Genomic DNA, 125,871 nt, shown 5'->3' with positions numbered 1-125,871 from the left:
CCCCCCCCCCAAAATCAGGTTTTTGGAAGTAAAAAATGTCTCATTCTTCTAGTCCTCACAAGGCAGAACTAGGAACAAGTGCTGAAAATTGTCTAGAGGCATTTTAAGGTTCAACATAAGGCAATAACCTCTAAAGTTCCTTGTATTTCTAAATCTATGAACCTGAGAAAAACAAACAATAGTTTGAGGGTCTAATGAAGTTTTTAGGATAGGTCATACACTCATTATTTAAAGGCAGTAGGTAAAAGTAAAGATTAGAGATCTAGAGGAGATGATTGAGAGGGACAGTTTTGCTGAAAAAAAACAGGAGGGGATGTGGTGAAGGTAGAGGGGGCTGGTCTTGGCAAGGAGAAAGGTCATTTCATAGTCAGAAACTGGGAGGAAGGAATAGGGAATGACCAAAGAGTTTTAAGATGAAAAGAAGAGGAAGCCCATGGCAAGCATTAACAATAATGTAAGTGGCTTCCACTGTAGGTTAATAAAAATACAGTAAAAAAGGAATGTCTGAAAGAGGAATGAGTCCCTTTAGGAGGTAGTGAGATCCCCTTTTTTGGAAGTCTTGTCAGGTATGTTGTAGAGGGTTATCTTGTTCAGGTAGAGTTGGGACTTAAAGTAACTTCCAGCTATGAAATTTTGTGTGATACTAAGATTGACAGTGATTATGTCTGTACTGTATTGGCAAAATCCTGATTTGCATGTGCCTGACTGAACATCTCTGATATATATCATCCAGCAAGATGATCACAAGAATTGCCTCTTCTGTGCTGCAATTCCTTCCCCTTGTTATTCCCTCTCCTTTTCTTTTACTGATACAGCCCCTGCTGCTGTCTGGACATCCTCCTGACATTGTCTTACCCTTCTAGTACATGTAAGGAGGTTATTGGAGGAAGGGAAAGGAAAATGAAAATTAATTTCCTTCAAACCAGAGTTTGTTTTCCTTCTTTGCAGTCTCTTTCTCCTCAGCTGTCCTTCTCCCCCCAACTTTAGGTGACAAGGAATGGCAGACACTGAGCATAGGTCACTTTGTTTCCCATTCTATATGTCCCATTTTTTACCTTGCTTTCATTTTTGATTCTGTACCCCCATTTTAAACTTTCAGTTCATCAGAGCTTTGGTCATGTTACTCAGACTGCCAACCCATACTTTAGCTTCTCACTTTTGATCCTGGAGATTTTTTATCTTAACCTGCCTCAACCATTCCCTACCAGGTAGCCACTCTTTTGGAGTTCTGCTATCAGTAACTTTGAGCTTTGAGATTCTCAATTTTCACTGCCTTAGGTGTGGGAAATAATATGCTGCTGCCAGACTATGGTGAGGTGATGTGTATTCCTGGTTTCCCAACTTAGAACTCTGAACATTTTTTCTTGTAAGGTCCTTGTGAACAGGTATGCACATTTCCCCTCTAATCTCTGATTCCCTATAGTTGAACATAGTGCTTTGCATGTAGCAGTGGGTAGTTAATAAATGTTTGGATTGAATTATTTCAAGTACTTTGTAGATTAAACAAATTTTGTGAGATAACCTGGGAATCTAACCACTGTGTATAGCATTGTTTCTATGGGAAAATGAGCGATGAGTTCCAAACAATTGTCTTTTCAGGGAACTTTTGGAATAAAGCTTGTTTGTATATTAGGTACTGGTTATTATGTTAAACTCTAGATAATCATGGGTAATCGATAGGTGTTTGTATCTGATGTTTGATTTGATATATGCACTGAGGAGATCACTGAATAGTCAGGTTGTCTACAGGAAAGAGTTTGAAAACGACGTTTTTTGAATCATGAGTTACCAGATGTACTCCATTTCAATTTTAGTGGTAAGGCAAACTTTATGTTGTTGATTAGGCTGAGATTTACCACAAATGGAATATCTCATTTCCACTATTCCTTGCTAGTATTTTCAAATAAGTTTGGAATTTGTTATTTTATCATGTTTATTTTATTAAGTATGTATTTTTATATTTTATCACATATATATTTAACTTTTGGTCCTGATTTTTGGAGTTTTTACTGTATTTTTATTAACCTATAGTGGAAACCACTTACGTTATTGCTAATGCTTTCCATGGGCTCCCTCTTCTTTTCATCTTAAAACTCTTTGGTATCATCCCCTACTCCTTTCCCCCAGTTTCTGACTATGAAATGACCCTTCTTGCCAATTGCAGCCCTAATACCTTCATCCCATCCCACCTGTCTTTTTCAGTAAAATTGTCCCTCTTAATCATGTCCTCTAGATCTCTAATCTTTAACATTACCTGCTGCCTTCAAATAATGCCTGTCTGACTTATCCTTAAAACTTCACTAAGACCGTACCATTTCTTCAAACTATTGTCCAATGCACCATTAACCTATATCTCTCCTCCATTTCTCTTAGAAAAAGCTATGTCTCCTTGCTTCTCCTTCTTCTCTTCTCACCCCTCAACTCTTTTTAATCTGATTTCCAGTCTCATCATTTAGCTGAAACTGGTGACCAGTGATTTCTTAATTACCAAATCTGTTTATTTCACAGCCCTTATCTTTTTTGACCTTACTGTTGCTGTTGATTCTGTTGACCACCCTCTCCCTAGTCTCTTTGCCTCAAACCTCTCCCCACTCTCCCCATATAGTTGTGAAAGAGATTTTCTTTAAGGTCAGATCTGAACATGTAATTATCCTACTTGGTAAACTCCAGAGGCTCCCTGTTGTTTCTAGGATAAAATATAAACTTCTTTGTTGAGCTTTTCAAGTCAGTTGCACCCCCGCCCCCCCCAGCCCAACTTATCTTTGAGACCTCATTGTACGTTTCTCCTCCTCCCACAGTCTGTGATCCAGCCAAACTATTCATCTCTTTGCTTCTCACACACAACTGTCCCATCTCTTGACTTTGCACACCATGTATGAGATACACTCCCTTTTCATCTCTGTCTCAGTGATGCTACTTAAGTACCACCTTCTACATGCTAGTGCCCTTTATTCTCTGTCTCCTTTACATTTGACTAACTTGGATTTATCAGTGTTAATTCCCTTTGAATTTATTCTGTATGTTTTGTTTTTGTCTCCCTCTTTAGAGTGTAAGCTTCTTGAGAGTGGAACTTTTCTTTGTATTTATATAATGCTTGTTTATTGACTGATTATTGCCTGATTTTGATAGTGCCTTATTATGAAAGTATTATTGTCATACGATAATTTCGATTATCTCCACATGACAAAAGGTGGTTCCTTCACAGTTTCCAGAGTTATATTCAAGCTTACTCTTATTAGGACTGTCCCTATTTCTGTTCCTTATTTTGGCACTTCCTATGCCCATTTGGCACTGCGTTCTTTATTTTCTGTGAATTTGTTACTGTGTTGTGCAGATTCCCAAACATGTATCATCACCTTTCTGTTATTTGCCCCAAGCTTAGGAACTAGGTAGAAAGTAGTTATATTTTTTAAGACTAGAGTTGAAGCCTTGTTTGTATATTAGTCTATAGTGTTTATTGAGTGTAAAAATAATTGAAAATCATTGGAAAAAGAAAAGCCAAATGTTATTATTAGCCATTTATTGTTTTGTTCATTTTGCTATTGCTAAATGCCGCCATATCACATAATGTATTTTAAAGGTTTTTTTTTTATTAAATAATAAGAGTATCAAATTATGCTGGTTACAAACAAGTGTATCATTTAACCTCTAAGTGAACCCCACAGTCTTGTGTAGTTATAAAGAGGTAATTGAAAGGTTTCATTTAACATTCTTGGCTTCTGTTAAAGTAGATCTTCTGTATTAATATTCTCTTGATTATTTCAATGTTAGTATGCTTTGTTTAGAACTTGTGAAAATTATCTTAATTTTTTAATATAACACAAAACTGAGAAAGTATGTAATCTTTGAATCAAAATAAAAAGGCATGATATTCATAGGAAATAACCAATACTTTTTTTGTTTGTTTTCGTTTTTTTGCTAGGCAGTTGGGTTAAGTGACTTACACAAGGTCACAGCTAGTTAGTGTCAAGTGTCTGAGGCTGGATTTGAACTCAGGTCCTCACGACTTCAGAGCCTGTGCTCCTATCCACTGTGGCCCCTAGCTGCCCCTACCAATACTTCTAGGAGTCAAGTTTTGCATTCCATTTAATGCTAGACTCCCTAGTACTGACTTTACAGATAATACTTTATGGCTAACATATTACTTTATGGCAGAAACCTCGCTCATCTAACTTCATGCCCATGGAAGGCAATGGAAGACTAAATTGAACCATTAAAATTGTGCATGGTGGAACTGAGCATAGCAAAAACTATGACAGAGATTGTTCCCTTCCCCTGTCTCTTCCTCACCCCCTTTCTGTATCAGCCTAATATGAGTTAATTGATTGATAGAGGTCTGTGTTCACATTCTGATGGGTCACATGATTAGTATTTCAAAGTGGTAATGGTGGATCTCATTTCCAGACTTCAGAAAAGTGGTCTCATGTGCCAAACTGTCAGTGATCCACCAGTGTGGGCTTCAGAAATTCTCCAAGTATTTAAGATATACAAGGACCCAACCTATTCTCTTTTCTACCTCAGGTTTTGATTGAGTCATGATCTTTTCGTCAGTGTAGGGATTTATTCCTCATGTCGAATTCTCTATGATTCTTTGCAGTATCATTCCATAGATCTTTCACAAGGCTTCTACCCAAAAAGCCAAATGACTTTCATTCTTTAAATTAAGTTAAATTAAAATGTTAAATCTTCTAATTTAAACTGTTATACAAACTCTGCCAGTTGTAAAGATTTTCTAGATTTCTTACTGAAATTTCCAATTACTCTTTCAGTTTTATGTCAGATATAATTAATGCTAAGTACAGTCATTAGATAAGTTATTTTTAAAGAATAATGTTTTTGCATTATGAATTACTGATTAACAATTAAAAGTTCAGAATAATTCAAGAAATGTTGGTTCTTATTAAAGTGGCACATAGTGCATTCAACCATTAGCAGGAAGGTTTAAATTACTGGCTACCAAGGCTTGCCCTGGGAAAAATTGCCCTGTGGAAAACATCATAGGATTTAGAGCTGGAAGGGACTCCGTGCTTTCTAGTCCAATCCCCTCATTTTATTGGTGTGGAAACTCAAGGTGAGATAAGGTTGCAAAGTGCTTTGTAGATGTTATCTTATTTGAGCTTCAGAACAACTTTATGAGGTAGATACTTCAAGAGTTGTTATACGCATTTTATAGATGAGAAAAGTGTGGCTCGGAGAGATTAAGTAACTTGTCCATGTTCATATAGCTAATTAGTAACTGAACTAGCATTTAAAACCATCTCCTGGGATGTCAAATCCAGTGCTCTTTCCACTCATCCGTGCTGCCTTTAGTAGTTTACATTATGTAACGCTTTTAGAAGTCTACAAAGTGGTTTCTTCATAATAAGCCAGATAAGGAAAGTGGTGCTTACAGAAGTGGTGACTCTCCTGGGGGTGACACAACTAATAAGTTTTACGGTCGAGGCTTGAACCTAAGTCCTTCTAATGCCAAGTCTAGAAGTATTTGAAAGTGATATCACATATTTTCCCATTTTGAAAATATATGATTATCTGTAACTCTAGGCATCTAAAACTTGGAGCACAAGAGATCCCAGGCCTCAGGAATGACGCATTAGAGTTAGACTAATACTTGAAAGGGAAATAAAAGAGAATAATTTAAGTTTTAAGTAAGTAGCTGGAAAATAAGGTAAATAAATGTACTCCTTTAACCTCTTTCCTTCACATATTCTCTTCCCCTTCATTGATAGCAAGTCAAGATTCTTTAATGCCTTCTGATCTTATTAGGCATTTTCCATGACTAAATTCACATTGCTATTAGATAAGAACCATATTTCAGTGTTTTATGGACATTATTGAGATGTGCTGTGGCACAGTGAATAGCAGTCTTGTCCTAGAATAAGAAAGACCTGTGTTCAAATCCTTCCCCTGACACATGATCTTTGGCAAATTCTTTCACCCAGGGATGGGGAACCTATGGCTTCGAGGCCACATGTGGCCCTCTAGATCCTCCACCATGGCCCTTTGACTGGGTCCAAGTTTTATAGAACAAATCCTTTTATCCTTTTATTAAAGGGATTTGTTCCATGAAGTTTGGATTCAGTCAAAAGGCCATACTTAAGGACCTAGAGGGCCACATGTGGCCTTGAGGCCACAGGTTCCCCACCCCTGTTTAACCTTTTAATGCTCCATGAGACTCTAAGAATATATATTATTGAGAATTTGCCATTCTGGTATATGAAATTTTGATACCAGGAGTATGCTACATAGAAGAAATCAAGTCAGAATTCCAAATCAAACTCCTGCTCTCAGGACGTTATTAATATTCATCAGATTAACCTAAAAATCTTCAGTAAAAAAGCAAATGGATTTAAAATGCTTTTTTTCCACACTCTGACAGGTTGTTGCATGGTTAGTTCATTGAATTGATAGATTATTATGTTTATCGAGGAGAGGTGCTAAAGGACGATGATCTGGACCCAGAATTAAGTGTTCATATAAGAAACTAGTTTTTATTTGGAAAACTTTGTAGTGTTTTTAATAGTCCCATATTGTTCCCTGACACAAACATCCATCTTTTTTATACTAATGTTCTTCTGGTAATGCTGTATGTTGCACATTTTAGACCGCAGAAATCTTTGAAGAATCAAAGCTGTAGCAGACTCAAAGGGCAATGGTGAAGTGCATGGTAGGCCTAAGTAGTCTGCGGCATATTTTCAGTGATTACTTGGATGCAAGAAGTAGCACAAGACTTATCATTCAGGAAAAGTATGACCGGAGAGGAGAAAGGCTGGTCGGTTGGCAAAAATGAAGGATAACAACAAATGGCTAGCTTGAGTTCTGAATGGGTACCAGCAAAATGTAGAAAGGCCTAAATGAAGGGCAATAGCCCTTTGGGAGAGATCCTTTTTTGAGGAGAGGTGGAAGAAGAAATGTACAGGAGAAGGTATGGCTAGTTTGTGATTCATATGGATAATATACACACATCAGTGAGCTCGGATCCAGTAATGCTTGTCATAGCTTAAAGAATGTTAAGTCTACCTGATTGTAATTATTTTTGCTTACTAGCAGAATAAAGAGGTATTGGCTTAGGCTAAACTTGGTCATAGTACCCTCTAAATTATTGAACCTTCAGAGTATAGGATGAAAATATTTGAATGTGCTCTGCTGGTAGAATCAGACCTGTCATTCAGTCATAGAATACTGTTGTTGAGAGAGTCCAGTCATTGTAAAAACCTTCAACATCCGTAAGATGAAATCATCTAGCATCCACTTAGAGAACCTACTGTATGCTGAAGCAGCCCATTCCATTTTCAGATTGCTCTATTTATGATGAATCACTCCTCACTCAGAGTAATTTAGCCTTCTGAGGCAAACAGAACATAAACGTGAAAATATGATCCCCTAAGTCTTCTCCAAGTTAACTGTCTTTAGATCTTTTAAATGATCCTGCTGTGGCTTGTCAATGACACTTTTAAAATTTGGTGTCCAGGGTTGGATCAGGGTAGAATACAATAGAATTATCACCTCCCTTTTTTGGACCTTCTGTTTTTGTTAATGGAGTCTGAGTTAGAATTATGTTTTTGATTGATATATCACACTGTTGACACATCATTTTTGCCATCCAGTAAAGTCCCTAAATCCTTTAAAATGAACCAAGTTTCTTCCATCTTATACTTGAGTTGATTTTTTAAAAAAAGTGGAAATCTTTATATTCATCCCAATTAATTTCATCTTATTAGTTTTAGTCCACAGTCTTAAAAAGTTTTTTAATACCCAATTCTGACATATTATTTATTAAGTATCATTGGCAGCTTTGTGTCTTCCAATTTGATAAATATACTACCTATATTCTCAAGTTATTGATAAAAAGTGTTGAATAGGCCAGGGCCAGAAATAGAGCATATAGTTGAATATATTATATTTTTTATTTCATAAATCTTTTTTGTGGTATGATGTTATCTTTGAAAAAATACTACGATGATTTTAAATTTGAAAACCTTTCAAAAAGGAATATTCTGTAAATTCAGAAACATTAGTTCTGAAGATTAACAAGAGATATAGCAATTATATCACTCATTTGTGATCATGAATTTTGATGTTATGTTGATCATTAAGGTATTTGATTTATATTTATACTTTTTTTGGGTGCTGTTTAGCAGAAATTATCTGACAGTATGCCATATCATCCATTTATTGTTATTTATTTTTTAAAGGTACTTTAATTTATATTTCTCTAATTATTAGTTAATTGGAGCTTTCTTTGTGGCCATTGGTATCTTGGATTTTTTTCCTTTCAGAACTGTTTGTTCGTATCTTTTAACCATTGATTAATTTGGAACATTGTTTACTTTTTTGCTTTTCTTTTGGAGGTAATTGGGGTTAAGTGACTTGCCCAGGGTCAGACAGCTAGTAAGTGTGAGGCCAGATTTGAACTCATGAAGGTGAGTCTTCCTGATTTCAAGCCCAGTGCTCTATCTACTGCACCACCTAGCTGCCCTATGTCATCCATTTCAAAAAGACCTTATTAAAAGTCTGTCCAGTACAAATAGGATCTGAATCAAATGGGCCATTTCATGTAATACTCACTTTTAAAAATAAACATAGCTCCAAAATTATAAATTATTTTTTGATCTCCACCAGAGTTGTTCATAACATCATGATTTAGAGCTGGAAAGGACTTGAGGAGTCTTCCAGTCTAATTCATTTGTTCTGTAGACAAGCAGACTGAATCCAGATAAGTTAAGTAACCAGCTCCTCTCTTCCCCCCAATCACACAGGTATATAGGAGAGCCAGGATGCAAACCTCAGTCTTCTGACTCCAAATACAGCATAATTTGTACCATATTCTGCTGTTTTAAGATTATAGTTAGCATACTTTTCTCATGTTAAATTAAAGAGACAAATTGGAATAAAGGGAAAGATATTTAATATACCTAACAAGTTTGCTTGAATAACAAGAAGTGATGAGTAGGTAACTCTATTAACATGTATTCTGAGAAAAACATAGGCTCATATACCAAAAGTTTAATTAAATGATACCTAGTATCTTATGTTGCCATTCTGAGTTATCATATAGGCCCTTATGTTACATTCCAGGAAAAAATATAATCTAGCACATAGAGAAAGCTATCTTTTATGTTGCACATCACACACTCGCCTCTAGAAATGCTTATCTTTGCTGCCATAGAAATGACTTCTAGTATTAGTAATGAGTGTCAAGTAGTTTAGGTGGTGGTGTTCACATGGAAAGTTGGCATAGTTTTCATAGTGTGAACTAAAGACTCTAAAGGCTATTGCTCATGAAGTGGCTTTCCTTTGTTGAGTGAAATACCACTCACACTTTATCAAACGTAGGTGAACCCAAAAAGTTAGTATGTATTCAGATACCTTTGATTATTTTCCTAAGGTTTAAAGAAATCTCTTTATACTTATATATGGACAGTATAATTTTTTTAAAAATCCTTTGTTCTAGTAAATATAGTGTTTGTATATAAATTGTGGTAACTCACTGAAATTCAAATAATATCAAAACAGCATTTCTAAAATCACTTGGGTGCCTCTGTCCAGTTTCTGCATGAAAATTTTTGAAGAACAAGCATTTTGCTTAATCTTTTTAGCTGAGTAAAAATATAAATAAGATGGATTGAATTCTCTGATCTAAAGAATATACGCTGTTCCTCCTTACAAATGTTGACATAAGGTTATATACACATACTTGCATATTTACACACACACGTGCTTGTAGATACATATGTATACCTAAACATAAAATGCATGCACACATATATGTGTATATACATATGGAAATTATTTTTGTGAGAATTCACAACAAAACAGGTGTTGGTCAGAGATAAATGGATATGTAGTTTTCCAGAACATTATTTGGACACAACTTTTGAAATGTTAAAATTCATATCACTATTTATATTATAGTGAAGTGTTTCCATTTTATTAAAAACATAATAGTGAAACTATATTGTTAAAGACCTGATTTAGAAGAAACTGGAAAGTTCTTTAGGATTTTTCCTTCCTCTCAGCTCTACTGCCCCTTTTATGTTAGAGATAAACCAATATACTTATGAATAATAATGATGTCTCTTTCCCCTCTTCTCTACTCATCTACTCACCTTTACCACTCCTTTCTGACTTTGTGTTTTGTGATTTTGAGTTTTAGAGGATCCTGAATTGTTTTGGTTTCAAGGGATCTTCTAGAGCAGAGGTTCTTAGCATGGGCTGTAAATTTGATTTCTCAGTGTTTTGATGACTGTATTTTATTATAATGATTTCCTTTGGGATCCTGTATATTTATTTTATGCATTTAAGAACATTATTCTGAGAAGGAATACATAGGCTTCACTAGACTTAGTACAGTGCCTGAAGGCACTTAATAAATGTTTACTGATTGATTAATTGACACAAAAAATGTTATGAATCACTCCTGTAGTGTTTCTTGTAAATACTACTTTGGTAGTTTTTATGTTTCTTATAAGTCACAGATCATGTCTTTGCAGGTATAGCACAACAAAAGGACAACCAAGAATTAATTACATGATAACTTTATTATATATTTAAAAGGAACAGCAAGTTAGTACATAATAGATTTGCAGTTTTATGTGCAATCATCTTTTTTTATTCAACTAGTATAGAAATACTTGTGTTATTTCATAAATTAAACAATTACAAAAAAGAATTCTAGAATTTCATATTTGGATAGAATTTCATATTTGGAAGAATTCTTCATGGCCTCTGATCCAAACTGTATCTGAACAAGACTTTTACTACATTACCAACAAAGAGTCATCTTGTCCTCACTTGAAGGCACTCTAGTAAGGGGTGACCCACCACCTGCTGGGGCAGTCCATTCCACTTTTGGATAGCTTTAATGGTTAAAGTTTTTCCTTATAGCCAATAATACCTTTTTTTGCAACTTTGCTGCTAGTACAGGGCCAGGTAAAACAAATATAATCCTTCTCCCACAAGACAGGTCTTTAAATATTTGTGTTTCTCTTATTTCTTCTTAACTTAGTTTCTCCAAATAGTTTTCCTATGGCAATGTCTCATGCTCAGCCTTCCGGGGACACCCATCAGTTTGTCAGTATCCTTCCTGAACTGGTACCCCTCCATAAAAGATTTTAATCATTAAAAAGCCTTCAATTGGAATAATTGAGAGTTGTTAGACTCTCCAGTGACATTTAAATTGTGCTGATTATTTTTTAAAGCCCATCTATTCAAGGAATATAGTCCTGGAAGAAGATAACTTGTACCAAAAAGAAAAGTTTGGAACAAGCAATAGGGTTGGTGACGACTTGGAAATAAATTGAGTTTCTGACAGTGATGCCATGTTGAAGATGGAACCATTGAATCATCTTGAGCAGGAGAATGACATGGTCAGACCTGTGCTTTAGAGATATCAGTTTGGCAGCTGTGTGAAGGATTTATTGGAGAGGGAAGAGACTGAAGGCAGGAAGACTGGGCTATTTCAGTAGGATAAGTGATGAAGGGCTGACGTGGCAGGATGCAGGAGATGTACGGATAGATTTGATAAAACTTGGCACCAGAGTGGACGAACCCACTGTGAGTGGATTCTCACTTCAGAGTGAATCACTGGGAGTGAATCAGGGGAAAGAGATGAGGATGACCCCTGGGTTATGAGCCTGAGTGAATGAAACCTGGTGTTTTTGGCAGAAATAGGGGTATGAGGAAGAGAGACTAATTTTGGGGAGAAGATGAATTCTGCCTTGGCCATGAATTTAAGGTGTGTATGGTATATCAGGCAACTCTATCTAGCAAATATAATATGGAGTAGTATATGTAGACATAGGAGTTATCTGCATTAACATAATAGTTGAACCTTAGAGAATATATAGAGACAAGAGAAAGCAGGACAGAGCCTTAGAGTACACTCACATAAGGACTGGGACAGCAAAGAAACCTGAGAAGAATAAGTCAGGCAGGAGGAGATACATTTCAGTGGAATTCTTTTGGTGGTTCTTTTGGTGGCATGAGTTGGATTACATGGTCACCAAAACCCCTTCTAACTCTGGAATTCTTTGATCTGTAATGTTTAAGATTTTGACTCTTAAAATTTTCATGTCCTGAGATTAGGATGTAAATTCTGCTTAAGGGAATATGCTGGGTTATAATTTTTGCCTTATATAATAATCATTAGTATAATGGTTTTAGCCAGTTAACCCTAGTTCCCTTGTTCTTTGGAATTTTTCTACCTCCTTAAAAGCCCTACTTGTCACCTACTTTGTCAAGAATATTAGCACTATTGTTTCTCTTTATGTAAAGTAATGTTATATTTACTTGAGAATAATTTAATTACTTTGGAATACTTCCCAGGTACTATAGATCTTCCTTTCAGATTCTCTCCCACTCGCTGGGTCATCATTATCATTAGTCTCCTCCTTTCTTTCCCTTTAAATATATATACAAGGTTTCCAAGTTCTAAAAAAAGTGATTATTTGAATCACTCCCTTGTCCACTATTCAAATCCTATATTGTATCTTTTCATAGCCATGGTTAATGAAAAGATGTAGTTTTACATTAACAGTAGAGATAGAGATTAGAATTGTGATTTCATTGGTATAGGGAACTCCCAGGTGAGGAAACTTTTGCCAGTTCTGCCTACGAACTCTGTCTCTTTCTGGGTTTACTCTGAGTCTCAGCTGTGTAATTTTGAGTGGATCAGCTGCCTTGCTCTCTTCCTTCCCTAAACTCACAGAATCATAAAATATCAGTTATAGGGAATCTAGTCCAACCCATATCTGAAAAAAAAAATCCTCTCTACACATACTTGACAAGTGGTCATTCTGCCTTTGCTGGAAAAACTTTAAGTAAGAAAGGTGATCTACTGTATCAAGGTAACCCGCTATACTTTTGGATAGCTCTTATTGTAAGGGTTAACACACAAGTGCTTAATAAATACTTGTATTAAGAAAATTTTGTTTCATCAGTGACCCCCTGCAACTTAAATTCATTACTCTGAGTTTGGCCTTCTATTTCTTTTTCCTCATGAGAGCATTTTGGTTACTTGAAAACACCCCTAAGACTTTTTCAAGTTAAATATCCCCAGATCCTGTAGCCAATTATTGGATGGCATGAACTTGATGCCCTTTACCAGCATTCAGTACTTAAAAACATTGAGTCTGTGTACATATAACCTATTTGCTTTGTTGATTTTTTTTTACACTGATAACCTGGGGCATGTGATATAGATCCATTCCTGGTATTTTTTTAGCTCTGCCAGTGAAGTCTATTGATGAGAAGGCGTAAGGATCAGGGTTTTTGCTATTGTCAAAAAGTTTTAGACCTCTTGAGCAAATTGTTATCATGAATATTTATGGATCAAATATATATAAGGCACTATATAAATGTAAGCTGGTATTATTTACTATTATTGCCCTTCAGTGCTTGAATTAGTTCACATTAGTTTCTGATATGTCTGCTAATTCTAGTTCTTTCCCTTTTGGTTACATTAGGCATCTTGTGGCCCTGTTCACATCAGAATTGCTTATCATTCCTGCGTTGACCTAGATCTTTTAATTTTGACTTTATGCCTGGGCTCTATAATGGTAATATTACCTAACATTACATACTTTAAATATTAAGCTCTTTAAAAGTTGGCAAAATGTCTTCTGTCAAAAATCTTTAATAACTAAGACATGAGATGCAGCATGGTACAGTGGAAAGAATACTAGAGTCAGTGGGCATAGGTGTGAATCCTGGTTTTACTACTTAATACTTGGGTGGTTTTTGGCTTAAGAATGAGTGGAATAGACTAGATCAGAGTTGTCAAACACACAGCCTATCACACTCAGCCAAACCAGATTAAAACATAATTGGGAAGTATTTAACAAAATAACCAAAAATACAATGAAACATAGATAATTACATTTTAAAACTAAGTCAATATGTGGTTCATAGGGATCTTTATGTAAGGTTTAATGATGCCCATTTCAGTTTGAGTTTGACACCAATGGTATAGATGACCTCTACGGTCCATTTCAACTCTAATGATCCTGAGGTAGGGTATGGGACAGCAAATAAGTTAGGGAAGTGATACTGCCCAGCTGCTTCTCACATACGAAGGTATGTGTTCTTTGACTATTTGTTGCACGCTTTGAACTGTGGGAACTTAAAATAGTTCCCTCTGTTGTGCCAGGGAACTACCTAGCCTCAGCATGGTATCATTTAAATTTTAAAGACCTTCAGTTCATTTCTGTGGCTTTTAAAGGTCCTCAGTTTAGTTTTATGCTTAGGGTCATTAAAATTTAATAATCCTGCACCAGGGCTGGGTGGCTCTCTGCAACATTATAGGAAGTTATTTAAAGCTTCCACATCTCTCTGAGCAGCAGGGACTCAGGAGCTTGCCAAGTTTGCAGCTGCAATATCCCTGTTAACTTTCTGTGAAGGCCCAGACTTCTAAAAACCATTGCTGCCTGCTTTGGCTTCATGTTAGCCTGCTCTGTTGTATAGATTACATCTTCCTTCTCAACCACAAAGAGGGGCCAGGGCAAGACAGACAGGTGTGCTTTTTTCTCTCAAAATTGCCAAACTGGTTTAACCAAATTTTGTTCCTTTGAAATTTCCAGAAAACTTGAGCAATTTACTATTTTCCTTTCCATGAAAACCTTTTACATATATTGCATTTTTCTTTTATAGCTACTTTTTATATCTGTTTATATCTCTCCCAATCATGTTTTGCTTAACTTTATTTATTAGTTATTTTTAGTTATAAGTTAAGATTCTTTTAGGGTAGACTGATGACCACAGAGTGACAGTGATTTCTTTTTTTTCAAGCACCAGTAAGACATTTTAAAAAATCTTTGTAATTTACTGTTCTTGCTCTTTGCAGCTTGAGTTATCCACCAACTTGGTCTGTGGTGTTCCAAATTGGACGTAGTGCCCTAGTTAAGCCCTTGTCAATTAAAAAACAAAGGTAAGATTTCCTTGCTCATCTTATATATAACATTCCTGTTGTAGCCTTATAAGCATTTTTTTCTTATTTTGGCAACTAAATTTTATTGCTTACTTAACTAGTTTTTTTTATGATTCTAAAACTGTTTTTACTTTGTAATCTATTTAGTATTTTCCCTTAATTGTATTTTTGGGAAGAGATATAAAGAATTGATAGTTGACTGCCTCCTTTGACTTGAGATTAAGGTTTTGAACAAGGTTTATAAGGAGCTGATTGCTGTTGTCTTGATATTCAGAACTGTTAACTGAAAATGCATAAATGCTATTAGGTAAAGAACCTGATTAGAAGTTATAGGAACCAGGAGACAGGAGGCCTATCAGGGATGTGCAGTGTCTTATGGGTGAAAGAGAATGAGCCAATATTCTCTTCCCCTTTTTGGGTTTCTTAGCAGTTGACTTTCTGTGAGTGGAGTTTCTGCATAAGACTTACATTTCCAATAATGGTAAATCCTAGATTTGCTGTGATAGTCCTGGTTTCAAGAATGTGACTTTATTAAGGAAACGTTTTTGCTTTTGTTTTGTGAGACAACAGGTACCAATTTTTGATTTGGGAAATACGGTAACAAAATTAAATCAAAATTGTATTGGAGCGGAATTGGCCAATGTGTGACCCATCTTTTTTTTATTGAATTCATACTTATTCATCAGTTAATCTCCTAGATCTAGCTTTATTTTTCTGATTTTCAAAAGAGAATATGACTTCGGTAACAATGCCAAAAACATGAATAAATACAGCTTTTTGAAAAGAAAATAAGGACATAATTTATCCTTTTAAAAAGATATAATGATAATAAACCATAACTTCTGTGTATGATGATGAATCAATATTGAAAAAGATTGTCATTGTTGACTTAGTTTCTAGAGAATGTATTTTTTGTAACTTATAAAATTATCTTGGCCTATAGTTTGTAGTACTCTGTTATACTCAGATGGATCTGTAATCTCATCAATGTGGATATTCTCTCCAAGGTTGCATATTGCAATACATTCATGCATTCCTATCCTTTGCAGCCCTTTTCCATGGCCTTCCATAAATTTGTCACAGTCAGATTAACCCAACCTGTCTGGGGCCTTTTGTTCTTTTGACATGGGTAGGTGTGCTATCCATTAGTTGTCCCTTGCTTGTCTTTTTTTTTTTTTTTTTTGCTTCTGTATATCTTTTCTTAGAATCTTTACTTGTTTCTCCTTTCTAATCCGTGTTTGTAATGTGTTGCTTGTTTGCTTCACCACCACCTATCTCCTCCCACCCTCATGTGCTTCTGCATTGCTCTTTGTGTGCCCTTCAGTTTCAATTTTTTGGAAAATGGAATATAATTCCCTTTCTTGTAGCTATACAAGACTTGCAGAATATTGGTGTTAAAAAATGTGGACCTTTGTTTCAGGGAGAAGCTTGTAATAATTAAAAAAAAAGACTTGTAAATTTCCCAGTGGTTATCTAGCCCATTCTTTTCTTGCTGTTCAGTTCTGTATTCAACTACTTGTCATTTCTCAATGATTGTTCAAGATATATATATATATATATATATATATTTAAAATAACATTTTATTTTTCACCAATTATATGTTAAAACAATCTTAAACTCTTAAAATTAAGTTTTGAGTTCCAAGTTCTATTCCTCCCTCCCTCCCTCTGTCTTTCCCATGCTACCCCCCCCCAATGGTAGTAATCTAATAAAGGTTATATATGTTCAATCATGTAAAACATTCCCATATTAGTTAATTTATGCAAGAAGACTCAAACATTAAAAAAAAAGAATGAAAAAAATATGAAACACACCACAGATTTGCATGTTATCCTTGCACAGGAGCCTTGCTTATCTTCTCTATAGCATTCCAGTTTTAGTGTCTGTGTTGCTGAAGTGAGCACTTGTCCAAGATATCTTGATTGTCCATTCAGCTGTGTTTTTCATCCACTTGTTCTTTTCCTGTGTGGATAGTTAAGTCAAAATCTTCATAATGATTATGGATATAATTTAGGAGATTCTGCAATATTCGAGAGTTTGATGCAATCAGCATAATGCCATCTGTGAAGGAACATCTGGAAGACTTCAGCATTTGTAGAAAAACTCTCCTTGACTTGGACTTTGTGTGATTTCTGTGACAATGACATACACTTACCTTAGATGTTCATCTCTTCTTTTGTTACAATCAATATAAAGTTTTGGAGGAGTATTCTTCAGGGTCATAGGACCAAAAATATTGTGGGCTAGGAACTTTCTTCAAACTTATTGACTCTCAAAAAAAGATTTTAAAAAGGAATTATGCACCAGAAATAAGGTGGTTATAACTGCATCCAGTAGTACCAAAAAGAAAACACTGATAAGGTTAAATCCTTATGAATTAAAATAGTAAAATGTTAATCTTTAAAGCACTCATCTAACATCTTTCCCCATCATCCTTCACAGTTCAAGCAGGTATATACAAACCAACCTCTGTGTGTGTGTTTGGAACCCATAAAATTGGGATCCCCTTATGCTGCAGAGACATGGCTAACACATCTTACCTCCTGCTGGTCCCCCACTGAAACAAGGGGCAGAGAGTGATTCCACCGATATAGAATCTCAACTTATGTGAGGAGGAAGAAGGGAAGGAAGCATTCTGTCTAGGGCCAATCTTATGTTAGGGACCCTCAGAACTATAGAGATTCTCATTAGAATATTTCTCCATCTCCACCCTCTCCCTTGCAGAAAGTGGCAGATAACTGATTCAGCTCAGGTGGAAATGGAAAGGAGGAAGGGCTAGAGACCAGTGTGGGTGGCTGCAGTGGAAAACCTAGCAGAGGTTCACCCTCCACTGTACAGGATTGGAACTCAGGCCAATGAACCCTAAATGTGAGAAGAGGCCAAAGACTATTAGGTAGGAAGAGATGATGTATGTACCTCAAAATGGGGAGAATTCAAAAAGTGAAATGACGGGGGAATATAAAGAAAGAAGGCTTTTAAAATGCTAAGATTTCAAGAGGAAGAAAACTCAGCAAAAAACCATAGTACAAATAGATAAGTGAACACCAAGGGTTCTAAACCTAAGAGAATGAGTACTAAATCTGATTATAAAGCTTTTTTTAACAGATATTATAAAACAAAAGAAATGACCTAGTACTTATTGAAACAGTCATGTGGGATTCTAGAAGAGTATGAATCAATAAAAAGAAATTCCAGAGTGGTTCAAAAGAGAAATAGAATCTATAAAGATAAAAACATTAGGAATGTCAGAAATTATAGCTTCTACTATAGAAATAAAATAAATCAGCAAATTAGAAGAAAAAATTAAATCCATAGTAGAGATTTTCTCCAAAGAAGCAAAAGAAAGATTGACATATTTGGAATACAGAAATGGTGGTAGGGAAAAATCTGACAAAAGAAGTAAAAGGACAGGCTCTGATGGCACATGCTGGTAATCTCAGCTTCCAGGAGGGACAGGCCTGGTGGGAATACTTCATGGTAGTGGTAAACACCTTTAGTAAGTTTCCATCTTATAATCACTTCTACTAAGTTGTAATGATCAAATTTGCATAATTCAGATACCTGCAATTTTCCTTGGTTGTTATAGATGCCATTATTTATCTAGCAGGTAGTCTGATTTTTTTTTCTGTAATTTATTCCTGTATAAATTCTGTGGGTTTTGCACTTATCCTGTAGTATTTTTGCTAATACTTCTTATCCAATATTTTAGTGTTTCTTTATCATAGTATTTCTTTCAGGAGTATGAAATTCATATAATTCAATTCAAGAAAATCTTCTTGAATGTCTGTAACGTATTATGGACTTATTTAAAATTTGTATTGGTAGACAAGCATAAAATATACTAAATAAGTTGGGGAGTGAATGAATGGACCTAACCTTTTGCTAGGCATGGGGAAAGATACAAAATTATGTGGCATAATTCCTGCTTATAAATTACTGAAATTTTAAAGGGGCAAAATTTACACAGGGGACAGTATGAGACATTTGTTTGGGTTGGCTTCAAAATTGGCACCATTGAGGGTGATGCAAAACAAATTTTTTTTAATTTGGCAAACTTTTTGGGAAAACAATATGAAATAAAGGATGTCAAACCCTTTAGCTATGTCATTTTATTTGTCAGTATCCTTTGCATGTGCTTATTTTAAAAAGTAGTGAATTTCAGTTGCTGTCTGATCTTAGCTTTGCCAAAAGCACATTAGAAGTAATCTAGTGAGGCTCTAGTCTGCGCCTAGAGAAATGCATGTCATCTCTTTTACAAAAACCAGGCAGCTTATGTTTGACTTGGAATTCTCATGTAACTGTATAGTCATTGTAATGGATGCAAACAGCACCAGACTTGGAGCTAGGATACCTGAGTTTTAGTCCACGTTCTGCCACAAACTCTTATGTGTGATTTTGGACAAATTAACTTGGACCTTAGTTTATTTATTTAAAATAAAGAGAATTGAACCAGGTGATTTCCAAAGACCCTTCCAGCTCCTAAATGTCCATGATCCAAAACTGAGGAAATTGTTTAAAATTGTCTGTTTTTATAGAATCACTGTTTAGAAATATTACTTGAGTAACTTTTCTGAAAATTAACATTTTCAGAAATGTTACTGAAAATCAGTACTGAAAATCAAACAAGACATTACCTAATTATTACATTTTAGGAAACAGTAATGAAATAAAGCAGAGAACCAAAATTTTATACAAATATACTTTATGTAGCAGATGTCACTGGATCAGGCAAAACATAAAATAAGTTGTTTTTTGGGACATCCAGTTTTCTACATGCATAAGAAACATTTTCGCATTCAAATTGATATTAGATACTGAAACAAATTTATAAGAAAGTGTTGTAATCAAGTCTACTTTTCTAGGTTCTCAAAGAACAGGACCAACCAGTGTAATTGAGCTGACTTGCTCAGATAAATTTTAATGAATATACATCTGGGTGGTGCAGTGGGTAGAGGGCTGGATTGGGATTCAAGAGGACCTGAGTTCAAATGCAGATTCAGATACTTAATAGCTTTGTGACCCTGAACAGGTCACTTAACTTCTCTCAGTTTCGTCATCTGTAAAATGAATATAATATTAGCACCTACTTCTCAGAGTTGTGAGGTTTAAATGAGATAACTTATGTAAAGTGCTTTGCAAACCTTAAAGCACTATATAAATACTATGAATTAGGGCAGCTAGATGGTACAGTGGATAGAGTACCCAACCTGGCATCTGGAAGACTCATCTGGCCATAGATACCTAACTACTTGTTTGACCCTGGGCAAGGCACTTAACCTTGTTTGCCCCAGTTTCCTCATCTGTAAAATGAGCCGGAGCAGGAAATGGCAAACTATTTCAGTATCTTTGTCAAGGAAACCCCAATGGAGTCATGAAGAATTGGATGTGACTAAAATGACTGAACAACAACAATTGTTATTATTGTCTCCTAATAATTATCTGTCATTTTGTTACTATGGATACCTTATTCATTTTTTTTTTTTTAAGGCAGATGGGGTTAAGTGACTTGCCCAGGGTCACACAGCCAGTAAGTGTCAAGTGTTTGGTCTGAGGCCAGATTTGAACTGCACCACCCAGCTGCTCCTACCTTGTTCATTTTTGTAGGTTGTTAATCCTTTGTATCTTAATAGCCAGAAATTAATGAATGTTTTGTTTTATAAACTTCATTTCTTCTAGTTGATTAGCCTCTATGAACTTAATTAAGTTGATCCTAAAATGACAGACATAGATTCCCACAGAGCTTTTACTGTTAATGGAAGTATGTCCATTTGCACACCTATAGCTAGGAGTAGACAGGAATGATTTCAACTATAATATACTGTATCTAATGTAAGAAGTTTTATTTTTAACACTGTATTAGCATTGTTTTTATTGTGTTTGTCTTAATGGAAGCATTATGGTACAATCGGGATGAAAAAAAAAATCCCACTATCCTTTAGATATTGTTGCTTGTGTGTGTTTTCTTCTTTCCTCAAAAAGGGGGGATTTATGTCCACTAATCTTAAGTACAGGAGTATGGGGGACAAGATAAAATAACTCACTGACTTATATAATAAATATGAAAACTTTTTACATATTTAAAAAATTTGTAATATGCAATATGTCCTCCTTTTGCTGCAGTCTCTTGTTTGACATGATTTGGCATTGAATTTAAAGACTTTGACATTCATGAAACTGCATTTTTATCATATTGGATATTAAGCCTTCCTTTGACCAAATCTAGCCTTGATTGTAGCGCATGTTTTTTTGTTTTTTTTTTTTTATAAATTTGCATTATGTGTAGCTTGCTTTTCTTTTTAAGTATAAAATTCATCATGTCACCTTCAAAGTTGTCTTGCTTGTCTGTGATTCCTTCTGGGCTACCTTCTGTTCTTTACTGTTCATTTATAAAACTTTTTTTTTTTTTTTTGGCAACCATGTCCCTAGCCCCTCTGTCTTTTATACTCCCCCTTCTCCCAAGTTGAAGGGAGAAAAAAAGCCCTTTGTAAGAAATAAGCATAGTTATCTCTCTCTCTTTTTTTTTTTTGGTCAATCTTTTTTTTTTTTTACCCCATGAGGCAGTTGGGGTTAAGTGGCTTGCCCAGGGTCACACAGCTAGTAAGTGTCAAGCGTCGGACATCAGATTTGAACTCAGGTCCTCCTGACTCCAAGACTGGAGCTCTATCCACTGTGCCACCTAGCTGCTCCCATGGTGTGTAGTATGAAATGGCTTACAACCAACACCATTGATTTAATGTCACACTACTTGACAGTTTTCCGAACTGTTTTTGTCAAATTGTGTCCTTATCCCAGTAGTTAGAATCTTTGAATTTATTAAACACTACTTGACTTTTGTTCAGTTGCTTCTTTATAATCAGTACCAGATAAGTTTGATAATTACTGCTATTTATGATATACTTATAATTGGTACTGCTAGGCCTTCTCTCTCTCTCTCTCTCTCTCTCTCTCCCCCTCCCTCCCTCCCCCTCCCCCTCCTCTCATTTGTCTTAAGATTCTTGACCTTTTCCTCCAGATAAATTTTGTTAATATTTTTTCCGTCTCTTTCAAGTGATCTGTTGCTAATTTGATTGGTAGAGCACAGAATAATCTGAGTAATTAAGTAATATTGGCATTTTTTATTATATTGGTATATTCTCCCCATGAGCAGTTAATGTTTTTCCAATTATTCCGGTCTATATTTCTGTAAAGAATGTTTTGTAGTTGTATTCCTGTAGTTTTTATGTATCTTGGTAGATAGTCTCCCTGCAGTATTTTATACATTCTATTTTAAATGCAATTTCTCATTCTAACTATTCCTGCTGGGTTTTGTTGATAATGTACAAATGATTTACACAGATTTATTTTGTATCCTGTGATGTTGACAAAATTGTTTTGAATTAATTTTAATTTTTTTTACTCTTTCTTGTTCTTTCGGTAGACTGTCATATCTGTAAAACGTGATAGTTTTATTTCCTCTTTTCCTATACTTATTCCTTTGATTTTGTTTTGTTTTTTCTTGTACTGTGCTAATATTTTTAGCACCATATCAAATAATAGTGGTGATAATGGACATCCTTACTTTACCTCTAACCTTTTTGGAAAGGTCTCTAACTTTTTTCTTTAAATGTATTATTGACCTCTATTTTTAGATAAATACTGCTTATTATATTAAGGAAAAGTTTATTTATTCCCGTGATTTCATGTGTTTGTGTGTTTGTGTGTTTATTAGGAGAAATCAGAAGCTTTTTCAGCATTTATGTATTTAACCATGTAATTTTTAATTTGTTATTAACATGGCCCATTATATTTTTAGTTTCCCATATTGAACCAACATTACATTCATGATTTAATTCGATCTAGTTATGATGTATAATCTTTTAATTTTTGTTTTCTTTTTTGTGTTATTTTATTTAATATTTTGTCAATATTTATTAGAGATAAGGGTCTGTAATTTCTTTCAGTGCTTTGTCTCTCCTTAAATTAGGTGGAAAGATCATATTTTTATTATAGAAGGAATTTAGAAAAATCTCTTCTTTTCCCTTTTTGTAAACAGTTTGTATAATATTGGAATTAATCATTTTTTAAAGTATTTGATAGAATTCACTTATAAGTCCATCTAGACCTGAGTGTTTTTTTTTTTATGAGTTCATTTATAACTTATTCAGTTTCTTCTTTTGACATTAGGTTATTTCAGTAGTCTGTTTTCTGTTTTGCTAATATGAGTTTTTTATATCTTTGTAAATTCATCCATATCATCCAGATTATCAGTTTTACTGATAATAACTTGTCAAAATAGTTTCTTATGGTTGTTTTTATTTCATCTTTAAATGTTGTGAATTCTCCTTTTCCATTTAAAATATAAAAACTTATTTTTTTTTCACATTAGCTTCCTTTATATTGGTTTTTAGTTTTTCCTTCCAAAAAATGAGCTCCTCGTTTTAGTTATTAATTCAATGATTTTGTTTTTGTTTTTGTTTCAACTTTTTGTCTTTTCTTTGATTTTCAGATTTTCCATTTTGGTTTTTAGTAATTTTTAATTTGTTGGTTTTTAGTTGCAGTCTTGATTTATTGATGTTTATTTTTATTGATGAATGTGTTTAGAGATATACATTTTCCCCAAAAGACTGCTTTAACTGCTTACCAAAATTTTGATTTGTTGTTATTGTCTTTGATTATATTTTCTATTGTTTTTGTGATTAGTTTTGACCACTGATTCTTTGGAAATAAATTATTGTCTTCAATTAATTGTCAGTCCTCTCTTTAAAAGCCTTTTATTGAATATTATTTTTATTGTGTTGTGTTCAGGAAAAGGTGCTTTTAGTATTTTTATATTTGTATATTTGTGAAATTTTAATGCCCCAAATCATGATCACTTTTGTTAAATGTTCTATACACTCTTAGAAATTTGTAAATTCCTTTGTGTTCTCATTTAATAATCACCAGAAGTCTATTATATCTAACTAGTTTGCTAAAGTTCTGTTCAAGTTCTCAACTCTTTTTTTGTTTTATGTTTTTGAGATTTGTGTAAGGTCTGAAAGGGGTACCTTGAGAGATCTCCCCGTTACAATTTTTTTTGTCTCTTTTCCTCTCCAGTTTGATTAACTTTTCCTTTAAGTATTTAGATGTTATGTCTTTTGGTACATATGTGTTAAGTATTGATGTTGGTTTGTTGTCTGTTGTGACTTTAACCAAAATATGATTTTCCCTGCTCATCTTGTTTTATCATGCCTATTTTTACTGTTGCATTCTCTGAAAAGCACTAGCAGTTAGGTGCATTAGGAAAGATTTCATGGTAAAGGTGGCACTTGAGCTAAGTTTTGAAAGAAATAAGATTGTAAAAGGTAGAAGTAAAGCAGAAGTTTGTAACAGATATAGGGAACAATTGACACAATGGCATGAAGATGGCATGTAATATAGGATGCTATCTATTAGGAATGACAAGAAGACCAGTTTGGCTAGGTGGTAGTGTGTGTGAAGGGGAGTCATTTATAATAAGACTGGAATGATAGGTTGTCTTGGAATGTAGAGAGCTTTAAATGTCAGACCCAAGAGTTTGTATTTTATCCTACAGACAATAGCCATTGAAGTTTATTTGATACTGTAGGTTCTAACATTGTTAGACCTGCACCTTAGGAAAATCGTTTGGTACCTGTGTGGAGAATGAATTAGAGAGGAAAGAGATTTGAGGCAGAGAATCAAACCAGGAGGCTATTCTGACAACCCAGGTGATGAGGACTTTACTAGGATGGTGACTGTGTGAGAGGTGTTGGAGAAGTAGAATTGACAGAACTTGGCATCTCTTTTCATGTGTAGGATGAATGAGAATGTGAGATTTTGAATCATGGTTATTGGAAAAATGAGGGTACCCTCAACAGAAAAAGGAAGAGCTTGAAGAAAGGCTTTTTTTGGCAGTGGGGGGGGGGGTGGTGCTGATAATGAGTTCTCTTTTTGACCTGTTGAGTTTATTGTACCTAAGGAACATTTAGATTAAATAGTCTGGTAGGTGGTTGATGATGTGGGACTGGAGTTAAAGAGAGACTAGCCTGGATCTAGGAGTCATCTGCTTAAGAAATGATCAAATGAGATAATATCCATGAAGCACTTAGCACATAGTAGGTGCTACATAAATGCCAGCTTTTATTATTATCATATTATTATAATAAAATGAAATATTATTTCACCAAATGAGAGAGTGGAGAGAGAGAGAGAAGAGGGGCTAAGACAGAGAGCCTTGGAGAATACTCAGCATTAGAGGGCAGGGTATCAGTGATGTTCCTAGCAGAGAAAACTGAGGTGTGGTCACAAAAGAGGGAGCAGTATTCCTAGTACTGATCTGAGACAGTGTATCCAATTGGACATGGAGGTCAGTAGTGTCACAGGCTACAAACATTAAGATGGATGAAGATTTGAGAAAAGACCAACAGATGTGGCAGTTAAGTTGTCTTGGTAACTTTGAAGAGAGCAGTTTTGTTTGAAAAATTAGGTAGAAAGATGTATTGCCAAGGGTTGAGAAGTGAAATCAGAGGAGTAATTTAATAGAAGGATCATGTTCAAAACAATATAAATACTTCTTTGTTCCAAGCCATCCTTACCCTACCTCTTTTCTCTCATATCTTAGGCAGCTTTATTATTTTCCCAAACCTTTATAGGCTTGAGATTAGAAATAAATAAAATCTGCCCTTGATACTACATCTGCTTTTGTTAACTTTGTGGTAGCCCTAAATGTCCTCAAAATGCTCTTAATCTATTTTATATTTTGAATATCTAGGTAATTGGAAAGTTGGAAATACTCCCCTGACAGAATCTCATATTATTGCCTCTAAATATCAAGCACTTTACTGTGGCTGTTTTATTCAGCCCCATTTTAAAGATAGGTTTAATCACTTGTATTCCCGCAAAGAACTATTGAAACAGAGACTTGGAATTAGGGCAAATAATGGATTATCTTTTTGTAGAGATGATGGTTAATGTTAGCTTTTCTGATTAGGTAAATAAAAATCTGTTTGACAATAAAAGTTAATTCTGTTTTAAAGAATTCAAAATAAGATTGTCAGTTAAATGCTTATGATTATAGTATATCCATTGATATTACAGAAAGAAGACTTATTTTTTTAAAAAAAAATAACATTGCAGGCCAATTAATATAATCACTTTTTACCTTTTTTTTGGAGAAATAAATTGCTTCGTCTAGAAAATCTTTTATATCACTCTCACTGAAAATCATAAATATTTTTAATTCAAGCCTGCCTGATTGTGGGAAATAACCTTTTCATTTTTCTAAATAATAACCTTCTGCTCTTTCATTGATAGGAATTTTGATTCATTACAGTAAAATTATTTTCCATTGGTACCCAATAAAAGCACATAGTTTGTATATAAAATGAAATTTCCCTGACTATAATTGCTTTTTATCGTACTGGTAGTTTGTAGTAGGTCAGTTAAACATCATTCTTAATATATCAAAAGACTTCATTAGTAGACATTATAGAATCTATTGGCACTATTATAAAATTATGAATGTAGCTTTAGCAAAGTTGTATGATATTTTTCAATGTATGATTTATTCAAGATATATGGAGATGGAAATAGAAGTGGAATGAAATATAATGACTGTATTTAATCCTCCTGATGAATTTTCTTGAGGTGCATCCATTGTTTTCTAAATGGAAGAAAGTTGATATATTGAATATTTCATTTTACTTGATATCATGGTTTGGTTCTCTTAATTTCTTCAACATTTTAGCAAGTTACACCGTAGCTATGCAGCAAGCAATTTCTGACCATTATAGGATATGATCATAATCTCATATGTGAAAGTAACAATGCTTTGCCACAATTACTGTGTGGTACACATGTTTCAAAACCAGCTTTTTTATTGTAAATCAGTAGAAGTAATATGTTTTTCTTCAGTTTGTTTTTTTTCGTTTTTTGGGTTTTTTTTGTAAACTACTTCCATTATTGCTGTTTCACTAAGTCAATAAGTATTTCCTAAGCATGCCAGATACTGAGGATGCAAAAGCAAAATCGTACAAACCAGAAGTCTGTTCTTTTTGCAAGAAAGAATAATGTGGTATAGCAAGTGTATATCTAATTATAAGTTAGGAAGTGTAATGTCTAATGTGGTCTTTATGTCTCTCGTGAAGACAAAGGCTTTCTTTATTTTCTTTCATTCTTGAAGAGTACCTGCATTTCAGTAGAGATGTTTGGAAGCTATATAATACATATACATACCTCCTCAGCTAAGTAGGAAATTCACTAGGAAAAGGCTAGATAATTGGCCTTTGATTCTGCCACTTTCTAAACTTGGTGCTAATAGCGAGGTACACAGAAAAATTCAATTCAAAGCTAAAATTAGAAAATATCAGAGTTGGAAGGAACTTTAGAGGCCATCTAATCTATCTTATAACAGTATATCCATCCCTTACACATCATTCAGACTATACTTGAAGACTTCTGGTTGGGGTGAATCTCCTGTCTCCCACAGCTGCCCTTTCTACTTTGGGATAGTTTTAATTGTTTGAAAGGTTTTTTTCCCCCTTTACATTAAACTTAAATTTCCTCTGCAACTTAAAACAGTTGCTCCTTATTTTATCCTCTGAGGCCAAATAGATATTCTCAATTAGACTAGAGAATCTACTTCATCTCACACATGCTTTAGTGAGCTCATCCATCTGTGCCTTCTCATTTCATGACTCTTGTCCTTGTTTTCCCATAAATCCCCTGGAGGGGCTTCACCCAGAGTGCTAGGAGACTTCTATAGATAGATCAGTGGTCTCTAAACTCTTTTGGTGGTTCTCGTCGTCGGTAAACAATTTGGGAACATGCACTCAATATAAGTATATGCATTTATAAATTTTGATCTGGTCACGGTATGAATTATTAATATATTGTTTATAAAATAATTGAATTGTAATACACCTTAAAGTTTTCAGAATACTTTACTGTTTAACTTCGGTTATTTCATTTGATCCCCACAACAGCCCTGTGAGATAGGTGCCATTATCGTTGCCATTTTACAAAAGAAGTAACTGAGGTTGAGAGAGGTTAAGTGAATTTCTCAGGTCAAACAGCCTCTGGTGAGAAATGATGAGGATCAAAACTAAGGTGTTGGCTGTGTGATTGGAGAGAAGGGGATAATTGCAAGAAAAATCGTTAAGATAGAAACAAAAAGATTTGACCAGTTGCTTGCACGTGTTGGATAAATAAAATGAGGACTTGAGGATGACATTGAAGTTGCAAATCTAAGGGATGGCAAGGATAAGGGTTCCCTTGACAAAAATTGGGAAGTTTGGAAAAGAGATGGGTTTGGTGGGCAAGTTAACATAATGGGAACTATAATGCAGTAGGTGTAGATCACCCATCTATCTTACTTAACTATGTCATTTTCTCCCACCCAAAGGGAAGAGAGACTGGAGGAGGCAGGGCTTTTATTTCACAGAAGGCTTTGAACACAGAGATAGCCTATGGAGGGACACCTGCCATGATCAGGAGGTGATGGGGGGAGCAGGGGATAAGGACACTGGTGCAGAGGGGAAAAGCTGGTGGTAGATTTAAGGTTAGGTTATAACTGCCCTGAGAGCCCTAAGAGCGGTACGGAAGGAGGTAGATTGGGAGCTTCTGTAGGAGAGAGCATACCGTGGAGGAGTAGTGGGTGAAGAAAGGGAAGTGGTTCCATTGAAGAGGATGAGATGAAACCCTTCTTCTTAATTTACAATTGATTGATCACAAACCTTGATGTCATGCCACATTGGAGTCTACTGCTCTAACTTACTTGAAAATTCTTGGATATCTGTGGATCATATGAGCTTTCTGTTATTTCTTGTTCTTGATATTTAGTCATCTATCTCTCTGATCTGTACTTCGGATGCAGATTAAATTTTGCCTTCTGAGGCAGTTTCGAGGCTCTTTTAGTGTCCTTATTGTGGCAACTTATTACATTAGTTAATTTTCTTAAGTTCTGAATAGTCAATGTTGATGTCTGTTCTAAACCCATTTCCCATTTTGGGGGTGTCAACAGCTTTTTTAAAGAGGACTGGTTGGAATTGTCTTGATTGGTAGATGTTTTCTCATTTTAATTTTTTAAATTTGACATTGATTTTTAATCTTTATTTTAGTGAGTCATTTTGGCTATTCACAGGTAGTCGATTTGGAAATGACTTTTACATTTATAACTAGTAATTTCTTGTTTGTTAAAATTTTCTTTTTTGTGTGTAATTTTATTTGGCACTCACTATGTCAAGCATCTTCCAACTCTCTTTCCAAAGTGTTCATGATATAAAGGCATGAAATCTTTGGACTTAAAAGTCTCCTTTCTCAATCCTGAACTATGCCTTCCAGCTTGTTTGTCATCATTCTCTTTTATGCACACTTTTGCCCTGGCATCATGAACTATTAAAGTATATGTTGATTTAATTGGAGGATTTTAATAAGTTTTTCATACTTGATTGCCCCTCAAATTCTTGAAAACAGCTCTCATGTTTCTTTTAGTTATTTTTTCCTCCAAGATAAATATCTTCAGTTTTTACAGTTGATCCCCACTTAATGTAATCTTAAGACCAGTGATTGTATGTCATAATTTAGCTAACTATCTTGAAATTGACTAGTGGTCCCAAGTGGGGTTAAATATGAAAATAGAACTAATTTGGTATTAACACATAATCATTAATGGAGAAATAAAAAGTCTTTAAGTATAGTTCCTTAATATTTATATCATATTATATTTATATGTATATAATATATATTTATTTGCTATATTCCTTCATTTGGACATTAGCTTTCCTTCTTTCAGAAGAGAAGATGGTCTAACTTGATTTTCAGTATAAGTGTTAAGTAGAGTTTATAAGATAAATAAAAGATCTTTGCTGTTGTGATTATACTGTTAAAACCTTACTTCCTGAGGTGTGTGATACCATATAAAGTATCACGATAATTTTTGCCTAAGAAACATGATGTAATAGCCCTTGGGAAAATCAGAGTAGTTTTGCATAATGAGTATTACTTAGAGCTAGAAGAATTTAATTGCCACTAGGGAATAATTTCCTACTGTGTGTTTTGTTTCTCAAGTTTTCAGAACAAGAATGAGAGTGAATTTCAACACACTGTGTTTTAAGTGTGGCACTGAGAAAAATTATTATTGCTTATTACAGTCAAAGCTGACTTTGGTACAGAATTTTCCAACTATAGAATTGGGTATACCATTTCATAAATAGTATCTACAGTTCTCTGTATTAAATATAGTTTGTGAGAGTTCATGCGAAAAGAGTAAAAGTATAGTTTAAAAATTACCAATAACTTTATTTCTTGCCATAGAAAATGACTGAAATATTGGAACATCATTTCTACTGGAAAGCCAATTAACATCCATTCCTCAAATACTTGATCACCATCAGCCCTGGCATGGCGCAGAGCAGTCCACAGCTTGATGTCCAGATACTCCATGATCTCCGGCAACTTTTCCCTGAGATTCCAGAGGGTGTGGTATCACAATGCATGTTGCAGGTAGATTGCAGAGTAATGAAACAGAAATGTAAAAACCATAATTTTCCCTAGAATTTACAATTTGAGCAGTCGTCTACATTTGAGTTAAAAAATAAAATCTTGGTATTATGAGGCAAAAAATTGTTGGAAATGAAATAAAAGGAAAGATTTTAATAATTTCTCTTTTTTATTTTTTGGGTAGTTTAACTACTTCATCCCCCAAATCCTTAGAGTGGCAATATTGTTCTGAATTCCTGCATAACATTTTCTTGTTTGTACTTTTAAATATTAACCTGTTTTCACCCTATTATAAAAAAGTTTTAGACATTTCATTACCATGCTATTTTTATAGTATTTCATAACATTTATACGACGTGAATCCACTTCCTCGAAATTAAGCCCGTTCAACTTGTCTTGTTATATTTAGAAATTGAAAATATCCTTATAATGAAATGGATGGTACTTCTCCATTTCTTTGGATTCCCAAGTAGAATGAAGGCTCTTTCCTAAGGGTTGGGTTCACTGTCCCTTCTCATTAGATCTGTAGTTAACTTCATGTTACCACCACCCAAGAGCAAAAAAAGAAGGAATATTTCTTCTTCAAATATGCTGTCCAAGTATGACCGCTCTTTAAGACTTTTCATTGCTTTCTTTGTATTACCAATGCCCAGCATAATACCTTGAACACTGTTTCAGACCTCTGAAAGTAAGGTGTGATGGATAGAGGGTTGGTCAGGAAGACCTAGATACGATTCCTGACCCTGATGCATATAGGCCCTGTGATCATGGGAAGATACTGTAACCTCATGGTTCCCCAGGAAGCTCTTTAAGAATGTTACAGACATTTTGCTTATCTACACTGATGGAGGGAATTTCTAAAACAGGAGGTTCTTACATGGTTTACATGTGTGATGTCTTACACATCATAAACACAAGAAATGTTTGACTTGAATTACTTGGTCTTTTCTAGCACTGTCACTTCACCCACTGTGTTTATTTCAATTTAATAGGTGGTTCAGATGTAGAAACTAAATTTTACCTACACTGTGAGGGAATTCAGAGATATAGTTGATATAAGTCTTAAGTACATGTCACATTACTCAGTTAATTCAGTACAACTTTACAATATTAAATCATCTCTTCCAGAAACTCCTTGTCTTCACTTCCCCTTTTAGTCCATGAACCCTTTTTTAGATATCCTCTATTTTGCGGGTGGGGTTGGGGGAGTCTTAGCCCCCTGCCTTTGAGTTCATAGACTTTAGTCTCCTTTTAGTTTCTGTAGAAGCAAGGTCATTTTCTTTCTTTTTTTTTTTTTAGCAACATAATTTTCTATTTGAGTTTACTGCTTTTGACTTCTGTTGAATAGCCCTAGTAACTCAGATCGTTTGCTTTGTTTGCTCTTCCTGGTGTTTTTACCCAATATGTGCACTCTTTACAGTTAGGGTCTTTTTTGTTTGTTTGTTTGTTTTTACTGAGGGAATTGGGGTCAAGTGACTTGCCCAGAGTCACACAGCTAGTGAGTGTTATGTGTCTGAAACTGGAGTTGAACTCAGGTGGTGCTCCTGACTCCAGAGGCAGCGCTTTATCCACTGTACCACTTAGCTGCCCCACAGTTAGGGTCTTTTAAGGAAATTATCTCCTCAGTCCCTCCATTATAAACTCACTCATTCTGATTTCTCTCTTTAGCTATTTCTTAGTCTAATCTTTATAGCATTGTCACCCAGTGTCATCAATTTTTAACTCAACTGGCCCCGCCTAAAGTCCTTTCTTCCTAGGAGCATAGGTTCATCCTATGCTTTCTTTAAGAATTAACAATACATTTGTTAAGGTCTAGACTCAAGAAGAGCATTATCCTTTTATTCAAACATTTTAAAAGATTGAAAGTGTACATTTTACATTTTAAACACAAACTTCAGGCCTTTATTAAAGATCATCTTTCAATTCATCCTCAGTTTTGGGGGAGATAGATATTTTTGCCACATTTTTATTAGTTATTTATTGCTTTTCCTTTCGAATGCTTGAATGATTCTGTACATACTTTAGTTCTCTTTTTAGGCTAATAACTTAATAATAGAATGTTAATTAGGGTCTATAAAATCATTCGAATTCCTTAAGGACAGATTCTATTTCTTTGTATCCCCAGTGTCTAATAAAGTACATTATACATTTTTTGGGCAAATAAATGCCTGTTGAATTTAATTCAACAAATCTATTCAGTAGGTATTTCAACTCGTATTTGTCCTCCTTTTACAGATGAGGAAACTGAGATTCAGGCTGTTACCTTTTTTTTGTTCTTTCCATTTTTCCTGAAGTTCCACTTTGCAAAGTACTTTGTCCATTTGTATGACTTTATTGAAGACAGATTAGACTCATTCCTCCCAGATTATATGTATATATTTTTTACAAAACACTACATTGTTTACTTTTTTTAGCTTCTTTTTTTCTCCTGTTATAAGACTTTTTGCTGTATTTGCATTTGTTAAATCCATCTTTTGTTGCTGTAGGGATTTGTTGTGGAGATAGTTACAAATCCAACTTGTGACCATTATTTTGAATTTGAATCCCAATTTGCAAAACACCCTCCACAAGTTGATGTGGAAAACTTTTCATTCAAACCATTAAAAGAAATCTCTTTCCCAAAATGATTTAAATCTCAAAAAGAGTTTTATATTTTTCTTTCTCCTACATGGTGTTTTGAAAGATTATAAAGAAGACACATTTCTTTTCTCCTCCTTATTCTATTTTAGAGAAATCAGTGAAATTTCTCATTTGGTATTCTTTTCACGTACAAAATTTTGAGTTTACTTTCTGTTGTTGAATTTATTGTTTCACTACTCTGTGTTTCTTTGATCACTAGATGGCTTTTCCCTAGTTCTCTTTTCTCATGTAAAATGTCCTTTTTCCAGCTATTAATAGGAAAAACATTTTAATGTGACTTATAAGAAATAAACTTGAGGCAAATAGAAAAACTTGCAGATTATTGACGCATTTCAAGACATTTGTTCTTGATTGTGTACATACTAATAAAAAGCAGAGTACAATTCATTGTTCTTTTAGGGGGCACCTGCTTTCCAAGTTTTTCTTTTGTGTTTAGTAAAGGTCACTTATCACCTTAATATAAAAGATCACTTTAATCTTTGGTTTAATATAAAAAGAAGAAAACCTTTCTTAGATGAAATATTTTTGCTAATTTTGTAACATTTTGGATCGGTACCTTTTTTGGGGGGGTAACTGACCATTTAACCATTTAATAATTTTGAAAGTCTGCCCATATAAATCTCTCAAGATGTTGTCAGGGCACTGTACGGATTTTAGTATGGGAACCAATTCTGATTCAGAATCACTTTGTGGGCTGGGCCTTACCTAGTTGAAAATGTGTCCCCTGTTTTAAAGAATTTGTTTTAAGTTGTTTTTTTTAACTTAATTTTCTCTTATGAACAAACAGGTGAAAGTATATGGCAAAGCTGATGAAAAGAAGAGTGAATGCTACTTTTTGGGATTGTTTTCAATTGTAGTAAAAACCTAAAATTTATTGTGCCAAAGGTGTAGGATTCACTGTTGTTAACTACCATTTTCCAGATTTTCAGTTGTAAAGGATGTCTAATGAATGAATGAAAATAAATAATATAAAATTGTTAACTGTGCAGAGCACAGTGTTAAGTTATGGGGGTATGAATACAAAAGCAATGAAAGTACCTACCTTTAAAAATTTCGCCTTCTAATGGGGAATCAACACACATAGTGGAGTGGTCTTTACAGGAGGGGCATTTTGATTCAGGTGATTACAGGGGTGGTGAGTGGGACAATAGGAGAGTAGTACACTTCTCATCCAGGACAAAGCAAAGATGATTTGATTCTGGTTCCAGAATTGGATTGGAAGAGAAGTTTGGGGAGAAGGTACCTGAGTAGAGAATGGCTTTTGTGATAAGAGAGATAGGAAATAACTTGAAGAATGGCTGGGGCTTTCCTGAAGTAGTGTTTTTGGAGATACAGTCAGTCATCAGTAGAGTGGAGTCCCTAGGCTTAAATTCCTCCAGGGCATGGTTTCTGGCCTAGACTGCTAAGGAGGTAGTTATGATTATACTTCTGGGACAGGGATCTGGGGCCTGCTAACTTTCTTATACATGCAGTATTTTTAAACAATTAGCTACCATCTTATTTGGTATGTACTTTATAAGAAAATTTCATTGGATATTCATAGATCATATATATATAAAACTGTCCTTTTGAAGTAATAATCAACAAACATTTATTAAGTGCTTACTTTGGGCCAGAAAGATAATGTGAGCCAGGTGTGAAGTAGTAGAAATCATTTTTTATCCCTCCTCATTATTTAAAACTATGGTCTTTTCTATGGCTAAGATATTTTGTCATGTCTCTGTTAAGCTTTGCTTGAGCTTAACATTATTTATAGTATTATAGTTGATTAATGTGCTGATATAACCATGCCATTTTCCCCCTTAGAATAACAACAACCTGGAAGCTTGCTGCCGAGCCCTTTCACAGGAAAGCAGCAAATACTTGTATATGGAGTACCAGAGCCCAGATGACAACAGGATGAATAGAAATCGCTTTTTGCACATTAACCTGGGTGTCCATCCACCTAGCAACTACCATACAGGAGATGGAGCTCAACTTAATGGTGGTCGAACACTGGTACATAGTTCAAGTGATGGTCATATTGATCCTCAGCACACGCCAGGTAAACAGCTGATATGTTTAGTTCAGGAACCACACTCGGCCCCAGCTGTTGTGGCTGCTTCTCCTAACTACAACCCATTTTTTATGAATGAACAGAATAGAAATGCAGCTACTCCTCCTCCACAGCCACCTCAACAGCCATCTTCCATGCCAACAGGAATGAATACATCTGCTATGCAAGGGCCTTCACCACCACCACCACAGCCACCTCCCTCATACATGCACATACCTCGTTATAGTACAAATCCAATTACTGTTACAGTATCACAAAACCTCCCCTCTGGACAGACTGTTCCCAGAGCTTTACAAATTCTTCCACAAATTCCAAGCAATCTCTATGGGCCTCCTGGTTCTATATATATTAGGCAAACATCTCAAAGTTCATCAGGAAGACAGACTCCTCAGAGCACACCCTGGCAGTCCTCACCACAAGGCCCCATACCACATTATAATCCACGTCCTTTACCTGTTTATCCACATCAGCAAAACTACCAGCCTTCTCAGTATTCTCCCAAACAGCCACAGATCCCTCAAACTGCTTATCGATCACCACCTACTTCTCAGTGTCCTTCACCTTTCGGTTCTCCTCAGCACCAAGTGCAACCTCCTCAGTTGGGTCACCAGAGCTCGCATGTCTTTATGCCACCTAGTCCTTCAACTACTCCACCCCATCTGTATCAAGCACCTCCAGGCTATCAGAAACAGGGAGGTCATTCGGTATCCTATCTCCCTTACAGTGCATCTAGCTTATCCAAAGGTTCCATGAAGAAGATAGAAATTACAGTTGAGCCCCCACAAAGACCTGGGACAGCAATTAATAGAAGTCCTTCACCAATAAGTAATCAGCCATCTCAACGGAACCAACACCCATTGTATACAGCCACTACTCCACCTTCAAGTTCTCCTTCAAGAGGAATGTCTAATCAACCCAAACCTCCATTTAGTGTTAATCCAGTATATATTACATACACACAACCAACTGGACCTTCATGTGCTCCTACACCATCTCCTCGGGTAATGCCAAACCCAACAACAGTTTTCAAAATTACAGTAGGTCGAGCAACGACTGAAAATCTTTTAAATTTAGTGGACCAAGAAGAGCGTTCTGGAGCACCAGAACCTATTCAGCCCATTTCATTGATACCAGCACTGGGAGGAGAAAAAGGAAGCCATAAATATCAGAGAAGTTGTAGTTCTGGATCTGATGATTATGCCTATACTCAAGGTAAATTTTTCTAATCTGTGTGAAATTTAGTCTTTATGATGATTTTTCCTCTCGTGTTTTATTTACAGAGCTAATAATATTCCTTTATGTCAAATGTTTTCAATTTGAGGAATTTTATTTTCAAGATTCTATTAATGCTAACTATATTGGACAGTTATCAGCTTCAGGCTGGATAAAGAACGTTTTCAACATTGGAAAAATAATTTTATGAAAAATACTAAGAGAAAATATAGAAAAATGAGATACATAAAGAATAACAGTACACAGAAATATGTTAGATATTTGGACAAAGTACTATGAAGAAACATAATGAAGTATAAATACTTTTAAAAGTAGTGATGAATAAAGGCAGAAGTACAAATGGAGATCAAAAGGGTTCAGGATTAAGTGGCACTTGATTCTCTAAAATAAGTGGAATATATAAATTAACTCAGATTGTGCAGAGATGTTTCAAATTAACAATACCCTAAAGACTAGGAGGAAGAACCAAAAATTCACCACTTTCTAAGAAAGGTAATTTCTGTTATTTCTTATGTCTGATATTAGTTGTAACTAAAATATACCTAAATTTAGAAATAGAGATAATTTTAGAAAAATTTAAAATATTCTGTATGTTCTGATATTAAGAATAGTTTGAGTCTTACTCTAATATGCGTATGATTATTTTGCTAGCCCTTTGAAGAGAGAGATTACAAATGCAGTGGCAATAGAGTTAGGAAAGAATCAGAAATAACAAAATAGAGTTGACTGTTTAAACTTTATATTTTATTATTATATAGAAATTGTCAAGAAATTATCATGTTTTCAATGTTAATCTTTACAATGACTTTGTAATGCTATAGCCTTGCTATTACATCAGCGAGCAAGGATGGAGAGGTTAGCAAAACAATTGAAACTTGAGGAAGACGAGCTAGAGCGGTTGAAGGCTGAAGTTAATGGTATGGAGCATGACCTTATGCAGAGACGACTTAGAAGAGTTAGCTGTACCACGGCAATCCCAACTGTAAGTGATTGTGTGTGTGTGTGTGTGTGTGTGTGTTTTAAAAAATACTCATGGGATGATGGTCCCATTCATCCACTGTTCTTTTCATGGTTTATATATATGCTGAAGTGTTTTAAAGGATTGAGTTTTTAGTAGGAAACATGAAGCATTTTTGGCCACTCATAAAGGACAGAAATAGAAACTATAAATGTTTAATATATTTACTATTATTAAAGATAGAAAATAGACTTTTTCCAGAGAAAGCATATTAGCAAATTATTTAATAATGGCTTATTTTTACTTTTGAGGTCATGACTAATCAGTATTTATTTGAGCTAAGGTCCCATACTAACATTAGTTCTTGTTAATCAGTAAGAGTGTTCTAAGCTCTTGCTTTGTGCAATTGATAATATGCTAAGTGTTAGGAATTTAAAAAGAGAAAGAGAAAGACCTTCCCTGCCCTCAAGGAACTTTGCATTTCCATAAGTATATATATCATTTTAGTCTTGTGTTTAAAAAGAAAAAATCCAAGCTCAGTCATTATTTTAAAAAATCCAAGGGCAGTTATTATTTTAAAATGACAGTTATAATCAAGATGTGTAGGGCCTTATCTAAAAACAAAGATTTGCTTAAAAAATAGAAGTATAAACAGCACCTTTCCTTGAATTTACTAATTATTCTTCCTGTTGTTAGTAAATCTTTGGTAGAATTTAAAAGCTATTAGAATTTGTTACTGTTATTTTGGGAGTCAGTTTAGGTGCTGATAATTATTTTTTATGTTAAATTACATTGTGTAAAAAAATTAATTTCATTTTGCTTATGTATGGTCAAACATGATTTTTATTTTTAATCCCTTTTTCTAAAAAAGAAAGTGCAATTAAACCTAGCTAGTTTGGATTATTAATTATAAACTAACAATGTACAGGTAAGGACAATTGCTACTTACTTTACTGAGAAAATTGAGGCCATTTGATTCAAGCTCCCTCTTCTTTTCATCTCAAGGCCCACACATCATCTCTTGTTCTCTTATCCTTTCCTGAAGTCTGACAGTGAAGTGGACAACCTCTCTGTACATGTGCCCTTGATCTCATTGCTTCCTGTTTTCTCTAGTAGATTTCAGTGTCAGTCATTTTTTACTCCATCTAGTCTTCAACCTCTGTCTACTCTTTTCCCCCCCTACTATCTTCAAACATGCCCATTGTTAAAAAGAAAAAAAAAAACTTCTCATCTCTCATCCTTAAAAAAAACTTCACTAGACCTTACCATTCCTTCAAATTGTTGCCCTATATGTTATCATCTTATATTCTTTCCTTTTCCCAAACTCCTGGAAAAAACTGTTTATACTCATTCCTTCCACTTCTCCTCTTCTCACTCGTTGTTCAACCTTGTTGCACTTTGGCTTCCAACCTCATCCCTCAACTGAAATTGCTCTTGGTCAAGTTACTTTGATCTTTTAATTGCCAGATCTGATGGTCTTTCTTCAGTCCCTGACCCCCTTGACCTGTTTGCAACATTTGTTACTATTATATACCCTCTCTTTAGACATTGTTTTCTATCTGGGTTTTTATGACATCACTCTCTTTTAGGTCTCTTACCTTTCTAACTGTTCCTTCTTAGTTTCCTTTTCTAATTCATCATTTATTTCACATCACCTAACTGCAAATGTTTCCCCAAGACTGTCCCGGGATCTTTTTTCCCTCTGTCTTCTGTCAGACACTATTAGCACCCATGGATTTAATTATTTCTATACAGATGATTCATGGATCTATGTATCCAACCCTAATTTCTCCCCTCATTGTCATTCCAACATCACCATTTGCCTGTTGGACAATTCAGACTGGATGTCCAGTTGGAGATATCTTAAAACATGTCTAAAAAAGAACTCTCTATACCTACCCCCCTTTCAAACTTCCCTCTTTATTTTAAGGCACCACCATTTTTCTGGTCGACAAAGTTTGTAACCTCAGCATTAATTCACTCTTCCTTACCCTTTGCCCCAGATTATCTAATCATTTGTCAGATCTTGACATTTCTGCCATCGCAATGTATCTTGTTTCAGGCTCCTTTTCAGTACTCTTAGTTCAGGCCTTCATTATCTGTCATCTGCATTATTGCTGTGGCTTCCAAATTACTCTTTTTATCTCAGATGTTTGTTTCCATACTTTAGTCTTATTTTCCACACTGCTACCAAAAGGATTTTTCTTAAGTACAGTTCTGACCATGTCACTCCCTTACTTAGTAAACTCCAGTGGATCTTTTTTGTCTCCAATCTTAAAAATAAAGTTTGTTTGTTTTTTACTTTTAGAGCCCTTCACAATCTGACTCCAACCCATCTTTCCAGCCTTTTTATATATTACTTCCTCTTACTGTAATTACCAGTTGAGCCAAGCTCAACTTTCTCCCAGTCCCTTACCTACGAAGGCCAGTCTCTTGTGTCTGTGCCTTTGCATTGGCCATCCCGTCTACCTGGAATGCTCTGCTTCTTAACCTCTGCCTAAAGAACAGTTCGAGCTCACATGAAGCCTTTCCTGACTTTTAACTGCTGGTGACTTCCCTCCCAAATGTCTTTGTATTTAACTGTTTTGTATTTATTATTCATATTTATTTGTTATACACGTATTTATTATGTACTCACTTAAATATGTACTTGGTTGTCTCTCCTCTTTGTGGGCTTGTTGAGAGTAGCTATTGCATCAGTATGCTTTCCCAGTGCCTAGAAAAGTGCTTGGCACATTTGTAGATGCTTAATAAATGCTTGTTGATTGATTGTAATTATTATTGTTTAACATGTTAGTGAGTTCTAAGGTGCTTGCTTGTTTAATTATTTAATTAATTTAATGTTTCAACATTCTGCTTCATTCTTTTTCTCATGTACTCAGCTATTGTTTACTATGTGTATAGTATTGTCATAGGCATGAAGGGAAAAAATTAAGTCATAAGCTATTTGAGAGCAGGGTCCCTTTCTTACTACCTTTCTCTTTAGCACCTAGAACAGTGTCACATACATAGGAGGCACTAAGGATATTTGTTGCATAAGTAAGAAACGATTCCGGTCTTTTCTGAGTTTGTTTGTTTATTTTGGTAGATAGCAAGCTTTATCCATCTGAAACTATTACTTAACAATGGAAGGAGTTTGTGATTGTTACTTTTGAGTTGTTTATTAAAAAAAAAATACCCTAGAAATTTAAAATTGGAGATAAATGAACATTGGGAAGACCTGAGGAGATGTAGCACTTACCCACTTGTCAAGGTGGGTAAAACTCAGGTGGAGAAAATGTAAGAACAGGTATTCCAAGATGGATAAAGGACTAGTTTCAGTAGATCCTTGATACTGGCATATAGAGAACAAAAAGTGAAGAAAGCTTTCAATCTAGATTTTATGGTTTGTGTCCAGCAATACTGAGAATTATTGCTGGAGAGTTAGATGGTAGGACTGGATTGTGGAGAGCAATGATACTGTGCTGACGAGTTTGAACTGTTTTCTGTAAGTAGTAGGGAAGCATTGGAAGTTTTAAATCAGGGGTGTAATGAATATTTTACCATGTTTACAGAAATTTATTTTGATGGCATCCTGTAGAAAGGATTAGAGGTGAGTGAAGCTATTCATTTGTATAATCTTATTTTCATAGGACATTGTAGAGGTAATTTTAGCTCTGTTTCAATTTCACACGTTCCAAATTAGTGGATTTCAAATCTATGAGGGAATCCTTGGGGTACTTCACTGCTAAATAATGAATTTTCTGGCCATGGCAGACTTGTGAAATAGATAAAAATGCAAATAGACGCTCAAGGCCTTCATCTTCTTAATATTACTCTATTCATCCACTCTCCAGCCAAATAATATTACACCATTCATCTAGCCAAACTGCTGGACATCTTTCCTCATGCTGTTCCTATGCTTGAACATGTTCTTTCCTCTTCTTTACCTTTAGAATTCCCATCTAAATTTAAAATTCATCTCAAATAATAGTTGCTTCATAAATCCTCCCCAATGTTTCTTATAAACACCTTCCTTTTCAGATCTCATATACGATAAAAAATTTTTTTTTGTTTTTATTCATTGTTTATTTTATCTTATTAGAAAATAACCTCTACAGGCAGATCCTTAGTCACATCAAGATTTTTCTCTTCTTCAGTGTCTGGAATAGTGCTTTGTATGCAGTAAGTAAATGTTTCTTGTATGAGTGAGTGATTTCATGGGGAATTTTCCCTTTTGCTTTTATATTGCAACATGAAAATGACTGCAACTTAATTAGCTGTTGGAGAGGATAAAGAAGTAGAGAAATTATTTGAAAAGCTAGAGCTGAGGTTCCCAGATTTATTTGACCTCCTGCTGCCTTTTCAAAAAAAAAAAATTATTCAGCACCCCTCTGGAAATCTACTTTCTTTAACCCTTTAAAGTTTTTTTAAAATTTGTGTCATTTCAAAAAATACATAATTTTTAAAAAATGACACATCTTAAATTTAATAATTTATTGCAAATTTGTGGGTTTTTTTCTGCATTGCAATTTTGATGATGCAGTAGTGTGTCAAACAAGTCATTATATGTACATATTCCTGTTGATGCATGCTGGATTTCCCAACAATGTGTGACACTTGTTTGTTAATTGGACTTGACCACTGATCATTTATAACTTGGATTTTGCCTATGTGTGTGTAATATTGTTTTCCTATAATCCACTCTTGACTAAGTGATAACTTTTAGGATGTTCTTTGTATTATTTTAGGAGACTTAAATCGTCACTGGAGTTAACTTAAACCCTTTTCTCCTTAATTATCAAAAATACATGCTCCATACTAATATGCTATTAGTGGGGCTGTGAATTCAACCATTCTGGAAAGGAGTTTGGAATCATGCCTTAAAAATGACTAAAATGTCCATACTCTTTGACCCAGAAATCCTACCACTAGGCATATACCCTGGAGAAGTCAAAGAGAAAGAAAGTTCCTACGTACACTAACATAGTTATAATAGTGTTTTTGTTTTGGCAAAGCAAAGTAGATGTCCAGGGATTGGGGAAGGGCAAAAAATACATACTGTATAAGTATAATATAATATTACTCTGTTAAAAAAAAAAGACAAATTCAGAAGCATTAGAAGAATTATGTGAACTGATACAAAATAAACAGAACCAGGAAATCAGTATGTACATTGACTATTGTAAATGGAAAGAACAAAAAACAAAATCAGGAGCTGTGTATTTACAATAACCAAGCTTTCCCCAGAGAAGAGCTGAAAAAAATGTGTCTCCTCTCTTTTTAAAGGTAGAGGACTATGGCTGTAGCATTACAGTTAGATGTGGTTGATACATTGGTTGGTTTTATTGAGCTGTTTTTCCCCATCTTTCTTTTTTATTCTCTATTACAAAGAATTAATAAATAAGGGAAGGTGAATGTATGTATTTATATATAAACATGATTTTAAAATGTGTCAAAAAAATTTTTAAAACGCTCTTATCTCTGAAGATTATTGTTAATTTATATAAAGCAATTTATAAACCTTAAAGTACTATGCAAATTTTAGCTTATTAATTTTTATTATTGTTCACACCCAGATTTATTATGAACTCCAAATTTTCTTCAGTGAGAATTGCTTTGAGTGACCTTCTATTCCTTTCATCTCCTCCCCAAAAGACTACTTTTGATAAATGGCAATACAGATTCATTATTCCTATCTTCTGCTTAATATCAAGGGACTCTCCTGATATGTTTTTGTAAAGACTGTTGTAGCACAAGTCCTCCTAAAGGTTAATAGCATCACTATTTGGATTCCCTAAATAGTTACTTATCACTTAATAAATTATGAACTAATAAGGTGTACTTGGTTTAACCATCTTACTGTGAACTAGTAGACATGGCTTTTGTATTTTAGATGTTGCTTTTATATGCCCATAGAGATAGGGAAGGGAGAGGATAATCGCTGATAACTAGTTTTAAATCAATTTTATTTTCTTAGAAAAATTCTATATTCTCTTCAGTCAATTTTTGTGCTTTCTTTTCCAAGCTGTTGAGCCTTTTTTCATAATTCATACCTTTTTTTGGGGGGGGGCAGTTGGGGTTAAGTGACTTGCCCAGGGTCACACAGCTAATAAGTGTCAGGTATTTGGTTTGAGGCTGGATTTGAACTCAGGTCCTCCTGACTTCAGGGCCGGTGCTCTATCCACTGCGCCACCTAGCTACCCCCATAAGTTTCATTTCTTTTCCCAGTTTTTCTTCTGTCTCTCTTACTTGATTTTTAAAATCCTTTTTGAGCTCTTCCAGGAAGACCTTTTGGTCTTGAGACCAGTTCATATTCCCCTTTGAGGCTGCACATGTAGACATTTCGACATCGTTGTCCTCTTCTAAGTTTGTTTTTTGATCTTTTCTTTTGCAAGAGTAGCTTTCTATGGTCGCGGCTTTTTTTTGTTCATTTTTAAAAGTTGAGTCCTGCTGCTGGGTTACAGGGGGCACTGTCCCAAGCTTCTTGTACTGGTTTTCTGCACTGGGGCCGGTGGCTTGCCCACCGCCCTCGGGTGGCCCGGCTTACTGGTGCTTGTTGTGCCCTGGGTTCTGGGGCTTTTAGTTTCCCTGCTGTGCTGGGGCTGGAGGCCTCACAGGTGGTGTTTTGTGCCATTGGCCTACTGAACCAGGACTGTGGAGCCTATGTTGCTGATCTGTGCTGGGGCTGAGCTTGCCCAGACACTGTCTGTTCTGGGCTCTATTCCTCTTTTACCCAAGTCAGACAGATCCTTCCTAATGTCCTTCTGTGTTATCTTCGGCTGGAAAATTGTTTCACTCTGTCTTTTTGTGGATTCTGTCACTCCAGAATTCTTGATTTAACATTGTTTCAGAGGGAAACTGGGGAGAGCTCAGGCAACTTCCTGGCTTCTTTCTGCCATCTTCGACAGCATCTCTTAATCATAGGTGTTAGAAAGCCAGAAGAAAAACTTTGTATTCTTAAATAAAAATATTATATAGGCTTTTTTGCTCCATTTGATTTCTCAGGCACTTTTTATTTTCAGCCTAGTGCATCTCTTTATTCTACTGCTCCAGTGAATCTATGATCTCATCAACATGGGTATTTTGTGCAGCAGTGCTGACGTCAAACAATATATACATGCCCATCCTGTATAACTGCTGCCCTGCCCTCTCATAAGTTCACCTTTGGAGGACTCCTTGACATACTGGAATCTTTTTTTGAGTTCTCCTGGCATTGTATAAATACCAATGGACCTATCCATTGATTGTTCCTTGCTTTTCATGTGACCACACTAACTTCTTTCTTTTTCAATTATACATTTTTCTGTCATCCTTCAAACCACCTCTGCATGATTCCTCGTTTGTAATGTGTTGTAGCCTGCTTACACCCATGATGCACCTCTGTATTACCCTTTGTAAGATCTTCAATTTCTATCATAAACTATGGCATTCCATGACTTACATTCATACAGCAGTTCTGGAATAATACAAGTGTTAAAAAGATGGGCCTCTGTTATTGGAAGAAGCTTAGGAACATAAATACCTTGATAATTTCCCGAAGGGTATCCAGCCTGCTTTCCTTTCCATGTTCAATTTTGGTCTCTGTTTATTGTCTGTGTGCATTGAATCTCCCAAATATGTATACTAATTGATAAACTATATAGGTTGTCCAATCAACTGCATATGTCAGTCTAGAGAATAGGATTCTTGACCCTTTTTTTTTCCAGTATAGATCTTTTTTTATTTTTTTTATTTTTAAAAAGTGAGGCAGTTGAGGTTAAGTGAGTTGCCCAGAGTCCCACAGCTAGTGAGTGTTAGTTATGTTTCTGAGGCCTGATTTGAACTCAGGTACTCCTGACTTCAGGGCTGGTCCTCTATCCACTGCGCCACCTAGCTGCCTCCAGTATAGATTTTTAAACAAAAAACTCTTTCCAGTGATTATAGTCCTCAGTTAGGGGCCTCTGTAATGTTCTGTGGCTCAGTGAAATCAGGAAGAGGTCATTCACAAACAAGAGCATCTGGAGAACCTCTCTATAGAGAATCACTCTTTAATTTGAACTCAACCCTGGACCTGTTCTATGTCAGTGGTGGCAAGCATATATATACCTTTTTTGTTCCTCACTTCACGATAAGTAGACCTTTAATAAAGTAATCAGTGTTGTTATATCTTTCAAGAAATGTTTTATGATACTGATAAGAGCATTGAAGACAACTTGTGGAATTAGAACTAGCTTCTAAGGCAGTTTTCTGCTACTAAATGAAATCATTTTTTGCAGTCAACAAACCATGCACATATTGAGATCTTGTATTCTCTTTATATCTTTGTTCTTTGTATGATTCAAAAGAGGTGGGCTTCTGCTTGAGACAACCTGTCTTTTTCCCTTCTCATACACTCACTTTGTGTGTAGATTATTCTCATTAAAATTTTGATAAGGTGGGCTAAGGAGCAAATTGGTAGCTATCAGTACTTTCATTATTGCCCTTTTTGGGGGCAATAATTAGGTCAAAGATTTGTTCTACCCCTTTGGTATCTTCTTTTTCATGTATTTTGGGAATTAATTCCTAATTATCTTCAAAATTGTTTTGCTTTCAACATATACCTCCTGTATATGTGTGCTAGGTCTAGTTCAGCTGCTTTTTCTCCCCCAGCAGCATATCTGGAGCTATAATGTTGTAGTCCAAATGAAATGATTTCACTATCCATGATGATTTAAAAAAAGTTTGTTATAAAAATCTTTATAGATCTTTTCTATTTTTTTTTCCTGGTCTGTATCCAGTTTTGTCTTAAATCGCTTTAGGATAACTTTTCTTAGTTGAGTCTCGACCCAAGCTTTCTTTAAAAAAAAAAAAAGTTATTTATATCTTTTGTTTTTATACCATTCATTTCCAGTTATTACTTCACCTACCACCAAGTAAGTTCTCACTTGTAACAAAAACAGAGTAGTTATGCAAACTTAACTTTGCCAGTATATTCTTCATCATTAGTCCCCCAGATCTGTGCCATAAGAAGGAGGTGCTTCTTCATCTCTCCAAAGCCAAGATTGGTCATTATAGTTATTCAGCATGCAGTTTTATACATGATTGTATTCCTATATATTGTTCTCTTGCTTCTGCTTATTTCATTCCATTTCAGTTTGTAAAGTCTTTCAACATTTCTCTACATTACTAATATCTTTTATTTCACGTTGGAACATTCATTATTTTCATGTATTAAAATTTATTTGGCCATTCCCCAATTGAAGAGCACCTACTTTGTTTCTAGTTTTTTTATATTTTTTAGTGATGACATGCTTGTTGACAATTTGTAATTCTTTTGAAAACCATTTGTCACCTTTGCTTATTTTTTTGGGAAATGGCCATTATTTCCCTATGTATCCCATCGGATATCTGACTTTTATTAGAAACAAGATGCAAATAATTTTTTTCCCAATTAACAATTTCTTCTCTTAACTATTTAGTCAAAAGGTTTTACTTATTTTTTTTACATATATAATTTTGGTTCTGGTAGTGCTTTATCTTCTTTATTGCTACTTTTCTCCCCACTATTTACCTTGAGAGCTTTGGCCAAACTTTCATTAAACATGTTTTTCCTCCATTGCTCTTGCTTTTTTATGGAATAATATGCTCATAACCTACCTTCTTTCTGTTTTTAAAGAAGGAAGTAAATTTGTTTAGAATTGAAATTTGTTAGGTAATACTGCTAAAATTGTCATCAGAATTAGGTTATTGAGTTAATCTCTGGCATAACTTTGGAAGTGGACTGTGGGTGAAAACTTTAAAATTCATGCCTTTTAGATTTTAAGCCCTGATTTTTTTTTTCACTGAATATAACACAATATACTAAAAAATCAAAAATCAAATCAAAATCCCTGAAATTTTACTATTTAGACAAGAGACCAATAATACGATTTAATTGTAACAAAGATATCCCACTGGAAGGTCTGAAAAATATAGACAGGGCATAGGAGGGAAAAAAAATCAGAAAGGAGAATAAAAGGCAAAGGTTGTAGATAAAATGGAAAGTAGAGAGAACGTAGCTAAAGAGAAAGAGAAAAGGCTCTAGGATCCTGAAATGTTTTCATGTACATATTTACTTCATCTAGGTCAACAAGGTAATGAATTTTCTTATAATTACACCAACCTCTACAAAACTGAAGTCATTGGTGTTATCTTTTAGCATTGTAAGCTTTATTTGATGCTTATGTTTTGTTTTAATATCAAACCATAAAAATAAGACATTTCAGAGCTGTTTTATTGAGATCTTTTTTGTGTGATGGAAGCAATGAAAGAAAATAAGTTTTACAAATTCTGTTTCTGTATAGTGTATACGTAACTTTAAAGAACTGTTTTAATAAGTTTCATATTAAATTCAGAAACGTAAATTTATACACACTTTGGTTCATATGTTAACTTTTATTTGTGGCTATTTTGTTTATTCCACATTTACTTGACCACCTTTATTTTTTTTTCTTTAATATCCTTTACAAGCCCTCTTCTATGGACAGAGGCATTACCCTGAATAAGTCCCAATTAGAAATTGTTTAACATAAAGCACAATCTTAAATATTAGGCCTGATAATTACTTTCCTACAATTGCTATTTTGGGTCCTTTCTTACTAGCCTGAGGAAATGACAAGATTGAGAAGCATGAACAGACAACTCCAGATAAATGTTGACTGTACACTGAAAGAAGTTGACCTCCTTCAATCTAGAGGTATAGACTTAATTGTTTGGTTAAAACATAAGTTATAGTGTGGTATTTTAAGATGCTTAGATAATAAAATGTTGATTAGAGAATTGTAAGGAGAAAAGCTTGTCCAGCATAAAGCTAAATTTTTGGTAAATAACTGAATTTTTAAAGATCATTGACCAAATTTTTTTTTCCCTAGAAACTAATTATTGGTGCCTTAATAGTGATTTCATTCTCAAATTCTTACCTTGCAAATTCTGCATTAAATATAGAATTCTGCATTAAAAATAGATTCTTCATTTATCACAGATTTATAGGACTTAGAGTTAGGAGGACCTTTAGAGGTCTTCCATCATTGTTCTTGCAAACACTCATTGACTGTGAAAACCTAAGAAAGTTTTTTATGTTTAGTATGAGTTTCACAGGAATTCAGCTTCTAAATAAGTGTGTTTTTCTTTAAAAATCATTGCTTAAAATGTAGACACAAGTCAATATTCATATTTAGTACTTTATACCATTTTTATATGTTGATACATTTGTGACAGGAAGCTCAAGCTTGCAGTATTAAAATTTTTTAAATTTTATTGCAGAGCATAATGTTTAAGTATGCAGTTAAGCATCCCATGCATTCTAGACAAAAAACAGAAGTAACATTTGAAAAGAATTCAGAATTGTAGTGAGTCAACAATAGAGGTAGAAACAAATTTGGTGGTGGCAATCGAGCACCCTGATCAAATATACCTGAAGAAACAATGTGGGAATCAGTTAATACCCACTAGTCTGAAGCATCAAGAGAGTCTTAGACATTCTGTGAATTGTATATTGCAAGATTTTATGTAGAAAATGGCACCAACTGGTTTTTTTGGGGGGGGGAGGAGACGAGGTAAAGATCTGCATGAGCAAAAGAATAAAAGATTACTGAAATATCTGGTTAGTCTTTACTACAGATTTATTAGCAGGAGAGCTACAAATGAGAGTACTAGCTTTAACTTAAGTAATTGAAATAGCACATATAAAATATTTAAAGCACAAAAACTGTAGTGAGCAAAACATGTAATTTTTATCTTAGAATCTCCGTGATGGAAGAGACCTAAGAGGTCATCTAGTCTAATCCATACCAATTATGAATTCCCTCTACAATGTCCCCACTTAGCAGTTATCCAGCCTCTGCTTTAAGACTTCCAACATTGGGGAATTCATTGCCTCCTTGGACAGTCCATTCTCCTCTTGGATAGCTCTGATTTTTAACAAAGTTTTCCCTTGTTTGAAGAAGTCTGAAGTTTGCCTCTGCAATTTCCATCCATTTCTTCTAGTTCCACCCTCTGGGTTCAAACAAAACTAGTCTTAATTCTACTTTCATATGACAACCCTATGGATATTTGAAGACATATCTCATGTTCTTTCTAAGTCTTCTTTTATCTAAACTAAATATTACTAATCCCTTGACATGATCTGCATGTGGCATAGTTTTCATTCCCTTGGTCATCGTAGACATTCTCCTCTGGATGAGCTTCATACTTGTCTGAGTCCTTCCTAAAATGGAACCCACAGAGTTGGCATAACATTCCAGATATCTCATCAAGGCAGGATATCACCTCCTTGGTTCCAGGAATTGCGCTTCCATTAATGCTGCCTGTGATCACATTAGGTTTTTTGGCTGCTATATCACATTTGATACATATTTAGTATGTGAAAATTTCCAGGTCTTTTTTCACATATATGGAAATAAACATGCTATTGAGCTGTATCAGAGGCAGTATGGCACAGTAGAAAGCATGCTGGACTTGGAGTCAAGAGAACTGGTTGTGAATTCTGCCTTAAATACTTAAATCTATGTGAGCTTGGGCAAGTCACTCAACCTTTCAGAACCCGTTTCATCATTTGTAAAACAAGGATGATAATATTTGCACTAGCTATCTCATGGAGTAGTTTCAAGGAGAACACTTTGGAAACCTTAAAGTGTATATAAATGTGAGGAGTATTTGTCTCCACTTTCCTGTACTTATGTAGTTCAGTTTTCAATAGAAACACTTTTATCTCCTATTGAATCTTATCTTTGATTTGGTCTGATTTCAACCTATTAAGATCTTTTTGGTCTCAGTTCTGTTATCCAACTGGTTATCCTTCCTGACTTAATGTAATCTTCAAATCTGGTAATCATGCCATTTATACCTTTATCTAACTTATTGATAAAAATGCTGACTAGAAGAGTGCTACAGCTTAGGTCAGTTTATTTTATCATTTTAAAATACCTTAATGAGCAGTCCTAAGAAATTACTTTTGGAAGATCTTCTTACAATGTAATTTGATGCACATAGATATTTGTAAGAGAACACAGGTAGAAGCCCATGTAACGTTTATATTTGCCATTGGAATTTTAATAATATTCTATCCCTTAGGTACATTCTTTGCACCCATTATAGTGGTACTTTAGTATTAGTACTAAATACTAAACTTAGTACGTTAGTATTTAAATTCCCCATAGATAGGGTCCGAGATTTTTTTATTCTATGTAATAAGATTCCAATGTATAATTTAATGCTATAAAAATAACTCTTCCATTATGGGGGAAATTAGAATAGATAATCTTTAAGGTACCTTCCTGATCTTAAGATTCAGTGGTTTGCTGAAAAGCCATACTAGTTAACAACAACAAAATCCTAGAATAAATGCTTTGTTGGAAGAAAGGATTCAGTATATGAACAAAAGACACTCTATAAAAATCTATTTAGAAAAGTAACTAAAGTGGCATGTGTTGTTAGATCTGTGTGCTCATGTGGATGAGAAACATGGCGCTAGGTTTCTTTAAGTAGAGTAGAACATAGGAATAATTCACCTAGTAGATCAAAAAAACCTGTCATGGAATAGTTACAATGGGAAGTTATAGCTATATACTATAGATAAAAGAAAATTAGTAAATGGAGTAATTTTTAACAAGTGTAGAAATTCTCAGAGATACTGGTATCAAGATTTTTTTCCCCTAGGGATTGACCCATTATATTTATTCTGCAATTGTTTCTGTGTTCCATCTGTCCATTGGTTGAATTCATTGATAGGCTCTGTATGTAACATATTTAAGACTATCAAGCTTATTCTGTTTCAAATTCATGTGAGTACTTAAAGATCATTACATGTAAAAATGGTATATAACTTGTTAGAAATTATATGCATAGGCATCTATCTTCCGTCTGACTATTTCATTTTGCTTTACTTTTCTTAAGGATCCAGTAAGAAAGACAGCTATCATCACTGTATGGGCTAGTTGCCCTTTCTGTGTTTTTTTGTTACCTAATAAATTTGTTTATGCCTACCCAAGAAAACTAGTGTAAAAGTTTTAGAACTGTTATTTTAGAGAATTTAATGAAAAAATACTGGAATGAATTTAAAGTGAAGGCTTTCTTTTATTGTGTATTTTCCTCGCATGAGGACATGACATTGAAGTTGTAAAGAAAAAGAGCAGGAGTTGAGTTCAGTAGTGCGAGTTGAGGAAATCCCTCTCTTAATTTCTGTCATCTCTTTTCATTTATTTCAATTTCAGGAAAATAAGCTTAATTCCTTAATTTTCTTGATAGGCAACATTACAGTTTTAGGAAAATAAACCTAAATTACTGTTTTATTTTTTCTTGTAGGCAATTTTGATCCAAAAGCCATGAATAATTTTTATGACAATATACAACCTGGTCCAGTTGTGCCACCAAAGCCATCAAAAAAAGGTGAGTTATCAGATGTCAGTGATACCATCAAAGTACCTTTGGAATATACATATCTTGACTCAATTCAGCAGACATTTATTGTGCTCTTACTATGTGTAAATCCTTGCTGGTCATTAGGAATAATGTGGATAAAATCAATCATCAAACATTTATTCAAACAAAACAGTCCTGTCCTTAAGGAGCATACAAATATCTAAATATGGGATAACTTGAAGAGGGCAACAGTACTAGCAGGTGGTAGGATCAGAATTAACTTTTAGGAGGGAGTGGCACGTGGCACTTAAGCTGGTAAGAATTCTGAGAGGTTGAAATGAGGGGAATGTATTTGGGAAAGCCTAAGTCAATGCACAGAGTTGGGTGATGAAATGTTGCTTTTTGGAAACAGTCAAGTTTGCCTGGAGTGCAGAATTTATAAAGGAGAGTAATATGAACTAAAATTGGAAAGGCTTGTTGGAGTCAGTTTGTAAAGAGGCAGGCTGATGAATTGTATTTCAAAAGTCATAGGGAAGTGATGAAATTTTTGAGCAGGGCGATAACATGTTCTTATTTGATCCTTACGTAGCTTAGGCCTTGGTGTCAATGGGAAGGATAGATTGGAAAAGAGAAAAACTGAAAACAGAAAGACTTTTACAGACAAGCAATGAGGGTATGAACTGCAGTGGTGGCTATGTGAATTGAAGGAAAGGAAACAAGTGAAAGACACTAGGTTAAATTTATTTTTAAAAATTGTCAACTGATGTGAGGGGTAAAGGGAGATAAAGGAAAGAGATGTGATAAGAGTTATTCTGAGGTTGAAAACCTAGGTAATTGGGGGAAATAGTGATTCTATTTTGGACAATTTGAATTCAAGGTGCTGATGTAATATTCTGGAGGATATAGTCAGTAGTTAAATTGATAAATAAGAGCTTTATTTGATTAAAGATTATAATTTTTTATAGTCTACTTAGAAAAACAGACATGGTGATATTGATACTAGCAATCATGCAGTGCTCTGGCATTTTTATTTTAAGAAAGTTGCTCAGATTAGTAATGCATTACTATTATTTATCTTCCTGAGTTCAAATCTGGACTCAGATACTCACTATCTGTGTGACCCTGGGCAAGTCACTTAACCCTGTTTTTCTCAGTTCCTCATCTATAAAATGAGTTGGAGAAGGAAATGGCAAACTACTCCACTATCTCTGACAAGAAAAACCCAAATGAAGTCATGAAGAGTTGGACCTGGCTGAAAAATGACTCAACAACAACTAATATTTTCAGAGATAAATTGTTTAATGGCGTAGTTTATAGAAAAAGTTCTGTATTATTCACTTTACATTTAAAATAGTCTGAATAAAATGAATTTTTACAGATTCAGAATTTTTACAGATTCAGAATTTTCAAAGATACGCTTGCGTTGTTTTTACAAAGATAGAAAATTAGATTTTTGAAGACAGATTAGAGTAGCCGAGATGTTTTGAGTTGGAGAAAAGAAGACGATGAGGTTATTTTAAGAGATTTTGTACTTGAAAAAGAATTGTAGGGTTTTTTTTCCCCCCAAATAAGATTCACTTCAATATGATGGATAAAGGTAAAAAAGAATCATGATTTCATGATGTTTAGTATGTACTAGAAAAAGTTCATCCATAGGACACTGTAGAGGAACCTTTTTCTCCTCTGTTTGGAAGATTTAAAAAATTTAAATTAAGGGCAGCTAGGTGGTGCAGTGGATAGAGCACTGGCCCTGAAGTCAAGAGGACCTGAGTTCAAATCCGGCCTCAGACCAAACACTTGACACTAGCTGTGTGACCCTGGGCAAGTCATTTAACCCCAATTGCCTTTAAAAAAAAAGAATATTTTAAAAAAAATTCAAATTAAATTAAAATTTTTGACATGATTTACTTATAATCTTGCCTGCAATCAGGAAATGAAATGGATGACTTCTTAGATTCCCTTTCACATATGGGTGATCCTTATTTTTTCAAGATAGAAAATTTAAACAAACTTTAAATATTTTTATGAAAGTTAATTTCTGATTTATAAATTATTTAAAATAATTTGTGTTAGTAACCATTGTAGTATTAGCAGCTAACACACTGAATATTTATAAACAACTATTATATTTTTCTCCATTAAATTTTCAGTTAGTACTAACATCTTACATAAATATAATCCTTGGAAATGTCTTGCATGTCATTTTAATTTCTTTCACTTTAAACCAATATTGAATTTAATATTTAGTATGAGGATTGTTCTGGGGATTATGTATTTCAGTGAGTTGTAGAATACCAGTCTGAAGTTGAAAATGGAAGGCACATGGTGGACAAGAGTAAACTGCAATATGTTATAAACAATAAGTTTTGTTTATGAAGCAGCATCAAGGGTGTCATCAAAGAAGTGTATAATCAAGAAAAAAAATGGTGGTGTAGTGGGAGAGAAATCAGTCAACAAGCATTTATTAAGTACATGTTATATGTTTGGTACTGTGCTGGAGATACAAATACAAGAAATGAAATAATCTCTATTCAAAAGGAGCTTCCATAACTGATAGCTTGTATGCTACTTTCGGATCCACGGAGTATCAGTAGAACTTGAGGAAGGCTCTCAGCAAGTTAGGGTGACTTTCTGTGAACAGCTTATGGGAATACATGAGTAAGAGTCCCAGAAGAAGGGCAGGTAAGGTTATGTTGCAGATAGCATCTTTGGAAGGAATACCACATTGTTGGAATCATAGATATTTTGGAGTATTAATGAGTATCACTTCTAAGCAATTCAAGCTATATTAGACATATTACATGTAATGATGGAATTGGTATTTTAATACTTCATGAGTCCTTTGAAGTATTGATTTCTGTTATCGGTGTTCCCTTTGGGTATTACAGTAATACATAGTAACTAATGATAATAATAATAATAGCAGCTAGTATTTATGTGGTTCTTTTGGGTTTACAAAGCATTTTACAAAGTGCTTTACAAATATCATCAGAAAAATCGAGATATATCGTAGGCAGTCTTCATCAGTTGCTTTAGTCACCACAGCTGAGTACCTAATGGCTTGAATTCTGGTGATAAGAGCCTACTCTGCTGGGAGAACAACCAGTAGCAGTTTGATGCTCTGCTTGCTTACTTGGTAGGACTTGCCAGAGTTCATAAGCCACAGGCATAGTCTTTGAGAACCCAGGGAGGGCTACCTCCAAATCACAATGAAACATCAGCATAGGACCTTAGTGAAGGAGTATTTTAGGAAAATGATCAATTAGGAAAGACATCAATCTTAAACAACTTTCTTTAATAGAAAGTATTCAGTTTTAGGTTAAAAATGGGCATAAAGTGGTTAAAGTATGACAGCTAATCACCTCCCAAATTTTCAAGCTATCAGAGCATGCCAGAAAACTGTTTACATAAATATGCTGTTTACATCATAGCATCTTTTTTTTTCTTCTTTTCTTTTTTGGGGGGGGGGTTGGCAATGGGGTTAAGTGACTTGCCCAAGGTAACACAGCTAGTAAGTGTTAAGTGTCTGAGGTCAAATTTGAACTCAGGTCCTCCTGACTCCAGGGCTGATGCTGTATCCCCTGCACCACCTAGCTGTCCCCAACAGCATAGTATCTTTAAATATACTCGTTGGTTAATGTTACCATGGATGGACTTTGTGCTTCATATATAATTAAAATAGGCTCCTAATTTCTAAAAATGATAAAAAAGAAGAATCTTGGTGGTTGTATTCTAGTCACCAGATCTCGCACAAAGTAGTGTGTAGTTTTAAGTCACAATTCAGGGAGCATTTTATTATGAGATACTTAATCTTTGAATTTACCTATGCAAGTATGACCTGGAAAGAATGTCAGGTGAGTTTGGGTTTATTGATATTCTGTGGGGAAACCTGTTAAGAAGGGCCTTATTTTTAAAAATGCATTGAGGCAATGGTGTAATAAGAATTATGGTTTAGAATAACATGCAGGCATGTAAATTTACCTTTCCATAATATCAACTCTTGATTATTTAGAGGTAGGTTATCCAATTTGGATGTTATCTAGTCTTGTTTTATTCCTTTTTCCTATTTTGGTCATTTTACTACCCATTAGCATCTTAATAGCTACAATCATAGCTAACGTTTATGTAGTGCCTACAATGTGCCAGGCAAATGCTGAGTGCATATAAATATTATCTCATTTGAGTCTCGCAACAGCCCTGAAGTTTGGTGCTATTATTATCATCTCAGTTTTACAGATGAAGAAGCTGAGGCCAACAGAGGTTAAGTAAGTTACTCAAGATCACACAGCTAGTGTCTGAGGCCAGATTAGAACTGAGGTCTTCCTGACTCTTGTCTACTGTGCCACCAGCTGCCTCTGATCTTATGTCGTGGGATAGAACAAAGAAAGAAGACAAAGCTGAAATCATTCAGTTTTTTACTTGTTAGGAGCTCTAGTAAAAGCCTTGAGAAAGAAAATGGGGAGAAGTTAAAGAAGTTTTTTTCCCTCTCTATTCAGAGTTGTTTTCAAAATTCTTCTTTCCTTGAATTAGCTTTGAACAATTAACTTTATTCTCCTGCATTGAATTTGTAACAGCAAATTCTCTCCATGCACCCTCCCGCCTCCTAGCAAATCAGCTGCCATTGGAAGGGGTTTATTGTTGTACTTCCCTGTATTGTCACTCACTATCCCTTAGGAACAAAGTGTCTTTCCAGAGGCATCAGTCTCCTGTGAGCATCTCTCATCCATTAGAATATAAGCACTACGAGAGACTCTTGTTGTTTTTGTATGTGTGTTCCTGGTGTTTCGCACAGTGCTTGGCTGGCATATAATAAACACTTAGTAAATGATTTTTTTATTCATTCTCAGTGTAGAGATCCTTCAGAACTTGGTAGGGATTGAATTCAGGAGATACATTGAAAGAATAAACAATGCATCGTAACAGATTATATTTAGGGAGTAAAAGACATAATTTAAATAGTGCTCCAAGGTTTCTAGGCTGAGAACTGTGTTTAATGGTGTTTTTAACAGTAGCAGGAAAGTTGAAAGGGGAGAACCTTTTGCTAAGGAAAGGTTTGATAACTTTGGATATGTAGAGTTTGAGGAGACAGTAACATGCCCATGTAAAGGTATTTATAAGCATTTAGGAATAAAAGATTGCAGCCCAGATGTGGATAAGAGGCTTTGGAATCCTGCACCTGAGAATGGTTTAAGCTCTTGGATTGACAGGCCCTCCAAAGGAGACAGTGTTGGGATGAAAGTCAGAACGACCATATTTTGGAGGGGAAAAAGTACCTGAAAAGGAAGAATTAGAAAAGAATTAAAGAGTGAGGAGAGTAAAGCTCCACTAGAATAAAGAGAAATGAAACTTAAGCAGAGGGGAGTGTTATCAGCAATATACCACAGAGGCTCCAGTGTAAAATATGGACTGAAAAATCCTTAGATTTGGTAAAAGAAAATTCATTGGTAGTCTTCAAGAGAACCGTTTCAAACAGGGTAGTGGGAGGAGAAGCTAGATGGGGATGGGGAGAGATCGGGGGACCCAGATAAAGAAGAGAGGAGGAAATAAAGCCATGTTCTAGACCATGACCTAGATTAAAGGAGGTAACATAGCCAGTGCTTTCTAAAGCTTAAAACATTGACATACTAGTTGTTGTTTTTAATTTACCTTTGTTGGTGAAACAGTCCAGGAAGCTCAGGACATAAAGTGGACAAGGACTGTTCCTCCAACCTGTCTCACTGATACAGTGATTTGCTTCTGTTAAACCTTTTGTAAGCAGCAATTGCCATTGTACCTTCTGGTGGTGCTGCCTATGGCACAAGAATATAATAAAGTCGTTACAATTATAGCTATAATAAATTCATTATAATTATGGATTATGGTTTTATCATGTTATTCAGTGTTTGGAATCTACTATTTGTACCATAGTCTTACCCTAACTCTTGATTATGGTCCTTTAAAGACTTTTAAAAAAAAATTAATCATGTGCATGTTCTCTTAGATGATGCTTTAAATATCAATTGAAATAAGTAGTAGGAGTTCACAGTCAAGATCTCTGTCACTGGAAGAGTTCAGCAATAGCTGAAGGACTCTATCAGGAGATGTTCTATGGGGATTTATATATCCAGTGGAAGTTGGATGGATCATCTCTCTGGTCCCTTCTATCACTAGTGATCCCACTCATTTTCTTCATATATGTAATATATGCCAAAGTCTCATCATCACTAAGAACAGTCTTCATTGCACCTCACCATCCCTCTTAAGCTGTCTCGTATGTATGTATGTATGTATGCATGCATACATGCACACATTTACATGTTCTTTTTCTCATCCAAACTTCTGTAAAAAACTATCTACATTCATTGCCAGTACTTCTTCCTGTCTTCAACATCATTCAACAAAAGCTGCTGTTTTCTTTTTTTTTTGTTTGTTTTTTTGCTTTTAGGCAATTGGGGTTAAGTGACTTGCCCAGGGTCACACAGCTAGTAAGTGTCAAGTGTATGGTCCGAGGTCGGATTAAAAACTGCTGTTTTCAGAGTTAGCAGTGAACTCAGTCACCAGATCTCATGGTCTTTTTGTAATCTTTATATCCTTTTTGACCTCTGTTACATACCATGTCTTTCTAGATGCTGTCTATTCCCGATTTTCATTATACTAACTACCTGTCTAACCTTCTCAGTTTCCCTTTTGGGCTTATTTATCCATCTCTCTCCCCCTGTTTTCAGCCTTCTTTCTTCTTTGTGCTCTCTTCCTTGGTGATGGCATTAGCTCCCATGTGTTTAATTATTGTCTCTATGCCAATGATACACAGATTTAGGGTAATCTAGGTTTTTTCCTTAAGTGCCAACTTTGCAGCACCAATTTCACATTGGACATTTCAGATTAGATAGCCTAGAGACACTCAGACTCATCGTGGTCAAAATTTTCCTTTTTCCCAAAATCCGTCCCTCTATTGAACTTTCCTATTTCTACTGAAGACACCACCCTCCTTTTAGTTTTTTAGGTTTATAACCTTGGCATTATCTTTAGCTATTCATTCTCTCTCACCCCACATATCCAATCAGTTACCAAATTTTCTTTCTACCTCCATAACATGTCACATCCAACCACTTTTCTTTATTCACAATAGCAACCATTTTAATTTTAAGTCCTTATGTATTTTCACTTGGATTATTACAATGGCTTCCTACGTGCTCTCTTACTCAAGTCTCTCCCTACTCCAGTCCAATCTTCCACATAGCTACCAGTGTGATTTTCCTTAAGCACAGATCTGATTGTGTCCTTCCCCTTATTCAGTAAATTCCAGTGGTTCTACATTGCCTTTAGGATCAAAAATTAACCCTTCCAGTTGACTTTTAAAGCCCTTCGCAACCTGGCCTTACCATGGCATAGTAGATAGTGTGCCGGACTTGGAGTCAGAAAGACATGGGTTCAAAATCCCATGCTTGTTAGCAAGTCACTTAAACTTTCATAGCCTCAATTTTTTTTTTTAATCTGCAAAGTGAAGGAGTTGCATTTAGTGACCTGTAAGGGCCCTTTCCAGCTTGAAACTATATGTTATTTCCTTTACACTCTCTACCCAGGCTGACCTTCCTGGTCTTCTTCATAAGCAACATTCCATCTCCCATCTCCCTGTATCTGCACTGTCAGCCCATGCTTATAATGTACTCCCACCTCACCTTCTTTGCCACCCTCCATAAGCCCTTGCCTGATCCCTTTAGCTGCTAGTGTCTGTCCCCTTTCACCCTGAAAATTGCATTTATGAATCTGTAAATATGTGTATCAAAATTTATATATACACACAGATAGGTTATTACATGTAAGCAACTTGAGGGAAGGAACTGTTTATTTTTGTTTTTGTACCCCCAGAACTTAACTGCAGTGCCTAAAACTTCTTAGGTGCTTAATAAATACTCAGGGACTGATGAATTGAAGTTCTTGGTGCAGTATTTCTTTTAGGTTGAGTAAAGGTCATTCTCATCAGATCTCTCAATTTAATATATACATATATTAACAATACATATGTAATCAACAGGCCTTTATTAAACACTTCTAGGTACAAGGTCCTAAGTGCTAGAGAAAAAATCCAATCCCTTTTCTCAGGGAGCTCATAGTCTAATTGATAATATATCCTATCTAAACAATCTTCATTAAAATCAGCTTTGCTTATAAAAGGAGTAATGTGTGGTGGTTTTTTTTTTTTCATCCACTATGTGTAGGTATTATCCAGCCTTTCCTGTAATCCTTTAGAAGGGATCGTCAGTTGAACATCATCTTTTTAACTCCAAGAATGTCATTTAGCAATAGTAACATTAATGTTTAAAGGGCAGCATCATATTTACCTCAGAATAATCTTAGTGCTTTGACATCCTCAAATGACCCTTTGGAATTCTTTAAGATAACATAGTTTGAAGGTTTTACTTTTCCATTGTTGCATAAAAAGTGCCAAAAGTATTTTATATTGACTTTGTCCTTTGAAGTTTGTTTGCTATATAACCAGAGCTTCAGACTTTCTAATTTACCCTGAGCAAGTACAATTTGGAGAAAAGAAATTCTAGTTTAAATCAGCATCTTCGTTTAAAAAAAAAAAAAACAAATAAAATTCTTATCATGCTAATAAATTGGTCAAGTAGCATTAAGTAGTTAGAGTTATTTGCTGTGTTTTTAACTATTTAAAATATGCTAGCTTAAAATCTTCATATTACTCTTGCCCAGAAACTTTCCTCTAAATTCCCATTGTACTATTCATAGACTATCATCACTAGTAAAAAACAAAAACAGTAGTATATAAATAGCTTTACAAATCCAAACTCAGCTTGGAAAAAAAAAACAGCTCGAACTCATTAACACTTCTGCATCAGGTTCTTTTGACATGTTTGGAAATTGTCCATCAGTAATATTATATGAAATGGTGTACGCAAGATCCACCGATCTTGAATAGCAGAGCTGTCAGCACACTGGATTTTGACAGTACATGGTATTATCTTACTAATTCATTGGTATGATTAGTAGTAAGTTATAATTGTCCAGGTAAAAAACAATTGTTTATTGTTTTAATAAACAGTTACCTAAGATTTGATTCTTATTGTTGGTAGCTTCTCTGGTTATTATTTCTGTTGTTTTCTGTTGAGTTCAGCAAATATTTATTTAGTGCCTCATATGTGCAAGTCGCATTGTATTAGGTGCTGGGGATAACAAGACAGAAATGGAGTAGTCCCTGCCATCAAAGACCTGGCATCCTACTGGATCAGTCAACTTAATTTTGGAATATACCTTCAGTTTCTTATTTTGTATCTTCTTTTCCCCCTGGCACTTGATAGTCATTCAACATATATTGAGTACCTACTCTAGGAAAGCAATCTGCTAGGTTCATTGAGGGATTACAAAGGCTTGGTTCCAGAGTTCAAGGCACAGTAAGGGGAAAATAAGACATATACATAAATAATTATAAATCAAGGCACAGTATTATGAACAGTCTTCATAGGAAACAAAGGAACAGAGTGCTATATAAGAATTCAGAAAAGAGTGAGCAGTCACATATGAAAAAATCATGGAGAGAGTGACATTTAACCTAGGCCTTGAAGATTGAATAAAATTCAAAACTGGAGTCAGTAGACACTAGGAGGTGGGCAAATACAAGGCATGTTTGGCAAACAGTGAATTTTCTGTTTTGGCCAGAGGGCAGCACATATGAAGGGGAGTTGTGGGAGATAGAGGTTGAGGATAAGTAATTTAGATCTTTGAATACTGTGATTTCTTCCTTTCCTTTACTCTGCATTCCCAAATCCTTTGAATTTCCCATGGTCTCCTCCTTTAATCCTGTTGTTTTGAAGAGATGCTCCTTTACAATAGTTTATTTTTTCTTTTTCTCCCCACTGTGGAAGGAGAGAGCAAAGGAGGTCAGATTGGGATGAGGTTCCTCCCCACTTCAAATGAGGAGAAAACAGAAGGAAGGCCAGAAAGAATCACAGATAAGCAGGAGAGTTACATATTGAATTTATTATATGCTTTAAAAGAGAGGCAAACTTAATATATTAGAAATTCATAATTTCATATACAATATTGTCTTATTATTCAGTATATATAAAATGCTTATTTTATTTGATGATGTTAAGTTGAGAATAAAAAATAAATAGGGAAAACATAAAGTGACCCTTTTCCTCTCCAAGGCCAAACCCTCTACTTGTGACTTTGACCCTATCACTGCTCATCTTTTCTGGTAGATTGTCCCCATAATTGTCCCATTTCTAACTTTTAATCTTTTCCCATTTATTGGTTCCTTCCCTGATCCCTGCAAACATACCCATGTATCCTCCATCCTTAAAAAACCACTTTCCCATACTGCCTCCACAAGCTTTCATCCTATCTCTCTCCTTTATTTCATAGCTATCTCAAAAATTTGTAGAAAAAGCTGTCTATAACTCATTGCCTTTACTTCCTCTCCTTTTAATCCTCACTCGCCCTAGGAATCTGGGTTCTGATTTCTTTACCCAGCTGACACTACTCTCTCCAAAATTATCAGTCATCTTTTAATAGCCACATCTAAAGACCTTTGCTTAGTCCTCATCCTTGACTTTTGAAGCATTTGATACTCCTGAGAATCTCTTAGATACTCTTCCCTCTTTAGGTTTTTGTGGTTCTTCTCTTGGTTTTCTTCCTCTGTGTCTGTCTTACCTTCTCATTGTTCTTTATTGGATCTTTATCCGTCTCTTGTTCACCAGCCATGGTTGTCTGTCATAGGCCCTCATCTCCAAAACTGTCATAGGCCCTGTACTCTTTTCCTGCTATATTGTCTCACTTAATGATCTTTTTTCACTATGATGGGTTCAGTTGTTATCTCTGTGCACATAACTTCCAGATCTATTTATCCATCCTTTGTCTACTCAGCTCCTGTTGCCGCTAAGATCATATATAAATGTAGTTTGACATTTAAACTGCTGAACAACTTGGCCCCTTCCTGTGTCTTTCTAGTCTTGCTCTCTTTTATGTACTCTATAGTTCAGTGTTAAATATTTTAATCTTTTTTCCAATTACATGTAAAAGTTTTTAACATTCATTTTTAAAAATTTTGAGTTTGAAATTCTCTTCCTTGCTTTCTCTATTCCCCCCCTCATCGAGAAGGCAAGCAATTTTGTATAAGGTACACATGTACAATCATGCAAAACACATTTCCATAGTCTTGTTGTGAAAGAAAACATAGGCAAAAAACACACAAGAAAAATAAAATTTTAAAAAATATGCTTTGATTAGCATTCAGATTCCATCAGTTCTTTATCTGAAGGTAGATAGCATTTTTCATCATAAGTCCTTTGGAATTGTCTTAGATCACTGTATTGCTGAGAAGAGCTAAGTCATTCACAGTTGATCATTGTACGTTATTGCTGTTACCATGTACAATGTTCTCCTGGTTCTGTTCACTTCACTTTGCATTAGTTCATGAAAGTCCAGGTTTTTGTGAAAACATTATTTCTTATAGCACAGTAGTATTCCATCACAATCTGATACCACAACTTGTTCAATCCATTTCCCAATTGATGGACATCCTCTCAGTTTCCAATTCTTTGCCACTACAGAAAGAACTGCTATAAATATTTTTGTACATGGAATTCTTTTCTTTTTCTTTTCTCTTTTTAAACCTCTAGTAAGGGTATTGCTGGGTCAAAGGGCATACATGGTTTTATAGCTCTCTGAGCCTAGTTCTAAATTGCTCTCCAGAATGGTTGGATCATTTCACACTCCACTAACACTGCATTAGTGTCCCAGATTTACCACATCCTTTCCAACATTTGTCGTTTTTCTTTTTTGTCATGTTTGCCAATTTGATAGGTGTCAGATGGTACCTCAGAGTTGTTTTAATTTGTATTTCTCTAATCAGTAGTGATTTGGAACATTTTTATTTGACTATAGATAGCTTTAATATCTTCATTTGAAACAGCCTGTTCATATCCTTTGACCATTTATCAATTCGGGAATGAATTGTCTTATAAATTTGACTCAGTTTTTTATATATTTAAGAAATGAAGCATTTATTATAGAAACTTGCTGTAAAATTCCTCCCTCCACCTCCCGTTTTCTGCTTTCCTTCTAATCTTGGCTTCATTGGTTTTGTTTGTGCAAAAACCTTTTAATTTAATGTAATCAAAATTATGCTTTTTATATCCAGAACACTCTGTCTCTTGCTTGGTCACAAATTCTTCCCTTCTCCATAGATCTGGCAGGTAAACCATTCTGTGCTTCCCTGATTTGCATATGGTATCATCTTTTATGTTTAAATCATGTATCTGTTTTACAGTTATCTTGGTATAGGATGCAAGATGTTAGTCTATACCTAGTTTCTGCCAAGCTGCTTTCCAGTTTTCCTAGCAGTTTTTGTCAAATAGTGAGTTCTTGTCCCAAAAGCTTGAATCTTTGGGTTTATCAAACACGAGATGACTGTAGTTGTTTACTACTGTGTTGTTGTTGTTGTTGTTCAGTCACTTTCTTAGTTTCTGACTCTCCGTGACCACATTTGGGGTTTTCTTAGCAGAGCTGCTGGAGTGTTTAGCCGTTTCCTTCTCCAGCTCATTTTACAGATGAGAAAACTGGGACAAATAGTGTTAAGTGATTTGCCCAGGGTCACATAGCTAAGGAAATGACTGAGGCCAGATTTGAAGTCAGGAAGATGAATCTTTCTGACTCCAGGCCTGGTACAATATCCATTGAGCCACCTAATTGCTCAGTGTGTATTGTGTTTCTGATCTATTCCACTGATCCACCACTCTATTTTTTAGCCCATACCAGATTGTTTTGATGATTACTGGTTTATGGTATAGTTTGAGATCTGGTGCAGCTAAGCCACCTTCCTTCACATTTTTTTCATTGATTCTCTTGATATTCTTGACATTTTGTTTTTCCAGATGAATTTTCTTATTTTTCTAGCTATATAAAATAATTTTTTGGTTTGATTGGTATGATACTGAATAAGTAAATTAGTTTAGGTGGATAAGTCTTAATATTATACTTTCTGATCTTCACAATATGATACTCCATCTCCTGTCTCTGCCTCACTGCTGGTTGTTCAACACTCCTGGAGTGCTCTCTCTCCTACCATCTGTCTTCCTTTAAGACTCTCTCAAGTACTATTTCCTGAATTGTAAAAGGTCTTTTTTGGTCCTCACAGTTGCTAATGCCTTCCTCTGTAAGAGTACCTTCCATCTTATTTGTATTTATCATTTCTGAATGTATCGTCTCCCCCATTAGAATGTAATCTCCTTGAGGTTAGGGACTTTTGTTTTGTCTTTGTATCTCTAACATTTAACCCAGTGCTTGGTGAGTAATAAGCACTTAGTAAATACTTGTTGATTGGTTAAATAAATAGAACTAACTTATACAAAAAAATTAGAGAGTAACTTAGTACTTGGTGATTGTTATAGAATTTAATCTTCTAGGTAATGCTCTGTTCTGTGGTTCTAATTTGTTTTGTGCAGAGACTTCAGATCCCTGTACAACAGAAAGAAAAGCCAGAAGAATCAGTGTGACCTCCAAAGTACAGTTGGACCCCCTTGATTCCCAGGCCACTACTGCTGATGGTGAGTATCTTTGTACAAATTATCACAATATAAAATTTCATGAAAATTATATCCCTAAGTTGAACTTTTTAAAATTCAGCCATTTAAAAGTATAATCTGTTTTGAAATACTACAGCTTTATGAAAGTAGAACTACTCTAGTTTTCCTTTAAATACATAGAGATATCTTTATATATGGATATTTTTTGTTTTCACTTTGGTTTGTGTTGAAACATTCATACTTTTTGCTTGTGCTTCTCCAGTGCCATAGCATGTCTGGCAGTTAACCTGGATTTCCCAAAGTTGCCCCAGTGGAATGTTAGCTGTGGCAGATTTTATGTCAAGGTGAAAGACTCAGAAGGCTGTAAGAAAACTCATTCCATAGGATATTTGGTTATCTCTTCTTACGTTGCTCATGAGGAAAATGAGCAAAAAGACCACTTTGAAGTAATTACAGCTAATTTGTTGCAGAGGATGAGCGATAGAGAAACTCTAGGACGAGTTCATCAAAATCCTCCAGAGCATTCGGGCACATACATTGTCGTTTGTTATGGTAGTATGGAAAGCTTTGGTTTAAAAATTGTTGGATAAGATGGCTCAGGGTTAAGAAACAAATGAAGCCAAAGGATGGCAAGCTACTTGGAAACTTCAGGAAGAAAGCTGGAGGGTACTGCACCCAGCAAGTGCCAAACAATGTCATTAAAAATGAAATTGGTGTATCCTGTTAGATAACAAATGACTGAATTTGTTTTTGAATCATATATCCATAGGCTTTTGGACAATTGGCTAGGTAGAAACAGCAGAGGGCAAAGTCAAGAACAAATCTAAGAAAGAGAAAGAGAGAAGAATCTTGAGAAGATTGGGGTAAGTTAGAGATTTCCTAGGGGCAGTTCTCTGATAATAATGCCAAAATAATAAAAATAAGAAGTCCCCAAAATGCAGATAACTCGGCAAAGACGGGAAGAGGGTAAGTGAAAGATTCTGAAAAAATAACACCACCAACTCAGTCGTCATTCCATCAGGTGCTCATACCACTTCCCACCTCTTTCCACACTGACAGTCCTGTAACTCTTAAAGCCACTTTAATTTTAGGCATTCAGTATTTTTTAGAGTTCATGCCTTATCAGAGTCTGAGTGTAACCCAGCATAAGATGAGTTGAGGCCCAAGAATCAAAACACCCCTTAATGTTTAAGAAAGAAATGGGAAAGCTGTGGAACTATAGGGAACCTTAGAGACAAGAGTGAAGGGGGGAGACGACCAGGAATACAGCAGTAATTAAAGTTAACTAATATAACAAAAGAGGGAATAGGAAGCCAGAAGAAGGAGTTAGGAAAATAGATAGGAGAGACCCAGGTTCTCAGATTATCTCTTGGCATCATTCTAAGGGATACTCTTGAGACACACTCACAACTTGCTTCAGTTGCTAACCTAGGGACTGAAGAAAGGTAATTTCAGAGAGGACAGTAGAGTCCAGAAGAATGAGACTAGTAAAGATGGAGATTAAGCCCAATTTTTGATAACTCCCTGAAGTAATGTACCAACTAGAGACTTTCCGCTTTGAGGAAAAGACCTCATCCATCTCCGTGGGGCTGAGAGAACAAGCTACAAGGGCAGGAGAAGTGGCACACAGATGTGAAGCTCACTGTAAGTGCCATTATTCCATGAACTCTAGTGGCTTTCAGTTGCCTTTAGGAGCAACTATTATTTCATTTTTGTCTTATCTTTTTTAAATTTATATCTTTGTGTAGGTTTTCTGGTGTGCATAATAATTGGCACAGTAACATATGTATAATTTATAAATGCTTTTTTACACATAGAGAGAGGGGCTCAAATTTGTTCATTTTTTACTGCTAAGGTTGTGCAATCAAAAATTTGGAGACCACTACCATGATAAAAATCTGCAATAAAAAAAAAATTGAGACACAGAATTCTGAACATGATCAGTTTGTTAGGAAGGCTAGCAATTGCCAGTAAATGGGATCCAAGGCTCCTCATTAACCGGGGATGCATATAATAGCTAGAGCAACTCTTTTCTACAGTTGAAAAGGTAGCAGGTTATATCAGGTACCAGAGATAGTCCAATGATGTAAATTAAACTCAGACTGTAATTGGTCTAACACAAAGATGGAGGGTAGGTTTACATTTGACTTGACTCAGAGGGTTGCCAGGACCCATGATGATGGAGAAAAAAACTTGGGTTTGACTGACATCCTCCTGAAAGTTTGGTGTTGGGCAAACATCCTATGACCAGGTTGACTTACATCCCTCCATGGTCATCAGAACTTCATAGATTTTGAATCTTTGTGGTCAGGCTGTGGCCCACAGGAATAGGAAAGTTAAACTCCTACAAAATCTACCACTAAAGCCAATCAATCAAGTCCAAATCTGATCCATAAGTAGTGATACCCAATCAGTAATAAATAATACAAAATAAAGTACGGTGTCAGTTTTCAGTTTTACAGTTTTAGAGTTTGGCATGCAGCTAGATGGGCAGCCTGTTTGATTAATCTGTAAATATATGTATCTTGGGCAGATGAGCAGAGCTGGGACCTGACTTGAATAGGAAGAAGAAAATGAATTGCTTTTCAGCTTTTTACTTCCAGTAATCTCAAGATGCTCCTTAAAAACAAAAACTGTTTTCTCAGTCATCTGTCAACAATCATTTGTTAAGTTCTTGCTATACAAATACAAAGAATAATACTATCGCTACTCTCAAGGAGCCTACATTCTAACAAGGAAGATACCAAGTCCCTATGTTAGTGTATATGGAATAAATACAAACAAATGCAAGGAAGTTAATGAAGATGGGGAGAAAGGGCGTTAGCAGTTGGTGATGTCAGGAAAGATAATGTAGAAGATGCTACTTGAACTGCATCTTAAAGGAAGAGAAGGGGTTCTGTTAGGTGGACGTAAAGAGGAAATATGTTCCAGACATAAGAAATGTTGGCTAATGCAAAGGCACAAAGACAGGAGATGAAGAGTGTTATAGCAGTAGAGGAGAAGGCTAATATGGCTGCATGTCAGAGTACAAGAGGGGCAGTCAGCTAGAATTTATCAAGTGTCTGAGATGTGCCTGGCACTGTGCTAAGATCTGATGATACAAAGGCAAAAAACGCCAACCCCTCTGTCAAGGAACTCGGAGTGTATAGGGGGAAACAACATGCAAATAACTACTTATAAACATAATATGTACAAGACAAGTTGTGGGTGATCTCAGATAGGAGACGCTAAGATTAACGAAGATTGATTGGGAAAGGCTTTTTACCTAAGGCAAGACTTTAAGACTTGAAGAAAACCAGGGAGGTTAGGAGGCAGAAATGAGGAGGGAAGAGCATTCCAGACATGGGGCACAGCAGATGAAAGTGCTTAGAATTGTGAGACAGAGCCATGTGCAAGGAACTTAAAGGAGGGGGGTGTCACTGAATTGAAGCATACACAGAAGGGAGTAAGGTATAAAAACTGGAAAGGAGGAAGGTGCCAGGTTGTGAAGGACTTTGAAAACCAAACAGGATTTTTATATTTGATCCCAGAGGTAATAGGGAGCCACTAGAGTTTATTGAATAGTGAAGTGATCAGACTTGTTTTTTAGGAAAATCACTTTGACAGCCGAGTGGAGGATGGACTAGACTGAGGGGAGTCTTGAGGTAGGGAGACTAACTAGAAGGCTATTTTGGTAGTCCAGGCATGAGCTAATGAGGGCCTGTACCAGGGTCATTTCATTGTCAGGAGGGAATGAACTCAGAAGGATAATTTTGGTATTTTCTGTTGCAGTTTGAGCTGGCTATCAGATTGGATCTTTCCAGGTGTCTGTGCCTTAGTAGAGACATTACAATCCAGGCTCTGGTCCTTGGCTGTGCAGGTTCTAGTTTTGCAGTTTACCTATGGATGATCAGGGGTGGGGAGGATAATCAAAGAAAGTTATATTTTATTGTAGTTGCTTCTTGCTGCCTAAATTTCATTAAAAAGCTGTGTCAAAAGCAGAGTGCCAAGGTTCCTACAAATGACTTATCCATTGTGTATTCATCTTTGTAAATTCAGTTTCCAACAATGCTGAGGTGTCACCTCATCCCCATCAAACTGGTATAGGTTATAAAAGATGGAAAAAGTCAGTATTAAAAGGACAATAAGAAGTCAGGGATATTAATTCACTACTGATAAGGCTAGAAATTGGTCCAGCCGTTCAGGAAAATAATTTGGAGTGAAGGAATAAACAATACTACATCATTCAAACTCTCTTGAGTGTAAGTAGAGACTTTATGTTCAAAAATATCCATTGCAGCACTATGTATAACAAACTTTGGGAAAAGCATGTCTAGTAATTGGGAAATTAATTAACAAATTGTAGATAGACATATAATGAAATACTATTGCACCATGAGGAACAATGAATAGAAAGAATTCAGAGAAACTTGAGTGGATTTATGTAAAGAGCTGCAGGGTTCAGGAAGGAGAGCCTGACAGTAGGACACGTGATTGTAACAAAGAAAATCAAGACAACATGGAAAGACAACAAATGCAAGGGAAATATAATGAATAGACAACATCAGTACCAAATTACTGATTTAGCCTATAATCTTCTTCTCAAAAAAGGTAAATGGGGGCAGCTAGGTGGTGCCGTGGATAGACCACCAGCCCTGAAGTCAGAAGGACCTGAGTTCAAATCCGGCCTCAGACCAAGCACTTGACACTTACTAGCTGTGTGACCCTGGGCAAGTCACTTAACCCCAATTGCCTTAAAAAAGAAAAAAGAAAAAAATGTAAAATAATAAAAAAATTAAAAAAAATTAAAAAAGGTAAATGGCAAAAGTAGAAAGGGATACATAGTACCCATTCTAATCATTTTTTATAAAGGCCAGTTTGCTTTTCAGGAAATGTACTGAAATGTAGTCAGTTTGTAGGTGAGTATGTTGGAATGTTTATGTCAAAACAAAATGTGCCAATAATTTGTTTAAAGATTCTTTTACAGAGGGTGACATTTCCTGACCCTGTCCCCCAATTATGGAAAGCTCATTATTTGTAGGCCTCTAACTTTCTCTCCACTTTTAACAATATTTATAAATGGAAACTCAGTGGTTCTGAATCATTGCTGTAGACTTAACGACCACTGACTGCAAAAATATGATACATTTATGTAATAATGCTTTGCCATCTATAGAGTGCTTTCAGTCATGCATTTTAGTGTAAGGCAGTGGGATTCCTACAAATAAAGCATTGTTTGTTAGGTCACCTGGGTTCAGATATCATCACTGATGATCACCAGCTCTCCAGGCAAGTCACTTGTCTTCCCTGGGCCTTAGAATTTCCGCGTCTGTAAAACAAAGGTTAGACTGAGATCTTTTTCAGTTGAGCTTAAGAAGTTTGTGAGAAAGATTGTTTAGTTAGTGTTGTCTTCACTTTGTAACTTAGGAAACTGCAACTCCGAGGACGTGTGACTTAGCCAAGGTTATATCGCTATTAATTTGTAAAGCTAGAGCAAGGTTCCTACTCTTCTGATCCTGATCCAGGTCTTCTCCATCCGTAATGTCACACTTCTCTTACGAACCTGCTACCGTGCTAGGTTCTGCAGGGGTCTAGGAAAATACGTGTACCCGCCCTGTGCTGAAGAATTTTGTAGTCTTAATGAAGACAAGCCTTACTTGGACTTTGACACATGCAGAATTTACATACATGAAACTCACAGTAAGCATAGAAATCAAATGTTTAATTGTGTGGAATCGACTGTGCTTTATTGAAGTTTAAAGTTGAGGAAAATCACTTTGGGAAAAGAAATTGTACCTGAGGATAAATATTTTAAAAAAAGGAATTTTTTATAATTAGATGCTGTGGAATGTTTATTCCATTATTTCTCCCACTTCGATCAGTATTCTCAGCTATATATTAAAGATATCTGAAGTATCGGCTCGCGACCATCAAATTAGCAAAGATAGTAAATATGGGCAAAATTTAGCATTGGGGGAACTTGAAACAGTTGCTTAGCTAACAGTACGTTTTATATGTGTTCATTTCCATCTCTTAATGAGGAGGTAAAAATAATGGTTTTAGAAAAGTGAAAATATGTGTGTACAAATTCTTAGCTTACTTTTTCGCCCCTGAAAACCTACCATGTAATTGCTTTCTGGTTGCCTGTGTGCATTGCTCCCACCATAGCAGTGTTTGCTGTAAGTAGGGAAAGGTCTATTCTCTTGCCTTTTCTTCCTCAGAACATGCACCTCCCAAACAGACTCCAAGGACCCAGCCACAAGATGAAGACTTTGAAGGGGCTCCGTGGAATTGTGAGAGTTGCACCTTTCTGAATCACCCGGCATTAAATCGCTGCGAGCAGTGTGAGATGCCGAGGTACACTTGAATCAAGAGGAGGCTGTTGAGGCTGAAAGTGAAATTCTGAGCACCCACAGAGGAAAAGGGAACCTGGCGACTCCTTCAGACCATCTGATCAGTGTTTTCCTTTCCAATTTCCCAAGGGGAAGGAGATTTGAAATAGTATCCACTTGTCTACCACACTAAAGAAAAAAAATGAGGGGGATGTTTTTCTTTCTTAACCACATTGTGTGCTATGTTGAAGGGATACTTGAAACCAGGAAAGGATTCACTCCTCAAAGAATGTATACAGGAAAGCCAAGAGCTACTCCTGTTTAATCCCTATGGCTATATTTACTGCTCAGTGGCCCTTATTTCTTAAACTTAGAACTTTGAGTCACAGTGCAAACTGTTACAGTAATCCAGACAAACTGTGACATGCTAGTGCAGACTTACCTGATCACAGCGTGCTGGAAAAGAACGCTTCCCTGCTCTGCCAGGTTGTATCCTGCTGAAAAAGAAGTCAGGAAAAAGCAACCAGATTATTTTGTATGCAGAGTAATCAGAGGGTGTTTGTAATTGCTGCTTTCTTCAGGGGTAATTTCAATCTCTGCACACACGCACACACACACACACACACACACACACATATGTCAGGACATAGGCATGAGCCTTATTTTACTGAAGGTACAATCAGAGGTGGTAAAATCCCTTTTGCTTGTACAGCATTCGTTAAGCTGTATCAACACTGGTAACTAACAGAGACCTAATTATGCCACATAATGGATAAAAAAAAGTTACTGCATGCTTTTATTAGGCTGTTGTGTTTTTACAGCTAACAAGTCCCCATAAAGTCTGCTTTTATATGTGACACTCATCAGACTGTGCTTTGCTAGTAGTACAGTGAATGGATGCCAGATGCAGACCAGTTCCAGATTCCATTTGGAATACTTGAGCTCAGCTGTGGTTATGTATGAAAAGTGTTGGCACCCTGTTACCTAGGCCTTTTCTCAGCTTCCAATTTTGTGAAGAATTCATGATGTTTACAGCACAGACAGTAATTTGTGCCACAATCCTGATTTAGCTGAAATATAATCAATATTAGCTATTAAGGTTTATTTGCACATTGTTAATAAACCAGCGTGTTGGAAATTGCACATGGCTAATTTTGTAAAGTTGTCCATTGCATTTTGGGGAAATAAAGGGATAAAGGGCTGGTCAGGAAATGTTACTAGTAGAATGATGAATACAGAGGATTTTCAAACTAAATCCAACTAGTATAGCTATGAAGTTGATATCCTTTATTCAAAGGTAATATTAATCATTCATGAAATCTAAATAGCTGTATTACAGCACTCCATGTTTATGAAACCACAGCTTTGGAGTGTGGGTAAATGAATGTAAAGTAAAGATCATATATGATGGATTAAGATATCACCACTAATGGAAAATTAGGTATAAGGGATTTTATTATTCCACTTTCTTAGTATAATTTAAAGAACACATATTTTCTCTCCCGCTGATGCCATTTTCCTACTTTGCTCAGATTAGGATTCTGTAATTTTTCCTCATGTTGATGAATCAAGACAGCTGTAAAGTTAGTAGGTCTGCCATTAGTAAAGAGAAACCAGTTGTACTACTCTATTAGAAAATTGATCTCTGGCAGATCTTGAGAAGCAAGCTGCACTAATAAATATAACAAAACCAAAGGCATCAAGAGCTCTTAATAGTTTTCTATCAATGACCCAATCAGAGTCCATCAAAATTCTAATGATTTCATCCTCCAGCACAACCTCAAAGGTATTTTTCTCATCTGTGGAAGAATATCTAAAATGTGTCATTTTGTCTCACAGAATAAGCATTTTGGTGTGTAATTGTGGAATCACACTGATAAAAAACATCTCTACCACAACCATGGCAAAACTGAAAATAGTGGTGAGAAAGTAGATGAACAAAAAAAAAATTATTGACAATGCTTTTTCAAAGGGTTCTGTAACACTGGTATCTGTTAATCTTGTGTTTTCAGCAGTCATGTACCAGTCCTACTGTTTCTATACACCAGTGTCTTTGCCTTCCTGTGGTTTCACATCTGTTTATTGATGGTCAGCCCTTTTTAAAAATAATATTTTAGGGGTAAAATACTGCTTGGTGTCACTCCAGCTAAAAACTTAACCATTGAAGTATGCTGGCATTTTAGAGTGGCAGCAACCAAATTGACTCTTATCAGTTATTCAGCTGAGAATGGAAGTAGCATGTTTGAAAATATTTTGATATTTTATTAAGACCCTGTAAAACTGGCTTTTAGGAAATTCTGCATGAAATACATCAAAGTAAATAAGTTGTTACCATACAGTAGATGCATGGTTTCTGGTACTGGGTGATATTAGTCAATCATAGGTTTCACCTGCCAGGGAAAATGGGAAAAAAAAAGATGTGCTTGGATAGTTACTTAGAGTGGATATAAGAGAAGTAGAGGTTAATTTTAAGGAGATTTTGTGTATGCTAATTTTCTGACTCTGTTTAGATTGTCATTATTTTTTTAAAAAGTGAAACTTTGCCACTGATAGACTAGATATGCTTAAATATTTAGCGTATAAAAAATGTGTGCCTGTGTCCAATTTAAGCATTAAGTCACCAAAATTTAAGAAGTGGGCAATGCCTTTGAAAATTAGAATCTAGTAATATTGGCATAGACAGACAATGGCATATAATTGAAAATTACATTAACTCCAATCCAGCCTGGGAGGTAATATGCTGATGCTGTTTTGGTCAGTCAGTGTACTTCTGGTTTCTAATAACAGCATTTCTGTTAACATGCTACTAGGTTGATACAGATGGTAATGTACACAGTAGAACAAACTTTTATGACATTATTTCACTATACTGATAAGCTTTTTTTTTAAAAGTTATATTTAACTATCTTAAATTATGGAATAGTTCTCTAAAATTTTAATTGAGAATAGAGGAGCCAAAGTCCTTCCAAGCACCCTAAAATGCATTGAATTGATATTGTTAACTCTCTTTGGTGGTAGAGTTAGAGGGCTGAGGAGGGGTCAGGGAAGGAGCTGGTTGATAAAGGAAGCTGAAGAAAATGCATTTGTAAAGCAATAGTTTTAGAGCAACAGATTAATGATAGTAGGGAGAGGAGTGGTGCTATTATGTTTGTGTATTTGCCACAAAATGGTAAGTGTGATGAGCAGTGTAATGTTTTTAAAGAGCTGGTCTCAATCTTAGTACTTTTTGATTATGATGAAAAAGAAATCAATGTCTCAGTAAACTTTGTTATTGCTTTATATGTCACAATTATCTGGATCTCATAACTAGTCTTTCTGTGACAACGATTATATATAGGATTTTGAAAGCAAATCACAAATTCCTTTTGAAATGAATATGAATGAGGAAAGCAAAAAGGTAAAAATTATGTTTAAATGTATAGGAAAATTGATCTTAAAAAAAAGTCAGTGGTACATCCTGGAATGTGAAAATGTCTTTTTCTAGTTAAAAGTTCAGTTATTTTAGTTTTACCAGTGTTAATGAAATGACTTCATGCCACAGTGATTGTGTGTGTAATACACACACGTGCGCGCGCGCGCGCACACACACACACACACACACACATACATACATACATAAATATATATCTGCAGAAAACCAGAAGTAAAAAGTGTACTTTGCAAAGCCAGAATAATTGGGCACTGACTGTTGCATCACTACTGTATCTTACGGAAAGATTTGACAGTATTTTCCTATTTTTAATTTTGATGGCATTTTCCACATTCACCAGAGGTACATTTTCAGTATTATTTACATCCTCAAATATTTAATACACGTAGATTTTGCATGACTTGAGCCTTCAAAGGTTGATGGGATTATGACATTAGTTAATTTTAATTTTTCAAAGCCATGGAAAGTTTTTTTTTTTTTTTAAAAAGCTGAGCATTTCTAAATTTTTATTTATGATGATACCAATAATGTATCTAATCCATATTTCCCTATTGTAACAGGATTGATCGCATTTTTTTCATTAAAAAAGCAAGAGCTTAATAAATCTTGTAAATATGGTGTCTCTATTTTAGATTTCTGTGTACGCTGTGAATGAAATTATTTTGAGATGAAATTGTACAAAGGCATTAAAAGGCTATGCATGCATCGTACCTCCAAACAGTACATATTCGGAGAGTCGCAGATTCCTGCAAAATAAATTAATAAACTAAGAAAACACTACATTCTGTATCACTTTCTGTGTTGAGTTGAATATGATGAAAATTATTTTTAGCTTCAGGATCTATATTTTTATTCTGAAGAACTCTCTACCCCACTAATACACTCTTCTGTTATATTTCTCTTAATTGCCAAAAAAAAATCTAAACAACTGTCAGTATATTTTAAGTTCATTACTGTTTTTTAAAAATCTAGTAAGCATATAAACATAGGTTTGCATGCCAGTAGAAAATTTATATGAATCAGAGCACAATATTGTTGTCTGTATTTCTATGAAGCTCTATAATTCTGCACTTTAACATTTGTTATGTATATGTAAAAGGATGAAGATTTTTGCTATTATCTTGAGATAATTCAGGTATTTATAATTAATTCTGAAAAACAATGTAGCTACACACACCTTCCCTAGGCCCATCCTTAGCCTGCTTTTACCAGGCTTTGTTTGGGAGTAGTTGAACATATATTTATTTGAAATGTTGAACTTTGGTATAAATGAGGGTATAGGAGTGAAATACAAATAAGACTCAGTGGAAAGTACTCTCTCCCATTTTTATCTACTCAGAATTAATCATATTAACCCTTATTGCTTTTGAATCAGAAAATGTATATTTTCAGAACTATAGTTTTTTTGCTAATGGTTCTTAGATCTTTTTGTAGTTCTTCAAATACTTAGATTACCATTATAATCAGGTAATCTGTTTGCGATCTGAGCATACTTTGAGGTGATTTTATTTTCTTGATTGACCAAATCAGTTTTTAATTAAGGTTTTGAGGAAACTAGAAAATTCAGTGGCTGTATCTTTAAATAGTGTAAATCACATTTTCTGATTTAGTATTTTTGTAGACTCAGAGGAAAGAACAGTTTGGAAAATGTAAATAGGATTTCTTTTTTGCAATATTTTATGGCTTTCAGTGTGGGTTTTTTTTTACACTAAATGAAAATTATATTTTGTTGCCTAAGCACATATAGTTAAGGATGACTTTGGCACAGTCAGTTTATAGTGGAAATAAAGCTAATTTTGAATTTGAAATTTTTTTTCACAGAAAATCCATGAAGAAGAACAGTGGACAAGTATAATCACAGATTCAACATTTACATTAGTTGGTGGTGGTGCTAACATTTCCTAACTGTGTATGGGCCTGATATTCAAATTAGAGCTCTGCTTTCACTAATATTAATAGCTGACATTTATATAGTGCTTTAAGGTTTAGATCACATTTTACAAATATCTCATTTAATCTTCACTACAACCCTGAGAGGTAAATGGTATTAAATGACTTGTCCAGAATCATTCAGTAAGTCCTAGAGGCAGGATTCAACCTCAGATTTTACCAAGTCCAAATCCAACAACCATGCCAAACTGCCTTTTCATCATGGTGTGGAAGTGTTGGAGGCTGGCTTTGAACTCAGGTTGTCAAGGATTCCAGATCTAATGCTCTTCTACCTGGTTTATTTGTGAGTGTAGTTACTGTGAGAATAAACCAAAAGAAATGACAACCCGAGATGATAGCAAAAACAGCGGTGGGTTGTCTATACATATATTTGTGTAGATAGTGTATGTGTTACTCTGAATAATGATTACTCTGAAACCTAATCACTCTATGGACTTCATGCAGACTGTACACATACACACATACCTTCCAGTCAAGATAGCTACAAAAGTGGAGACAAGCACTTAAGTTACCTACTCTAGCAAAAAACCTAAACATCTCACTAGACTGAATAATGATTAAGGAATCCAATAACATTACAATATACTACTACTTCCACTGCAGAGGAATCAATAAAATGCCCCAGACATTAGGAAAGGAGGCCACCAGCAAAGCTAGCTCCAGTACAAGCAACCAATCTGGTACCTACCCAGCATAACCAGTCACATTTAGTCTGTGAGGCCATATGTTGGAAAGCAAGATCAGAGGGTTCGTATGAGAAGGCCTTGGGGTGGTCAGGTACCCACAATTGTACGTTGGGAGCCGCTAGGCCAAGAAACAGACTAGGTCATCCTTGGGCTGCAAGGTACAGAGATGCTGTAGAGGGCCCTAAATATTCAGAACTTGATCTAAAAGATACAGGAGTACCTAACCTTGTTAGGTGAATTATTGGCTCAGGAATTGGCAAGTCTCAGGTTGAGACTGATCAAGACTACCACCCCAACCAAAAACACTGCAGGGAGAAGAAACTGGCCCTGATCAAAGCTTCAGTTCAGGAACTAAAGCTGGAAAGTTGAATAAAGTACTTTAAAGAATTGTGGATCCAGAGATGCCCCGAAATCCTACCTATAAGGATATTGTCATAACTACAAGCATAGACTCAAAGATAAAAGTGGATTTTCAAGGACTGCATTATGTAGGAGAAATGAAGCAAGAGATAAATAAAATATCTAGAGGAAAGAATTGGAAGAATAAATAGCTTAAAAGAGAAAGTGTTAAGCCTTAGCTGATTAATGTATGCCTTGAAAACTAGAACAAATCAAACAAATGACTCCATGAAACAGTAAGAAATATTAGAACTAGATAAAAAAGATGAAAGAACATGTACTCTCTCTGCAATCAAAAACAGACCTTGAATACAGGTGAAGGAAATATAAGAATCACTGGACTTGACTTAGTATAACCAAGATAGTGGAGCAGAGGGAGCATTCAAACCAAACTCTTCACAACATTTTCCTCCAAACAACTTTAAGATAATGTGTCAAATTAATTTTGGAGCAGCATAATCAACAAAAACTCGTGGTGAGACTTTTTTTTTTCCTGCCCAAGACAACTTAGGTTGGAAGGACAGATTTGTAGCATTGGTTACATCAGCTGTAGATCTTGGAGGCAGCAGCAACAGCAGTTTGAAGAGATCTCACTATCCAGAGACAAGGAGAGAATTGGACAACTGGTCATGAGAAGACTACAGGGGACTCTTGTCACATTGGATGCAGGACCAGGTGCTGTTGGGCAATTCTATTGTTCGTTACCTGGGTAGCAGTTCTAGTGTGAAGAGGAGTCCTTGTGGTCACAGGGCAAAGAGAGAGCAGAGGCCCTAGTTCCAGGTTGCAATTCCAGGGTGAGAGGAGCACTAGTGCCTGCAGTTGCAAGGGAGCAGGGTTCCTAGCTGGGTAAGGACCAAAGTGCAGACCACTAGAAGAGTGGCCACATCTCTCCCTGGGTCATACCTCCTTGAAAGCACCAAAAACTTACAGATCATCAGAACTAGCTCTGGAAACAGAAGAGTAAAGAATCTTGAAGCTTGGGACAGTGATACCTCCTACCCCCAGGAAAATAGCCCAACTCTAACATAAAGTTTAAAGTCAGTAAGTTGAAAAAAAGGAGCCACAACAACAAAAAGAACCTTGACCATATGGTGATAGGGAAGCTCAAGATAAACTCAAAAGTAGAGAATGATGTGAAACTATCTTCAAGCAAAGCCTCAAAGAAATGCAGATTGGACACAAACTCAACAAGAATTCCTGGGAGAAGTAATGGTTTTTTTTTTTTTTTAAAAGAGCAAAAGCAAAAAAAAAAAAGAAAAAGAAATAAGATGGGTAGAGGAAAAATTGGGGAAAGAAATAAGAGCAATGCTAGAAAATAATGAAAAGAGAACAGCTTGATAAAAGAGGCCCAAACAAATACTTGAAGAAAATAACACCTAAAAAAACAAAATTTGCCAAATGATAAAAGAGGAACAAACCCTTACTGAAGACAAGAACTCCTTAAAAAGCAAAATTAGCCAGAATGTAAAAGAGGTACAAAATTTTGCTGATGAAAATAACTCCTTAAAAAGCAGAATTGGCTAAATGAAAAAAAAAACATATAAAACCTCACTGAAGGAAATACTTAAAAACTGGAATTGGTCAAGTGAAAGTGGATGTCCATTAGACATCAAGAAACAAGAAAACAAAGTTGAGAAGAAAAATAGAGAAATTTTTTAAAAAGTGTGAGATAACTCATAACAACTGACCTAGAAAACAAAAGAGGGATAATTTAAGAATTGTTGAACTAGGGGGCAGCTAGGTGGCGTAGTGGATAGAGCACCGGCCCTGAAGTCAGGAGGACCTGAGTTCAAATCCGGCCTCAGACCAAACACTTGACACTTACTAGCTATGTGACCCTGGGCAAGTCACTTAACACCAATTGCCTAAAAAAAAAAAAAAAAAATTTTTTTGAGCTACCTGAAAGTCATGATCAAAAAAAGGTCCTGGGCATCATATTTCAAGAAATTATAAAGGAAAATTATACCAATATCTTAGAACCAAATCAAAATTGAAATAATCTACTGATCACCTTCTGAAAGTGATCCCAAAATGAAAACTCCCAGGAAAATTATAGCCAAATTCCAGACGTCACAAGATCAAGGAGAAAAGATTGCAAGCAGCTAGAAAGAAACCATTTAAATACAATAGAGCGACAGGATTGAACAAAATTTATCAGCTGCCACTATGAAGGAGTGGAGAGAGGATTTTGATATTCTGATAGGCCAAGGAACTAGGATTACAACCAAGAATAACCGACCTGGAAACATTGAGTGTAATCCTTCAGGGGAAAAATGAATATTTGATGAAATAGAGGATTTTCAGGAATTCCTAATGAAAAGACTAGTGCTGAATAGGAAACTGGACATCAAACACAAGACTCAAGGGAAGCTTAAAAAGGTAAACATGAAGGAGAAATCATAAGGGACTTAATAAAGTTAAACTATTTACATTCATATTTGGGAAGATGGTACATGTAAATCCTAAGAACTTTAACATTATTAAGGTAGTTAGAAGAAAGCTACATAGACAGTATGGATGTGAGTCATTTATGTTGGAATGATCTCAAAAAAAAAAGATGATAAAAAGTGACACTGGAAGAGGAGGGGAGAGGAAGAATTGGAAAAGTCTCATAAAAGAGGTGCACAGGGAAGAGCTTTTTACAGTGGAGTGGAAATGGGGAGGGGCAGGCAACACTTGAACGTCATTCTCCTATGAACTAGTTCAGATACGAAGAATTCAGTTGGGTATAGAAATCTATCTTTCCCAGTAGGGAAGTAGGATAAGAGAAAGGGGTGGTGGTGATAAGGGGGAGGGCAGATTAAAGGAGGCAGTGGTCCGAAGCAAAACTGACTTGAGGAGAGGCAAGGTAAAAGGATAAACAAAATAGGATGAAGGGAAATACATAGTAATCATAATTGAATGTGAATGGGATGAACTCATAAAATAGAAGTGAATAGCAGAATGAAAACCAGATTAGAAACCAGAATCTGACAATATGTTGTTTACAAGAAACACATTTGAAAACTAAGACACAAAATTAAAATAAGGGCTGGAGCAGAATCTATTATGCTTCAGCTGAAGTAAAAAAAAAAAAAGGCAGAGCAATCAGGATCTTGGACAAAGCAAAAGCAAAAATAGACCTAATTAAGAGATAATAAGGGAAATTAGATTTTGCTAAAAGATACAATAGACCAGGCCAGCACAACATAGTAGGCTTACAGCCTACCAAAGTGGCCTGTGGTTGGTATGTTATGCAGGCCCATTTTACATCCTCGATATAGTTTGTGGACTGCCTGAAATCTTTTCGTGGGCCACAAGTGGCATGTGGGCCATATGGGCCAAATGTTGTGTAGGCCTGCCATAGACAAATAATACCAGTAGTAATGAACAGGTCACTAAACCTATCCAAGTCTATCAAAGTAATCACACAATGTGGCTGTTGCTATGTACAGTGTTCTCGTGGTCCTGCTCATTTCATTGCATCAATTCATATAAATCCAGGTTTTTCTGAAGGCCACCTGCTCATCATTTCTTATAGCACAATAGTATTCCATTACTTTCATATACCATAACTTGTTCAGCCATTCCCCAATTGATGGACATCCCCTCAATTTCCAATTCTTTGCCACCACAAAAAGAGCTGCTATAAATATTTTTGTACATGTGGGTCCTTTTCCCTTTTATATGATCTTTTTGGGATATAGTCCTAGAAATGCTATTGCTGGGTCAAAGGGTATCCATGGTTTTATAGCCCTTTGGGCATAGTTCCATATTGCTCTCCAGAATGGCTGGATCATTTCATAACTCTACCGCCAATGCATTAGTATTCTAATTTTCCCATATCTTCTCCAACATTTATCATTTTCCTGTTTTGTCATGTTAGCCAATCTGATAGGTGTGATGTGGTACCTCAGAGTTGTTTTTATTTGCATTTCTCTAATCAATAGTGATTTAGAGTTTTTCATATGACTATAGATATCTTTAATTTCTTCCTCTGAAAACTGCCTGTTCTTATTCTTTGACCACTATCAATTGGAGAATCCAAATTCATTTTTTAAAAAAGTTTTCCACGATTAACTGCATTTTTATTACCTGGAAACCCCTTTATAATACCTACATTTTGGACGCACTGCAGACAACATAACATCATCATAAATGTTGTTTATTAAACATTGAAGTTTACAGATTAGTGTGCACCAATTAGCGATATCGATGTAGTTGGAGAGTATTGTGCCTTCTCCAAGCAGCACGGCGAGACCCTCCAAAAGTATGGTGGGATTTGTGACCCTTTCCAAGACCCCCGCTCTTCTGGCCAGCTGAAGTAAGCCTGCACATCGGGGTTTCGTCTGATAGCTTTATGGAATGGGTCAATAAGAATAACCTCAAATAATTTGTAGGTTGAATCTTCACCCACCATGTAGAAGTTCAAGACTCTTAGGGTCCCACAGTGGTGGCCAGCACATTGTTCTGCTATGGACTAAAGGCTCCTGGCAAACTTCAGCTGATTGACACCGTGGTGCACGGGTTTACCATAGGTTGCACCCTTGGGAACTGGACGCTTTCGTCCACCACGTGGAACACGAGTATGGTAGATGACATAACCTTGCATGGCCTTGTACCCCAGTCTGCGAGCTTCGTCGGGTCTGGTGGGCTGCAGGGCTTGGTGCAGGGCAGATAGCTGTTGGTACTACCAGCAGTGCATCCACAGGAGGAGCCTCATGGCATCTCATTGCTTCTTCCTCCATAGCTCTTGGATGTATTTGTAGGCCCCCATCCTGGCTCATGCCTAACCTACCTGATGGCTGCCACTGACAAGAAAGAGAGAACCCAAATTCTTAAAACAAAAATTAAGAGAATAAGACAGTAACACTACACTAATGAGGGACCTCACTTTACCCCCTTTCCGAAGTAGAAAAATCTAACTACAAATAAGTTAAGGAGATGAATAGAATTCTAGAAAAGTTAGATCTGATAACCTCTGGAGAAAATTGAATGGAAATAGAAAGGAGTATACCTTTTTCTCAGTTGTACGTGGCACCTTCACAAAAATGGACCATGTATTAGGGCTTAACAACCTCACAGATGAATGCAAAAAACCAGAAATATGAAATGTACCTTTTTTAGCCCATAATGCAATAAGAATTGGATTCAATAAAAGGCCTTGGAAGCATAGATTAAAAATTAATTGGAAACTAAATATAGATAGTTCTTCCTTAATGTAAATTCATATTATGCAAATTTGACTCCTTGACAGGCTAGCAGTATACCGTGGGCAGGCTCTAGCTTTAGCTCTCATCCAGAGGTAGCAGCCCCACACCAGGGGTCCTCTGCTCCAGGCACTAAAGCCTCTTGGACTGTGGGAATTAAAGAGTCACAAAAGGTGCGAGGCTGCACAGAACCTGGGGGAGTGGGAGGTCTGTGGAGTGGTCCACTTATGTTAAGGCAGAGCTGGCTGTAATCTAATCCTAAAGAATGAGTGAGTCAAAGAAAGAAATCATAGAAACAATCAGTAATTTCATTAAAGATAATGACACTGAGACAACATATCAAAATTTGTGGAATTCAGCCAAAGCAGTACTTAGTGGAAAACTCTATCTCTAAAAGTTTACGTCAATAAAAAAGAAAGATCAAAGAATTGGGTATGCAACTTAAAAAAATAGAAAAAGAACAAATTAAAAATCCCCAATTAAATCCCCAGGTAGAAGTTCTGAAAATCAGAGAGATTAATAAAATTGAAAGTAAAAATAAAAACCATTAAACTAATAAATAAAACTGAGCACTGGTTGGGGGGGTGGACAATAAAATAAACTATTGGTTAATTTGATTTTTAAAAAAACAAGAAAATCAAATTACCAATATCAAAGATGAAAAGGGTCAATGCACCATCAATGAAGATAAAATAAAATAATTATTAGGAGCTTTTTTGCCCAATTACATGTCAATAAAACGGACATTCTAAGTGAAATGGATGAACATTTAAGAAAATATAAATTGCCCAGATTAACAGAAGAGGAAATAGAATACTTAAATAATCCTATCTTAGAAAAAAAAATTGGACAACCCCTAAATTACTTCCTGAAAAAAAATCCCTATGGCCAGATGATTTTACAAGTGAATTCTACCAAACATTTAATGAATAATTAATCCTAATACTATATAAACTATTTGAAAAAATGTGTAAAGGAGTCCTGCCAAATTCTTTCTATGACACAAATATAGTTTTGACATCTAAGCCAGAGAGGACAAAAACAGAGAATGAAAACTGAAGGCCAATTTCCCTAATGAATATTAAAGCAAAATTTTTAAATAAAACACTAGCAAGGAGATTACAGCAATACCTCATGAATATCATACACTATGATCAGGTGGGATTTATACCAGGAATGCAGGACTGGTTCAATATTAGAAAAACCAAAAATATAACTGACCATATCAAAAAATTTCTGACAAAATGATACTAATTCGTATTAAAATATCAGAATGCATAGGAATAAATACGACTTTAATAAAATAATTAGCATCTAATACTGAGAGCAAATATCTGTAATGAGGATAAACTAGAAGCTTCCCAATAAGATCGGGGGTGAAGAAAGGATGTCTATTATCACCACGATTATTTAATATTGTGCTAGAACATAGCAATAAGATAAGAAAAAGAAATTGAAGAAATAAGAATAGGCAATGAGGAAATAAAACTCACTTTTTGTAGATAATATGATGGTATATTTGGAGGATGTTAGAGAATCAACTTTGATGAAAAGTGAAGTGAGTGGAACTGGGAAAACATTCTACACAGTAACAGCTTTGTTGTAACGATGATCAGGTGTGAAAGACTTAGATGCTTTAATCAATTCAATGATCCAAGACAGTTCTCTGGGACTCATGATGTAGAATGCTATCCACCTGCAGAAGGAGAACTGATAAACTCAGTGCAGAATGAAGCATGTAAACATGTAAATATGTTTTGCATTACTTTACATATATAATGGGTATCATATTACTTGCCTTTTCAGTGGGTAGGGGAGAGACTAGAGGGAAGGAGAGAATTTGGAGCTTAAAATTTAAAAGACAAATGTTTAAAAGATAAATAAATATAACAAAAAAAAAATCAATGGACTCCAAGAAACCATGATAAGGAAAAAAAAAAAAAAAAGCCTGCTCACTTTTTTTTTTTAAATGTTTAGTGGAAACTGCTCAGATCTATAAGAACTAGAGGGCAAAGCAAAAATAGAAGAAAACTATTCACCTCTTATAAGGAATCTAAGTAGGAAAAGTACCAGGAATGTCGTAGTCCAAATCCAGAACTTCCATGTCAAAGAAAAAATACTGCAAGCATCAAGTACTAAGGAACATAAGACTTGGCAGCTTCCCTATTAATGAAAGTAGACCCTATAATATAATGTTTTGAAAGGCAAAAAATATGGGCTTGCCACCAAGAATAATATCCCCAAAAGCTAAATGTTATCTTACAGGAGGGAACATTTAAAGAATAAGAGGCCTTTCCAGACTTTTTGATGGAAAGATGAGAGCTAAGTAGAAACTTCAGAATGCAAATATGGGAGTCAGAAATATCTAGAAAGGTAAAATTTATTTGAGCAATTGGAAGATAATATATGATGATGCAGTACTAATATTTCTAATGGGGAGGAAGAAACTAGTGTCCCTTCATAACTTTAATATCTCCAAAGAGCATTGAAGGAGTTAAATAAGAAAAAGACTATCTCGGAGTGGATTGATTTTATTCTGAATTTTTTTAAGAGGGAAAAGAAATACAGTTGTGGAAGTAAGGGAATGTAGAACCTGATATTTTTCATTGTTGGAGTACAAAAGAATATACATATATGGAGGAAGAAGGGCTGGGGGAATGGCCAATGGATGAACCTCAAATAAATAAGACAAAAGAAGTTTGAACCCACAAATATAAACACAGGCAGCAAACTCAAGAAGAAAATAAGTGGGGAGGAGGAAAGATTATTAAATAGGATAATATGGGAGAGGCAATAGATGCAAGTAAAACAAGCTTCCTGATCCTAAAAGGAATAACAACAAACAAACAGACAAACAAGAAATTGGAAACTGAACCAGTCTTGCAATTGGGGAATTGCTGAACAAATTGTGGTGCATGAATGTAATGGAATATTATTGCACCGAAGGATCATGAAAGACAATCGCAGAGACTCCAGGGAATTATGAAATGATGCAAAGTCAAGTGAATAGAACCAGCAGAACAATTTGTACAAGGATAAGCAATATTGTTAAAAACAACTTTGAAAGACTTAAGAATGCTGAATTGATGTAAGCACCTTCCTTATAGGGTTGTTATGAAGGTCAAATGAGTTTAGTGTATATATGTATGTTACATACGTATTATATACAATTAATATACAAGCACTTTGCAAACTTGTGCTATATGAATGTTAGCAATGATGATCATGATGATGGTGGTAGTGGTATGGTGGTGGTGATGACGTATATGTATAATTACATAAATATTAAATATAAAAAAAATCAAGATAGGGTTTTTTTTTTTTAGTGGTAAGAACTAGTGGATAAGGGAATCAGAAAAAAGTTTCATGTAGAAGGTACAACTGGAGCTGAGTCCTGAAAGAAGTAAAGGCCTGTCCAAGGCATAGAGGAGGAAGAAACTGTTCCAGGCATTGGGAGTAACCAGTATAAAGACACAGAGACAGGAAATGGATGTTATGTGTGAGAAATAGCCAGTTTAGCTACATCATAGAGGATCAGAAGAGGAGTAAAGTATAATAAGTCTGGAAAGGTAGATTGAGGTTAGGTTGTGAAAGGTTTTAAAAATTAAATTGAGTTCCTTGGTTTTCTGAGGTGGATCATGGCTATTGGCAAGGATAAACACTTAACTAATAACAATAAAACTAGAGCCAAGAAGTAAATGGTTAATCTATTTTCTAAAAGAATTTCTGTGATTTCAAGGCACCAACTATGTTCAACATCCATAATATTGACTATTCACTATTCACAATGACTCAAAAAACAAATTGACTCTAATAGACTCCTGTTGTATTTTATAAAGTTAAGTCTTAATGGTTTGTAAAATTATGAGATTGCTTTTCACAAATTCAAGTTGATTACTGAAAATGTTCAGGATGAAATTGTCTAATTTCTATTTAGTAGGCCTTAACCAGCATACAATGTGCTCTGTGGTTTAAAAAAAAAGTCAGGACATAATTGTAGCTCAAGTTAGTGTCAAAACTACCAAAGGTTACTTGGCTCCATTTATTTTGTGTTGGTTTTTTACCAAGAATGCAAAAACTCTCTATGACTTCAGCAAAAGCAGGTCCATTAAATTCATAGGAAGATGATGGAAATAGTGACCCAGGACACATAGAGAAATGAATCAAAAGAAGTTGTCAGTAAGATGATTTCAGACAGCATTGAAAAAAGACGTGAAAGTACCACATCTCAAACTGCATTGCAAAGCAGTAGTCATCAAAACAAGTGATGATTAAGAACTTGTTAAAAAGTAAAAAGTACTTGTTAAGAAATAGAAAGATTGGGGCAGCTGCGCAGTGGATAGAGCACAGGCCCTGAAGTCAGGAGGACATGAATTCAAACTCGGCCTCAGACCAAACACTTGGCACTAGCTGTGTGACTACGGGCAAGTCAGTTAACCCCAATTGCCTAAAAAAAAAAAAAAATTAGAAAGATTTCAGTGGAACAGATTAGGTATAGCAGGAAATGAGCACAGTTGCCTAGTGCTTGATAAACCCAAAGATCCCATCTATTGAGATAAGAACTCAGTATCTGACAAAAACTGTTGGAAAACTTGAAAAACGGTCTAGCAGAAATTAGATGTAGACCAACATGCCATATACCAACACAATCTCCAAATGAGTACATGGCATAGACATAAAGGATGATGTCATAAACGAATTAGAGGAACAAGAGAGAAGTTCCCTGTCAGATTTATGGATAAGGGAAGAGTTCATGACAAAAATAAATAAAAAGGTAGAGAGAAGGTAAAATGGATAATTATGACATACAATTAAAAGTTTCAGTACAGACAAAACCCATGCAACTAAAATTAAAAGAGAAGCAGGTAAATGGGGAAAAAATTGCAACAAGTTTCTCAGATAAAGGTTCCATTTCTAAAATATTTAGGACACATATTCAAATTTATAAGAATAAGAAAGTGACAAATAAATGGTCAAAGTATATGAACAGACTTTTTCGGAGTAAAAAAATCCAAGCTATCAAAAAGCATATAAAAATAAATGTTCTAAATCACTAATGATTAGAAAATTGCAAATTAAAACAACTTTGAGGTTCCGCCTCACACTCATTAGATTGGCAAAGTTGACAACAAAAGGTAGCGATGCTGTGCTTCATCTATAAATGAGGGAATTGGATTCTATTTTTCCTTCCAACTCTAAATCCATGTTTCCATGATCTTCAGGATTTCTGTTATCTACCAGCATAGTTCAGACATCTTTGCTTAGTATTCAAGATCCTTCACAGATACAACACTATATTCTTTTCTTCATGTACTCTGTGCTTCAGACAAATTGGACAACTATTTGCCACTCTCAGCCACATTACCACCTCCTCTTCACCCCCAACATTCCTTCTGTTTTCCTGTGTTTATTTTTTCAACAATATAATTTTTTCAACAATTAACTTTTAAACAATTAACCAACAAATATTTATTAAGTATCTATTATGTGCTAGGTTCTGTAGATACAAGTACAATAAATGAAGCAATCCCTACTTGCAAGAAGCTTGCATTCTAATGGAGGCAAGTACATATAAACATATACGCAGCATCAACATAAAGTTTATGAATACATATTGGCATATATGCACATCAACTTTATATTGATGCTTTATACATGTATATGTATACACATATATAATTTCTGCATATGCATATAATAGTTAAATGCCTGGTAGTGTAGGAAGGAGTGCACTAGCAGTTGAGGGATTAGGAAAGGCTTCATGCAGAAGATGGTACAGCTAGAAAAATAACAAATAAAAAACCCTCAACCACAGAAAGAGAAATTCTGAAAAAATATAAGTAGGTAAACATAAAAAAGGCATCGAACTATTGAATGAAAGCATGTTTTAAAAAATCTAATGTATATGCATATATATACGTATGCGTGTGTATGGTGCTAGCCAATCTCACTTTTTTTAAAATAAGAGTGAACTCAAATTGCCAGCATAAAGAGAGAGAATTGACAACAAATTAAGAGGAAATATGAATAGGACTTGTACCTATAATTTCATTGTTATAAGGACTCCCAGGGAGGAAAATCCTTATATTAATGCAGATTGACAACTCTACAATTTGTAATCTTAGAGTTGCCTAGAGCACTAAGAGGCATTGACTGTTCCAGAATTGGGACTTGAACCCAAGTATTACTGGTTTCCATACCAGCTCTCTATCCATAAAAATATAATTTTGAAGTTTAGCAAGATGGTGAAGTTAAGCACCTCATTCTCCCTATTCTATATAAAGGAAATAGAAACACACACAAATGAATGAATAAATAAAAGACATGGAAAAAAGGAGAGAAACAACCAATGAGCTTCAAAAGAGAATAGTTGAAAAAGATGTGGAAAGGACAAGGAAATGGGGAAGCAGGAAAAACAAAAACACATTCCACACAATATTATGGATTAAAAGATCCCAAAGAGAATTACCCCAAAGAAAAAATAACAAATGAATTTGGGCCTCAGAAACAAAACTCGTCTAACACAAGACATCATATGAGGTTTAAAAACATGTCTAAAGGGAATGAAGAAGGATCTGATGAAATGAAGAAAAATCTGATGTATCTGATGAGGCAGGAAAAATTTATCAACAAAAATAGAACAAGACACTTTAGTAGCAGAAATCAATACAGAGAAGGTAGTGAAACATCTGAACAAAAACATGTCAGGGGAGGGGGAAGCCACAGTGACAGAAAATGCAGTAAAGTAAAATCTAAGAATTCATCTTGAAATAAAACATGATAAGAAAAAAATATAAACTAGAATACAAAGGGAGAGAGAGAAAGAGACAGAGAGACAGAGAGAGAATGAATTTAAGTCATTAAATTATCTGAAAAATGTATCTAACCACCATTCCTTAAGGAAATAAGGCAAAAACATTTTACTGAGGTCAAGAGACAGACTACATCTTGATATAAATTCCCCAGGTGACCCCAGAGCAATGTCAAACTCAACTCTTCAGACACTTTACTGTCAAAACTCCAGACTATCTCACAAACTAAAGGAGAGCTAAAGCAAACATATATAGTGTGACATATACCCTCGATTGGGGAAAGGTTTTTAAAGCATTCCAAGAAAGGATAGGTAGGATCCCATGACCTAAAATTTTACAGGGAAATTCAGTCCTAAGATATTTTTAGAAAAATAGTTAGTGAAATATTGAATACATAAATGAAAATTCCAGTGAGATAAAAACATCAGAAGTGGGGTATGGGGGTGGAGAGAAATGTCTAAAGATATCCAGGGAATTCATTGACCCTCTTTGTTTTTGAAGAATGAGAGGTACCTGGCCTAATGTAGTGGTATGAACTCATATGAAAATGTACCATCCCTGCAGGTAGCATATTAATTTAGAAAACCACAAATCAACATTATTTATGTTGTATTTTATTTTTCTTATTTTGTCAAATGTTTCCCAATTACATTTTAATCTGGTTTAGTGTTCTTGGGAGATTTGCTAGTGTTGCTGGGCAGTGACTTTGATGCTTTTGGCCTTGTGGATAAAAAGCTAGCCTTAGATAGAGACTCTGACACTTCTGAGCATTGTGAGGCAGGGAAAAATTTAGGAAGGACATTAACAAACTGGAGAGTGTCCAGAGGAGGGCAACCAAAATGGTGGAAGACCTTGAGTCTGTGTCATATAAGAACTAGTTGATGGAACTGGGGATGGTTAGCCTGGAAAAGAGACACTTCAGGGGAGTAATAATAACTGATCAAGTATTTGAAAGGTTGTTATGCAGAAGAGAGATTAGACTTAATTCCAGAGATGAGAAGTAAGAGCAATGGATAGAAGTGGCAGCTGATATTTGAATTCAATGTAACCATTAGATCAATGTGTAACAAGCCCTGGTAAAGAGTTGGATGATCAAACCTTAGATCTGTAGCTCTTCCTGGTTCGGGAAGAGAGCCCTTGACAGGGATGGGGTGGAGTAGGTTGGGGATGGAGGGAGAGCAGGCGGAGGTTTTTCCCATGTAACACACACACACATTGTGAGGGACTCTAAGTAGGTACAGAGGGAGGACACTACAGCAGCGGCTGGTAACAGCCACATCCACAGTTCCCTTCTATAAGACTATGACAGTTGACCTCCATCTGAATGAACAATATGTGTATGCTTTATTGTTGGGGCAAGAAGACAGAAGAATGAAGAGAGAAACGATGGGGCAGCCCATCCCCTGCCCCAGCCTTCCTTCTATTTGTGCCTTTCTTAAATGTATCCTGTTAAAGAATATATTTGCTGGATTTCATATTGTTTCTCTATAGTCCACCCTGTCCTTATGTTGCCAAGTATCCCTTATTTACAGTATGAGGGCTCAATAGGACCCACACAGAAGAAAAGGACTTTTCCTAGCCCAGGGTTGGGCACTCCACTCCACCCCCAGTCCATACTTGAGAGTTTTGCTTTCTAACCAGGGAGGATAAGCACAAGCCACTTCATACCTAACCATCCTCACAAGTGTAGAATCACTGTGAAATAGGCCATAAATCTACCTGCTTTGCTTCAACATTCTTTTTTTTCCCTCCGTGCTCTACCTATGAAGATCTTTTGGAATTCTGTCACATAAAATATTAAATATCGTTCCTAGTTTTATGCCATTTGAAAATCTTCTACCTATGCTTTTGTATAAATCATTGATAAAATATTAAATAGCACAAGACCAAGTATCGCTCCCTGAAGTTGGCCCTTGACATGGTTTAAAATCACTTAATATTTATTATTCTGCCCATATCTCTCCACCCAGCCCATAAGAACAGCATGGGAGACTTCATCACAAGTTTTGCTAAAATCTATGTAAACTAGACTTACATCATAACTTTAGTCTTGTTAGCTTGCCAAAAAAAGAAAATGAGGTTGTTTTGACACATCCTGTTTTGGAAGAAACCATCCTCTTTTGCAAAAACAAAAACAAAAACAAAAACAAAAAAGATACCAGTTCCTTTTCTAGATTTTCAATAGCCATCTCTTCAATAATACAATTCAGAAAATTTCCAGAAATTGAAGTCAAGCTCACTGGTCTATAGTTTACATATCCCATTGTCTCCCCACTCTTCATCCCTTTTAAAAAAGGGGGGGGGGCATTTACTCTTCTCTAGTCCTGTGGCACCTCACCTATTCTCCATAAAAAGAACACTGCCAGTGACTCAATAATCACATCTGCCAGTTGAATATAGTTCATTTTGGCCTGGTAACTGGAACTTATCAATGGCAGTTAGATGCTCTCTTAGTGTGATAGCACTACTTATCTTGGGTATCAACTCCCTATAAGCCGTTTTGTTGTCTTCTTCCAAATTCAAAGATCATTCTCCTAGCCATAGAAAATGAAATTTAATAAGAATTGAGCAGCTCTGTTATCTCTTTATTGTATGTTTTCATCCTTCTGTATATCCTAAGCAGCTATCCTATCCCTCCTTTGATCCCTTTTCCATTTCCCAGTGTAGTTTTATATTTTTAAAATTTGTTGCCCTTCCCTTAATTTTCCTTGCCAGCTACAGCTTGTTCTGAGCTTTAGCAGTCCAGTTGCTATACTTCCAAGATTATATTATGTTTTTGTATTTCTTCATTACTTTCCTTTGCTTCAATCTAATATGTATTTCTTTTCAACATCCAAGTTTTTCTATGACTTCCCAGACATTGGTCTCTTATGTTAATTCTTTTTCCTCTTATTTGGATTGTGTGTGTGTGTGTGTGTGTGTGTGTGTGTGTGTGTTTGTGTGTGTGTGTGTTTCTTCAGAATTTCATTTTTGAAAGCTTTATGTCCTCTTAGGCTAACTTCCTCTATAAATTTCAATAAGAGATGGAGACTTGTAGAAATAATTGTAGAGTCAAGTGAACACAACCAGAAGAACAATTTACACTATAGCACTAATATTATAAAGGTGAACAACTTAAAAAAAATTAAGAACTCTGATCAACTAAATAACATGACTCCAAAGGACTGATAAAGAAGATGCTACTCACTTCATAACAGAGAGTTAATGAACCAATATGAGAATATGTTTTGCTTGACTCTGCTTATGCATAAAGGTTTTCTTCCTTCCTTCCTTCCTTCCTTCCTTCCTTCCTTCCTTCCTTCCTTCCTTCCTTCCTTCCTTCCTTCCTTCCTTTCTTTCCAGTGAATAGGAGGAAATGGAAGAGAAAAAATGTAAAATAAATGCTTAATAATTGAAAAAAATCAATAAAAATTTTATAAAAGGAAAAAAATAATTTTCATTCATGGGGTCTGACCTATCTTTTCCCTGAACCCTTTGAAATATGCTCTTGCAAATTCCTGGCTTTTTTTCTCCTTCATTCTCAAGAATTCTAAGATGGAGTAGTCTCTTCCCTACAAAGTTCTCATCATTTCTGCCCGAGGAACTAGTGCCACATTATTGGTAAATATGAGATTCAGAATAGAAGGTCTCTGAATTGATTGGTTCCTCCAACCTTTGAAGAATAAAATAAGCTTTTATTTCTGTTCTATTTTTTGCTGAGAGAGGGGTAAGAAGGGAGAAGAGAAACAGAGCCACACAAATATAGTGACAAAGACAGAGACAGAGTTTATATATGCATGTATGTATGAATGTATGTAGGCATGCAATAGATACACACATACGCTATATTTACTCCCCAACAAGTGCCTGTATGCCTAGATAGTTGAAGTTTGGAACCAGGAAGACTCATCTTCATGAGTTCAGATCCAGCCTCAGACATTTACTAGCTGTGTGACCCTGGGCAAGTCACTTAACCCTGTTTGCCTCAGTTCCTCATCTGTAAAATGAACTGCAGAAGGAAATGGCAAACCACTTCAATATCTTTGCCAAGAAAATCCCAAATGGGGTCATGGAGAGTTGGACATGACTGAAAAATGATTTAACAACAAAATTAATATGTATACACAAAAATATGGCAGTAGTCTAAAGTTTTCAAAATTTCTTTCTTCCACATAGCGGATATATAAGAGATCATAGTAAAATCTGGCACCCTTGTGAATAGTGAGAGCAAAGGCATTGGCTTTTTTGAAGAAATTGAGGATCACAGAGGTTGGAAAGGACCTTCAAAGGTCATGGAGCACCTTTAGACAGGCTCTGGATATGAATCCTTACAGATGATGTATGCAAGACTTTTAACATAATTATCCAGAAAAGTCTTAAATGACACATGCATGCCAGAATGCAGAAAATGACAGGTGTCTTGCTTTCATATTATCTCCAAAATCCAGGACTTCTCCAGTTCAGAAGAGAACCTGGCATCTGTCAGTGGAGTTGTGAACTGATCCAACCGTTTTGGAGAGCAATTTGGAACTATGCCCAAAGGGCTATAAAAATGTGCATACCCTTTCACCTAGCAATACCACTTCTAGGGCTATATCCCAAACAGAACATAAAAGTGGGGAAAAGACAGACTCACATGTACAAAAATACTTATAGCAGCTCTTTCTGTGGTGCCTAAGAATTGGAAATTGAAGGGATGCCCATCAATTGAAGAATGGCTGAACAAGTTGTGGTATATGAATGTAATGGAATACTATTGTGCTATAAGAAATGATAAGCAAGAGGACTTCAGAAAAACCTGGAGTTTTGAACTGATGCTGTGTGAAGTGAGAAGAACCAGGAGAATGTTGTACACAGTAACAGCCACATTGTGTGATGGCTAACTTTATTATACTATTTGCTTTTTTTTTTTTCTGTTTTGTTTCCTCTTTCTTGTGGTTCCTCCTATTGGTTCTAATTCTTCCTTACAACATGAGTAATGTGAAAATATGTTTAATAGGAATATATATGTATAGCCTATATCAGATTGCATGCTGTCTTGAGGAGGGAGGAAGGAAGGGGGAGAAAAATTTAAAACTTAAAAGCTTATGGAAGTGATTGTTGATACATCAAAATAAATTAATAAAAAAAAGAAAATCAGAGTTGTGCAAGTGGAAGCCAACAAACTTATAAGAAATAAAAAAAAATATAAAGAATGAAAAAATAAAGAATAGGAATGTATACATAGAGCCTGTATCAGATTGCACACCATCTTGGGGAGGGAGGCAGAGAGGGAGGGGGAGAAAAATTTAAAACTCAAAAGCTTATGGAAGTGATTGTTGAAAACTAAAATAAATAAATTAATAATAATAAAAAAAGAGCCTGGCATCTGGAGACAGAACCATCCCTGTCTACAGTCTTTTTTCCAAGTCAAATTAAAATTCTAACTTAAAATAATAACTCACTGAGAGTTGGGCTTTGAGGTGAGTAGAGCAAGAGTTATTAAGAGTACTATTATTCTGTGGGGTTACTCATTTGTAGATTCTTTTTTTCCAAAATATGCAGCTGAGGCTAAATGACATTCATATCTCTGGGTCTCAGTTTCCTTATTTGCAAATTAGGGTATTGGACTAGATCAGAGGTTCTTAAGATTTTTTTGTGTCATGGATGACTTTGACATTCTGGTGAAGCCTATGGACTCCTCCAAATATTGTTTTTTAAATGAATAAAATAAAACATAGAATTACAAAGGAAATCAATTATATGCACACACACACACACACACACACACACACACACACACACACACCAAGTTCAGTGACCATAAGAGCCAATGTGCCAGATGATCTTTAAGTATCCTTTCTTCTCTCACAAGTTTACAAAATCTGCAGAATCCTCTAGCTCCCTGGAATTTCTACTAAGAATTCCAAAACTTTTAGTAATCATTTTCAAACATCACATTTTTTCACTGACACTCCCCTCCCCACCTCTACTTCCTCATTTCAGAATAGCTAATTCTGAATTTACATTTCTGACTCAGCTACTTATTTTCTTGTTTTCTTATTACTGACTAACTAGCAAAGTCCTTACATGAAATGGATGAGGGAATTTCAAATATGTGTTAACCTCCCACATGGATAATTTAGGAGCAACTAGAAAGCCTATTGTAGCTAAAGAGTGAAGAGTAGGTAGTGAGAGGCTCCACACGCTTTATATACTTACATTAGGGCTAACAGTGGACCTATTTTTCTTAAAATAATTTTAGTAATTTAATAGTTGATTAAACTATTAGACTCCTTTGGATATGTGGTCTCATAATCACAGTATCTTTTTGGGTTATCGTATGGGCAAGTTATTAACCCAGCATTTTCTGTTTCTCTAGATTGGGTTGCCAGGCTGGTAGTGGTGGTGTGGGGCCATGGGATATAGGACTGGAAGCAAGCTGAATTCATAACTTTTATATCAGACAGTTGGAGGGTTATTGCTTTGGGAAATGAGTTTAAAATGCTTTTAACATAGTTTTCTGACATCTATCCTGCTTTCCTTTTTTAAGTAAATTGTGTCTTTATCCTGCTAAAATGTTTGTCTGCATTAGTGGAGAGAGTTTCTACAATGGGGGCTCCCTACACTGATAGTCACAGATTTGGACCCCTCCCCCAAATAGTGTATATCATGTGATAGGGATTCAGAGCGAAAATAGGGGGTCAGTGTATTTGTTTGAATAGGTATAAGTAGATGAATTTAAGTTCTTCAAGGGATAGGATGGTTTTACCTTTATATTTATATCCTCAGCACCTAGCACGATGTCTGGACCTTAGTAGATGCTTAGTAAATGTATGTTTACTGAGTGATTGATTAATTAATAGATATGAATCCTGACCTGGGTATAAATATCACAGTGGTAACAGGATAGTTGCATTACATATATTTCTTACTGACATTATTTTCCAGGGGGTCCAAGGCTACTTCATCAAAGTGAGCAGGCATCTAATTATATTTACAGGGAATACAACCCCCTAAAAAGAGAGGAGACCAAAGATGACCCATTTCACTTTTTGTAGTAGCTTCTTTATAAAGATTATTAATGAATTGTCAAAAGGTAGTTGACTTCCTTATCCTATGACAGTGATGGGGTGTGTGTGGGGGAAGGAATAGTGTCTTATCTGCATATTGAGTATATGTAGTGGAATCATTTTTTTAAAAGTGATTCTTGAGGACTGTTTTCACTATTTTTTTTTAACTGATAAACAAGTCATCATCACTCAGTTCAGCATTCAAAGAGCCCAAGGAAGCACAAGGAAGAACATTTAAGAAGAAAGTCACCTTGCTCAAAGAGGGAAATGCCAGAGAAGTCAGAGGCCAGTGAGAGGAGGCCCTTTCTTTCTCTTTCTACCTGTCTGACTCTTCATGTTCTTAAGCAGAAGAGTTACAGAAAAGATTTCACTACATTTCAAGGAACAGGTTCATCTCTGTGTGTCACATTCAACAAAGGGCAGATGAGTCAGGAATACATATGGAAAAAATATAACTACATTATCAAAAAAGGAAGATGTCTAGGTTCCAAAAAATGCTATTAAAGATCTGGCCTAAGAATATTATGCCCAATCTAAATAATTTTTAAAAATGGATAGCCTTTGATGGAACGATCATCTGAGATTGATTTTGACTAGTGCTTGATTTGTCAGATAGGCAGGTATAGAAAGCTAAACCTATTTTCCATTTAAAAGTGTTAGTATATATATAATATAAACATTATGTATACACTATACACACACATACATATACACACTTCACTATTACTATAAAGCATTATAAACTTTGAGGAAGACCTCAAAAGAGCTGGTGCCTAGAGAACCCAGAAGGTCTTATTGTCGTGCTTGTTTTGACACCTACTCAATTATGGGAAGAGATATTTTGCTGTACACCCAAGGCTATGAAGGCCCACAACTTTCCACAACCCACTTACCAACTCACATACCAAGACATGGTATGTACTTTTGTCATTGGGACATGGCAGCAGAAACTAACCCCTAGGTGTCTGAGTCAATGAATGTGTTCTCTAGAGGAAAGATTAATGCAAACAGATTGAAACAATGTGAAAAATAGTGTGAATGACAGGGAAATATATAATAGCAATGTGAATGGAAGACAAAATATTTGGGAGGTGCATGAGAATCTTAGGGGCTAGGTGGTATAGTGGTACCAGGCTTAGAGTCTGAAAAAGTCATCTTCCAGGGTTCAAATCTGACCTCAGATTGTGGCATATGATTGTAGTGGAATAAGAAATGAGCCCAATGATCTTAGAAAACATGGAAATAACGAAGAGTGAAATGAGCAGAAACAAGAGAACATTGTATACAGTAACAGAAATATTGCTTTAAGAATAACTGAACAAATAAGTCATTTTAACTATTACAAATATCCAAATTAGCTATAAAGAATGTTTGAAGAAAGACGTTATCTGCCTCCAGAGAAAGAACTGATAAATAGAATTATGTGTAGAGTAACTTTACGTGTGTACGTGTGTGTGTATGTGTGTGTGTCTAATGGTAGCCATCTCTAGGATGGGAGAGGAGGGAAGCAAAAAAGGAAAAAAAAAAGATTCCCATAACTTTATTATATATTTAAAATATATTATATATTTTTAATAAAATTTAAAAATATAAATCATATACTTAAATATTATATATTTAAAAGGAATAGCAAGTTGCACATAACAGATGTACAGTTTCACGTATAATCATCTTTTTTTATTATATTATGTTATGGGAATGCTTGTTTTGTTCCATAAATTAAAAATAAGATAAATTTTTAAAAATATGACCTCAGACACTTACTAGTAAATATGTGTGAGAGGGATTGGGCTGTGCTCTGTCCCAGCACTCTCACCACTCATGCACTGGTACCATATCAGATTTGAAGATCTGAATGGCAGAATGATCAGGTCCCTATGGGGTTCACATAGGAAAAAGAGAATATGTTGAACACAAAGAGATCTAGAATGGTAGCAACAGCAGAATTATGGGTTGGGGATGAGTCTTTAAAATAAATTGCCAGTCCCTGTTACTAGAATAAACTTAAAGACAAAAAAAAACAAAACAAAAACAAACCTTAGTTTCTTTCAAGTAACCTCTCATAATGCTAAGTTTTTTCCCCCCTATTTCTGTCCTACATGAATAGTGAATTATAAATATTTGTATTTAACAGTAATAAACAGATCATTCACTTGACCTTCAATGACTGACTTCTATGAGCTACTAACCACTAGCATCGTTCTGATCTATATAGAAATTAATAGAAAGATAAAGTATAATCTTAATTTAAAAAGTCATTTTATAAAATATCCAACCTATGTTCCCCTGAAATTTCCTGAATCTTTTAGGAGAGTTGTGTAGATATGTCCTTTCTCATAGGCTTATTTCTCTTAGGACAGTTGTGTGGACATGTCTGCATGTACGTTGGCTTTGGGTTTATGTTCATTCCTGATTTTGCAAATATCCAATAATATTTCAGAACCCCCCCTTCCAAAAAAAAAAGCAGCCAAGAAGAGCCAAAAAATGCAGGGCTGAGACTGATTCTGGGTATATAACATGAATAGAATTGCCTGAGATCATTTTTATGTTGCTCTTTGAGTGGGATAATTAAAAAGAAAATCACTTTGCTTTAAGAGGAATATACTAGAAGCCAAGGAGAAAAGTCATAGAGATGTTTGTCCTTTGTTTTCAAAGAGGACCAATGACATTACAGGGTGCTATCTTGCCTGTTAAGTGAATTGGACTTAAGTGAGGCAAAAAAAAATGGTACTTCATTCTCTCTTCCACAATCATCGAAGTCCAGTGCAAGACAAAAGGCAAGATGACTGATGATGGCCAGTGATACAGTAGATGACCTTAGCATCTTCAATGCCTGACCAAGCTTTCAGTACTCCACAGCACCTGCTTCAGCCACTTTCATGGCTATTGGAACAAATTTTTCTCATCTACTCATTCCTTTGGGGGAAGGCATCACTTGCCTGGGTAATATGCCCCAAACTCAACAGTGGGTTTGAGGCCTGTTGGTTAGCCCATCTGCCAAGGTTTTATCAGGGTGTGGCTGCTGCACATGCTACAGCTTCTTGGAGCAACAGGTGAGATTTGGGGGACAGGTGGATACCAAAGGTGGATGAGCAGCCCTGAAAAGGACTCAGCAAGCCCTGACACCAGAGGTTGAATGAGCACAGAGCACAGATCTATGCTTAGTACTTGGGGTGGTTGTGACATCTCCTAAGGCCAAGGATCAAAAGAATTAAGCTGGCAGGGACTTTAGAGATCATTTAATGCACCTTCCCCCTTATTTTACAAAAGAGGGAACTGAGGCCCAGAGAAATAAAGTGACTTGCCTAAGGTCACATGGATAGTAAAATTTAGGATCTGAAAACAAGAGTCACAGAAACATGCTGGTTGTATTCCCAGAGCAACTGGCTGAGGTATCCAGACTTGCCTAGTAAGGGTCTGTGTGTGTGTGTGTGTGTGTGTGTGTGTGTGTGTGTGTTGGCGGGGGAGCATTGAGATCAGTTACTATGACAGCTGTAAGTGGAAAAAGTGGAAAGCTTTCATTTGTTTGGCTAGGAGTGGGTACCAAAGGTGGGTGAGATGACTTCTTCCTTTGAGACTTTAATGGAGGCAGGGGTACTTAGAGCACTTTCCTATTTGGGTACACTTGTGAAAAACAGGCACAGAATACTGGGTGGGGGAATTGGAAAGTTCATTCTTTTAATAACTAGCAGTCATAGTTTATTAAAGTTGTGGTAGATTTTAACTCTGCACTTCTTTTAAATTTCACTTCAGTGAATAGAGTGTCCCAAAGGTCTTGGTGCAGTTTTAAGCTGTTGTAGTGCAGTTTTAAGCTTAAAACAGCACTAAAACCTTGGAACATCCTGTATTTTAATATATTTGAGTGAGAAATTCTTTCAGGGTAATGCTGATGTGGAGAAAGAATTGAGATCTTGTGGGGATGGGTGCTAGAACCATTTGACAAGTTATGAATTATTGTTGGGTGTATTCATATTACCAGAGCAGCTAGGTGGCTCAGTGCATAGAGAGCCTGTCCTGGAGTCAGGAAGACTCATCTTCCTGAGTTCGAATCTGGCCTCAGACACTTACTAGTTGTGTGACCCTGGGAAAGTTACTTAACCATGTTTGCCTCAGTTTCCTCATCTGTAAAATGAGCTGAAGAAGGAAATAGCAAACCATTTCAGTTTCTTTGCTAAGAAAACCACAATGGGGTCATGCAGAATTGGTTGGACACGACTGAAAAGACCAAATAGTAGCAACAGCAAAGAACTAGGAGAAAAAGACTCAGAATCGGAGGGTTAGTGGTCCTGCTTGCTCTTACATTCAATGAAGGGACTTTTGGCTCTGGGCTTAGGGTGTCAAAGGTGGTACCAACACCAATTGCTTGAGGTGGTAGGGCAAACTGATAGTACCACCTAGTGGTTTCCACTAATGTGGAATGGAATGATAGGGAGCTAGAAAACATTCAACCTTGGAGCTCCACCTAGTGGTTTGTATAAATATTGTACTCTGAGTAGCTACTCAGCCATGCCATAGCAGATTTGGTGCCAGTGTAAGGTAGTAGCTTCTTATGGCCTTATATGCCTTTATATCAATAGAAATAGAATAATCAGCTAAACTGGCTTCCTCACATCTCTAAAATGTTAACTTTATATCATTTAAGGAAAATAGTAAGTTGAGTGACAGGATTATAGATTGAGGCTAGAAGGACCCCAGAGAGCAGGAGGTCCAATCCCTTCATTTTACAGATGAGGAAACTGAGGCTGAAAGAGGTTAAATGACTTTTCCAGGGCTACGTACCTAGAACTCAGGTCTTTCTAACACCAAGTCTAGCAATTTACTCATTCTGCAGTTATCCATCTGTAATCTATCAATGTATTAGAGGCCTTTCTCTAGGAAGACATAAAATGAAATTAAAATCATTACTGTTATATTCTGTGAGCAGTATCAATGTGTAGACATATTGTTATATCAAAAAGCCGAGTTTTCACCATTGTGCTGTTCTACCCTATTGAATAAAATGTTGTCAGGTTGTGATTTTTAAGATTTATTTATTCAGGAAACATTTGTTAAGTATCTCCTATGAGCAAGGTGATGGACAAAGATGGTTAGGAAACAAGATGGCTTCACTAGTCCTATGGTACTGAAGACTTGGGACTTTCAAATAAGAGTTTTAAAGGAGGAAACAGAAGCATTTGTTTCTAGAGCTTTTCTTATTTATGTATCTGGCATTTAGGGAACATTTGCTGAGAAGGTCTTTCTATGAGCTCTACTAATGGCAAGAAGTACTTCTGACAGGCTAACAACCATCATACTCTGTGTTAAAACAAAAGCAGATAGAGCTTAAACAGAACACTTACTGACTAATGAAGGGTTTCTTGGCATCCAGGAATTACCATCTCTTACATAATTAAGAGATGCTTGTCCTACACTAACATGTCACGGTTCTTTTTTGGTACAAAGCACGCTATTGCAATCTGAAGCCTAATTATTATTATGATTATTATTTTTAGGTTGTTTTTTTTTTTGAGGCAATCAGGGTTAAGTGACTTGCCCAGGGTCACACATCTAGTAAGAGAAGCACAATTCTCTAGAAAATTAAATTGGCCATTCCTGTTCAATCCTTCAAAAAACATTCTCAGTTTTTAAATATTATAAAATTATAAAGACAAGCCACTTTTTTTCTAAATGTAATGTAACTCTTGTTATTAAAGTGATTAATTAAACCTTACTAAGAAATTGAGACCTATAGTTTTCTTGGCTTGACAGTATATCTAGAGTATAGAAAGATGTGGCATAGAGAGACAGAGTGACCCAGTGGAAAGCACAACGGTTTCTGGAATCAGAGTCAATAGACAAATTCGACCTCTGCTGCTTACTATTCACCTTTGACCAAAGGCTTATCTGGGGCCTGCTAAAGCCTTCCTTCCATTTACTTTCTATCTATTCTGTATACACCTATTTATTTACGTGTTGTCTTTAGAGACAGCTAGGTGAAGCAGTGGATAGAGAGCTGGGCCTGGAGTCAGGAAGACCCGAGTTCAAATTCAATCTCAGACACTTACTAGTTGTGTGACCTTGGGCAAGTCAGTTAACTTCTGTTTACCTCAGTTTCCTCAACTGTAAAATGGGGATAATAATAGAAGTTACCTCACAGAATTATTGTAAGCATCAAATGAGATAATATTTGTAAAGTGTCTGGCACATAGTAGGCATTATATAAATGCTTTTTCTCTTCCCTTAGCTCATTAGAGTCCAAGTTCTTTGAGGGCAGGGAAAATCTGTTTTCTTTGTATTCCCAGCGCTTACAATGTGTTTGGCACATTGAACCAATGAATAATGCTTATTGCTTGAGTGTTGAGCAAGTCATCTTTGGTCCTCAGTGCCTTCTATGTAAATTGAGGGGTTTGAACTAGATGCCATCTAAGTTCCTAGGTTACTTTAAATCTATAATCCTAAAATGCTGACTTTAAAACCAAACTAGAGTACACATTTACTGGTGGTTTTAGTGGAGAAAAGTCCATGCCGGTGTTTTTGTCAGTGAAAGGAACTTCACTGTGAAAACTCCCTCCACTGGTGCTGAATGAGGCAGCTTGCTATTGTGGAGAGAGAGCCTGCCCTAGAGTCAGGAAGTCTTGGATTCAAATCTTTCCTTTGGTATCCATTGGGCATAGCTGCCCATATACAAACAAGCCACTTGACCTCTCAGTGCCCTGGTCACTCTCTAAGTTACAGAAGTTGCCAGATCAAAGTAATGTAAGGGAAGCCTGACGTTCCTATTTCAACTTGAGCATTAAAAAAAATGTTGTTTTCACAAAATCCTAAAGGAATTGCTAAAGATAAATGTTTCTTTATTTTCTTTTGAGATGGAATAATTTTTATCATATTAACATTTGAATATATTTATTCAAATTAATTATGAATATATCTTAGTCATTTGAATAATTAACCATTCAAAACAAAGCAAAAGATGGCAACCCCAGCCGGGTGGAAAGGGCATGCATTATCCTGGAAAGCAGAAGACCCAATATAAATTCCGTCATCTTAGTCATTCAGTGAGTACATGCCCTTTGTTTTTCACTTAGAAATTAAGGACATACCTACCTCTGTGGCAAGTCAAGTTGACAAGCATTTATTAAATATTTATTATGTGACAGGTACTATGCTAAGTGCTAAGAATACACATACCAGGGGAAAGAACATGCCTGTCCTCAGGGAGCTTACATTCTAAAGGGGGAAGACCACCCATAGAAAGGCGCTGAAAAATGGAGCTGACTCACTTGCCTCAGGCATGACATAGTAGATAGCCAAGAAAGTCAGAAGTATGATTTTGAGATTTCTTCCCAGATCCTCAATTTCAGGAGGTGTTCCAGGACAGACACCTCATAATTTCCCTCCTGGCTGCTCACCTGGATCCCATCATTGTCTCCGGAAACTTATCTTTCTACAAGATCACACCAACTCTGAAACTCATGCCTCCTTGGTACTCCCTGGACCTTAGGTCCCATCCTCCTTCTGATTAGAGTGTGGAGAGCAAATAGCTACAGAAACTACTTCTGTGTGACTTCTGGGTAAGTCCCTTCATTGCTGCCTGCCTCAGTTTCCTAATCTGTAAAATGAGGGATAATAATAACACCTACCTCCTCCTCAGGTTGTTGTGAGGATCAAATGAGATGTGCCTAGCACATAGAAAACACTATAAATCTTTATCACTGTCATTGTTGTTATTTTAAGGAGGGGGTCCAAGGCAGACTTACCTTACACTTTCCCATTTGGCTGCAGGACATCTCCTGCCCCAGTATCAGGTACTGTCCCTTTCTCCCCTCCTCACTTTAAGCTTCTTTTTATATGTTCTCTTCCTCTGCTAGATTGTGAGCCCCTTGAGGTCAGGGAATGTCTTTTGACTTTCTTTGTAAAGCCAGAACTTAGCACAGTGCTTGGCACATAGTAGGCATTTAAAAATATCTACTGACTTACTGACTGATCAGAGGAACGAATACAGGGTTGGCCTGTGGGGTCTTCCTTAGAAGGGAGGTTCTGGAAAGCACTAGCCAAAGAGAGGAAGAGGCTCCAGGGGCAGAAAGACTGCAAGTAGGAGAAATCCAAAGGTAGTCTGAACTTCCAAAGTGTGGAGGGTGAGGAGTAAAGCCTGTAGAGGAATGTCTTCTTGGAGAAAATAATGCCTGCCTCTCTTTGCTCACAGGAGATATTTTAATATCAAATATGCAGAAATTTGTTTCAAAGCACTCTGGAAGTAAAAGTGTTAAACATGTAAATGATAGTTTTTTTTGATATGGCAGGTAGAGGAGATAGCAATGTGTACATTACAGCTGGTAGGAATTGAACCCAGATCTTCCTGACCATGTGGGCAATCAAGCCTCCAGCCAATACACTGCCATCTCCAGGAACAAAAGAGGAAAGGTATCTATTTATCGAATCTATCTAACTAAAGTGTCATAACTATATATAAAATTATAATTATGTATAATACATATAATATATTACATATATAATGTATATATTATGTATAATGTACATATATTATATATAATGATAATAGTAATATAAATCGAACAAAACAACAAAAAGACAAGAAAATATTTCTCCCCTTTGTCGTAGAGGTGGGAGACTATGCATACTTATTGCATATACTGTCAGACTTGGTGTATTCATCAATCAATCAACATTTATTATGGCCAGGCACTAGGCTGATAACGATTAAGTTTTGGTACAAGTCTTTGTTTCTCTTACTCCTTGTTACAAAGTGTAGGCTGGCTTTCTGGGCAGAACAGTATGATTATATTACACATACACACACACACACACACCCCTATACACACATATATACACACATACATGCATGTATATATGTATTAGGATAATATCAAAACAAGATAATTTTAAAAAATATTTCTAAAGCCTAAATTCCATCATAAATTTTTTTTTTAAATCGTAACATCAAGCTCAATTCAAATTAGCTCAATTCAGCCATTTTCAAAGTAATCAAAGATTGCTGGCAGACCCCTAATGGGAGGAGAGGCAGGCTGCTTAAGACAGCAGGTGACAAAAACGACATCTCAATAGTTAAAGGCAGCCTTTCAGAAGAATGGATGGATGGATGAGTGGATAGTTCTTTGGTTTTCCTTTCTGAAAAATCTGTAGTTTATACTCAGAGTCTTCTTGAAATTAAATAATGTGGCAGAGGCCAATCTCAGAGCTATGAAGTGACATATGACAGCTTAAACTCTAGCAATTTAATCATAGTGGTTTCTTTTTCCCCAGAGATCCTAGCACTTGGCCTGCCTGGGCTGTGGGTCTCTCAAGGGGAAAGATGTTAGGCCAAGGCATGATACGGAATGACTGGGCTCCTCATGAGTTCTGATGCTTCCAAATTTCTGGAGATCAACAGAGCCAGGTTTGTTTTTATTTTCATTTAAACTCATTGTGGGCCACAGCTTTTCATCTGTCTAGTCTGTTGAGACACTGTGTTGAGATGGATAGTCTCTGAAATGAAGAAAAATGTAATACTTCTACAAAAAGTACAAATTGCCTACACTTGCTCTCGAATAATCTGTTTTGTTCTCAAGGATACAAGGGCCTTTCTATCACTGTTACTGTACTGGGAACTTCTGTGACAGGTTAAAAAAAACATCATTAACAATTGAAGCTTTCAAACTCATTAGACTTTCTTCCCTGGCAATGGGAGGCCCTGTCACATGTGGAAAGAGGGCTGAACATGGAGCCTCAGTTTGACTTCTCATTTTTTCTGCTTTCTACCTTTTTAACCTCAGGCATGTCACTTAACCTCCACGTCCCTCCATTTCTGCATCTGTAAAATGATGGAGTTGGACTAGATGGTATTTTAGGTCCCTCCAGTTACAGATCTGCCTAGGATCAAACAGAAAGATCTGTGAGTTCAACAGTGAGAAGTCCTTCACCAGCACAAATTGCAACCCTTCTGTGACTTAGCAGAAAAAAATCTGGGGAATTGTCTGAGGAACATAAGGGCAAAGTGACTTGCCTTGGACCACAAGCTGCTTAGTAACAGAGGCACTGTGGGAGGACAGGCCTTTCTGACTCAGAGGCAGCCAAGTGGTGCAGCAGAGAGCCTGCTGGACCCAGAGTCAGGAAGACATGAGTTCATAGCCACCCTTAGACACTTAAATTGCTTTGTAACCATGGGCAAGTCACTTAACTTCTGTTTGCCTCAATTTTCTCATCTGTAAAATGAAGATAATAATGGAACCTATTTACCAGGGCTGTTGTGAAGATCAAATGAGATAATATTTGGAAAGTACTTAGCACAGTGCCTGGTACATAGTAGGCATTTTAAAAATGTTTCTTTCCTGCTTTCCTGGGCCTATTGCACCATCCATTATGGCACCCAGAGAGGTACATGTAGTTAAGGGAAACTCTTATAAGGTTAGTTAGCCTAGCAAAGGGCTGGGTATAGTTTGAAGCAATCTAATATCAACTTTTCTTCCCATCTCTTTGCCAAGTTTGGCCTGTGTCATTATGAGCATAGTGAAAATAAAAGAAAAAAAATAGTATACCACAGTTTTTGCCTTTCCTGTATAGTTTGAATTCCTAAGTTAAGGGGAATGTAGGGATTAAGGGATATATAGTTTTCAAAGTAATCAAATGGGGTAACTAGGTGGTACAGTGGATAGAGCACTGGGCCTGGAGTCAGGAAGACCCGAGTTCAAATCTGGCCTTAATATTTACTAGCTGTGTGACCCCTAGCAAGTCACTTAATTCCTATTTGCCTCAGTTCTTCATCTGTGAAATAGGGACACACTGGAGAAGGAAATGGCAAACCTCTGTAGTATCTTTGCCAAGAAAATGCCACAGACAAAGTCAATGGGGTCCAACGTAAAGTTAGACATGAACCATAACAGTTCTCAAAATCTCTGTAAACATATTGTCTTCAGAGAATGGTAGAGCCTTTCTCTCAGAGTAGACTGTCTTTTCACTTTATAAGGAAAATAAAAGTGTCTTCCCTTTTTCAACATCAGAACTGACTTCTCTATTTTTTAATGGAGAATTTAATTTTGGGGGGAATATCGTCAAACCTAGCAATTTTTGGTATTGGGACAACCACTTTCCCAGAGCAAACAAGAAAATGTCCCCTTGAATCAACTTTGAATTTAAGATGTGAAAGTAATATAAGAAGAAATTAAGACAAATTTACAATATCATGGATTTACAAATTTATACATCATGGAGCTTAATGTAACCTTTGTGGTCCAAAATCATTTTTTCTCTTTTTCAGATGAGAAAACCAAACCCCAAGCAATGAAGGGATTTGCCCAGAAATATATAGGTAATGACTAGAAGAGCTGGTATTTCAACCCTAGTCCTCTGACTTCATGTAGGATGATCCTTTCTCATTACACTGCCTGCCTTCTCAAACAAGCAGAAAGGAGAATTAGTAGTGGCTGAGGAGACAGAATCTCCGTTGAAAGGACTTGAGATTCACCTAGTTTAACCTATTGGATTTCAAGTCCCATTTCTTTCTTTTCTTACTTCTACTGAGGCCTCAGTAAGGCAGTTCCCTCCAACAGAGGAGGAAAGTGATCACTGAATTCTTTCTCCCCCTTCCTGTGAGCAAACATTGCTCTTGGTAGATGGAGGGAGGACAAGAGAGAGACTTACCTGACTGGAAAGGAGGGAAGGAAGCTTTGTGGAGAGGAGGGGCTGTGGCAGGTTGGGATCTTCATAGAATGAAGGGAGAGAAGAAAGGAGAGAATAGTTGTTGGTCTGCTGTATGCCCGACCCCCACAAACCATGACTTTTGCTTTCTGGTTGGTTTGGGGTTTTATTTTAGAGCAATGTCAGGTCAAGTGCTCTTTCTTTTCTGAGGAAAATGAACAAATAACCATGCTCTTAGGAGCAATGCCATTTAAGCAGTACAATGATACCTAGCTGTACACTGCAGTTTCTTGGCTCATTTTCAATGTTTATATAACAGCAGACTTTTCCTTGAAAATGTCAGACCACGATTATTTATTAAATTGCTAGATTTATGGAGCCTCTTAATAGGTATGATTCCTAGACCCTTTGTATTGTAAAAGGTCGCATGTATTTTAGGAACAGACCTAGAATAGTTTTGAACTTTTGGTCCCTAGGAGACAATGAATAAATTTTCATAGCTCAGATAAAGCAACAGCCCCTGCTAGCTTTGGCTAGACTGCAGTGTAATTTACTTGACTTCTGGCTGTGCTCATTGTACAGATTTACCATTTCTAATTAGTTTTTTTCTTTAAAAAAAAAACCCACCTACTTTTTATTACGAATTTAACAATCATCAACAAACAAAAGCATTCCAAAATATAAGAACAGAAAAGAGGCCTCTCTATAAACCTGGGAATTTTTGTTATGTAGTTAAAAGATTATCTTCCATGTAACATGGTGGTAACAAAATTGCCCTCCCCCTTTTTAATTTCCTCTCTGATTTTCTTTCCCCCCACTCATTTTCTAAGTAATATTAAAGGAGATAATATTATCATCCTCCCCCCCAAAAATACAATTTTTCTCATTAGTAGACCCACATTATAAAAAATTGTATTATGGTTATATTTTGAATTTCATTAATTAAAAAAATTATGGAATTTTGTTTTCTCTCGTTATAGAAGTACCTAGATAATATCTTTGATTTTGCTTCTTGTTCCAGAGAGCCTAAAATATTTGCTATATGTTTCCTTTACAGAAAAAGTTTGCTAAGCCCCACACTAGGCAATAAAACCAATGAAGGTCTGAGTGGATGAGAAACATGGTCACACTCACTGTGCATTAGATTATTTTGCCAGTTTTGTGAAAGATTAAATTGAAGACAGACTAGAGGCCGAGAGATGAATTTGGATGCTATTATAATAGTTCAGGAAAGAAGTCACGAAATGTAAAAGCTAACCTTTCTATAAGCTCACTGACAATGTGAGTAAGGGAAGGGCACAGAGACGTGTTGTGGAGATAGACTAGGTAGAACTTGAAAGCTGCTTCTTTGTGCAGAGTGAAGGAGAGGTAAAGAGTTTAAAATGACTGAGATTTTGAGCCTAGGGACAATCAAAATAAACAAGAAAGTTAGAGAAGAGGCAGATTTAGAAAGAGCCAAAAGTAGAAATCCTTCACTTTTGAACAAATTCATTGGGACCCAACAAAGGCAGTCAAAGAGAAAAACAATTCTTTGCATGGGTCAGGTGTTGATGTTGTATCTGACTTCTTGACCCCATTTGGGGTTTTCTTGGCAAAGATGCTGGAGTGGTTTGCCATTTCCTTCTTGAGTTCATTTTATATATGAGGAACAGAGGCAAACAGGGTTAAGTGACTTGTCAAGGGTTACACAGCTAGTAAGTGTCTAAGGCCAGATTTGAACTCAGGAAGATGATGAGTCTCCCTGACTCTGGGCCTGACACCCTATCCACTGGACCATCTAGCTACCCTGCATGGGTCAGGTATTCTAGAGATAAAGGTCATAAGAATTGAAATGATTGATGGACTGGAACTGAGTGGTCAGGGGAGAAGTGAAAAGCTTAAGTAAGGTACAGGGAGTATGTTCTGTAGGCCAATGGAAAACAACAATAAGGATATAGATGGGATGATGTAAATTTTAAAGGAGGAGAGATGGTTGCTGGATGTTGGTCCCAGAGTGAGGATCTGAAAGTGGCATTGGGGAGCAAAGAGTGTAGCATATGTTCCTCCTGAGCAGCCTGTATGCCAAGGGTCTTCAAGAAGAAGCAGCCAGCCTTGAAAAGGGTGCCAAGATATATGGTATCTTTAAGAGAAATCTAGATTTGACTAAGCACCAGAGATGGAAGGAATGTTTGAGGAAGAGATCAAGATGAAGGGGGCTGTGTTAACACCGGGAGCAGTGTGCTCTGAAGGGTGCAGTGGAAATGGTAGAAAGAAAAGGCAGAAGAGGAGAGGGCGATAGCTGAAATGGACAGGAATGAGATGGTAGTAATAAAGGATTTATTAAGGACTTATTAGTTGTCAGGGACTATACTAAGTGCTAATGATATAAATACAAGAAAACAAGGCAGTCCCTGCATTCAAGGATTCTAATGGGGGAAGGCAACATACAATGGAAAGCTAGATAGGCTGAGGAGGTGGGATATATGGATGGACTTGGCTTGGAAATGGCCAAAATAATACGAAAGCTCATCTATCTGAGCACAGGGTGGTGCCAGGGATGGAGTCCTATTTTCTAGAGGGAGAGGCTTGAGGAGGATGAGCACAATGACTGTAGTACAGGTGGCATGGTTTGGCAATGAAAAGGTAATTAGGGAGAAATAGGGAGAGGTAACCGAGGCTTCAAAAGAAGCAGGGAAAACCAGGAGGCATCAGAAGGGATAGTCCAACAATAGGGGCATTTGTTGGGTCCAGGGGTGGGGAACCTGCGGCCTTGAGGCCACATGTGACCCTTTAGGTCCTCAAGTGCGGCCGTTTGATTGAATCCAAACTTCACAGAACAAATCCTTTTATTAAGGGAATTTGTTCTGTGAAGTTTGGATTCAGTCAAAGGGCCGCACTTGAGGACCCCATGTGACCTCGAGGCCAAAGGTTCACACCTTCATAGCCTAGAGCCTTCCTGCCAACGTTTCCCCGCTGCGTCTGGAGTCATCGCCACTCATCCTGACCTATGTCTTGCCACTGGACTCAAATGACTCTGGAGGAGAGAGTGAGGCTGATGATTTTGCACAGCTCTGCCTCATGTAAATCTAATTCATTTGCAAGTCAAGACATCACCCTCTTGATGTCATTGGTCTTCTTTGAGAACAAAGGACAAACAACCTATACGCATAAAGACCTCACTTTTTTTTACCCCATCCAGAGCCCAAATTCCATCCCAACTCCATGGGGACTTGAGACAGCCAGGGACTTTGAGGGAATAATAGAACAAATAGGATGCCAGTCTTCAGATGAAGCAATTCTCCACCTCAGGAGGAAGTAGCATTCTCCTTCCCATTTTGGTGCCTGAGCAAAACCCTCATTGCCCCCACCCTAGTTGCAACTCTGGGTTTGTGGGATGGTGAAATGTTTGCAAGCATGTTGAGTTTGATACACAATTGGGAGCTCCAGATGGAGATGTATAGCAGATAGTTGAAGATGAGGGAATAGAGTTCAGGGGAGAATTTTTTTTTTCTGAGCACCACAGTTGTTTTTTTTTCTCCTATTAGAATTGCATCTGCATACATGATATATCACTTTCATACAAAATTTAAAGCATTAACAGCATATATGTGCACATATAGAAATCACATGATGTAGGGCAGTCAGCTTATTGAAATTTTGAGGAAGGCTTGGGTAGTTGAAAGCTATGCACACATATGAGACATAGGCTGAAATGTGATACCTGAACTCAGGAAGCATATGAGATTACCAAGGCAGAGAGCATAGAGGCAGAAGAAAAGAAAGGGCCTAAGACAGAATCCTTTCTGCTTCCATTTTCACTACCTTAGTTCAGGTCCTTTTTCTCTCTCATCTGAACCATTGCAATAATATTTTAACTGATTTCCCTGTCTTTAATCTGTTAAGCCATTTTTATCATGAGATAGAATCTTAGTGCTTAGAGATCCTCTAATTCTCCCTTCCACCTTCCACAACTTATTTTACGGATAAGAAAACTGAGACTCATAGTCACACAAGTTATAGTCCTAATTCCAGTCAAGTGTTTCCACCATACCATGTCTTCCTTCAAATACCTCTGACCATTTTGTTGATTTCCTTAACAACTTTCAGCCTACAGAATAAAGTCAAATTCTTTAGATTGTCATCCAATGTCCTCCATAATGTGTTCCTATTGGACAAGTAAACACACTGACTATGCCATTTTTTAGGAAGGAGACACAGGAGGGCTTTTAGCACCTGTCACTAGCAGGTTTGCTTTTGATCCAGTCATACAGGAAGACAGGAATGGAGTCATAATAAGGGGTTAAATAAGCTTACTTTATTCTGGTCTAGTCTTCTCAAAGGGAATTTGCTGATAATGGGAGCTCCAACTCCTACAGCATTCCCTAAGAACCCTTCTTGCAGGGGCTGGCATGAAGTGGGGTGCAACTACCCCTCTGTCCCGATGGGGTCAATCCAGACCAGTACAACTTGTGCTTTCTCCTAAATCCCTTCAAGCCTCAATGGGGGCCAGTTGAGGCAAACACACAGATTCCCCCTCCCAAGCCTTGATGGGGGCCTATCAAGGCATGCACAGCATTCCAGCCTACACGTTCACCCCTATGACCGTCCTCAGTCACTGACCCCAGTGCCCACTTGCTTTATAGGGCAACAAAGAAGGCATACTGCCAGCAATAGTATCACAATTTTACATCACTTCATCCCTATATCTACTGCACAAGTGTGGTAGAAACTATTTTGAACCATGATCGTGAGAACTCATATCTAACACTTGAGAAGTAGAGATTGTTATGGCTATGGCTCCTCGGAAGAGAACTCTAAGAAAGAATAACAAAAAAATCCACTTTACACACACTGAAATTCACCTTGCTTGCAGTTCCCAACATTATTTTTAATAATGTAACTGGTCCAGTCATCATTCCCCAAAGATCCTCTTGTGCCTTTTCCTCCATGCCTTTACTTTAGACCCTTTCCCTAATAATCCCCTCTCAAAAGCCATACCCTTCACAGAATCCTCCTGGATCCCTCTAAGTTGCAAGTGAACCCTTCTGAACTACCGCAGTTCTTGGTATATACCCTCTTACATTTATTCTCTTCTGCCCCATCTTTTAGTTATTTGTGTATATATAATATTTCCCCTTCTAAATTTTAAACTCCGTGAAGGCAGGAACAGAATTGCCCAAAGTGGCTGACGTGGGCCTTGCAGAGAGCAGAAGCTCACTAATGAATGAAGACCCTGGAAGACCTTCAAACAAAACAAAAGCCTTTTCAGAAAAGACTTCTGGAAGGAGCCGAGTTAATTTAAATTCATGACTCTGCACTCTGCAAACTTGCACAGGTTGTTTGGCTAGAGAAGGATGCTGAACACTGAATTGAAGACTCTAGACCTGGGTCCCCAAACCCCTTTAAAGCAAGCTGTTTGATAACTTATCTGAGCAGAAGACCTGGCACTTGAAAAGATCATTAAGATTCATAGGAAAACATCCTGGAGCTTGTTTGGTGCTAAACAATGCAATAATGATGGCAAAATTCAGGATCGCTGACAAGCTGTAAATAAACTTCTTCTCCTGCCCCTCTCCTTGAGGGTTTTTCTCCCCCCTCCTTCAAATAATCAAAAAAAATCTTTACTTGACTTGTTAAAATTCCTCCTACGGACACAAAATCCAAGATGAGGGAAAAAATTCATTCAGAGATATTCTGTTTGTTTTTTTTTTTAAAGGCTTTTGTTTCCAACAAGCAGTAAAGCCCTGCTCTTCCCACAGGGAAGCTGTTGATTTTTCATCTGTACTCTCTTCAGGTCTTTGCTAAATTGATATCTCTCTCTTTCTCTTTCTCCTAGGGCTTTTAGCAGAGGCACTGAGGTACATTGCCTACTCAATAATGAGATTGCAGAGCGTCTGAAATCGACGTGTTGGGCTAACATCATGTTAGTTTAAATCAATTAGGGACTTGCATTTGGATTGCCTTTCAGCTCCACTTCAGAGGAGTGAAAGCATTGGTCTGTTTAAACAGGGCTCAGCAGTCACCAGCTGCCTTCCAGTAGCATCCATGTTCCTGAAGGGCTCTTGGGTGGTCACTCCATGCCCAACTTCTTGATTTGGACCATAGTCAGGAACATAGTTGCTGATGCAGCAAATTAAATATTCTAACTTCTAAAGTACCCATTATAGGCAAGAATTTCAATCCAAGTGAAAGTTCATCATTCAGTGACCTAGATCATCCTGGTACCAGCTAAATGAGTGAAATCAATGAAATATTGATTTCAGATGCACTAATATTTGTTTCTCTCTCCCTCCCTCTCCCTCTCTCCCCCCACTCTCTCTCCTCCTCTTCTCTTCCCCCTCTCCACACATACATACACATGCAGACACAGACACACAGACACACACACACACCACACACACTTTTTTTTCCCCTTGAAAAATCTAGGTGGTGTTTCTACAAGGACCAGCCAGGCCTTGAGTCAGGAAGACCTGAGTTCAAATCCAGCCTCAGACACTTACTAGCTTTGTGACCCTGGGCAAATCACTTAACCCTATTTGCCTCAGTTTCCTCATCTGTAAAATGAGCTGGAGAAGGAAATGGCAAAGCTCTCCAGTATCTTTGCCAAGAAAACCCCAAATGGGGTCAGGAAGAGTCAGACCTGACTGAAGAACAACAACAAACCTGAATTATTTTTGTAAAACAGCTCCTTTGTTAATACATGGCTTCCTTTTGTTACTATTTCTTTTTCTAAACAAATGATTCAAATTCTTAGAACAAACACATTTGCCTTATGTATTTTTAGAGAGGTTTCCTAAATAAATATGGTACAATTATATGATTCTATCTTCTCATTTATACTTCATTGTATTTTCATTTCTAAGTACAATATTGCTTTCAACATAACTCTCCAACAAAAGGGACAAAGCATAAATCTGTAAGTAGATGTGAAAGCACTAATAACTGAGTTCTTCTTAATGATTCAGAATATAATAGATTCAGAATATAATCTAATTTTTGTGTTAGGACTGATTATGACAAACTAAGAGCATAGTATCAGAAAGATAATTTCAACTTTATATATGGGCTTTAAATATGGCTATGGTCAGAGTATAGAAATTTTGAGGAAGGCTTGGGTAGTTGCTAAGTACCTGACTGGGATAGCATAATGGCTTATTCCCAATTCCTCATTTTCGTGGTAGAGGAAGGGCAGAGTTTGGGCAGAGTATCCTAACTTCTTGTTGCATTTTAGTGTGTCTGACTCTTCATGACCTCATTTGGGGGTTTTCTTGGCAAAGATACTGGAGTTATTTGCCATTTGCCTCCCCAGTTTACAGATGAGGAAATTGAGGCAAACAGACTTGCCTGTGATCACACAGCTAGTGTCTCAGGCCAGATATGAACTCATGAAGATGAGTCTTCCTGACTCCAGGCCCAGCTCTGTCCACTGTGCCACCTAGCTTCCAAAACTTCCTCTTAAACACACCTGGAATCCACATAAGAACTCCTTGAACAGGCTTCTATGGACTCAAGATATGTTTTACAAACTCTTGCTTCCTCACTGCAAAACTTAGGTGAAATAGCCATGATTACGAACTGGAGGAAGTTGAAGGTGGCAGGATATTAAGGGAATGGGGAGGAGAAAAAATTGGTAGGGAATGAGAAGAGTTTTATTCCAAACCTATTTGAGATGTTACGGAGTTTTGATTTCTATCTTCTTACCTGCACACCTTGACATAAGGTCAATTTGATCGCAAGTGAGTGTAATTTAGGGATAGTCAAAGTGGCCTCACCTTATGGTGTTTTTTACTCATGGATTGAAATGAATGTGGTGTTGCAATGTGTTATTTATGAACATCAACCAGTGTGCTATAAATAATTACAGTTGTAATTGATCTCATAGGATCAAGATTTAGAGCTAGAAGGGATCTTAGGGGACATGGAGTCCAACCCCTCATTTTACAGTCGAGAAAACTGAGGCCCAGAGAGGTTAAATGATTTGCCTAGGGTAATGATCTAGTGAATGAAGAGGAATAGAAAACTAGATCTTTCTGAATCTAACTCCAGTGTTCTATCGACCAAACTACAGTGTTCTAACTGTAAAACTAAAACAGAAACAGAGGCTGCTAAATCATATATAAGGATCCCTGCAGGTGGCACATGGACTTAATTTTAAAAAGTAATATGTTTTATTGTATTTTTCTTTCTGTTAAATGTTTCCCAATTACATTATAATCTGGTTCTGGGGTACTTGGGAGGGCTATAGGCCACATGTGTTTTATCCAGCACCTCTGCTAAACCATGCTGCATTTCATGCCAAGGAAAGGGAATTAAGAGCCAAAGTCCGACAGATGCCAACTGGTTTGCAAGCCTGTCTGCATTTTGCCTATGATCACTTTGGGTTGTATGAGGAAAGGAAATTATTTAAGGTAGAAGAAGGAATCAATTGCTTCATGGAAACAGAGTCATAATAAAATGCTTATAAAAAGGCCAAATTTACAAGGTCTGAAATATTCTAAATCCCAAGAAATTGTATCAGGAGTCACTACATTTTAATCTAGTTAGTCAGTGCAGTTACATTCATTTACCACTAGTCAGGTACAGAGCACTAAATAAATATACGCCTAGTAGAAAAGATGTTCCAAATTCCCCCCCACTTCAGAATATTTTAAAAGCTATTTAAAAACAGAACAAACCAAATAAACAAAAAAGCCCCAATGCTAATCTCATTACATTTTATTATTTTTCTTCCTTTCCTAGCTCACCCCCTGGATTCTTTAAAACAAGATATCTAGTAATAAAAGGTATAAAAGGAATGTTGCAAGAGTTTCCATTTTGCATTTCCATTTTCTCCCATTTTGCAGTCCCCAATTCTCTATCTCTATGGAAATGGAAAGGATGTTCAAACCAATGGGAGGTCACTATCTTATTTTTTAAACTGTAGCTAAAAAGGATCTGGTCCCTGCCCCCCCCATCCCAACACACATACATACACACACACACCACATTCCATTTTGATACTGAAACTTTTTATGCAGTCCTGTGTTTGAATCTAAATCTCTAAATTCAAGGGGAAAAATTCACCATAAGGAAAAGAATAGCTTACCATTGGTTGAGATCTGTCATTTTATGGATATGAAATATCGATGTTACTCATGTCAGAAACACATGGTTCAAAGAGCCCCGGGCTAATTTTTTTTTTTTTTTTTTAAGCAGGATCAGGGATTACACTTCCCTTGGCTCAGACCTACCTTATTTCTTACCGTAGGTGAGTTTTGAAATTCCCTATATTTTCACATTTTCAAGGATATCAATGTTAACAATTCTTTTGGGATTAAGCAGCTGCCAGCCTGACTTGGGGAGCAGATCCAGAAGAAACTAGAGTAATTGTCCTGCTATATGCATTAGTTTTTCAGAGTATAAAGTATTAAAGTTGTTTTCCTTACTGCTACTACTTTTGCTTCTATTCTACCGTCACAACCATCACCCAGTAAAACTGTTCCTAGGGAGAAAGGGTTAGCTATCCCTACCAAATGCCAATCAACTATCCCCCATAGGGCAGAAAAGCCAGCCTTGCTGAGGCAGCAAGGCACTCTGAGAGAGACAGGAAGCAACATGAGCCAGATAAGTCAAATCACCACCACCACCTTGACCATTATCTTCCCTTAGACACTGATGGAGATAGTGTAAGACCCTGAACTGAAGCACCTTGAGAATAGTGAGGTCTCTTAAACCACCGGACCTACTTCCAGCAGACCAACTTTCGGCAGGACCCTTACAGCCATCACTGAGTGGAGAAATCGTTATAGAGAGGGATGCATTTCATAGCTATCAGCAACAACTGACTGAGTACTACCAATAGGCAGATAAACAGAGTAACCCTAGGCAGGGCAGCACCCTCCAGACTACCATTCCTGCTTTCTACCCAGCCCTCACAACCATTATCAGGAGGGCCAGCTCCTATGGAGAAGGGGCCAGCCACCCCCACCCATTGCCACAGGCAAGCCAGCTTGGCTGAAACAGCACCTGAGGGAGAGACAGGAGAAAGCACATGCCAGACCAGTCAAACCACCATTACCTCAACCGCCATCTCTCTTCAGACCTTGAGGGAGAGGATCCAAGAGCCTTGGGAATAGCAAAGCTTCCAGCCCACTGCCTGTAGCCATCATTCTAAGGAGCCACCCCTGTGGAAGATGTAGCCTCGTAACTGTTTCTACAGCTGCAGCTACTACAGACCCAGAAAAGAAAGTTCTTGTCAATGAAATCCATGGCACTGTCAAATGTCTCAACATCACAAATTTGTGATTTTGTCAATGGAAATGCTATGAAAGAAGAGGTATTACCATTTGCTTTACTTTTGCACCCTCAGAACTATGGGATCTTGCAGCTAAAACTTTCCACGTATGTAGTCTTTGCTATTAGAATGTGAGCTCCTTGAAAGCAGAGACTGTCTGATTTTTCTATTTGCATCCCTAGAGTTTACCACAAAGTAAAGGCTTTACAAATGCTTTATTTATTTGTTCATTCATTCCTAGGACCAATATTTATAGACATCTGGTATGGCAATATTTGAATCCAGATGTTTTGGCCTTTTACTCATTGTCTTTAAACCCCACCTGCAAGGAGAGGATAGACACCTAGTCCCCCAAGGAAATGTATCTCTCTCTTACCTTTGAAAACCTACCTCTTTGAAATTTTATATTACTGGCTTATCTACCATATGGGGGAGGGTTGGTTGTCAGTTGGTAGGGAAAGCTGACCCTTTCTCCCTAGGAACTGCTTCGCTGGATGATGATTATAGGGGTAGAATACCCTCTCCCTCCTCCCCCTTCTTCCTCATTTCCCCCTTTCTCTTTTCTTTCCTTTCTTCCTTCTCACCCCCATCCCTCAAAATATCAAATTCATTTTTCTGAAGTTCTGACTGAACTATACATAGAGTTAATCCTCCAATTTTTTGGGGAGGATCACCAGTTGATTCATGCCAAGATATTAATACTGTTGAATGACATTTTCTTCCTGTTGCACAGAAAATATAGGAATCCAATGAAGTCTTTAAAAGTTTTGACCAAATATAATTTAACCAATTATGTGTGATTTGCCCTTTTAAAGTTCAAGGATCTTACAGGGGGGGAAACAGTTTAATCAAGAAGTCCATGGAAAGCAAATATTGAAAAGTGCAACTTCTGCTAGGTGACTTAGGTAGGTACTCTAGAGACCACGCTGTTTGTAAACACAGAGAAATAAACAGAAAATATAAATAGGAAGTTTACAGCCAAAAAACAATAAAAGCCTAAATGATAGAATGTTTCAGCATGGAGTTAACTTTGTAATTAGCAAAGCAACAAATAGAAACAGACTAATTTTATGCTCTGAAGGCATGTAAAAATCCAAAGCATAAAAGGCCGCTTGGAGCAAAAGAGCATTTTCAAAAATCACAATCTATCAAATGGAAGCAAACTCACCGCGTGTTGAGAAAAACATCTCCAAAAATAGCCTCATAAAAACAGATAAAGTCATGTCTTTGTAACTTAATACAGAAAGTATCGAAATACATGCAAAATGTCTGAGTTGTATATTATCACATAAATATCTTAGCTTGATGTTCATTTAATGTTAATGAAAGCCACTTATCTCACATGTGAAGTATCTTATTTAAGACACCTACCGAGAAGGTCCCTTTGTTTTGGTCTTTTAACAGTCAAATCTGAAATTGAATTTTTCACTTTCCAAAAAAGGCATTACCATGTTCTTTATAAGTGTTACGGAACAGGGCTATGGTAGCAAATACAGGAGCCAAAATCCCCCATTCTACCAATTCCTCTGCATTTTACTAGCCCTCGTTTGTTTTTGTGAGATGATAAAGGAAGAGTGGGAAGGGAGCTCAGCTGCAATGCTGCAGCTGTACTAGAAGAGGCATTGACAGCATCAGTCAAACACTAGGCCTCAAAGTGCTTCAAAACTAGGTCATGTCTGGCAGTGCAAGCCAGCTGATAGAAGTAAAATGAGACTGCCTGAAATCCCTGAAAAATAGATTTAAAATTTTGTATTAACAAAAATTTCAAAGCACCCCGAATGATTAGAAGTTGACCTGAATATGTGATAAATCACACATTTTGATACCAAAGCTTTTTTTTTGTATACTGTTTTAAAATTATTGAACTTAAAATGAGAGGTTAAGGATATAACCAAAAAGGATCATTCATCTCTATTTTTAGACCTTTGATCATCACTTAACAGAGCCTGGAAGTCTCATTTTTAATAGTTTGTACTTAGCTATTACCAACGATTTAAGCCCTTTCTCATGGAGGTGACTTTGGGTTCTTGACAAGCTAGACTAGAGAAACACAAGCTGGGGCAGGTTTTACACAGCTGGAGAGACTTCCTGTGTCCTTGGGTGGCAGACTGTCTGTCCTTGGAAGGCCAAGGCTTAGTGCCAAAAGGCTGGTCAAAAGATTTTAAATGATTTTGATGAAAACTCAGGAAAGCAATGGCTGTGGGGTAGAAGGGTTGCAATTTGTATTGGTGGATGGAGGATCCACTTGTTTAGTCATTTTTAGTCATGTCCAACTCTTTGTGACCTTATTTGGAGTTTTCTTGGCAGAGGTACTGGAGTGGTTTGCCATTTTCTTCTCCAGCTCATTTTACAGATGAGGAAACTGAGGCCAACAGAGTTAAGTGACGCCCAGGGTCACACAGCTAGTGACTATCTGAGGCCAGATTTGAATTCAGGAACATGAGTCTTTCCGACTCTAGGCCTGGCACCCTATCCACTTCACCACGTAGCTACCTCATCCATACTAATGAGATTAAAAGTCATTTGAAATAGATAGCTAGGTGGTGCAGTAGAGAGCACTGGGCCTGGAAAAGATCTAAGTTTAAATCTGACATTTGCTAGCTATATGACCCTGGGTGAGTTACTCAACCTCTATGTGCTTCAGTTTCCTCACCTATAAAGTGGGCATAATAACATCTACGTACCTTCCAGGGTTGTTGTATGAGACAATGAGGCAATATTTGTAAAGCGCTTAGTACAGTGCCTGGCACTAGTTGGCTTCTGATAGATGCTTTTTTCCTTGAAATATCAATGGGCCTTCTACTCATTCATTCTAAAAATCAACCTATAAGCCTTTATTAAGCACCTAGGTACTGTGTGCTAGGTTCTGGGGATACAAAGACAAAAATAAAACCATTTCTACCCTCAGGAAGCTTACCTAGTCTATCATTAAGAGCCCCTCAGTTAATTCACACCTTTTCCTCTGAAATTCGCCCCTTACCACCACAACCACTTTACACTTCTCTGTCTGAGTGGGACATCACAAGAGCATTCAGATATTACACCAAAAACTAAGATCTCTGTATCTAATGTCCTAGAGACCCAAAACTTCTTATCAAAATGCCAGTCACTATAGTAGCTACATTTACATTTCCCAATTGTATCATTTTGAGGGAAGAAAAAATCAGAAAAGATCATGTTCTTGGCAGTGCTCATACATATACTCAATTGGTATATTGTATTAGGAATGTTGTCATTGACATTTTAGATAGTTCTTGAAATAACCACACATTTTATTCACTTTAGAATTTATAGTTTTCTTTACTCATAAAAATCTGGTAAGGTACAGGTATTTTTATCCCCATTTTGGCACATGAAGAAATTGAAACTTGGAAGCTGCATGGTTTGTTCACAAAATAATAGCTAACATTTATTAATACTTTTGCAGTGTTTTACACCAACATTGTCATTACTCACTGCCTAAAAAACTCCTGAGGGCAGTCCAAGCCAAATTAAAATGTAATTGCAAAATATTTAACAAAAATAAAAAAAACAACAGAATGTTTTGTGGATTCTGAAATTCTATGATACTATGAATCTATAACTCTTTATTTCAAAGCCAAGTTCATATATACATTGATTTCAGTGCACTTACCTACCTTGGAGGGCTGTTGTGGAGAGCCAAATAACTTATCAAAAATTCTCTGAATCTATAAAATCTTATGTGAAAATGATTTATTGCAGTTGTCATCTTATGTTTGATTTCTTTCTTCTATCTTTGTGTCCTGAGGTACTCTTAGATAATGTGCTGGGACACCTAGAAATTGACTAAATCTTGAGGTTCATGTAGTCACACACACTTGGGAAAAGAAAAAAAATACCTACAGATAATATTTGCATTTTTTCCCATCTTTTTTCCACTCTTGCTCTTCTTTGCAGTAGACAGCTCCTTTGGAGACCACCTCCCCTTGCCACCCCCCCAAAAAAGAAAAGAAAAAACATTTTCCCCTTCTTGTATATATTTAGAAGATAACACCGTTCCATCACATACAATGCTTCACCATGACTATTAGCATCCTCAGAGATCAGATTTAATACCGCACCTATTGCCCAGGCAAATCCTAAAATCCGAAGTGAAGTCAAAATTGCTCTTGAATAGTCATGTATTATTGGGTGTGCAAGAAACATTTGCTGGCTAATGAGTATTAGAGTGGGAGATAAGTAGGGGCATGATTGAGTCACCTTAGACTGCTGCAGAGAGCCAATTATTAAGTTTTTAGCATGAGCATTTATACCTTGGAAATCAGCAAATGTTACAAATCATTATTGTTTTTGCTGGTTGTCTAGGCTGAAAAAAGGTGTTGGAGAAAAAGTTAATAATGCAAATTAAACTTAACAATTGTCTCCTGTGTTTATTCACACCCCACCCCCACCCATTGTTATACACTTTACAGCACAAGCTTGAGGATATCATGAATTCCATTAGAGAGAAAAATATTTTTGCCTTTTGAGAAATGAGTGTTCATATGACCTAATGTTTAAGGTTGCCTCACAGTAAAATGCCAAATCACTTCCAAGCATCTTTCTTGTAGGATAAAGTGCCACATTTGAAATACATTTAATGAATAATGGAAAGAGGCAGGATAGATTTTTCCCCCTTTGTCCCTGAAATGACTTCTTTTTTTGCAATTTAGACAGTGATATTTCAAAATGCTTTACTATTAATAGGAAAAAAGGGGCAATTCTGTAAATTGTTGGTTGTAGAAGAGACATTAACTGCTCACTTGTTATGATAAAAAACAAGTTTTGATTACTTTGTCCCACTTCATGTGAGTTGGACAAGAAATGCTGGAGACTTGGATTTCAAATCCTTCCAAAAGTGGCAGGATTGGCTTGACACATATTATTTAATTTTCCATTATGACATAACACCCCCATTTTATCAAGCATCGATGAGGCCATCTGGAGCCTGAAGTGATCAGATAAATGAGCAAGGCTGGTTACTCTTACTTCTCAAGGAACATTGACTAAAATGTTCTTTTAAATGAAAGCATCTGGAGACAGTTATCACAGCCTAACCATGAACAAGGTTGCACATTGAAATGCTTCAGTGATAGATTAAGGGTACTTTAAATGACAAGGCCAGGGTCAGAGTCATTCCTGGTATTCTTCCTTCCCTAAGATGCATAGTATCAAAAGTGCGGAGGAAGACATTATAGAAGCCCTGGCTCCCAAATGTGTAATCATTTAGAATTTCCAAATCAAGGTCAAGATGTCTTTAGCATTTATGATAGCTTATGCTAGAGTTCTTAGGACCAGATAGATCATCAACTTTGGGAAAACAAAAAGGTGGAACGGAGGACTATGCAACAGTTAGTAGGGAAAATAAAATAGATTTCATTGTTTTCATGATTGGCTCCAAAGGCAGCTTGATTCCATTCACATCTCTGCCACTAAGGTACTGAAGACTGGAGGGCACGAGCAAATCTCCTCCTTCCTCATGTTCTTTTTCTTTTTTCTTTTTTGTGAGGCAATTGGGGTTAAGTGACTTGACCAGAGTCACACAGCTAGTAAGTGTCATGTGTCTGAGGTCAAATTTGAACTCAAATCCTCCTGACTCTAGGGCACCACCTAGTTACCTTCCCCCCCCCCCCATGTTCTTTTATTTAATAAAATGAAGATAAGGTATAGGTCTCCTTATACTTTTGAATTATAGTTCTTTGAAAGTGTAGAGTGTAGAGCAACCATAGAGGACCACAAAGTATACCAGAGTTGGCAAACCAGAATGTATTTGGGTACATAAAAAGACCACCCTGGTTTTTGGAGGCCTTGTGGACTTTTCTATCCAGGTTAGGATTGGGGCATAAAGGCAGAGAGGAAAAAAGGACAGAAATATGAACTGCTCTGATCTCCAAGTTTCTCCTGCCCTCTTGACAGGAAACATGTCTTGGGTCTGCTATTTCCTGCATCTATAGGTAGAGGAAAGCAAATGATTGAGAAAGAGAGCTAGATGAGAGCAGACACAGAAGGAGGGGACTGGAATCAGCCAGAGGGCCAATAGATCAGGCCAAAAAGGGCTTCAGTTGATAAGAGCAAATGATGTTCGATCTATCCTTTCTTTCACCTCTCTGCTTCCCCAGAACATTGTATTGGGGGAAACTCTTGCCTCTTTTTCTGCTGATGATTTTCTTTCCAATTAGTCCTCTATCTGGTGAAGAGGATGGGGTGGAAGGAGGAAAGAGAAAGTAACTGACAGGTACAATGTGATTGAAGCCAAGTATGTATTGTTTGAATGCTGATCTGTGCTTTCTTTGCTATTGGTACTGCTAATAAATTACATGGCCACAAACAGTAAATTGCCAGAGGCCTGATTATTAAGGGAGGGACATTAAGAAGAGAGAAAGTAAAAGAATCAGAGATTGGGATCTGGTCTTGGTAAAGAAAGGAGGGAGTAGATCTAAAACAAAACAACAGCAAAAATAGACATAGTTTAAAAAAGAGAAACAGAGAAACTCCCTTATGTTTAAGGGTACCATAGTTAATGAAAAATTAATAGTGCTTCATATGAGCACTGAAAAGTATTGCATCTAAGTACTTGAGGAAAAGTTCATCAAATTACAGTGAAAAATAGCAAAACTGTATCTAGAGAAATCTGACAAAAAGACAAATAAGAAAGAAATTGAAAATCTGAATAGAATTTCAAAAAAGCTAGATGTGAAAGATCTCTGGTAAATAATAAAAGGGAATAGAAAAGAACATACGTATTCAAGACTGTGCACAGTACCTTTAAAAATTAATTGTGCGAGAGAATAATCACCTCATAAACAAATGTAGAAAAACAGAAAATAAAACACATCCTGACTGTCCTCAATATAATTAAAATTATAGTTGATACAGAACATTTGAAGAAAGTATCAAAAACTTAAATGGAGACTAAATAATTTAATGCTTAAGAATTAGAGAGCCAAAGAACAAATCATAGAAAAATTAGATTATCATATTAAAGAAAATGAGAAAAAATGCCAGAATTTTGGAATACAGCTAAAGCAGTCC

The 125,871-nt window shown here is 36.2% G+C and overlaps 1 protein-coding gene, 1 non-coding gene and 1 pseudogene across 3 annotated transcripts; 1 reads left to right on the top strand and 2 right to left on the bottom strand.

The window, feature by feature from the left end:
* The first annotated feature begins 13,475 nt into the window (after positions 1-13,475).
* TAB3 (TGF-beta activated kinase 1 (MAP3K7) binding protein 3) lies at positions 13,476-75,669 on the top strand. Of its 2 annotated transcripts, none has more exons than XM_027842050.1 (9): positions 13,476-13,556; positions 14,840-14,923; positions 30,213-30,401; positions 34,845-36,306; positions 37,149-37,309; positions 47,867-47,960; positions 51,566-51,649; positions 65,068-65,169; positions 65,918-66,664. In XM_027842050.1, exons 3-9 carry the CDS (start codon positions 30,300-30,302, stop codon positions 65,935-65,937), a joined length of 2,025 nt encoding a protein of 674 aa, XP_027697851.1. In that variant the 5' UTR covers positions 13,476-13,556; positions 14,840-14,923; positions 30,213-30,299; the 3' UTR covers positions 65,938-66,664. The 2 variants fall into 2 exon arrangements, with proteins under 2 accessions (XP_027697851.1, XP_027697843.1); XM_027842042.1 differs by lacking the exon at positions 65,918-66,664 and adding an exon at positions 71,349-75,669 and having other exon boundaries at positions 13,479-13,556.
* On the bottom strand, positions 16,722-16,828 carry LOC114027894. Its single transcript, XR_003567309.1, has one exon. It is a non-coding gene; the product is annotated as a U6 spliceosomal RNA (small nuclear RNA).
* Positions 75,670-82,106: 6,437 nt separating the features above from the next.
* LOC114027777 lies at positions 82,107-82,680 on the bottom strand (annotated as a pseudogene).
* Positions 82,681-125,871: the final 43,191 nt, after the last annotated feature.

The sequence above is a fragment of the Vombatus ursinus genome, unplaced genomic scaffold (assembly GCF_900497805.2).
Source record: "Vombatus ursinus unplaced genomic scaffold, bare-nosed wombat genome assembly UNPS02004827.1, whole genome shotgun sequence".
NCBI classification, from domain to species: Eukaryota; Metazoa; Chordata; class Mammalia; order Diprotodontia; family Vombatidae; genus Vombatus; species Vombatus ursinus.
Note: the sequence above shows the minus strand (reverse complement) of the source record. Positions and strands in the feature narration are given on the sequence as shown.

Coding starts and splice junctions, on each gene's coding strand:
- TAB3 (XM_027842042.1), top strand. CDS start 30,300: ATGGCGCAGAGCAGTCCACAGCTTGATGTCCAGATACTCCATGATCTC. Junction 36,307..37,148: donor TGATTATGCCTATACTCAAG/GTAAATTTTTCT, acceptor GTAATGCTATAG/CCTTGCTATTACATCAGCGA. Junction 65,170..71,348: donor CCAGGCCACTACTGCTGATG/GTGAGTATCTTT, acceptor TTTCTTCCTCAG/AACATGCACCTCCCAAACAG.